Source organism: Prosopis cineraria, unplaced genomic scaffold, assembly GCF_029017545.1.
Source record: "Prosopis cineraria cultivar Desert tree isolate PC_DT_omini unplaced genomic scaffold, ASM2901754v1 PC5, whole genome shotgun sequence".
Taxonomy (NCBI): domain Eukaryota; kingdom Viridiplantae; phylum Streptophyta; class Magnoliopsida; order Fabales; family Fabaceae; genus Prosopis; species Prosopis cineraria.
The window spans coordinates 35,105,427-35,229,253 of record NW_026555336.1 but is presented as its reverse complement, the minus strand read 5'-3'; the positions used below and the strand labels follow the sequence as shown (position 1 = coordinate 35,229,253).

General features: G+C 32.2%; 13 protein-coding genes and 2 non-coding genes across 33 annotated transcripts; 8 read left to right on the top strand and 7 right to left on the bottom strand.

The window, feature by feature from the left end:
• Positions 1 to 428: 428 nt before the first annotated feature.
• On the bottom strand, positions 429 to 4,907 carry LOC129310931 (uncharacterized). 7 transcript variants are annotated; one of them, XR_008593181.1, is made up of 5 exons: positions 3,980 to 4,906; positions 2,303 to 2,588; positions 2,007 to 2,122; positions 1,133 to 1,287; positions 429 to 788 (listed from the first exon to the last, which is right to left on the bottom strand). XR_008593181.1 is itself a non-coding variant. In XM_054952825.1 (2 exons), the coding sequence occupies exons 1-2, from the start codon at positions 4,669 to 4,671 to the stop codon at positions 2,315 to 2,317; spliced, it is 966 nt and encodes a 321-aa protein (XP_054808800.1). In that variant the 5' UTR covers positions 4,672 to 4,906; the 3' UTR covers positions 2,191 to 2,314. The 7 variants fall into 7 exon arrangements, 1 of the variants encoding a protein (XP_054808800.1); XR_008593184.1 differs by having other exon boundaries at positions 1,133 to 1,221; XR_008593182.1 differs by having other exon boundaries at positions 429 to 1,287; positions 2,309 to 2,588; positions 3,980 to 4,907.
• On the top strand, positions 542 to 1,739 carry LOC129310861 (probable serine/threonine-protein kinase PBL28). Its single transcript, XM_054952767.1, has 3 exons — positions 542 to 547; positions 713 to 835; positions 1,120 to 1,739. Exons 1-3 carry the CDS (start codon positions 542 to 544, stop codon positions 1,354 to 1,356), a joined length of 366 nt encoding a protein of 121 aa, XP_054808742.1. The 3' UTR covers positions 1,357 to 1,739.
• Positions 4,908 to 7,737: 2,830 nt separating the features above from the next.
• Positions 7,738 to 9,741, bottom strand: LOC129311447 (xyloglucan O-acetyltransferase 1-like). The gene is made up of 2 exons (XM_054953779.1): positions 9,403 to 9,741; positions 7,738 to 9,295 (listed from the first exon to the last, which is right to left on the bottom strand). The coding sequence occupies exons 1-2, from the start codon at positions 9,611 to 9,613 to the stop codon at positions 8,187 to 8,189; spliced, it is 1,320 nt and encodes a 439-aa protein (XP_054809754.1). The 5' UTR covers positions 9,614 to 9,741; the 3' UTR covers positions 7,738 to 8,186.
• Positions 9,742 to 14,244: 4,503 nt separating this feature from the next.
• Positions 14,245 to 17,801, top strand: LOC129310297 (uncharacterized). Its single transcript, XM_054952110.1, has 4 exons — positions 14,245 to 14,572; positions 14,682 to 14,762; positions 16,598 to 16,721; positions 17,312 to 17,801. Exons 1-4 carry the CDS (start codon positions 14,280 to 14,282, stop codon positions 17,360 to 17,362), a joined length of 549 nt encoding a protein of 182 aa, XP_054808085.1. The 5' UTR covers positions 14,245 to 14,279; the 3' UTR covers positions 17,363 to 17,801.
• Positions 17,802 to 26,723: 8,922 nt separating this feature from the next.
• Positions 26,724 to 30,932, top strand: LOC129311775 (nucleobase-ascorbate transporter 6-like). 3 transcript variants are annotated; one of them, XM_054954234.1, is made up of 15 exons: positions 26,724 to 26,742; positions 27,445 to 27,577; positions 27,692 to 27,789; positions 27,879 to 28,055; positions 28,152 to 28,252; positions 28,495 to 28,570; positions 28,679 to 28,738; positions 28,888 to 29,072; positions 29,220 to 29,316; positions 29,477 to 29,563; positions 29,759 to 29,817; positions 29,912 to 30,003; positions 30,077 to 30,154; positions 30,261 to 30,421; positions 30,575 to 30,932. In XM_054954234.1, exons 2-15 carry the CDS (start codon positions 27,466 to 27,468, stop codon positions 30,791 to 30,793), a joined length of 1,602 nt encoding a protein of 533 aa, XP_054810209.1. In that variant the 5' UTR covers positions 26,724 to 26,742; positions 27,445 to 27,465; the 3' UTR covers positions 30,794 to 30,932. The 3 variants fall into 3 exon arrangements, with proteins under 3 accessions (XP_054810209.1, XP_054810207.1, XP_054810206.1); XM_054954232.1 differs by lacking the exon at positions 26,724 to 26,742 and adding an exon at positions 26,808 to 26,939; XM_054954231.1 differs by lacking the exon at positions 26,724 to 26,742 and having other exon boundaries at positions 26,956 to 27,577; positions 30,575 to 30,931.
• Positions 30,933 to 39,884: 8,952 nt separating this feature from the next.
• Positions 39,885 to 41,325, top strand: LOC129310554 (uncharacterized). Its single transcript, XM_054952426.1, has 3 exons — positions 39,885 to 40,371; positions 40,454 to 40,608; positions 40,949 to 41,325. Exons 1-3 carry the CDS (start codon positions 40,104 to 40,106, stop codon positions 41,057 to 41,059), a joined length of 534 nt encoding a protein of 177 aa, XP_054808401.1. The 5' UTR covers positions 39,885 to 40,103; the 3' UTR covers positions 41,060 to 41,325.
• LOC129310555 (protein PLASTID REDOX INSENSITIVE 2, chloroplastic-like) lies at positions 41,264 to 45,989 on the bottom strand. The gene is made up of 3 exons (XM_054952427.1): positions 45,731 to 45,989; positions 45,547 to 45,645; positions 41,264 to 41,639 (listed from the first exon to the last, which is right to left on the bottom strand). The coding sequence occupies exons 1-3, from the start codon at positions 45,971 to 45,973 to the stop codon at positions 41,451 to 41,453; spliced, it is 531 nt and encodes a 176-aa protein (XP_054808402.1). The 5' UTR covers positions 45,974 to 45,989; the 3' UTR covers positions 41,264 to 41,450.
• An 8,009-nt stretch (positions 45,990 to 53,998) lies between these two features.
• Positions 53,999 to 57,789, bottom strand: LOC129310492 (cyclin-D1-1-like). The gene is made up of 6 exons (XM_054952351.1): positions 57,335 to 57,789; positions 56,906 to 56,992; positions 56,037 to 56,135; positions 55,664 to 55,865; positions 55,433 to 55,563; positions 53,999 to 55,330 (listed from the first exon to the last, which is right to left on the bottom strand). Exons 1-6 carry the CDS (start codon positions 57,587 to 57,589, stop codon positions 55,097 to 55,099), a joined length of 1,008 nt encoding a protein of 335 aa, XP_054808326.1. The 5' UTR covers positions 57,590 to 57,789; the 3' UTR covers positions 53,999 to 55,096.
• An 8,049-nt stretch (positions 57,790 to 65,838) lies between these two features.
• On the bottom strand, positions 65,839 to 65,912 carry TRNAV-AAC (transfer RNA valine (anticodon AAC)). The gene has a single exon. It is a non-coding gene; the product is annotated as a tRNA-Val (tRNA).
• A 1,307-nt stretch (positions 65,913 to 67,219) lies between these two features.
• On the top strand, positions 67,220 to 67,293 carry TRNAN-GUU (transfer RNA asparagine (anticodon GUU)). Its single transcript has one exon. It is a non-coding gene; the product is annotated as a tRNA-Asn (tRNA).
• Positions 67,294 to 76,003: 8,710 nt separating this feature from the next.
• Positions 76,004 to 80,129, top strand: LOC129311993 (putative disease resistance protein RGA3). Of its 2 annotated transcripts, XM_054954529.1 has the most exons (4): positions 76,399 to 77,863; positions 78,029 to 79,033; positions 79,230 to 79,667; positions 79,819 to 80,129. In XM_054954529.1, the coding sequence occupies exons 1-2, from the start codon at positions 77,520 to 77,522 to the stop codon at positions 78,372 to 78,374; spliced, it is 690 nt and encodes a 229-aa protein (XP_054810504.1). In that variant the 5' UTR covers positions 76,399 to 77,519; the 3' UTR covers positions 78,375 to 79,033; positions 79,230 to 79,667; positions 79,819 to 80,129. The 2 variants fall into 2 exon arrangements, with proteins under 2 accessions (XP_054810505.1, XP_054810504.1); XM_054954530.1 differs by lacking the exons at positions 76,399 to 77,863; positions 78,029 to 79,033; positions 79,230 to 79,667 and adding an exon at positions 76,004 to 76,384.
• Positions 80,130 to 82,251: 2,122 nt separating this feature from the next.
• LOC129311016 (putative disease resistance protein RGA1) lies at positions 82,252 to 85,955 on the top strand. The gene is given in 2 exon segments (XM_054952946.1): positions 82,252 to 82,523; positions 82,526 to 85,955. Coding segments are annotated over 2 exon segments (3,351 nt in total). The 5' UTR covers positions 82,252 to 82,330; the 3' UTR covers positions 85,684 to 85,955.
• A 396-nt stretch (positions 85,956 to 86,351) lies between these two features.
• Positions 86,352 to 88,701, bottom strand: LOC129311540 (uncharacterized protein At4g14342-like). Of its 4 annotated transcripts, none has more exons than XR_008593310.1 (5): positions 88,606 to 88,701; positions 88,306 to 88,391; positions 88,079 to 88,202; positions 87,029 to 87,162; positions 86,352 to 86,743 (listed from the first exon to the last, which is right to left on the bottom strand). XR_008593310.1 is itself a non-coding variant. In XM_054953876.1 (4 exons), exons 1-4 carry the CDS (start codon positions 88,609 to 88,611, stop codon positions 86,696 to 86,698), a joined length of 264 nt encoding a protein of 87 aa, XP_054809851.1. In that variant the 5' UTR covers positions 88,612 to 88,701; the 3' UTR covers positions 86,352 to 86,695. The 4 variants fall into 4 exon arrangements, 2 of the variants coding, with proteins under 2 accessions (XP_054809851.1, XP_054809850.1); XR_008593309.1 differs by having other exon boundaries at positions 87,071 to 87,162; XM_054953876.1 differs by lacking the exon at positions 87,029 to 87,162.
• Positions 88,702 to 90,249: 1,548 nt separating this feature from the next.
• Positions 90,250 to 95,883, bottom strand: LOC129310457 (probable inactive purple acid phosphatase 1). 4 transcript variants are annotated; one of them, XM_054952303.1, is made up of 13 exons: positions 95,549 to 95,883; positions 95,117 to 95,420; positions 94,838 to 94,935; positions 94,666 to 94,732; positions 94,449 to 94,571; positions 93,744 to 93,836; positions 93,434 to 93,563; positions 93,085 to 93,166; positions 92,480 to 92,612; positions 91,924 to 92,129; positions 91,706 to 91,831; positions 91,026 to 91,335; positions 90,250 to 90,844 (listed from the first exon to the last, which is right to left on the bottom strand). In XM_054952303.1, the coding sequence occupies exons 2-13, from the start codon at positions 95,297 to 95,299 to the stop codon at positions 90,539 to 90,541; spliced, it is 1,857 nt and encodes a 618-aa protein (XP_054808278.1). In that variant the 5' UTR covers positions 95,300 to 95,420; positions 95,549 to 95,883; the 3' UTR covers positions 90,250 to 90,538. The 4 variants fall into 4 exon arrangements, with proteins under 4 accessions (XP_054808278.1, XP_054808277.1, XP_054808279.1 ...); XM_054952302.1 differs by having other exon boundaries at positions 95,117 to 95,302; positions 95,549 to 95,882; XM_054952304.1 differs by having other exon boundaries at positions 95,117 to 95,230; positions 95,549 to 95,882.
• Positions 95,884 to 109,572: 13,689 nt separating this feature from the next.
• On the top strand, positions 109,573 to 114,257 carry LOC129310396 (DEAD-box ATP-dependent RNA helicase 22-like). 4 transcript variants are annotated; one of them, XM_054952216.1, is made up of 8 exons: positions 109,574 to 110,059; positions 110,410 to 110,694; positions 110,840 to 110,953; positions 111,076 to 111,521; positions 111,937 to 112,261; positions 113,174 to 113,326; positions 113,606 to 113,665; positions 113,859 to 114,257. In XM_054952216.1, the coding sequence occupies exons 1-8, from the start codon at positions 109,739 to 109,741 to the stop codon at positions 113,868 to 113,870; spliced, it is 1,716 nt and encodes a 571-aa protein (XP_054808191.1). In that variant the 5' UTR covers positions 109,574 to 109,738; the 3' UTR covers positions 113,871 to 114,257. The 4 variants fall into 4 exon arrangements, with proteins under 4 accessions (XP_054808192.1, XP_054808191.1, XP_054808193.1 ...); XM_054952215.1 differs by having other exon boundaries at positions 109,575 to 110,059; positions 113,614 to 113,665; XM_054952217.1 differs by lacking the exons at positions 113,606 to 113,665; positions 113,859 to 114,257 and adding an exon at positions 112,823 to 112,943 and having other exon boundaries at positions 109,573 to 110,059; positions 113,174 to 113,308.
• Positions 114,258 to 123,827: the final 9,570 nt, after the last annotated feature.

Here is a 123,827-nt window from a genome sequence, read left to right as displayed (position 1 = left end):
AAGTTCCCCTCCAATTCCAAAGCCATCGGATCAGACCTTTAGATGGATAAAAAAATAAGAGCCCTCAATAAAGGTTAGTGGAAAATCTCTTCAGAGTTACAAAAAACCATTCTTGAACCCTTTTTAAATAGCTCAAGATTTTACGAAAAAGTGTTTTTAACATGGTATCAAACTTGGCTGACCATTGATTAAGTAGTCCCCAGGTTAATCCTACACAGCCAAAATCTAATAATTAAGATTCCAATTCAAAGTTTCATGCACTTCCTGTTACTCAATTCATAACCTAGAGTTTTTTTTTTTTTTTTGGGGGGGGGGATTAGATTTTCCAGCTCACAGGAAGCATTTGCTATCACTTAGCCATGACCCCTTTTCTTAGAAAAACATGTAGCCACTAACACTGAAATAGTACAAAAAAGAATTCACAGACATAAGGTAAAATCGAGTGAGACAGCTCTTATAGTTGTCGTGATGCTAGGACATGAACTTTATCGAACATAATCCAAATAAGTAGGTTGATAACTAGGGTGCTTTTTATCAAGTAATGACGGTAAACTTGACATTATCTATCTGGTTCTTTTTCTCTCAATGAAACATGCATACTGCTCTATCACTGAAAACCCTACATGTCCACAAACAATGAAGTAGTCTTGTAGCCGGATATTGCCAAAGATTGGTCTGAATCTAATAATTAATTTATTTCCTTTGACAACAGACGGGGAAACTGACGCTACAAAGTGATGTTTTATGCTTTGGTGTTGTTCTTCTTGAGCTTTTGACAGGACGTCGAGCTGTAGATTTAAACCAAGGTCCAAATGATCAAAACCTTGTATTACAGGTAAAAGAAAATATATATACAGAAGGGTATACAATTCCTTGAGGAAGTCAAAGCAACATATTAAACCCAGAAAGTCACCAATGCTATTACTTTCTTCCATTCCAAAACACTTGGTCATTCAATTACTAATAACTAGTTATTTTCTTCAGTGAATTTCCTTTGTTTCCAATTTTGTTCAGCATCCCTAAATATGTGTGTAGTAATTGTCCATATTCCCATCATAAAACATTCTGGTTTACAAGTTTTAAAGGACGGGGATTGATATTGTCCACATTGACATATAGGTGAGAAACATACTGAATGACCGCAAGAAGCTCCGCAGGGTGATAGACCCAGAAATGGCACGAAATTCTTATACCATGGAGTCCATAGCCATGTTTGCCAATCTTGCATCACGATGTATCCGCACAGACAGTAGTGAGAGACCTTCTATGGCAGAATGTGTAAAAGAGCTGCAAATGATTATCTACACTAATTCAAAAGGCTTGGCAATGGTTATGCATAGTTTGAGAATGATCTAATGAAATCCCATGTTTAAGCACCAGGCAAATGATGGTTTTCTATCAGGAATAAAGATTCCTATTATTCAGACACCAAGCTAAATTATGACCAGGAAGAAGTATTTGGCATAATTATATATGATGCATTGCAATTTGGATGTTCCTAAAGGGCCTCCCCTGGTCTGTTCTCCTGCTCTCATCCTTTGGTTTGTCGCAGGAAAAATGTACTCAAAGGACCAATACAAGAACAGACCACTTTTCTGGAAAATGTCCATCTACTAACAGTACCATTTTGTTGTGTTGGAATTATTGACTTGATTCCACAGATTGGATGAACATTACTCAAATGTCTATATATACTTTATAATATCAATATTTGATTACATTAAAGAAATTCAGAGTAATTAGCATTTCCATAATTCATGCACTCTAGTACTGCTAAATTTTATCAAGAAACATGTCCCTAACTCAACTATAATGTTTTTGTTGATGGACACTTCAAGATGATCAACACTATAAAATCTTTTTTTTTTCTTTGCCAACAACACTATAAAATCTACTATTCTATATTGAAAATGTTATCTAAAAAAACACTTTATAGATTGTCCAAGAAGAAAGAGTAATTCACAAAACTAAAGGGGAGGAAACCCAGAAGACTAAACGTGGTTTACCTGCAACACAATGTTTCTCAGCCCTATAGATAGGCGGATACAAATAGGGATCCCTGAACCACTGATTTGATCCCTACTCATAATTCAAACCCCCATGACCATCATTGCTACCACTTCTGAAACATGCAAAAGAAAATAATAATAATAATAATAATAACAATAATAATAAAAATAAGAAAACATATTAGAGGACATATTCAATTATATAATCATGAGGGAGTTAAAAAAGAAAAAAAACATGAGCTTCAAAGCAACATACAACAATGAAAGTTTCATCTTAACCAAATAATTTGAACCTTTGCCTGTATTCATGCAGAAGACTTTTCTGTATCAGATTCTGGAACGTCTAACTTTGGAGGGTTACTTAAGAGAGGGAGTTTCTTGCGCATCAGGTACTTGCGTCTCTGCAACATCAGCAGAACTAATACACTATCCGTCTTTACAATTTTGTAATCCGCTTTTTTATACATGTTAAGGGGAGCTGCATCTATCATTCTACAGTGTAAATAAACTTCTCTTGAGGAACTCATCTGAGAAATTAGCTCCTCACTTGCCTTTAGAAGATGCCAGCCAATGCCCCTCCTGCAAGGAAGTACCAGAAACACAAGCTTAGGATGCAAACTTTAAATGCAGCGCCATCCAAAACGTTAGGCAGACATACTAAAGGATTTAAGGGGAGCACTACTGCAAGACTTATGAGGATAACATTATGTTCTAGGTTCCACAGCATGTGTATTATCATGGAAAAGGGATGATAGAAATGGTAAACAACTTAATTCAAAATAAAAAATTAAAACTAAAAAAACTCCTATTTCTTGTTTTGAGTGTACATGCTATGGAATGTATAGAAGTCATCAAATAGCCCATTGATTTGAAAATTACAGAAAAAACCATCTAAAGAAGACAGAAATATGGATGACATTGATGGCAAGAATTTCAGGCTTTTTCTTAACATCATCTATAATTTCAATTCAAGTGGATCATCACATCATCACAGGCACAAGTGGCGGCACAACCATGCAATTGCAAACTTAATCAACTTCTTGAAATCCAAGACTTAATAATAACAGGACACGTGGAATAATACTCAGACTAAAAGTATTACCACAAGGATGAAGCCATTTGGTCATTGCAATAATGAGATTACTATTAACATTTTAAAATAGAGGATGATGAAGACATCAGAAATTTTATTGTCTAAATTCCACGTTTCCTAATTCAAATTTCGAATTGCTATAAATAAAAGGTACATCTGGAACTAATATAGGAGCACGTCAGACTTGTCTTTTTCCTCCATCTGTCTGCGGACAAGCACACCCAAGGTAGAATTGGAGACTCCAGATGTAAAATAAACTCAGTATATAAAAGCCTAGATTTAAAAAGACTAGTCATTTCATGTTCTCACGATTCTACAAAAGATTTTAATGATTAGAACACATTCAAACTATTCCATCAAAAAGGGGGCGGCGGAGAACAAATTCAAATTACAGTACATGGAGTGATTTAGAGAGGTCAAATAGAAGACACAAAGTAACAACTTAAACTGACAAGAGTAATCTAAGTTTTTCCAAATACGACTGTTAGACCTATGTGTTGCGCAAGATGAATCAATACAAAAAGGTTTCAAGATTCGGCCCAGTTGAATGTTTCCGACCGTGACAATATGATTCAGGTATCAACCAAGTGACTTAGTTCGTTACTTTAACAATTTATGCCTTTTTTTCCTGAGCAGGTATTGATAAATCCTCATTTCCAATAACAGAAGTCTAAGCCCCGCATGCTTTTAAATCATTGCGGTCGGAAATTTAGGAGGACCCAACGAAGAAAAATTGAAAACTATCCTATTTCCTAGACAAGGAATCAATTATCAAGCATGAATACCGTGATTGTGATAAAATCAACACGAGCACTAATCCAAGAGACACACAGGAAGTAGCTTATTTGATGGATAAGTTGATTAAGGAAAAGAGCACCTCCTCAGAGAATCTTTTACTGCCATATTACATATGTAAGGCGAATCTTTGGGAGGCGTGGGTGTTGGAGGTGAAACATTGGCACCTCTCTTGTTAAAACAAACCTCCACCGTCCCTGCTAACTGAACTTCTTGTTCTTCACCGCCTTCCACCGTTTCTTTGTAAAATCCGATAAGCGTGGCCATGTGCGGCATTTGAACTTTCCTCTCAACCAAATACTGCTTTACCAAAAACTTCAACACAGAAACATAACCTACGGGTAACACCATTGACTCAGCAAATGATTCGGCAAGCAACCCAATGGTCATGTCCATTTCCTCCTCCCCCATTACCCGAACCCGCAAAGACCCAGATTTCAATTCCTTAAAATATACGAAATTTTCAAGGAATTTGAGCTTTTCGAGCTCATCATTACTCAAAAATCGACCGATGCGAAAGGGGTCTTGCTGGCACGAAGAGGTTGGGGTTGAAAGTGTTGTTGAAGAATGAGATGAAGAGGAAGATGAAGACTTAAAGTTGAAGCTGAACGTGCCATCTCTATGGAACGTGGCAAGTGGGTATTTGTAGATGGGTGATAGCCGAGTAAAGAAACGAGATTGGAGATGTCTAGGTACAGAAGACGAGGGGAGACGAGAGGGATGGTGAAGCTTCTGCGGATCCAAAGGAAAGGAAAGCGAAATGGTTGCAGCCATGGAATGAGAACTGAGAAGGGATGTTGCTAGCTCGGGTAGCAGAATCAGTTTTCAGAAAGGACGTGAAATCATGAGAAGAGCAGCAGAATCGCATATCACCATTCATGTGTCATCTAGGAAAAATAGAGCAGTGGTGAAACTCGAAAGCAGAGCAGAGAACGAAATCCGACCACCAAATCTAACTGGCCACAAGGTCCATCAAATGATCCGAGTTCTAACCATGACCAAATAGGTAGCTTACAAGTTACAAGGCCCATTCTTGATGGATATATCTTCAGGGCATGCAAATATATGGTATTTGTTAATCAGAGGTGTACCTTGCAATTTTCTTTCGGCCTAAGACGGAGATGTGCGTTGCTTTGCGTTATCCACAAGAAGAGTATATATGCCTTCCTTGCTCGTAGTAGAACGAATGAGTCTAAGCTGGTTGTTAATATTTACTCCGTATCAAATTATAAAATATTTTTAAATAAAATTTTATATAGCAATAAATTTATTAAATACACTTGATAATTTTATCTTTTTAAAATAAAAATATAAACTTTTAAAAATATCTATCATTTAATATATTAAAAAGAAAAGGGACTGAAATTAATTATAAAAAGAGAAAGGGTGATATTAAAATTGACGCATTTAATTGAACCTTAATCTACCCAAAATATTTTATATTTTGGGATAAAAAAATTCCTTCAAAAGTGCTATAAATTTAGGACGAAGGGAGTATTATGATTTACGATTTATTATGAACTTGATATATGCATGTATGGATTGATATATTCATTGATATTGATACTGTTAAGTTATTTATATTTAATTATATAATTTAGAATTGATTATATTCTGTTTTTATTACATTTTTTAAAAACAAGTATAATTCAGAATAAATATGGTTTCAAATTATATTTATTATTTTATTTTAAAAATATAAAAAATATAAATATTTTAATTTAATTTAAAGAAGTCAAATGTAAATTTTCATATTTGGAGATGCATAAAAAAATTTGTATTGAATTTAATGAAGTGTAAATATGTTTAATTTATATTAAAATGCATATATATTATAGCATTTTCACTTTAAAAGGGCTCTTTTTTTCCCTCCAAAATTCGATTTCTAAAATTAGTAATCTTGATGTTTAATTTGTATCTTCTTCTATTTTTTTCCCCTTTTATAATGTTTTAACGTCATATTCCAAAAAACTTTAACTAAATAGCCTGGATTTAATGCTACTAAATTATTGAAATCAGTTTTTTTATGAAAAAATCTTAGATAGATCTAGTACATTATGCCATTCATGATTCATCTAATAAAATTATATTAATTTATTCGGATAAAATTTTATGTATCACTATTTTTAGTAATTTTATTTTTAAAATAAAATGCCCATTTAATTTCTTACTTTTTCTCACTCTATTATCATTAATATTAGAATTAATTTATATTTAATGTCATTTAAATATCATATTTTTATCAGATAGATTATAAGTGATGTAGTGCACTGGATTTATTTAAATTTTTTTTGCTAAAGTATATAGTTAATCCTTAATTTTACATAATATTTTTCTTAATCCCTTAATTTTATAAAGTGTTTTTAGTCCTTTAACCTTAACCTTGTGAGTTTTATTCCCAACAAATTTTTACATTAAACTTTTAAATATTTACAAAATATTATCAAACATTGACATATTAAATTTAATTATTTTAAAATAATAACGATTGACATAAAAAAATTATTTAAAACTAACGATGTTGGTATTAAAAGATTAAAAATATATTTTACAAAATTAAAGAATTAAATTAAAACTTTATATAAAATTGAAGAACTAAAAGTATATTTTTACCAAAAAAAAATTTATATGTGTTTTATCAATATAAAACGTTAGGGTAATTTGATTAAAATTAAGCCAACTCAAAGGAATTTCTCATTAAAAGAATCCAAATTCGCGTGATATTATTGTTATAGGCATTAAAAAATTCACGCTTTGTGTGTGTGTAATTAAATGTGTTTAAAATCTTATATCAGCATGTAAGGACAAATATTATTTTTAAAATTAAGAAAGTTTTCTTGCACTTCCTTTCCTTCAAGACTCTGCAGGAAAAAAAAAAAAAAAGCAAAAACAAAGACACACATACAATCAAGAAATATTAACTTCAACGTGATATGTAAAAATTACTCCCTTCACTTAATAAGATAAGACATTTTTTAAAAGATTAAATTAAATGTTTAAAAATATAAGATAATTTTAATATTTTAAAATATAATCATTACTTTTTTTTAAATGTACACTTAATGAATAAATTAATTTATATTTATTTTAAAGTAAAACACTTTATTGAATAAGAATAATATAAAAAAATAATATTAATTTAAAGATAAAAAATTATTTTATTAAAAAATAAAATTTAATTAAAAATATTTTATATTTTTAAATAGAAGAGTAACTTTTCTTTCCTTGTCATTCTTACAGTACATTTTTAAATATCAAAAGTGAGACAAGAAACTTGCACTTTTTACAAAGGATATTTTAAAAAATATAAATTGATTACACTAAATATGTATTAGAGTTTATATTTAGCGGTAAGAAAAGCTGAAAATTGTGATATAATCAAGGGAGGAAGCACAAAGTATAAATATTGCTTTTCCTTCAATCCGTCTCCCCATAATTCTGGAACTGAGAGCAAGAGATAGAAAGGAGAATCACTTTTCCATCAACTCAGTGGAATCACATTCCCGCGCCAACTACACGATGGAATCCATTCTCATTTCTGGGAAATTGAATTTTACCATCATGCCACTTCCCAGTTATTATGTGCAAAATAGATTTTTTATACAGATTCCTTGAACTATGCCATGAGCAATGCTCCTGTGAAATGAGTAAAACAGCACACAACATTGATGACTATCCAATGAAGCAAGGCAGAGAAAGATTGGCCAAGCATTTTGCACACCCTTACAGCTTCACAATCCTAATTGAAAGCATTTTTATACGGATTTAGATTCGATGAGTGTACTTAATGCAAGCACTGAATACCTGTAATATCTGAACCATTAAAATTCAGATCAACTGTTCAAATAAAATAACTCATTTATTAATTTTAAATGGGATATAAATTTAGAATCGTTGATATGGATTTCAACGGTTTAAATACTATATGTATTCAATACCTGTATTAACTAGTCAGTGAATCCAAATCCATTTTGTACCCTTCTAGACTAGCCAACCATCCACATAATAAATTCCAAATATACTATCACTGTCTCTTGGTAATAGTATTCATAATATGCCTTTCCATTTCCAATTTCCCTCGTTAAAATAAAAAATAAAAAAAGGATACATGTGTTTCCAAATCCTCTTCCTTTCCATTATACAGAGGAGAGCCCAAGCAGAATCAATAAAACAATAATCAATCTTCTTCCAAGACAAGAATTGCCTCTCCCCCACATGGAGGAAACATTCGTAAATAATCACAGAACCAGAGTGCCAAACAAGATCTGAGAGAAATAGGATGCCTCATTTCATTCTTCATCCATTTCTGTGCTATTCTCATTCCTCCATTTCTTCACCATTTCCAGAAAAATCTCATTCCATGTGTCTATAGGACCTGGCAAGCACCAATGAACACAATCATTTTGAACACGCTCTTGAACTCCATTGGCAAACGGAAATGCATGCATATAAGGACCTGGATGCCCATCTGGTCTCATCAATGCTAATTTTGTCACATCTAATGCTTCTAATCTAAACCCTTTATACTTATTCAAAGCTTTTTCTTTTGCAGCTCCTACTTCTTCCATCTCAATCTTTCTCATATCACTATCCATTCCTTCTAGCTCCTTCTCTCCCTTTCTGTAAGGCTTGGTCTTTGGACAAGCACCTGCTTTATCCCACTCCCCTTCAAAATGCGCAGGTGAAAATGTTGTCACTGTAACATCAATTGCTTCCCCTTTTGCTGATTTCTTCTCAATGATGCTATTAAGGGCAGTTCTTAAGGCCTTCCTCAACACATCAAAGAACCCTATCTCTGTGTGGTTCAGACCAGGACAATAATGGCAACCTAAGACTGAATCAGCCTCGTAATAAACCGCAGGATGCAAGAACCAGTGCCCTATAGACAGCACAATCATGTCCATTTGACCCATTTCACCTGCCCATCTCTCATCAACAATATCCAGATACAGCTTGTTATGATTCGGACCCCTGCTTGATTTTTCAATACCTTTCACAAGAAATGGAGACCAATAAACCGAGAGACTTACGTTGTGAGAAGAAAAGAGCCACCTGCGAAATTTGTTGTCCTCGCCGTTTCTGTATACAAGGTTAGGGGTTGAAGCAGTGGCAAGAAGGCAGAGAAGGGACTCTAGTTGATTTCTGGCCATGGAATCTCCGACAAAAGCTAAGTGCTTGTTCTTGAGAAGTTGCAGAAAAGCAAGAGGCTCAAACCTGGGGAGATTGCACTGTGTTGGCTTCCATCTCCAGTAAAGATAACCCAAATCTGGTCTTCCATGGGCGATGCAGTTCTGGCCTTCTTTGATTGTACCACAAGTCGTGCCATTATACAAAGGACCTCTTCTGTCACGAACCCACTTGCCATTAAAGTAGTCACATGAAGAAATCAGAGACTCTCCTGCAATGAAATTTCGTCCCAAAATAGAAAAAAACCCATTTTGTGATTAGAATCTGAGACAGACAGAAAAAGGGAAAAGGAAACCTAGAATGATAAAATAGGTGTACCTGCAGAAGAAGATGGAGGAGAAGGGGAAGAGAGAGAGGGGATGGTGATGAGGGTGGAGTGAGGGAGGTCGGCGTCTGGAGAAGGAAGAAAAGGAAGAGGGGAAAAGAATAAGCGAAGGAGAGCGATGGGAAGAAGAATGTAGAGAGTCCATGGGAGGAATTTCTTGGTGAGCAAGAGGGTTTGATCTTTGATTGAGTTGAGAGATACCATATCGGAAGGCGAGGCTCGTTGCTTTCCTTTCCCTGTTCTTGTCCAAGTTTTCAACTTTCTAATGGGTATCTGGTCTATCTATCTACTCTCTACTCTGTCGTTGTGGTGAATGAAATCCCACTAATAGCAATCCCATGATGTTTCATCTAATTTTACAGCGCGTGTCGACTGTGTAGTGCCTTTCTTTCTTGTTTTTTTTAATCACATAAGCATCGTGCACTCTCTCTCTCTCACACAGCTAATCACAGCACACAGGCGTGTCCCCCGGGAGCAACTGGAGGATGTAAAAGTCTTATTTATATTCTTATTTTCTTTCTCAGAATTGATTTTGATTTTTGAAAATATGTTCATTTTTCAATTGGATTTTTTTATTCCTGAGAAGTGTCTTCCAGTTAAAATTGCGACATGGTTAAACACTAAGCATGAAATTAGGTTATTTTATTGGACTCTCGTCGAGGAAACATATGTTGATTTTAGTTTCAAAACAGAAGAACATTGGCGTATCAAATTGAGATGTTACACTTAATTAATTTTGAGAAGTATGATTATGATTATTATTTCTAATTAATAAATTCATTTATCAATTGAAACTTTAGGAACGATAAAGATCGTTGTGGGATTTGCAAGGGCAAAATGGTCCATTCATAGGGGAGGGGAACAGGCCACCGCTCAGTGGCTCGCCGTCATCCACAGAAGAGAACAGGCGTCTTTAAGAAAGAATAAATTTATTGATCTAATTATCATGCTTTATTTTTTGAAGGGAAAAATTAATTTATTGATGTAATTAAATTAATAGAGAATGTAGGAGAGTGCAATGATCCGAGTGCACGGCCAGACTGAAAAAGTAAAACACATTTCTGTGGGAGTTGAGAGGTTAGTGAATCCAATCCTGAACGAAAAGCTCATCAACTGGTTGAAAAAGTTGGAATACTGTTAGTCTTTCGTTTAATAAAGTTGGATTCATTTTAAACTGAGATTCACTCGACTTACATATCATATATTACAAATCTAACAAAATTTACGAAAATGACCACAGTAGCGGATTGTGGACTCGCAGTCACTTTCGATATCGTTGAAGTTGACGGTGATGTCAAAAAAAAAAAATATAATTATAGTGATTTATCTTCACTTGTTATTTTTAATTAATTAATACATACTTCCATGCCATTAAACATGAAATTTAATATTAAAAAAATACACAAATCAAGAAATTATGGAAAATAAAATCTATGCATTGCTATGTAAAACTTTTTTTTTAATTTTTACCCAAGGATAATGCCATATTATTATTTTTAGAAACGAGTATTAAGATATTTTTTAAAACAAATATTAATTATACTTTAAAATCCGTGTCATGTGAAAATTACGAGTTAAGTAAGTACTCCCTTTCATCCTTATTATAGGGTGCTAGAAAAAATAATTAATCCGTAATATAAATCATGTCAAGGGCTACCAATTAATTTTACATTTAAAAAATAAGTTGAAAAAAATATATGTGGCTCTGCTAATGTTGTATTTTTTTCATTCTTTAATAGAGACAAAGTGACATATCATCATCAATATATATACAAATAAAAAAAATAACTCTCATTAATTAATAGATTTTAAGTTAGATTTCATCAATATATATATATATAAATCTTGTAGTTTCAATATGATTCGTCCAAAAAAATTAACTTTTATTAGTTACTAGATTTTAGTTGAAACTCTCATTAGAAGGGTTTTGTAATGGTTCAATTGTTTTGGGTAGTGTGAAAATTTCTCTTAATTTATTAATAAGATTTAATTTATTTTTTTACGATCTACTTTTATGAGAGTATTAATTCAAGAGCAGTCCCATTTTTAAATTTTTCTAATCGTAAACAACAACTCTATCCTGCTATCTTTCTTCATTCGCTATACTTTCTTGTGTTTTTTAATTTTCTTGATCAATAAAATTTAATTTATTTTCATATTTAGTCAAAAATGAAGGGTTATTGAGAATTCTAAAGTTTTTTCTTTTTTTTTTTTTTGCCAATACTTCCTAAGTACTCTAAGAATAAGTATTTTCTAAACAAGTTTTTTACTATAAACTCAAAAAATAAAGATAAAATGTGTACAAATAAAATATTTAATAATAAAAATGATTGAATAGAGGAACTTCTGAAAATTTAATCATCTCAAATGCATCGATATTAAATGATATTGATGATATTTATTTTAAATTATTTAATTATAAGCAGTGTAAAGTATGAAAAACTATCTAATTATTTATTAATTCTGATGTGATAATTGAACGTAATTATAATAAAAATAAGAGGGAGCCTAATTAACGAAGAGCAAGCTGTAAGATTGAAACTTAATTGATGTAGAGAGAGTGAAAGGATGGAGAAGTGGTTGAACCATAATTTATGAAGACAGACCACCTAAAAGGAAGAAAAAGATGGGAAGAAGACACGCACGTCACGTGGAGCTATGAACGCCACAAGCATGTTAAAAAGTCATATACCACTTAGTATTAGGTTAAAAACAAACCAATGTTATTTACTGCCTACGAAATTATGGACTATGTATCCACTTTGAATCCAAGGCACTTCACAGAAAAACGAACACTTTTTTAAAATAAAAATTTATAAACTACCGACGTTTATTAATTTTTGAATTTTGTTACATGTTTTCATTCCATACATTTACTTATATAAGATACATGGAACAAGATAGTTTTATTAGGAAGCAAGAAAGCAACAAAAAAGGGGGGGGGGGGAGAGCAGTTCTGAGCACGAGTAATGATGTATTGAATAACATAAAAAAATTAATCCTGAAGCTGAGAGTAATATTATATTACAGGTCGGTGGAGACAAGCACAGCTCATTGCCATTTGCTAGATTTAGATTTGACATACTCCAAGAAACAACCATCAAATTTTATAAACCAAAAAAAAGAAAAGTCTCATTGAAAGCTATTACTGATTACTAATAAAATTAAACATGTTGAAATATGATTGGGTAATCTAGCTCACAAGATATAACCATATAAAAGATAAGAGCCAATCATCTAAACACTCAAGGTTTTTAAAAATGAATCAGACCGGACCAGCCCGGCCGGTTTGAGTCACCTGTCCAATCATAAATCGATCACCGATCCAATTAACTCCTCTAAACCATGGCATGTTTGAACCGGTAAATCGGTTAAAAAATCTGGAAAACTGACCAGTTGGTTGGTCTGGTCTGGGCAGTTCAAGAAAAAGAAAAGGAAAGAATTCCAGAAAAATGAAACAGTGATCGAAGAAGATGGCTGCTGATGGTGGAAATAAAAGAGGAAGAATTGGAAAAATGATGAATAACTCTAATAAAGGAGAAAGAAACAGTGAATGAACGCAAACAAGACAAACCCCAAAACAAAAAAAAAGGATTGCACAGAGGAAAGAAACAAGAGTTTGTACAGTGTGTTTGGATTCAACATATAATCAATTAATTGGGTTAAATAATTGATTTTAACCAAAATTAATCAAATAGTCAAAAAATTTAATAATTAATCATTGAGTCAGAATTACATTTTAAAATAAACTCTTAAAGGTTGCTTATAGATTCAATTTTATCATTAAATAATATTTAACAAATTTAATAATATTAAATACAATTTTATAATAATTTTGAAAAGTAACATGCTGGTAAAAAAAATTTAAAAATAATATCTTTTATGATAATTTATACAGTTAAAATTAATTTTAAAAATATAATATTTAAATAAATTACATTATAATATAATTAATTATTTTATATTCAACTGAAATTCAAATGATTTCGCAGCTGCATTGCTCTCCTGCCTTCCCTCCAGCCGGTTCACTTTCTTTTCAAATTCCTAAGTCATTTAAACAGTATATTTCCTCCATCCCACCGCCATGCACGCTTCTGAATGTATCGTGATTTCTTTCTGTACTTAATACTTTGGTAATAAAGTGATTAGAGGCGCAGCAACGAGATGAAAAGTTCTCGCGCGAAATGCAGAGGAGTTCAACCCATCAGGTTTAAGATAGCATTATCCCAATATGTTTGAATCATCTAAACAACTAATATAAATTTTAAACAGCATATCGAATTATTATCAATTTATCAATATCAATCGCTAATAATTTTTTGTATTTTTCTTGACAATATCACACACTAATAAAATCATATTTTATTAAAAAATAAAAATTTGATCAGTCTCCTCCTAAAAATTTAATCTTCCAGAATAATATTTAATAAAATGATACTTAATATGTGATATTTAAAATTAAATTAAAAATATATTAAATTAATCATGTCTGGTTTCAACCACGGTTTGATTATCAATCCTTGAATCAATACCTCATTCCATTTAATGATCATTTTGGCTTTTAAAACCATGGAGCACATCCATCTACATTACAACCGATAGACATGTTCCATGGGAGGATGTATGTCGAATTTCTTACTCGAAAGCCTATTTTTTGGGTCATCTTTTTCATCTCATCAAATGCCCAAAGCCAAGGGACACCTTAACCCAAATCTACCAGTTTGGTATCAGCCCATACTAAGAGCCCAATATCCTAACTCGAATTGTGCTGAGCCCCAAGTCCGGACCCGGATGCAGCGGTTCCACAAATAAATGTAATAAAAGCACAGCCCCGACGCAGATTTTCAGTTTCCGGCGACTGCGGAGGGCAATGGCGATGGATGGCAGCAACCCTGAGGACTTGGGCGTGGGGTGCTTGCTGTCGATCAAGACCACTTTTGGCGATGAATTCGAAGCTCAAGTCATCACATTTGATCGCCTTTCTAACATCCTCGTTCTTCAGGAGCCCTCCAAACCAGCTGCTCCTCGTCGCAATATCAGGATGCTGAAGGCTAATTATATCAAAGAGTTCACCTTTTTGGGTCAGGAAGATGACCCCCTTGATCCCAACCATTGTTTCGTTGACCTCACCGCTCTTCGAGCCCGGGAAGAAGCCGCCATCAGGTTCTTCTTCTTCTTCTGCCTTCTGGATTCCCGATTCAACTCTACTCACCTTCACTGTTGGGATCTTTTTACGAAAATCATTCTTATTCCGGCATGATTTTTGTTTCAGACAAGCGGAAGCAGATGCTGAGAGAATTGGGGTTGGTGTCACCAGCGACGCTCAGAGCATTTTTGATGCCTTGGCCAAAACGTAAGCCTCAATACTTATGTTTGTTGTTGATTAAGTTTTACAATCATACAAGATAGAAAATCATGAATTATAGTACATTCCTTTTAATTCCCCTTCTTTCCCTGACTAAAACTCCAAAGATATCCCTAGTGATTATAACTGCTTAAATTTTCTTCTATGAATGAACTCTCTCAAAATAATCAAGAGATCTAAACTCTCTCCCCCGGGTACCATTGTCTAAACATGACCACGTTGGCATGAATATGCGGTCATACTTTAACAAGCTAGCAAAACGGGCAGATGGAGTTGTGGCAGGTTTCATTAACAAGCCAATACATGCGTCTGATTGTGATTTCTTTGCTATGCCTCTTTTCTGGAGATTTGATATTTCTCTGCTTTTCGATTCATTTCTTGAGAACATACAATTCGACTGTTCAGAATGCCTTAATGCTTCTCGTTGCTATTGCTGATCGTCAATATTCTGGAGAGTTGATGTGTCTTTGCATGCACTATTTAGGGTGACTGTATGGTTTGCACCTGTTGTGGAGGCAATTCCACTTATGTAATTATTTCCAACGTTTTATTGTTTTGATCGAGAAACGTGTTGCATACTCGTGGCTATACTTTTTTAAGCTACACTTATTATTCTGGCCGAAGAAAAGGTGCTAATATAAGTATATAACCGTTTCCCTCGTCTCTATAAAATTTGAACGGTGTGCATCGCGACTTGTTTGTCTCAGGGAAAGAAGGCATTTTCCTTTCCTGGCCTTGGGACGGGTGGGTGTTAAAATTAACAGGATGGCCCGGTAAACAGACGAAAGAAGACATATTTTCTGTATAAATGAAAGGGGGGGGGGGAAGCTACTTATTCTACTTTGCGTATGCCTAGTGTTGTATATTTCTGCTGTCTGCAGATGCTAGATTGCTGATATAGCTATATGTTTTAGATGCTTCACTCATGTTATTCCTAAATCTGAAACATCTATCTGTACGTTTAGTGCTGTTAGTTAGTCAAAGACTTGATATTTTGCCATGGTTCCTTTCTACTCTTCCAACTGTGAGTGTTAAATCATGTCATATGCCGTTGTAGAACAGCCTTGAGATGACTCAAGTTTCTTGTCTTGCAGTCGCATCAAAGTTACAGTTCAATGTCTAATGAATAATGACATTGCAAGTTGATTTCGTGCGCCCATATACACAAACGCACATGAATATGAAGTTGTTTCACCTAACAACTGTAGTTATCTAATCATTCTTTGGTCAGAGTTTCAGGTTATTTTGACTTTTAATATGAAAGAAAGCAAAGACAAATCAACTAATGACATTAGTTGACAAGATGCTCAATCCATCTTTCCTACTTCTAATTATTTCTTTCTGTAGATCATTAGTTCAAATTGCGAAGGGCAGTATCTAAAATTTCAAACAGAGGTGACTTTTTTGACCTTCTAAACTTCTTTATGAGACTGAAAGCTCCAGTATGTATCGATGTGAAGCCTATTGATCAGATAGCTTAGATTTCTTGTAAATATTCTTTATGAGACTGTGAAAGCTTTTCCACATTTTTGTAAGGTTATCATTTATGAACCTAAAATTTCAAACAGTGGTACCTAAAATTGCGAAGGGCAGTATCTAAAATTTCAAGCAGAGATGACTTTTTTGACCTTCTAAACTTCTTTATGAGGCTGAAAGCTCTGTTATGTATGGATGTGAAGCCTATCAATCAGCTAATTTAGATTTCTTAGAAATCTTCTTTATGACAATGTGAAAGCTTTTGCAGATATTTGTGAGATTATCATTTATAGCTACTTATCAGTCTTCTGTAAGTTTTTACACTGATGATGCAAACACTTAATCAGACTTCCTGTCCGTTGGGACAAGACTGTCATAGTTGTGATGAATGAGGTGCGCATCAGCAGCCCGTATCTCCCTGAATCTGTTATTGGAGGTACTCCTGCTGCAAATGAACGAGTGAAGAAAGTGGTATGATCCTAAAATAATGCCTGACCTTCATTATTTGCTTGTAATTTGATTTGATAAGTTAATTTATCATTTCAGACAGCATTTTTTTTTGGGGTAATGGCATAGAAACTTTTTCTTTTCTTTCTTCTCTCTCTCTCTCTCTCTCTCTCTCTCTCTGGGTAGACTATAAGTTTGTTAATCTACATTATGCGCAGTTGGGATTGTGTCTTTGTTAATCTACATTATGCGCATTTGGGATTGTGCCTTATAATGTATTATTACTTTCAAAAATCATTTAGGAGAAGCAAGAGAATATGTTTTAGTCAAGGAAACTTGTGCTCACCATGATCTTTTCTGTTCTATCTAGCATCTAACAATCTTTTTCTGGAAATCTAAGCCAATTTTTGTCGAACATTTAATTCATGAATCTTGGTTTTAGTATGTATTTCTGAATAATTATTGTGAGGTGAATGTATATGTTACACTGTAAGGAGAAAGATGGTGTCATCCTTCTTCTTGTTACATAAGTTTAGAGCAAGCAATTATATGTTTATTCCTTTCTAGTTCTTTTATCTTGCCTATTGTTGATTCTTTGTATTTACACCCTGTAGGTTGAGCTTGAGAGGAAGAGGTTGCAACTGCGCAGTACCAGTGGTCAGTAAGGTCCAACATTTGCATCTTTTTCCTGTCAGAAAGCTCGTCGTGATCGGAGGAAACATGATGGGTTGTGTTGCTTTTAGCGAAGCCCTGAATAAGAGGATTCTCCAAGGCATTCTTCTGACTACTGATATCTTTTGATTGTGCCTTCTTGAGCTCTCGAGTTGCTGTACGTTGCTGATGGAGTTCATTTGGGGTATTTCCTCTAGTTTCTTCATAAGAACAAATGCTAGAGTCGAATTTGTGATGTGTTTGAAGTAAAGAGGCTAAGAACCCAGATGAGGGATTGGGTTTTGTCATGTTATTCGCAGGTTTATCATGGCGAAGGTTAAAGGATTACAATGAGTTTCGTGAGAGCTCCAGATTTAGTTATCTTCCTTAGGCACTAAGCAGATGTACTCTTCATGAAGTTGGCTACTAGTTGGTTGTTGATTAACCGCTTTAGATTTAGTTTCCTTATAGTTTTATGTTGTGATATGATCTGCTCCTTCTTGGACTAACCAATGGTTGAACTTGCAGGGGAATATAATATGATTGATACAGGATAAAGATTTGTGTCATTCTATAAAAAGATATGCCTAGTTCATGGTGATTCCCTTATATTTAGACCCTTTCTCTGTATAACGATGAAAAGCAGTGTTGCTGATTCAAGACCTGGAAAGCTAAACTAGATTTTAGCGAATAGATTAAGCAATTTCCACTATTCAAGAAAATATGATGGTTACAGATTTTAAAAGGTAACATGTTTTTAACATCGTTCTTGGTTTTCAAAAGAAGTTTGGTTTTGAGATTAAAAAATTCTTAAATGAATTTAATGCATCACGATATCTATAGTTCATTTAATAAAATTACACTAATTTAATTAAATAAAATCTTAAGTTTTATTATTTTTTATGATTTTATTTTTATAATAGAATATCTATTTAATTTTTATATTTTCTCTATTTTTTATTATTTATATTATAATCAATTTATATTTAATGTTATATGAATATTATATTTTTATTGGATGAATCATAAATGGCATGGTGTATTAGATTTATTTAAGAATTTCTCTAACATACGTAATTAAGTAATATAAATTATGAATTCTTGATTTGATTATGATGCCGGATTCAAATATTTGAACTCGAGGTAGTTTGCATGTGATGTTTTGGATACTGCCTTTCCTTTAGAAAGATCCTTTGCTTTGGAAGGCGAACAATATTTTTGGAGAATTTTATATTGTGAGAATTACGCATAAATTCTCTATAACATAATTAAATTTCAAAATACATGAATAATTGTCAATAGATTTTCTGATATTTAATTATAGAGTTAATGATCATCCTAAATTTTAAATTATAGCGCGAATAGTTTACTGAACTTTGAGCTGCTAAAATGTGTAAAAAAATTTATTAACTTCTAAATTTTAAATGGTTAAAACTTTGCCATTAAGTTGGAAAAAAATGACTTATTTTTATAGTTGTAAAGGCTAATCACATATTAATGTGGCACTCATTTAACCCTTTAAAAATAATGGCTATTTTTTAAAAATTTGAGGCAGGATTTCAGGCACTTAAATTTAAAAATTAAAGATGATTTTTGCACATTTTCAAAATTCAGGATTTAAGATGTTATTTACGTAATAATTTCAAATCTAAAATGGTTATTAATCCTTAATTATATTGTGGAGAATCTTAAAAATATTTTTCCTTTTATATTTTTAGTAATGATTTCAGAGAGTGTAAGTGAGAAATCTTTGATTTTAATGAAACATGATTTGGGTAAGCTAGTCAGCAGACACTGTTAGAATGTTAACACAAATAACATAATATTTTATTCATTATTTGCATCGAATTAGAATAATGTAATATGTTAAGTGATTTTTTAATTTTAAATTATATAATCTATTATTCTAAATGAAGGAAGGATAAGAGAGTAACATGTATTTTTTTTTTTTTGTGGGGGAGGGGGGACCATCTAAATTATATAACATCTTCATTCTTTATTTGAATGGATCTCCCATTTTTCGTGTTTGCCAAGAAAACGACGTTCCAATCCGATCACGTGGCATCTAAGATTTGCACAATTTGAATATCCAACTCGACATTCTTCTTCTATACATATCCCTCATGCTCATGCGACACTTTAATTCAATATTCTACTTTGTCACCTTAACTAGTTATGTTCAACACTTTCTCTCGTCACGTTACAATTCATATATATAGATTTATAAATTCCCAAGTTAGGGGTAGGAATATAGTCTAACGTGGGGGAGACATTTTAAATATTGTATATTTGACTCTTGGGGTTTGAGTATTTTATAAATTGATCTGTATTCTCTTTTAAATTTACCTTTCTTATGCTTAATGCTTCTTCATGTGTTGCTAGCCACATAATCTTGTTACAGGAACTGGGCAATGGATTGGGAGGCGAGATAGGCTTTGATAATTGTGATGGCTTATAGTCGTAGCTAGAAGGGTTTAGTTAATTAAATAATCAGGTGAGAGATTATTATTAATTAATTAATTAAGCACAACCTAATAGATTGAGAGATTAATAGGATATTTTCACAACGAGGACTATTATAATTGTAAGTGTTGAATATAAAATTTGAATTAGCATCCTCAAAATAATAATTATAACTATTAGTCTTTATAGTTTTAGTATATTTTGTTGCTAGTCTTAGTATTTCTTTTTTTTCGTTGCTCTAAGTCTTTATAATTTTTCTTGTTTGTAATGTTACCTCCTTTATTTTTAAATATAACTAGAGGGATGATGATGTTGCACTAATGATATAAAATTATCTAATATCATTTCATTGCTCGTCGAACAAAGGTTAAGTTTTATTTTATTCTTTTTCATAGATTTTGAAACTTCACTTAATGAAATAAGGTTTGTTGTTAGTATTGTTACATAAACTTGGAACTCATCTTTTTGCCTCTGCGTTGGTTTTGTTCGCCACATCAAAATACTTGTTTTATGTTTTCTTCCTAATTTTGAAGCCATTGATGTTTTTGTTTGTGTGTGTTAATGTCGATGTTGAAGCTTATTTTGCCTTCATTCAATTTCTTTTGTGTGTATTTTGTGATTGCTCCATCTCTTTCTTATTTTAACTTTCAATGCAAGATTAATATTGTTAGTTACACATTAGATAATTGAACACCATTAATATCACATCATCATCCCTCTAGGCATATTTAAAAATAAATAGACTAACATTGTAGAAAAAAAAAAACTAAAAGAACCTGAAGTAATAAAAACAAAATACAAGAAGGGATAAAACTATAAAAATATAATTATATTTTTTTTTTCTAGATTATACAAAGAAATGGAAGTAGCAATGGTTGAAGCATGTGAGAAGGGAAAAACAAGCGTAGTAGCAAATGATGTGGTAGGAGAACATAGGCATGGAAACAGAAGGATCAAAGGTAGGGCCAGCCACAGTGGGGTGCAATTGGAATGATGAAGGAAGCTTTCACTTTAGATGAATGTACAAAGGAATGAATGATGGGTCAAACAGAAAATGGTTTGTTTTCAAGGAATGATGAAATCTAACAGCCGAAAGCAACCTAAAGGGGCTTTAGCAAAAGCTTATGTTTGTGTTTTGATGTATCAACCTTCAAATTTCTCTTCATCTGTCACTCTCCTTCCTATGTCTTCTGTCGGTCTCTATTAGCATCTCTTGTTGACTGTACTTACTTTCTCCGATCTAAATTTTACATTTTTTCAGTTAAATTTAACCTAAAATATAATACACTTGGTACTTTTTAAAACCATTGTTTTAAAAATTTACCCTTACATTAGTTAATGCAGACATAAGATTTAATTTACTTCACATTATATTCATTTATACCATATGCATTTAGTATATATCATTTACTTTATTCTATATCCATATTTAATATAGATTATGATAATTACACAGTTCCACAGCACATAGGATAATATGGAGAATGTGTCTATTATAAATTATTTTTTTAAGAAAAATATTTTTATAATTTTAACACTTATTTATAAAAATTATAGTATGAGATGCATGTGTTATTAGTTTTTTTTATAATAAAAAGGGTTAAGGACTAAAAGAAAAATACATATATTTTTTTTATAAAAGCAAAAAAATAACTATTTTTATTAATATGTAAAATATAGTTCAAAGTAGTATTTCACCCTTATTAAATATAAAAGAAACTACCATGGTTCTTTGTTTTTATTATAAATAAAACTATAAATTTCAAGAAACATTAATCATATTTTTCTTAAATTATTTTTAATAAATGGATGGTATAATTAAATTAAAGAAAAAGAGTAAACATTACTTACGAAAACATTTAAATCTAGACATTTTAATTTCAAACTAATTCTTAAGATTAATTACTTTTCTTCTGCTGTGTGAATCTGGTGGTAATTACGTTCAACTTTGTGTCCATTTCCATTGGATAATTAAATTGAATTATGGGACAGTGCGACTTCCTAGGCAAATTTTACATTATTGGCTGTCCTGGGATTGGACCAAAATACACAATTTTCAGAAACGCGGATGAAAGTGATGGAAAATCTTTGCACCCAGGGCAGAGGCAAATGTAACTTTTCTCTTTTTGATAAATTATAAATAAAATATATAAAATTTACAACTGTACACTCTTATTTTTCATATTTTATACTTTTAAATTAAATAAAAAATATTTATACTCGATAACTTATTTTACACTCTCTTATTTAAACATGTCAGCATTTTCATTAATTATTAGTTACATATCAAATAATTTAATAGTTAGTGTAATATTGTTGCCTCTCCGTAAATATTTAAAAGCAGAGGAATTAACATTATCTGCAAAAAAACAAAAAAATAGGTGGACTTGAAACATCAAAATGCACATCAATAACAAAATACAATAAAATTATAGGGACTAATAATTACTCTTTTCATTAAAAAATATAAAGCATGTTTTAAAGAGTTGAATGTTAAAAATGTAAGGCATTTGTAGTCTTTTAAAGTATAATCATTACTTTTTTTTTAAAATGTCCCTATTAATAACGAATTTATATTTATTATATGATATTCAATAAGGGTAAATATGAAAAGATGTGGTTAATTAAAAAGTAGGTAATTATCTTATTGGGGGTAAGATTCTATTAAGAATGCTTTACATTTTTGAACGAAGGGAGTATATTTTTTTCTAAAATCAATTAAATAGAGTTTAAAATCTTATTTTATATAAGAAAATATAAATTTTTAAAGATATTTTTTATTATTAAGAGAGAAAAAAAGAAAGAAAAATAAAGAGTAAAATACTAAGAGATAACTTTTAAATAAATTTTATTAATAAATTATTTTTAAAAAAATATTTTATATTAGGAAACATCAAATCAGTTGTTAAAAATAGGCAGTAGGGATGCTTCTAAAAAACGTAATTTTTTAAAAACCAAGAGAAAGTTTCCACTTATTCTCATCACATCCAAATTAGATTCTGCTATTTACTTATAAATATAATAGCGATTCATAATTTTTTGTGAAAAATTTACCAAATTATTATTTGTCATTGAAATTGGGATTAATTATCAAATCAGCCATAATTTTTATAATTAAACCGTTCAGTTTTGTTTGTTTCCTATAGCATATACTCCCTCCTTAAAAAATATAAAGTATTTTTAATTAAATTTTACTTCATAATAAAGTCATTAGTTATTTTTAAACTAATCCTATCTTTTTATATTTATCTCTATTTAATAAAGTATTTTATCCTAAAAATTATAAAGTAATCTATTCAATAGGGACATTTTAAAAAAAAGTAAAAATTACATCTTAAAAGACTCAAAATACTTTATATTTTTAAATATTTAATCTTTTAAAATATATCTTATATTTTTAACGGAGAAAGTATCATATTTTAAGATAGAGATGTTGTGATATACAAAGAAAATAACACTCACATTTTTTATGGACTCTGAATTTTCTCTAAAGGAAAGTAATTCCAAATTGAAATTCAATCTCTTTTTTATTATTAAATATTATTAATATTGATTATTTCAAAAAAAATAAATTCATTTTCATTTTTGAATTATTGTAAACAAAATCCAATTCTAATTATTATTTATTTTCTATTTTTATTAATTATGCATTTATACTATACTAATGTTTATACTAATTTTTAATTACTCTTCATTATTCCATTATCCTTTTTCATTTTCCAGTTCAAATTTATTTTGAAGTTAAATGTAAGACTTCTGTCTCTTTTTTCTTCTCCTGCATTTATTTTTACCAAATTATTCCTATAAGTAGATTTTTGAGAAAATCACGCATACATCTTATAGAGTAGATTTATTTATAAATAAATCCCGTAAAATTATAAAAGCACAGCCAGGTCTTTTGATACTTAAGTGTAATTTAAAATTAGACTATAAAGATAATGATAGCCCTATTAAATATACATTACATCAATCAAATAACTAATTTATAACTATTTTATCAATAATTTATAATTTTAATTTTAATTTTTTATAACTGTAATTTTACATATTTAATAATCAAATAATTATGTATTACCAAAGCCATGTCTATTGCTAGGCAAATGAGGCAATTGCCTTAGGGTTAAAAGAAATTTGCTTATACGCTATATAATGCCGTTCATTACTATTATTATTATTATTATTTTTGTTAAGAGTTGCTATTAATTACATCTTTCCATTAAGAATCCATTGTCATGCGTTTTACTGTATCTATTATTCGCATTTCTCAATATCAATTAGCCATTCAGGGAGGTAACATTAACATACTGCCACAATATATAGAATGGACGAGGATCACTTTATTAGCATCTAGCAATTCTCATTTCTCCCTCCCTTTCAATCCAATTGGTACCATCATCATTTTCTTTTCGAAACAAAATTTTACAATGCTACTCAAACTTGTTGTATTTTGCCAAATAATTTTTGCTTATTGGAATTTTTAGCTTGCTATCTAATTGAAATTGAAATTAAAACTAAAAGCACTAATCATAGATTTAACGTGGCGGCCACTTCAGGTATATTTGTTACGCTTTTACTGTTTATACTACTTTTTACCTGAAATTATGATTTTTTTTAAAAAATTTTTATGGCATTTAAAATGGTAAAAATGTCAAATAAAAATTTGACTACACTAGGCCTCTCAAAATGATTTCATCTTAGGCCCTAAAACTTCTTCACGCAGCCTTGAGTGTCACTAATAAAGTTCAATATTAATTATTTATAATTATTTTATTAATAATTAATAATTAATAATTTTAATTTTTTATAATTATAACTTCACATATTCAATGATTAAACTGATCAATTTAATTATTGAATATATGAAATTATAGTTGTAAATTACTTATGAAGAGTTGTAAATTATTTGACTAATGTAATGTGTATATCTTTAATAGGGTTAATACTATATTTTTATCTCAATTTTAAATTACACTCAGGTCTCAAAAGCCTAATTGTGATTCTTGAATTTTATGAGACTTATTTATAAATAAATTAATTTCATGAGACCTATGTATAATTTTTCTTAGATATATAAATTGTATGTTGATAGTCTCCAATGTAAATAACTAAAGGGAGATTTTTTTTTAAGGAAAATTATCTCATTTTTTTTTACAAATAACCAATTCACTTAATTTCTTTAATTTATGTAAAATAGTTAGTTAGTTAACTTCAGACCAAGAGAGAGAGAGAGAGAGGAATCCAATGTCACAAAATTAAAATATAATGTGCGCGTATCAAGATGGGTCATGAATTCGTCATTTTAATTATAGGTTTGATACCGATAATTTTTGTTTCGATATAAATATTTTCTCTTGTCTATTTTCTAATCTATCATGTCTACCCCTTCTCCATCAGGAAAGGGGTCCCCCCACCCTCCGCCCAACACATACATTGCCTATCTTCTTTCTCCTGTCTTTATTATAAAATATTTTTAATTATTTTATATATATTAAAAAAGTTAGTTTTTTTATATCATAAAAAAGTAACGTATACTTTTATTTTTATTTTTATTTTAAATAATAATACAACTACATTAAATACATCCACGCTAATCAAGAAGGGATACAATTAAAAAAATAATTTAATTATTACAAAATATCATATATTTTAGATTAAAAATTACTTCTAAAAGGTATTTCATAAATGAGATCAAAGGGAATATATATCAAGGGAAGTGTCTCTATTTTTGTTATCATTTTATCTTTACTTCTTAATCATAATTATTGATAATATTATATTAAATAAATTTGCTTTAGTCATAAATTTGATCAATAGTCATGATTAAGAAGTGGAGTAAAAATGATGATAAGAAAAATGGAAAGATCCCTCCCCTTATACTACACGTACAAGTTTTTGCCCCAATGATTTATTTTTGTGCTTCTATATTACATTTATTTGTTCCATCTGAAATGCTCATATCTTTATTTTGAAAAATAATCCAGAGACCATGAGCTATCCTAAATGATGTAAATTTTTCTTAGGTGGACTTAATACCGTTAAACCAATCACATGACTAAGAAAAAAAAATGCTAACCTGGAAAAAATTATAAAATTGTTTGATTAAAGATTTGATCTAATTAAAAAGCATAAAAAGGAATACCACATTTTTAAAACGAAAATATGTGACTGGGAGGGAAATGGCATTAGAGGAGCGTTAAAAAAAAGAAGAGGAGGAGGCAAATAGAAAGAACGAAAAAATATATAAAAATAGATAAGAGTGATTAAAAATAAAGAACGAGGTAAGTATAAGAATAATATTTAAAAAAAAAATCTCCCGGATGGATAAAACTTGCCAGAAATTCACCAGAGCAAGCAATTACAGACTGTAGAGGACCTGAACAGAGAGAAAATCCAGATTTACAGATCATGCTGGCAGTGCCAAGTGTCAATAAGACAGCTCAGTGACCATCTATAATGCAAATTCATCCTCCAAAACAAAGCAAGGCCTGCGTGCATGCCTCAGAAATAATACGTTATAGGCTTCCTTAATCAATTACTCTTGATAAAACTGAACAAATGAATGAACAAGGATCTCTAATTTAATCTCCCAAGATGGAAGTGTCATGATTGTTGTACAGATGCCTGTGTCTGCTTTTTTTGTTTTTTTCATAGATCACATGAATATTGTGTGAGACCATTTTGGAAGCTCTGTGAAATTTATGTTTCTGTGATTAATAGAACCATTGAATTAATTAAAAAAAAGTCATTAAAGGAGTTTTTTTATTATTATTTTGAGCTGGAGAGGTGTCATCTTTTCTCAAGCATATAAATAAACAGGTCTGCAACCATATGAAGGACCAGGCTCTCTTCTTCCTGATTCACATTTAAGTTCTGTTAATTTAGGGCCGTCAAGGTGTAAAAAAAACACAGGAGCCTTTGATCATTCTTGCAGGTAGCATTGTATTCGGGGCCAAAAGGGGTGAAGATGATGAACTTTCTGGCTTTCTGCTGTGTGAAAGTTGTATTCTGAAATTATTGTTTCTTCATTGCTCAATCTCTCTGCGTGTGTGGGGTTCATGGTTTTTAAGTTTTGAGTTTGAAAACTGATAGCATTGGTTAAATCACAAATCTGAGGTTAACGAAGGCAAGGTGAGGATACTTTTGCGCTAGCTTTATCTTTTACGTGTTGAAGAAAAGCAGGGACTTAATAATAAAGTTGGGATTAGAATATTGAAAAGAAATAGAAAACTGAGAGATTCTCGCAAGTCGCAAGTGATTTTGGTTCCTTTCTCGCTTTAGGAGAATGAAGGCTCGCTTCTTTTGCTTTTTTCCACATCTTCACACTCACTTTTATGTTTATGTTTTCTTGGTCAAGTGGTCTTTGGGTAAATACTACTGCATTGCATAACGTTACAGACAAGGCGTCACACTCTGCAACCCCCTCTACTATTATCGTTCTTGTTTGAATTTCCCAAAGACTCTAACCGACGAAAGTTTTCATTTCGTGTGACTTCTCTCGTTTTCTACACCATTTTCTTATCATTACCTTCACTTTCATCATCATCATCATACTGTACTTCACTGAAAAAAGGAAAACTCAGACTGGGTTTGTAAAATATTCCTGTTTTACTTCTGTCCGGGTTCTGAAAGCTAGGGGTTAGTGAAGTAACGGAGAATGGCCGGACGAGGTGCGGCACCACTACCAAAGCAGGACGATCTTCAGCCACACCCAGTGAAAGAACAGCTTCCCCATGTTTCTTACTGCCTTACAAGTCCTCCTCCTTGGCGTAAGAACAATTTTTACTAATATGATGTTCCTTCCTTTCTTGCTTTCGTTCGGGGAAACCCACCTGGTTTTTTTGGTAACGTGAGAATTGAGTATGGAATTTTCGTCACTGAAGCGGAGGCTATTCTACTGGGCTTCCAGCATTACCTGGTCATGCTGGGCACGACTGTTCTGATACCTTCTTCTTTAGTTCCTCAAATGGGGGGAGGCAATGTAAGTCTTGAAAAATCAAGAGGTTATTGATCTTGTTCGATTGCGTGCTTCTTCAATTTTTGATAGAAATTGTAAATGTGGTTCATTAGGAAGAGAAAGCGAAAGTGATTCAGACTCTACAGTTCGTGGCTGGCATAAACACATTATTCCAGACAATTTTTGGGACTCGTCTGCCTGCGATTATTGGAGGATCCTACACCTTTGTCCCTGCTACCATTTCAATCATTCTAGCGGGTCGCTACAGTGATACTGTGGACCCTAACGAGGTTGGTTGGTTGGTTGGATTACCTTTTTGTTTTTCACTATAAACCATTTATGTTGTATCATTCTCGTTGTTTACCTGATTTCTGATAAAAATGCAGAAATTTGAGAAGATAATGAGAGCAACACAAGGTGCTCTTATTGTGGCTTCGACCGTCCAGATTGTTCTTGGCTTCAGTGGTCTTTGGCGCAATATAGTGAGGTTGATTGAACCTTTGTACCCTGAGCTCCTTCATTGGTTTTTTTTTCCCTGCTGAGTTTTGCAGACATATTGTGGCAATGTCCTTTGTCAGATTATCTTATGCAATTAAGCAATTCTTCTACTTTCATATGCTTGTCAAGAGATGTTATCATTCAATAATGAATTCGCATATTATATATATTTTCGAAGTTATATATTTGTTTTCAGCCTCTTGGTCACTTATCTGGTTTCTATTTCCTTAGGTTCTTAAGTCCTCTCTCTGCTGTTCCCTTGGTTGCTCTATCAGGCTTTGGCCTGTATGAGTTGGGTTTTCCTGTGGTATGTATGTTTTCAACAATTCTTAGCACTTGCTATGATACTACCCTCCTATATTTGATTATATCTGGTGTTATTCATGTTTTTTTATCATGGCATTTTGAATTTTAGCTTGCAAAATGTGTGGAGATTGGGCTGCCAGAAATCGTCATGCTTTTAATATTTTCACAGGTAATTCATGACTGTCTTCATGCTAATAATCTTTGGTGGTGCAGCATTAGTGACAAACACCCACCATGAGGTTCTTATTCTGGAGTCAATTCTTGCCTTGTTTTTCTGTCTTCCGTAAGGAATTTACAAATAGTGGTATGCTTTTGCAGTACATTCCTCATATAATGAAAGGAGACAGGCCTATATTCGATCGGTTTGCAGTTATATTCTCAGTGGCTATTGTGTGGGTTTATGCTCATCTCCTCACTGTGGGAGGAGCCTATAAAAATGCAGCACCTAGAACTCAAATGACATGCAGAACTGATCGTGCTGGAATTATCAGTGGTTCCCCTTGGTAATGAGGATCTTGTGATCTTAAAACTCAAATTTGCAGTATATTAATAGCATGATCTCCAGAAAAGTGGTCATGGCTCTTGAAACTTAGCCTAGATTAGTTGAAAAATCATGGTTTAACTTGTGGTAATCTTAAAATCTCATGCAGGATCAGAGTCCCATATCCTTTTCAATGGGGGGCTCCTACATTTGATGCTGGAGAAACTTTTGCTATGATGGCTACTGTATTTGTTGCTTTAGTGGAGGTTTGCTCATTTTCATGCGAGCTTTTTTCTTTTGCTCTGATTAGCTAGTGAACGATATATGTACATGTGTTTAATCATAAGAAACTGGGAGTGGGCAAATTGTCCATTCAATGTGTTTCGTTATTGTTTGTATCTCACAAGTTCTTTTCTTGTTCAACAGTCCACTGGTGCTTTTATCGCTGCGTCGAGGTATGCGAGTGCAACTCCCATACCACCTTCAATTCTCAGCCGCGGTGTAGGTTGGCAGGTAATAGAAATTATGAATTTTGAGCAGTTACCCCTTTAAGATGATTTGACTTCTCTTAATTAACAAAACAGAATGGATTTCCAAATCCATTAATACTTCTCCCTGACTCTGATATAATGCTTTTTAAAACATCCTGTTATCCATGCGTCTTTGTTCTCGTCCATCATGATTGATTGTTACTTTATTTGGCTTCAGGGAGTGGGAATTTTGTTATCTGGGATCTTTGGGACCGGGAATGGATCATCAGTTTCTGTGTAAGATTATAGCTCAAAACCTCTGTTTTCTTATGAACACCAATTTCTTGGCAGTTTATTTACTGTTATGAAAACTCTCATTGGCTTTTCCCAGGGAGAATGCTGGACTTCTGGCTCTGACACGCGTTGGTAGCCGAAGGGTGGCTCAAATAGCAGCTGGATTCATGATTTTTTTCTCAATACTTGGTGAGTTTCTATTATAATCAATGATTTGTCTCTTTCATGTTAAACATATGTACTAAACACGATTACCGTGCAGGAAAATTTGGAGCCGTCTTTGCTTCAATCCCAGCACCAATTATTGCAGCTTTGTACTGCCTTTTCTTTGCCTATGTGGGTAAGTTTTCTCAACTTAAGAAGCTGGTTTCATCTCATCACGTATAGCGGCATCATTCAAAAATTAATTCTTTACTTTCTTTCATTTTATTGTTCCCACAACACAGGTTCTGCAGGCCTCGATTTCCTTCAGTTTTGCAACTTAAACAGCTTCAGAACTAAATTCATCTTGGGTTTTTCTGTTTTCATGGGCTTGTCTGTTCCTCAGTACTTCAATGAGTACACAGCATTAAAGGGCTATGGTCCTGTCCACTCTCATGCTAGATGGGTATGTATCCAATGACCAAAATAGAGACTAGATCGATCATCAAAAACACAGAAGCACATATCAGGCATGCTTGATGTGTGCCTTCTAAGAATCCTCCTGTTTGTGTTGGTTATGCGTTGCCTCCTTCATGAAATCTTTGCTTTTGAATGACAGTTCAACGACATGATCAACGTGCCATTCTCATCAGAAGCATTTGTCGCTGGTATGCTGGCACTGTTCTTGGACGTGACACTGCACAAGAAGGACAATCAGACTCGGAAGGACAGAGGGATGCACTGGTGGGACAAATTCAGATCATACAAGACTGATACGAGGAGTGAGGAATTTTATTCTCTTCCTTTCAATCTCAACAAGTTTTTCCCATCCGTTTGATTCACAACTTCCTTGGTGTTGGTGAAGTTATAGAAAGTTATTATGTAAGCCCGCTACAATCTCTTCTCATTGCGGGCCTTTCTGCATGAGTCCTAGCCCAGAAGTTGACCAATGTCTTCATTCTTAACTATGTAATCCAATGTAGCAGAATATGATTACCTTCGTTTTGCCCTCTCCAGTAATTTGCTTTGATGCTGCTTTCTGAAACCCAGTATCAACTCATCGTGAACACCAGTATATTGTGGGTAAAGTATAAAGTATTGTTGTTAACTCTATTTGCTAAACTTGAATGCTTGAAAATGAAAAACGCAGTATTTATAATAGGTTATTTCACATATTCACCACGGGCATAATGAAAAATAAATAAATAGTACTCAAATTTTGTAATTTATCTTATAAATATAAACAAACACCCTAAAAAAATTTGTCTTGTAAATAAAAAACGGGGAGAGTTGATTTTAGTATTTGGGTTTTTCTTGGAAGGTAAAAGTATGTGGGCTTGAGACTAATGCAACAGAAGCAATCAAATATAGTGTTTAATGAATGGGCATGCGACGTACATTCATACTCATAGTTCATGGATGAGAGCGTTTCAGAGCTTTCTTTCAATCTGGGATTTTTTTTTCCCCTCACATGAACACATCATTTTAATTTTATGACGTCGAAAACAATAGACCACACACAAAATATTTCTTTTCCTTAAACACTATGGGCCCCGCATCATTTCATTATTTATTTTTACTGTACGAATTGAAATACGACCGCACCAGGGTACGTGTTCACTCATTTCAAAACGATAGTTACATTTACAGCTACCAAAATCCATAAATTGTCGCCCCAAAATTTAGTTGTGTTGCCAAAACTGAAATGAAATCAATTACGCTTATCGCTTGGAATTTTTTCTTCCATATCTATGTTTTTTTTTTCTTGTGTTATTTTTTCTTTTGTCTTTTAAGTTAAATATTTTAGGGGTCGACGCTGAGCCCATTTTTGTGAAACCGAACTCAGTTCAGTTGGATTTATCGATCGATATGCCTGTGGATCTCTCAAGACTCCGACCTTAAGAATGACCCTTTAGTCAATATTGTGTGACGACGACATATTCAAAATCTTCCAGTCAATGAGAACTCAAGCTCCATGTATATATTATCTTCAAATCTTCCGTGCTCTGAAAAGGTTAAATATCAATGTTAATTCTTTCCAATGGAATTGTCCAATGTCCACTGTAGCTGGCCTTGTACAATTTTCTACTTATCTCTCTCTCTTAGCTAATTCTATGTAATGTTAGACTTTTTTCTCACACGGAACTAAATTTACTCACACTTGACATTTCAATAATATTTTTTATTTGGATAGTATATTCAAGTGTCTATATGGAAAGAAGAAAAGGGATCATATATGTCTTGTCTCCGTTCAATTCTCTTTTGTAAGTGCACAACACATGTATTTATACTTAACAAAGGCGTTAATTTAGCTTTCAGCTGGACACAAAAAAAAAAAAACGAAAAAGAAAATATTCACACTACATGGACTTTCATCACCTCTCGTTAAATCAAGATCCAAAATACTACATCTATATAAATATATTCCTAAATTTGACATAATTGATATTCCTAAATGTATACTAAATCAAGACCAAAATTCATATTCATACACGCGCGCATACATTCTTCTAACAGGGATGGAAGTAAAAAGAAATAGAGACCAGAAAATAGTAATATGATTCACAAGACGCCAATTACGTACGTCTCTAAGAACCCTATTCATGGAGATATTGAGCATATTACCAAACCACCGTTTCACCTTTAATTTCTCTAATTATCCTAACTATTCCTAATTCAAATAATGTTCTTTATTGCTCAAGCACCCTGATTATTAGTTCCTAAAACAATAACGAATTCCTAAGCCAATGGAAGCATGATATGCAAGAGATTACCAACCAATGAAAAAGAGTTGAAAGTCTATTTAACGACGCATCCTCTTTGTTAATTTATTAATGATTGAGCAATTATGTCAGTATGAAATTGAAAGCGCACGGGAAAAGTTTGTTCTCATCATGACAAAGCAATCAAAGATAAGAAGATATTGTTCGTATAGTATATGATTCATTTTCAATTCAAAGCTTTTACGCATCTTGACATTACATTCTCTTGAAATATAAAGCATCTCGATGATTCCCCATGAAATATAAAAAAAGCTAAGGGTTAATTAAGGAAGAAAAACAAAAGCTTTTGCCACAGAAATTGACACCCAAATAAACAAAGGATGGATTTTTTTCATTAAGGCAAATAATGGCGGCATTACTACCTTATAAGTGTCTCCAAAAACAAAGACAGGGACAATTGTGATGTGATCAAACCTAATAGATGTGGGCGACAGGCTTGACCCTCCACAAAAATGGTTGTGTCCATTTCTCTTTCTCTTTCACACACACACACACTAATCAGATCAATAATCAGCATCCTCCTTTTATTCTTGTCGACCCAATAATTCTAATCAAATTTTATTCATTCTTGCTTTACCAACATTCACAAGCTCAGGAGTCTTCCTCACTGGACGAACCCAAAAGCGAAAAGCAAGTTAAAGCTAATAAATCTCTAGCCACTCGTGCATGAATTTGTCGAATTCACGTCAAAAAAGGAGAAACGCACGCACATACAAAGAGACATTACTTTTTTGTGATGTAAAGTGCTTAAGCAGTTAATTGTTATTATCATGAAATGGTTCTGATCCTTTTTTTTTTTTTAACTCGTGAAAAGGGATTGGATGGATGAGAGGGAAGGGGGAATTATTTAGTTATATAATTAATTAATTAAGATATGATTAAACGACGTTGCGATGGACGTCGCACCAACTAGGGCTATCACATCCATCGTGTGGTGCGATGAGGGAATCTTGCCTGTTTCTGCATCCTACCAAACACAGGGTTCTTTGAATTCAGACCTTCAAACTTTTTCAATTTCACAAATCTTACATATATTACCACGCACATTCATCATCAACCTGACTCTATTTCATACATGTTCATCATCACCAAATATCTATCTCACATGCAATGTATATAAACAGTCCACATAAAAAATGAAATAGTTAGCCAATTGCTAATCTTTTATCTGCTATGACTATCATTGCTCACCAATATTTTTTTGATATGTATGCATAAAGTATTAAAATATTATTTTTTTAATTTAAAAAATTTTTAATTCTTAATATATATTCAATATTTTTAAATTGTAAATCGATGTTTCAAACCTTGCCTCAACAAAATTTTAAGAAATTAAATTTTATTAAAGATTGCAATATTAAAATTTTTATTACTAATATCTTTTTTTATTCATAGGTTTTCCTTAAAATAATAATTTTTAGATGTAATAAAAGAATAAAGATTACATTTTTTTAATTATAAAAATGTGAGAATGCATGTAATCTTATGATATACTTCCTTTGTTTTTTATTGTTAAAAAACTATCACTTTTGACTTTTATTTTTTATAAGTAAAATCACTCATTTCAGTAAATATTTATTACATATTTTCTAAATCACTCCACATAATTTACATTAATGAGAAATAATTAATGTATTATTATGTTAATTAACACAAGGCACTTTAGTCTACTTTTTTATTTTCAAATAAATTATTATAATTAATTAAATTTTTAAAATTGTATGATATAATTTTTTATATATATAAAAACGGAGGGAGTATAAAGTTATAAACCCTAAGCAAGTTAGAAGTGGAACCAAATATAGAAGTTATCTTTCTTTTTTTAGATGATAGTCGAGGAGGATAAAATGTTGATACTAACCTATTAGTAAGACTAGGCGATAGGCAATCAGGTAAAAATAGAATAGAATTACAACTATTAATTATATTTTAATTAGTATTATTATAAAAGAATATATGTGCCCGCATGCTAGTTTATATATTTTCTTAATTAAAATTATATTTTTAATTTTTTTATGATTTTTTATAGATATATGTGTACATATCCAAAATGTGTCATATCCTATATTTTTAAAAATAAAAGTATCAATTGATACGTGTATCAATATCTATGTATCATAGCTTATCTTTGAATCAACACACACGTTACAAACTTAGTAAGGATCTATCATGATCATAAATTTTGAAGGAAGAGTCTATTTTTAAAAAAAAACTAGTGTATTGAGTGAGATAATTTATTTAATTTATAAAACTTACTTTACTTGGAAGCTCTTCCATGTGACACTTATAAAAAAATCATGATATCAAGATATCATATACTCCTTCAATTTTTTTTATAAGTTATTTCTACTAACTTCATCAATGCCAATGCAAAAAATATATATATAAGGAATAAAAGTTTATAGAATTTTAAATATATTTCTATATAATAAATTTAAAAAGTAATGTCATATTACTTTATCTCTCTCATAAAGAGTAATTTTAGAAACACTTTACATATATTATTTAAAAAATCATACCATAATTTATAAATAAAATTAAATAAATTTAATAAAATGTTCTTTGAAAATCGGACGAGAGGGAGTATCAAATATAGGTTAATCTCATCCTGAAACCATCCAGCTAGCGTTCAAGTTTCAAGGTACTGGTCAGATAAAACCTAAATACAAATAATGTGCATGGGTTACATGAAGGCGTGCCTTTGTGTGTGTATGAACACTAACATAAATTGAGATAAAGACAGAAGACAAAAGTTGACAAGCTTCTGATATATCTAGGAAAACAACAAAGTTGAATGCTAGAGTCTTCTTGACATATTTGATGTGCGTGTGCATATATGTGAACATATGGGTAGGTAGGTGCCTATAGAGCTATGGGCAACCAAGATCACATGGTGAAGCAAGAATCCTGGGAAGACGTCTTATCTTTGCATGCATGGTAAACTCAACCGTCCCATCCACTTCCCTTCGGTGCACCCATTTTTTTAACAAAAAATAAAAATAAAAATTATGTCAACACCATGAACAAAAGCAAGCAATAATGCAGAGTGACGGAGAGGGAAGGAAGATAAATACTTAAATCTTTGATGCATTGTAGTATTTGTAACCTTTTTTGGTCCGTTGAATTAATTAGTCTGTTTTCTGCTGATGTGATGCACGATTGAGAAATTAAAGAATTAATAATATCGCTTTAATCATTTAGTTCTAAGTATCAATAATTATAAGATTCTTTCTTTGGGATGCATATGTAAGAAAAATATATAAGGAATAAGATATAGGATATAATCTATTGTCATTTAATATATTAATTATTTATGCTACTGTTTTTATCTATAGGCATATAATAGTGATGAGAAGAGATGTTTCTCGTCAATGATTCAATTCCTTACATACATAATACAGTTAATAGGATTTATTATGTAATTATTTTGTCGAATTCGTGATTTCATCTGCGCAATTTTAATTTAGACCATGTATGTGTGTGTTTAGGTTTGATTTGAGTAGTCAATTGTTATTTGGTTTCATGGTTTCAAGGCTTACGCATGACAATTTTCTGGAGCACATAACCAATTAAGTTGACCCTTCACTGACAACAGAATATTATATTGGAATCATGTGCCTCCCCAATAATCATCAATACGACAGTTAATAAACATAATCTCTGCCCAAATATTAAAATATTCTCTAGAAAATCTTAATCATTCAAGTTAGGTCGACATTGCAGGATGAAATCTCCACATTCGCTTTCTAAGATCAATTCTCTTTCTCAAACATTCAAAGTACTGGATAAATAAAATGTTCTTGACATGCAACTTTTATGATCACTAAATAAATGAGTTGAAAAAAATAAAAATTGAGATTCGCACGATTCTTTTGGTGACACGATCATATATCAAAATGTTGATTAGGGAACTCATGAAGGTGTAAAACAAAAACATGTAAGGATCAAAACAATCTAAGATATGTTGAATGTTAGAGAGATTCTGGATCGCAGATGAGGACAGTGTCTTGAAGAGCAGGTTCGCAACTCAAAATGTTCTGAAATTATACAGATGCAGGTTTTGTCAAGAGAATGTACTAAACTTGTCTCAGACACAGCACTGTTCAACGAATCCGTCCATCACACTGCTTCTTAATTAAATAAATGTTCCATGTCCTAATTAAATTATCACGTATATAATAATAGACATTGATTGAACGATTAATTCATGTGTGCATTAAACTCACCCAATAATGTTTCTAAATTATTTCAACTTTTTGAACATGTTCAGACTGAGAAAATTACAGGACAAGTAAATGTTTTTATGCGTTGTTTATTTAATTTATATTTCTAATCTCTATTAATGTGCAAAAAAATAATTTCAAGGACTATATATGATATATAATCCCGGAGAGCAAAGTTGAGGAGGACAGATACAAGGTTGTACACTTGTACGCTTGTTGTATGATAAGACCAGAGGAAGAGTGTGGAGAAAGAAAACTAAATATAAATGCAATGATATGATAATGTCCTTCAAATCAACAAAAGAAGCGGTCTGAATACAGCCCCACCACAAATGGCAGAGAAGGCAAAGCTTCAACACTTCAATTTAATGTTTTTTGGTATAGAAATTCAAAGGGTTTAAATTAAAAAGGCAAGAATGTTTTAATTAAAGCCAATAATATCTAGCTTGGTAGCTATACATTTATAGCCTATATATAGGTCCAATATATATTGATGCAAAACTTAAATTGGCTACCCGCCCCCACATGTATTCACTCAACATTAATAAAATTTTTGAACTTTTTGAGTTCTATGCATATATATCCAACTTGCTCGCGCATGAATGGAAAAGTCAGAAGCTTAGGACCCTAAATAATTAATAATTAATAATTAATTGATATGGGCTACATGTAGTCCCCTACATGAGTCACGTTTGAACAAGAAATAGTCCATACCTCATTTATTATCTCTGCCTATCTCTTCCAACATCTCACATGGCATACACGTACTGACATTATTCTTGCTCATGTTTACTCCGTCTGAATCATTTCCTCATTTTTCACACTCGCTTTGTTCTCATTCAGTTTAATTTTTGTTTAAATAATTAATTAATAGAAGATTTACAAGAGTCACAGATTGCCTTTCGGTCATTATCCCGAGAATATATACTGTACAGGGATATTTTTTATTAGAGAAAAGACAAAACAAATCAAAACGATAATGTTCTTGCTCTCTCTCTCTCTCTCTCTCTCTCGCCGTTTTGCTTCTCGCTGTGGGGTTAGAAGCTGACATTAACCTAATTTTCTTATATCGAACAACGTACTCGATCACACGGGTCTTTTAACTTTTATAATGAAAATCTGCTAATTAACTTTGCTTCATTAAAAAGAAAAGTGGAGATTTTCTTTGGGGAAAAAGGAAGAAACTAGGCATCATGACACCTCAAGAAATTATATAACTCTCATATTCATATGTATGTAATAATGTCCAAAACTCAAATCAGCACGTAACTATCATGTAAAACGTAACTACCTCGATCATCTGTCTCTCTCTGTTTTTTTTTTTTTTCCCGTGAATGGAAGTGATGTATATAATTATGATGTGAGCGGTAAGCCCTAGGCATGATATTGACTGCTATGTGAATACGTATTCTCACTTCAGTAACGTAGATGGCAATATCAGATTATTAGAAATGCGTCATCGTTTCACGGATTGGGTTACTTCAGAATTGCATTGGACTTTGAAGCATTCAAGAAAAGCTGTGCCTACTGGTTTATATATATATATATATATATATATTCTGCAGACTGAATACACATCAATCTTTCAAAACAACGAGTACAAATACCAAGGCACGTCGTACTTGTTCCAAGCTTCTATCGTTCATTCTGATTTTCTCGCAATTTCTGGGTAACCAAACGGGGAACTCAAGTGACGCAGCTTCTGTAACGCGGATAAGATGGTGCCGTGTCCGTGTCCTTGTCCAATTTCCAACCCGGAAGAATCTTATTCATTCGCATGCTCTCTTGTCAAACGCCTTTTTTTTAAAAAAATTCAGACAAGACTTCATTAAAATCCTTTAATCTTGGATTACCATATCCGTTAAATAAGTATTAAATAATCTAAATTAAAAACTAACCTTTGAAGTTTGAAGTATGATAACGAATTTTTTTTATTAAAACAAATGCTACTGCCATACGTGAATTTTTACAAACAGTAAGAAATTAAATATCAGTGGTACTATATCACATGAAGTTTCGAGGTTAGAGAAAAATAATGTAACATACATAATTTATTTATTATTGATATTAAAAAACATAACCATTGGTCACCATAATTTCATCAAATTTTACTTTTAATCTCTCTAATTTTTTTTAATATTTTTAATCCAGAGAGTTTTAGAAAGATTGTGTGGTTTTTGTTCTGCAAGTCTCTATAATTTTAGATTTTTTTGTGTTTTTAATTTTTGAATTAAAAATATTAAAAAAATTACATATATTAAAAGTACAATTTGATAAAATTATAGGGATTAAATATTAGATTTTTTCTTGATATTAAGCAAAGTTTCGGCCGAAAAATGGTATGCTGTGTTGGTGAGAAAATTAGGAGACCCAAACGTTAAATTTAATCCTTGACCCCGTCGACATCGCCGAACAAATCCGTCCAATTTCATCACCCTTCCCTTCTCTCCACGTGGCACCTGCACGGCCCCCAACACAAGTGCCGGTGCCAATCAGTACGTGCCAATTATTTTACCCATTTAAAATTAAATTAAATCAAGTTTCCACAATTATTTATTAACCACCCATTTAATTAAACTCCCTCCACCCTAAATATGAGATTAAGTGGATTTTTTTATTTCTAAATATGACCTCGCTCTTCTACGTCTTTCTCATTTTATTTAATTTCTTTTAACTGTTGTTCTCATCCTTCTTATATCTCCCACATTTAATATCCTTGTTAAAAAGTGTATTTTTATTAAAAAAAAAGTGATACATATCTTTTAATACAATGGTGATAAACAAATCAACTCAAGCAATTTTTTTAACTGATTAATCGGTTTTGGTATAGGAGAGACAAGGGAGAATATTATATCTTTAGTTTTTGTCCGGCTCCTACACTCGCCAATGCCATCCTATTTATGTCAAATTTGGCTTAATTTGACTTACCTCGCACCAGTTAGTTGGGAAACGCCTGCTTTGCTCGATAAGCTCCGCCCCTTCTCTCTCTATCTCTATCTCTGTTTTTACTACTAATACTCTCTATTTGTGGGGTTCTTGCTGAAGCTGTTCAGATAGAGACCCTTGCTTGCTTATTTCTCCTCCTTCCCTTATCCTTCATCCCCATCTTCTCCTCCTCCTCCTCCTCCTCCTCCTCTGAGAGATGGGAAATTGCCAGGCTGTGGATGCTGCTGCTCTCGTGATTCAGCACCCTTGTGGCAGGATAGAGAGGTTGTACTGGTCTGTCACTGCTAGTGAGATCATGAAGATGAACCCTGGTCATTATGTCTCTTTGATTATTCCATTACCTCTTTCTGAGGATCAACACCAGAACCAGGACCACAGGACTGTTCGTTTCACCCGTGTCAAGCTTCTTCGCCCTAATGAGACTCTCAACCTCGGCCATGCTTATAGGCTCATCACTACTCAAGGTGTGTGAAAACAAAACCCCATCTCTGGATTTCTGTTTACGTTCTCACTTCTGATGACTGACACCTGGTCTTCTGGTTGCAGAGGTTATGAAGGTCTTGAAGGCCAAGAAGCTTGCCAAGACGAAGAAGACTCTCGCAGAGTCGGTGGACAAGAGTAGTACTGTACAAGAGAAGCAGCGTTCTGTGACTGTGAGCGAGGAAGGAGGAGAGAAGCAAGATACGAGGAACACACACGAGGTATCCATCAGAGCAGCACCTTTTGATTTACTACTATTCAATATATAATTTTATATTCTGTGTTTCCTTAATCCCATCTAATTGAGTCCAGCCATGGCTTTGATCTCCCACCTCTGCATCACTGCTTATAAGTCCTATTCCTCTCTGGTAGATATGTGTTGTTTTAAAAAAACATTACTAGTACGGTCCATTCCTTCAAGCACAGAAATTTGTATGTAGCAGAGAGTTGACACCAGAGAGGTCTCGGCTAAATAGAACATAACTTTATGCTTTGATTCATGTTTTAGTAGGATCCAATTACTTCATTAGTGAGTAAATTCTTCTTCATAATGATTTGCAGGCAATAAGAGCAGAGAGACACAGACAAAGAGGGGTAGTAGTAAATTCGGCTTCTTTTAGGTCAAAATCATGGCGTCCTTCCTTGCAGAGCATCTCAGAGTCTGCAAGTTGAATGGTGCTACTGAGAAGTGGCAAGCACAGTGGTTCACACCATTATTGGACTGCCTCTTTCATGTGTGAGAAGTTCCTCCTAGATCAATTCCTGATGCAGGGTCAAAAAAATTTAGAACAGAGGTTTGAAACAGGATGGTCCAGTGGCTACATATTTGTATAGCATCACCAAGTGGGGAAAAGAGCAATGAAAATGAAAAAGATAAAAAAATGAAAGTGAGTTTTGTGATTGATATAGTTAAAGAATCCAAATCTTCCTTTTACTTACAGCAAGACAAGCAGTTTACTTAGTTCTCTTACAAACAACTTCAAGAAAGCTTGTAAAAATAATAAAAATGATGATGATGATGATGATGATGATGATGATAAAAAGGAATGTAAATTGGAAGTCACTATAATTTTGAGTTCCAAACTTGCCAGTCACCGTCAACATAATTTTGAGCCCACAAAAGAGATGCTCTTGCAGCCAGAGGTGCTCCAGGCAATTTCTTCTTCTTTAGAGCAATTAACATATCCGTGAAGGGCTCCACCAATAATGTCCCAGGGCCTCCATACTCCTTGTGCATGAATTCACTAAATATCTGTTTTCCATCCAAGGCGGGTTAGTATGACAACTAATATGTTCAACACGGAATTCAACTATTCCACTTTTTAGATCCAAGCTTCAAACTGGAGGCCACATGCAAACATTGCCAGTTTAGAAATACTTTTATAGATGGCATCGGGAAATTTGCACTCATTTAAGTCCTTTTTTCTATGAGGGCTTTCAATTGTTGTACCCGTTTTTGCCTTTTAGGCCAGACCTGACCTCCTGATAGAAAAGATTTGCTCATCGTAGAAGGAAATAAGTACTCTAGTCAAGACTAGGCCACTGAATTAGGAAAGCTTTTCCATAATTGAAAGTCATGTGAACCATAAAATTCTCATAATGGCTTCGCCAGCATTCTATTGGATGCAAAATTAATCAAAGTCCAAGAGAGAACGATTCTTTCAAGAGAAACAAAATGAAGGCACAAACTGACATATCACCATTAGTGCATCAGGAGACTTTTAAGCAATGTTACTATTAACCAACTCAGCCTCCGATATGATTGTACCAGTAAAATCCAATGCTTGCTCATGATGACAGGCTAAAAGTCAATTCAAATTAATTAGACGTTGATATTCTGTTTTTTGAATTCTAAGACCTGAAGCTCATTTTGATTGAGATGGCAAATATTGAATATCAGCCACGTATCTCCAACATCTTCCTTGCTCCATCAATTCAAGCAAGATTAATAGCTGTGAAATAGCTAAGAACCAGGAGTCCTAAATATTAGTAAGTACTAGCCCCCAAGACCGTTCCAAAACAGCATGCAAATTTCACTTTTATGAAACTTTTAATAATTTTTACCATTGTGACAGTATCTCTCTGCTACCCGGCGCTTTGAAATAATAAGCCACAGGACAGACAGGTGCGTAAATAAAGAAAGCCACGATATTTATTCAACAGCGTTTTAAGTTATGCCAATTTTCCTTCATCCCAACCTTCCCAGATGTAGCCGGATCTCATATTACTGAACCCTCCCCCCCCAAAAAAAAAAAAAAGGGAATCTCTACCTATTCAGGTATAAATCAGAAGTCCGCCCAGGCCCCCGACATTCAATGTCGAATAAAGTGGAAAATGGGAGCGATCTAAGAGAAAAAATGATTCAGGGATTTCATATGCAAAAACAAGTGTCATTCTTTCTTTTGAAATTTCCTCATACTTGTTTGGAATGGTGAATGCAGCCATGAATAGGCAGACCTAAGTTAGCTTTCCCAGAGAAGTTGCTATACAAACCAGTTAACATAGGACCACAAACATGTCAAATCTTGAATAAATTCTTATTAAATCTGAAATACAAAAGAAACGGTCCATATAAAATGAAACCTCAGGCAACTGGGACCATTTTGTCACTCATAATTATTCAGTAGAATCTGTGATATTCTTATTGATGTTGTGGGAAAAGAATGTTGGCCACAAACATTAGTGAACGAATTCCTCTAAATGCAAGAATGTTAGCAATGAATTATGATGGGGAATGTTCTTTAAGTTTAGGTAGGGTAATCAATAAGGGTATTATCATTATATTTAAGGTAGGCTTCGGAGTTCGGACTCATTATAAGAACATGAGCAACAACCAAGGTGAAGTTCTTTACTTATTTAGTCTGCCAAAAGAAGAAAGAAAAAAAGATACTTTCCCCTTTTCCTTGACAGCAGGAGATGATTTTGGCTAGTATGGTAGTAACCAAAGTCATCTTTGTATGTTATACCCCAGATATAGATGAAATTCATGTTGCATCAGAAAAAATAAATGGATTCTCTAAACAAAATGATGGAAGGATAAAACCCATAATATGATATTTTAGTGTTCCACTTCAAAAGAGACGTTGAAAACAGCAGGGAAACACAATCAATAGAAGAGATTGATTATTTTCTAATCAAAGGAAAGTCCATTCAATTCATTAATAACTCAGCAAGATAACCGGTGGGTTTGATGCTTTGAATATCACATGTAGAGTTCTTTCCTTATGTTTATAACACCAGCATCAAAACTAAAACAGGCAAGTATAGGGAAGAGCATATCAGGAAGTATGCATATACCAACTTATTTCCTAGACGAGTCCATATAAGCAAGGAAAGACTAAATATGTAATAATGTTTACTGTTTAATTAAAATATACATTGGTTCCCTTTTCCATTAGTCAATGAAAAGAATATCGAGCAAACATAAGCAATTAAATTCCCCATTTTATATCCAAAATTCAATTTCGCAGGCAGGGCAATAACCATGGCATGAATAAAAAACTAAAAAGACAGAAGGAGAGACAAAGAAGTAAACAAGTTGGAACACAAGAGAATCTCATCAAACTAGATTCCCAAAATTGAGGAGCATAAAGACGAGACCAGATTTTACTTTTCAAATTGATGTCACACCTTGAATAAAATATCAGAAGTAGAGATAGAAGATGAGAGATTATGTTATACGTAGTCCAGCTAAACTTGAAAGATGATGAATTCTTTCATAACTCCTACCATCAATATCAAATATAACACAAGTTAAAAAATTCCTTAAATAACTAAAAAGGTGCAAGATAATAAGGGGAAATATAGCAACTGTTTTATTCTTTTCACCAGAACACCAAGTCCAAGATTGTAACAATAAGGAAAAATAACAAACCTTATCTTACTAGGTGGAGTCGACTACAAAAAAGACAGATCACCTAAGAGATCTGAACCCCATGTACTTAGCATGCACACGCCTTAACCACTTGGCCAAAGCAATTTCTTGTTTGTAACAATAAGGAAAATAGATTAAAAATTTTTTTTAGACTAATCAATTCAACTCTAAAAGCCAGCAAAAAATTAGTTGAAAACCAACTTAAAAGATCAAAAATTGATAAAAGCCAACTGGGTTTGGCGCAAAATCAATTAAAAATAAGTTTTACATTTATTTTGTCTAAATCATAATTTTGACATTTAGTAATAGAAATTTATGCTATCAAACCAATTCTCCCTAGCTCATGTCTCATATATTTGCTATCAGATTCAAAATTTGTCAACTAATTTTTCTATAATTTTCAATACAAAATAGATATTTGAAATATTTCAATTTACTTCAACTATAAAACAATATTGATACTTCAAAAAATTCCATCTCAATTCGACCATGATCAATCTCTTGTTGGAAATAAAATCCAAGATATGGGAATGTGTGGCCATTATTTAATTAAGTGTAAATAAAGTGATCTATTTAGATTAAAATTTTAAGGCTTAGGAGTATAATTGTGATGGAATTAACGTGTAAAAACCAAGATGATATTTACAATTTGTCTAACTGCCAAATCAAATAATCACAAACCTATTAAGGCAATACATAGGAGTTATGGTCAATGGTTTGGCCAGTAAGTCAAAACATTTTCCAGTTCCCTTCTTGGAAGCATACAGATATCCTGTTCAGTAACAAATCCAGAAAACACCCCTAATGGATGCAGGTACTCTTCATGTTCTATCTCTATTCCCAAGAATTAAGGTAGGTTTGATCGTATAGGTTTATATAGATTTGATTTTGGGTTTATATTCTACTGTTCCTTCAAATCTATCATCTCTCTCTCAAAGTCTCAAGTTTGACGGGTCGATTTTCTTAACCTTAGATTGAAAAATCAAATAATATAATTTCTCAGGGCAACATAAAATTACAAGTGATGTAGACTTTCACTGGTCGACACGTAAGAAAAGTATATCTTTGTTCACGCATTTTCTCGAGCGCGTAACGCTCAAAGCACTATGGACACACCTTAATCGCCGTCTCCCCAACTAATGTATCAACCACTTGAACCATAACCATTTTTGAAGGTTATCGAACCACGAGAAACAGAATAAAAGCACAACACGTTGATTTCTGATATGATGCACCTATCTTAATCACATACATTTGTATTATTCCGAAAGAAAATGGCATTCACCTGAGCACAAACATCGACGACCGTATCGAGATCATCCCCAAACTCGTCTCTGTTCTCTGATAGCCTCTCAAACAGCTCGGCTCTGAACTTCTGGGTCTCCTGCATTAACCCATAGAATAGAATAAAAACATAAGCTTTCAACTGGCGAACTTGACAGATAACGGTAGTCAGGATTCACTCTTACAGATTCCGCGAATTCGGGATTTGGGTCAGGGTAAAGGTGATTCTGGGTCGGGGAAGCACTAAGGATGCGGGAGAAGGAGTTTCTTCTGCAACTGAGTTTCAGAGAGAGAGAAGGAGACATGGGTAGTGGCAAGCAGAGGCGTAGCATGAGAGCATTTGAGTTTGAGAGATGAAGTTTCGCGGGAGAGAGCGCGATTGCTGAAGAGTGGGATGGTGATACCACAGAGAAAGTGCACAGTACCATTGGATTGGATCTTCCTCTTCCGCAACTTATTTTATCTTTTTATATTTGTTAAAAATTTGTAATGATATATTATATATTAACTAAATTGAAGAACCCGCCCTTCACATAGAACTAGATTGATCTCAACGGCTATATCTATAACTTGTGAATATTATGATTTTTTTAAAAAAATATATATTATTAGTTAAATTAACAGAAATAAATAATATGTGCCAATAAAAGAAACATAATTTTTGAATTGGCTAGCAAATAGACTTTAACATAACGTTTCTTTTGACCGTTTGATTTTATATATCTGATTTCCACATTTTTATTCAAGTTTTTAAGTCAATATTCCGTTCAAGTTCTTAATCCAATATCCATGATTGAAAATTCTTAAAGGATTCTCATGTTTTTATTTTGCTTTCAAAGTTGTTGACCACAATAGATGTATTATAATCCCCCCCTCCACCCTCTCTTTAGTTTGTTTCTAGACCATTAGTTGAACTTTTGTAATGTAAACATGGTTTTGCTGGTAAAACTATTTTTCCAAGTGTTTGGAAATTAAGGATAAAATAATAAATTACTTCCTCCAACAACAATATAAGTTATCTTTTATAAATCATGTTTAATGAGTATTATGTAGTTTTTATAATTACTTTTTCAACTATTCTCCCATTTCATTTATAATATTTAATGAATATATAATTAAAAATATGTAAAAAATTTTAAGGAAGTAAAATTTCATCAAACTTTTGTAAAAAATCATAATTTAATTATTAATGTCCTAGAGTTATGTTTAGTAATGAAGATTACCATGTGATATCAATCAATTTGGTATTGGACTCATAACCGATATCCTTTTTCTAGGCTTGAGCCCTTGACTAATAATTGATAGAACGGACTGCTCATCTTCAAGACCTAATATGACCAACGGCATATACATTCTCATCCCAACGTGGGCTCTTAAATGGCTTCCTAACAAAAATCCATTTGAGAAAATGTTGGAATGGAATGACAAGAAAACAAAAAAAAAACAACAGATTTGCTGGCCCATCTTCATTTTTTTATTTGTAAAGTCCCCTTCAATATTGTTCCATTAATGGACTAAATCTACCAAAATAAAAAAGGGTGTGGGCCTCAATTTCCTTAATGTTACTCAAATTACAAAATCACAATTGTACTGAAGCGAAAGCAAAAAACAAACCATAAAAACCGAATGCAAGGTCCTATATTTCTGACATTGGTTGGTATGAACATCTACTTCCTCTGCCTCTCCTCCCTGACACACACAAAAACAAGAAGGATATGAAGAGGAAGACACTCTGTTCCTAAGATTTTTTTTTTTGGAAAAAAAGGGATAAACTTTAAGCATAATTTGAAAGAACAAAATCTCATTACCATACAAAGCAACCCAGAAAGGGAAATGCTGCTTTTCAACATAACAGAATAGAATGTGATTCTCCCTTTTTTATTTTACACATGTTATAAAATGATGGGCCAAAATTTTCATCATATATTTAAGCAACAAATTAACATTATAATTTTTTTTTAAAAAGGCACGTTATAGATATAAAGTACCACCTTTTATACAACAGTACAAGTTTGTAAAGTTGCAAATCCAGTGTGCGTGTGTATTATAAAGTAATTTAATCAGTGTGCTTTTTGAAGAAAAAAATCGGCTACGTAGTGCTTTAGACATGTTCTTCTTACATCAATCTTTTTCTAATTCAATGATTCTTTTTTCCCCTCCTTTTTCCCATTTTAGAAGCAAAGCAGGGATTGGTGGCCACATTGCTAGTGATAAAGATATTTTGTGCATAATGACATTGAGTAGCCAGCTTTAGCTTCAATCTTCTATTGATTTATAATTCTTGGTTAGATGTACGAATTGTAAAATATGAACAGGATGGAACCAAACAAGTCCTCAAGCTTTCATCATCACCCCTGTAACACATAAACTATCGAAAGTCTTCATCTTCAAGCTCCTTCACAAAACAATTGCTCTGTTTTTTTGGTGGGGAAGGATATGAGTTCTTTTGAGGGAAAATGATGTGGAATGCACTAATGATGAACTTTCTCTCTCTTTCTCTCTCTTTTTTTTTTTGGCTCATTTATTCAAAAATTCACATCTTGTCATATGGCGCAAGGATAGTTCAGAAAAGGGGAGAAAAATTAGCACTGACTTGATGTTGTTCATATTCCAATCACTTATTGGAGCATCGTACAGATAAATTAAAGAGCATGTGAGAGAGAGAGAAGAAAGTGAAGAGAACTTTCAATTTATCTTTACACTTCATGAGAAAGATTAAAAGAAAGAGATAAGCAAGTGAAGGCAATCTGGTTCACTATGATATGAGTCTCATCCATGCGATTTCTTTGTACTTTCCCAATTCTGCTTTTTTAATTCCTTTATTCGTTCATAATTCAATTGCGGTACAAGCTTTTGGCTTAAACAGCCTCCCCTCTGTTTGCCATCTATTACATCTTTTAATTGCTGGGCCTTCACTCCCTTCTATATGCAATCACCACTAATGAAAACCTTTTACTAATAACCTTTATTTCTCTCTCTCTCTCTCTCTCTCTCATCAAATTCTTCTCCCCTTTTCATATTCTGTCATGAAAATGAGTTTTAGCCTTGTAGCTAATAAATTTCAGACATGTCACACTGCTTTCATATAAAGATCATGTTGGGTCCTTTTTTTGTTTGAATATGACCAGAGCAGGTATATGTATCCTCCTTTTTAAAACATAAGCAATTACATTCATGCAATACAACTCAAACAAAAAACCTGTGAGAATTAGCTATCTTTAATGTGCAATGTGATATATATATGTATGTATGTTGAAAGCGAAAGTTGTTGAAGGGTGAGAATGGTGAGGGAAGAGGTAGGTAGAGTGGCTATATAGAGGCTTGATGATTAAGCAGAAGACTCTTTTGTCTCCACTCTGTCACTAAGGAGGTCCATTGCAAGCACTATCTCAAAGCATTCATAAAAAGAACACACTATGCCATGTCCACGCTCCTCCCTTCTTCACTTTCTGCTTCTTTTTATGGCATCCAATGATACAAAATGCATGTCAGCTGGGAAAAAAAAAAAAAACCTAAATCACTTTCATTTCAGCTCAACAAAAATCCTTCTTAATTGTCTACCGAAATACACAGCTCATGTTTCCTTGGTTTCGGCTTCATGAATACTCCAGCAAAATGACCCTAAAATAGCCTAAATTTAACTGAACAATAAGATATATCAAAATGATCATGTGTTTCAGACATTGTGATCATGATTTGATTATTATTGTTGTTGTTGTTGTCATCATTGAGGTACCTAATCTCCTTCCTAACTTTTCTTTCTATTAAAAAATAAATTGATGTAGAATGGGGACATTGAGTGGATCAAGGACTTGAGAGTAGTGGTGTGTCTTGTATTCAGCATATAATCTGATAAACCCGCATCTGGTAATTGAAGAATCATTCTAACCTTTGAACCTTTATCCCATCAAGGGGCCTATAAGAGAACTTTTTTGCAGGAACCCCACCAAAGCATATGGCAAATTTTCACAACAAAAATCTAAATCTAAATGCTGAATTTTCAGGCTCCCCTCTATCACTGTCATGCACACCAAAAAGCTGGATTTCCCATGAACAAAGAAGAGAGAGAAAGAGTAAAGGCCACATTCCATATCCTAGTTATCCATTCCCGGGTAAAAAGAAGTTTTGGATTTAGGGTTTTATACTTAGGATTCCTCAATACCTCACTTTAGAATAACCATTTTTTTTTTCTTTTTTTGCTGAGTAATAAAGGGACTCAGTGGGGGAGACTAGTTGTTTCTTTTAACGTAAGATAAGAAAGCAAGAGATATGAAGGGCCCTGGATGGCTTATTTTTACTTATTGAAGACAAAAACAAAGCATCTCAGCCTCACTGCAGAATTGGTCCCATGTTCTATTCAGGTGCACATGTCATCCTCTCATTGCTCCAAACATGTTAATCACTGTTTAACTTGCAGATTTGGTAACTATAATTACTCTGCTCATTGCTTTTCCACACTTGTCATAATAATAGGTTAATTATAAGCTCTATAAAGTCATCATCAATACCTAAAGTTCCACGTAACTCCTCTCTCTCTCTCTCTCTCTCTATATATATATATATATATAGATATGTATTTGCCTTCATCATGTACAGTAGTGCATGTCTTTGAAAAAATTACTATACTCCAAGTTAATTTCTTCTAAGACAAGAAAAATAATACTAATTTTTGTAGGATAAAAGTCTTCCTTGACATGGGCTGTTTTATTCTTACACCAATATTATGTCGAGGATTTTTAAATTTAATCTTAGATCAGGAGCTTGGAAGAACCAGCATGTTTTTGTGAGCCAATCAAAATTTAATTAACAGGGCTTGTCCTATTGCTTGTCCCGTTTAATCTTAGGATAAAATGACAGTATTTTTTTTATTAATTGTATTTAGCGTGTTCTCAAATAAATACTGCAGGATCCAAAAAGAACTTTTTTGATATATAAAGGCAAGAAAATTAGTATTAATTACTGAGTACAAAAAAAACTTTCTTAACATGGGTACCGATTTTCTTCTTACATCAACATTATGTCAAGTTTTGTAATATAAACACTAGCTCGGATTAATAAATCAAGCAAACACTTTCTAAAAGCGAGTTGATTATAGATTAAGGATTAGAAAGAGACCAGAGTTTTTTTTTTTTTTTTTGAGATAGTCAAGTTTTTTTAAAGGGCTTATCCTACTGTGTGTCTCTATTAATGGTACAATAAAAAGAAAGCTATAGATTAGTGTCCAAGATTATGGTCGCACATGAACCTCAAAAGGTGGCTCTTGAAAAGATTTGTTATTTTTGACTGGATTATTACCTTATGGCAGCCTCTATATTTGTTTATTACTACGCATAACCAGTTCAGTGGACAACATGGCCTCATCTAATTAGCATTTTAAAAACATTTTTAGGTAGACTAGACCTTCACAAGAACATAAATAGATTAAATTAAATCAATAATGTATTGTTAACTTGCAACTATGTCAAAAAAGTTGGTAAAATATACTTTTTGGTATTCTTATGCAAGTATATACACTCGCACACATTAGCGTATCTACCTTTTTATAAATATGAAGTGTTTCTGAAATACTTAATTTCATTTTGATCCAAATGCAATGTTCATGGATCCCACAAATGTGGCCGAATGAAAAGATGACATATTGCATTATTCTATGAAGTGGGCTGCTGAGGCTCTCCTCCCACCTTTTTATTATTTGGCTTGTGCTAATAAATTGAATAAATTGACTAATTTAGATTTATTAAGTAGGGTTCCATTTTTGCTCAAAAAAAAAAAAGATCTATTAAGTAAGGTTAGCGTGACTGTGAGGTGACTCGATAGGGACAGTGACGCTAAAGAATGAGAATTCATTTTTGACAAGATTAAATGTTTCACATTATTTGTGCATGCATAAATTTGAACAGATAGTGATGTGAACATTAAATTTGTTACTATGGATTTTTCTATTCAGTTTTTTTTTGTTTTTTTAAATGCAACACATGTATTTACTTTGATTAATATAAAAGATTTAGATCGGAATCCTACTTCTCTTTTCACTCTCTTTTTTTAAAAAGAGCTCTGCCGCATGGATATCGTTTTTTACGTTCACATTATCTTGCAGTTCACAGTTAATTAACTACATTACTACTTCTCTATCATAATTAGTCAATCAATCAAGAGTTTAAAACAAACAAAAAATTAAGATGCAGCATTAAACAACCACAAACTTCTGATGAATGAATAGATAAGTGATCCCTTCTAATTAAATTATTACATATAGAAGGACCAGAATTTAAACCTCTGGCTAATTACTCCTTCCATCCCATTTTATAAGACATTTTTAAGATAATTGGTATTCCAAAATATAAGATGTTTTGAAAAAGTAGAATTTTATTAACTATGATTATTCTAATATTACCTCTCATTATTTCACTCTTCAAATAAATTTTTATTTTTAAAAAAGTATTTTTAGAAGTTTATAGAAAAATTAAGATTGTAAACTGTATTTAATGAAATTTATTAGTATTCATAATTTTATTAAAAATATCATATAAATTGAGACAGAAAAAACATCTAAATGACTGAAGCTCCTACCTTTTACATGTGTTTCTGAACTAAAAAATTTGGAAAATTGAAGTTTACAAATTAAAATTGGAGTTAAATTAATAAAACATTGCTTACCCGATCAACCTTCATTTTGAACCCAAAAGTCATTTCAGCCCAATTTTAATCCAGACATAAAATTTTACTTTAAGACTTACTTTTGGGTTTTGCTTAAAAAAAAAAAAAAGACTTACTTTTGGGTTCTGCGCCTCGGTTTGATCGGAACGCACAAAACCTCAGTTTAATAGTTAATCAAACGTAGCTTTCGTCAACTTGAATTGAAAGTCAAATTGAGGAGTGGAAACAGACACTGTACATAGAGGATGCTCAGTGGAAGTTTACAGGAAGGCCTTGAGACAAAGCAGGGAACAAATGGTACGTGTGAAAGCCGAAAGATGATGTGATGATCAAGAGAAATTTACTAAATCATCTTTTTTTATGACCACCAAATACAAATGGTTAAAAAAAATGATTGAGATGAAAGATAGTAATTAAAACTGAAGAGTAATTATAGTGTAGTATAATAAATCAAGCAGAAGGTCCAAGCAAGTAGTACAGGTCCTTGATGGAAGGCATGATCAAATGATTCAGATAAAAAATCCAAAAGCAAAGGGATGAATAGGGAATTGAATGAGCAAAAACTTGTCGCTACGTTGCAATATTTTTCTTCACTCTGGTCCATCTCTGCAGTGACGTGTATTGCTTGTCTCATCATCCACCGGCTGATTTAGACACAAAGGCATGTGGCCATCATATATATGTGTGTGTGTGTGTGTGTGTGTGTATTGCTATGAGAGCATGATAGGATTGCATATAATTTCCCAGCTAACATCACTACGCGTCAATTACCTTTTTCCCATCTCTTTTCTTCACACAAATGAGCCAAGTAAAAAAAAAAAAAAAAAACTAAGGCGGTGATGGTGTGAAAGTTTTTTTTCCTTTAATATATGGATAAACCATACAATATCTTATATTATTGACTAATTCAAATTTAAATTAGCTAGATAATAAGTCATAAACAGCTTAACCTATATATATATATATATATATATAACATCACAAAAAGCAATTCCTTTTAAAAGAATATAGGCATAACTTTTAAAAAATTGGTCATAACTTTTTAGAAAGTTTTATATTTATATATAGATAAATTTTGAACATTTTTGAAAAGCGAATGTCCTTAATTTAATTCTTTTCGTAAATTTATATGGGTAGCATTAGAGATCCTAGCAAGGATGTTCATCTTTATTGACATGTATTGGCGCGGCAAAATTTCATTGGCTCACAATGTACAAGTACTCTCGAAACATTAAAATTAAGATAGCTTGGTCCATATAAATCTACCCAATCTTGCAGGTAAAGACTTGTTCTCCCATGGGATTAAAAGCTAGCTCCTGAGGTAGTTGTCATCCATCATCCACTTCACCAGGAATAATGAATTTGCCAAGATTGATGGATTCAATAGTGTAACTAGGTACTGGATCAATAATAATAATGATACTGAAATAGGAACATGTCTGGGTAAGGGTAAGGCAGGTACTTTTCTGAGAGTTCAGGGCGGGAATAGTAGAAATAGGGATTTGTAGAACAGCCTGGATATGGTCACGAGACGAGACTATGGCTAGCTTTTTGGGAATCATAGTCACTGAAATGAAGCGTATTTATTGCCAGCGGGACCATCAGGTCCCCTTCGCTCCTGGGCCGTGCCTCCCCACGTTACGTTCTAGAGGAGCGGGGTCTTTTGCCTTGCTTTTTCACTCGCTAATAACAACAAAATGGCTATTAACTAACTTCCAAAATATCAAATTCACAATCACATGCCATGAGAGAGACGGAGAGAGAAAAGATCAGTTATCATGATTGCGGATGAAATCTTCGAATTTAATAAATCTGTAAATTATTAATTATGAACTCATCAGCATATAATACACAGACAGCACGCATGAAATGAAAAATGAAAGGTCCCCGAGACCTTTTCTACATTTCTTTAAGCGGAGTTGCAATAAAATAAAATATAAAAAAAAGAGGGCTCTCCCCTCTTTGAAAACAAACAAATCAAGACAATGCAAAGATTAGAATTGAAATGAAAACCCTATAGACACGTGATTCCATACCACGTGAGGACACCAGGCGTTGGAGTCCCGTATAAAAACTCTTGTTAGGCCAAAGCTCGAGGCCACAAGGGAAGAAAAACAAAAGTTCCCGCCAAAAAAAGAAAAGACCGAGAAAAAGACACGTACGTGCCGCACATGTGAAGAGTCTGCACACGAACCATAAAGAAAGTCCACAAAATGAAGCAAACTTCAGCTTATTAGCAATTTTTTTTTTCTTCCATGTGTTTCTCGGAGGGTATTCCAACAAAGGAACGCGGAATTGCTGGCCACGATAAGATGAGAAGCTTGACTTGAACTCCCTTGATATGAATACAGTATAGTTTAGCCCACACTTCAAAGCGCTTAATCGCCTAATTAAATCTGCCAAACCATTTGATTTCTGCCACATATCCGGCTTTTTCCTTCCACACGCTCTAGATCAGTGTCCCACCATCTTCCCGTTCCCTTTCACCAGTAATCATGCCTCCTTTGAATTCCAATTCCCCACTTCTTCCACATTTACATGACCCAAACCATTAAATGCACCTTTCTGATGATCTCTTTCCTCTCTCTCCCTCTCACTTTCCAAGCAGAAATATTATAAATTGATACATATCCCGCTTCCTTGGGAATCTGCGAAGCCATTAATGAATGGCAATACCCTCCCCAGGCCAAAACAAAAATAAATAAATGATAAACTCACCAAACTCGCATACATTATATACTCCATGCTGTATAATCTACACCCTGTTGATATCAAATATTATCCTCTTAAAAATGCTGAGGTTTCTAGACAGCTTGACATTGGACCACCTTATTCCCTTTTCTCCTCCTTTTTCATTTATTCTAGTTTTCTTTCTTTATTTCCTCTCCCTCATTTCACTCGGAGTGCCTTTTGTCATCATCATCTACCCACAAGCAGTTATTTAATTTCCTCCTTTTGTAAGGTGATGAGGAGGAGGAGGAGGAGGAAGGCGATGAGTATGATGACATACTTGACTTTGTTGCAAGCCTAGTTGTTACTCGAAGCTGTGGGAACACTTTGGGGGGCCTTGTCTGGCTATTGTTAGTCACGAATTCTCGCATGATCTGGTAGCAACCTATAATCTTCTCCTGCAACAATCAAATTTATATTTACTTTGGACCTGAATGATCTGTTTGTTTCAATCTAAACCACTATTTTCTTAATCATAAATTACCGTATTAGATGCTTACTTTTCTAAGCCCCTCGCACCATGACTCAGCATGGTCAGGCTTGACGAGAGACCAATTAGGAATTTCATTCGCTGCACAGAGTATGGAGGCGGCAGCAATGCACGATGGCCAGTAGGCAAGAAAACTAGCCTCTGGACAAAAAGAAAGCATTTTTTTTTATCACGTCATTACTTTCCGCTTCCTAAATAGTTCAAATTCTTTACGCATGACTATAAAGTTGTGAAAGTAAACCTGGGATATTTGATAAGATGATTTCTGTAGCTCGTGAAATAAGGAAGCCAGTAAGAGTTCCACTTGAATCGAGCTTGCATGCAAAGAAACTGAGGAAGTTGAACGGCGTGACTGATCTTAGTCTCCAATCCAAAGCACCTAGAACAAGCAGTTCCATCCTACGAATTGTTTTCGGTTCAAAGATGTATTTGGCACCTTCTACCTGTACACATTATAAAGAGACATATGATCGTGTACGTAACTAATGACAAGCCGAACCAATATAGGATTTGATTAATTAATTTCCTTTCCAAAAGAATGCGCTTACGGTTAGGATGTGTTTTATTAAATTTGATTGAAAATGATTCGATCGGGGGAAGATAGAATAATATACCTGAAGATCCACGAGGGGCGGAACTAAAGGCTCCTCCATCTTTGCAGCTAAAGACAAACAGGCAACGGACAGAAGTTGCAGTGGCCACCCACTTGCTTGCTGTAAACATATCAATGGGTGATTGGAACAATGGGCCAAGAAAAAAAAAAAGCAAATGAAAATGTAATTATTATCGTACTCCTTTTTTACAATACTATTCAATATTCAGTATTTTAAGATAAATCCCAATGCAACGCACGTGCCAGGATGAGAGTGCTAGAGGCTTTAAGCCACCATCCGTCACATTCACGTCAAAGTATACATAGTAATATACCTTGTATCTACAGCAAGTATATATATAAAAAGCAAATGTGATTAAAAAAAAGTAAATAATATCCAAGTTTATTCTATACGCGTTAAAGGTTAATGGAATAGTGAACCCTTTTGATTTGCGAGAGAGATCCAAGAGGTCCACGAAGAGCAATAAAAGTCAAATGCTGTTTATTCAAAATTTCAGTCTCGTAATAAGTATAGCACCTATGATATACAATAATATACAATAGGATATTTTTAGTAGCAAAAGGCGATAGATAATTTTCGTAATTTTGAACGTACTGTATGCAACAGTATTTTTTTTTTTTAATGGGCCAGCAGTATTTGTTAATAGGCTAATAGCCCCACTTTCCATTCATCAAACACATTGGCATCAAATCAAATAATTTATGAAACATTATTTCATGACCTTTTCAGGTTTAAAAAGTCAAACATAATTACCGCATAGAATTTTGCCACTCATTATAATTGCCAAAGAAATTTTCCTTGGATATTCACATTTCGTTTTAATTTCTGATATCTGAATATTATTATTACCCACGAAAGAGGAATCTCACCGGCAACCGCCCAGAATCCAAAAACCGATCCATATAGTTGACGGAAAGATACGCCGTCAGCGGCTGAAACCCAAAGTATGCCTGTACCTGCGAGACACGATCACCAACACGTATCGTCAGAAGTAGAATCCGCATGGAATACAGTAACGGCGCAGCGAACGATGGCCATCGCCGCCGCAACTTCGCCGGAGTTTGTCAGTTAGGAAAAGGGAGTGTGTGATGAAAGGTTTAGTTAGATCCAGAACGTTTCCAAGAGACGGTTAATGCACTAATGAATTGTGAATGCATTAGGCGGGATCCAGTTAAGTGCTAAAAATGTTGGAGTGGCATTAAGGTAATATCACTGCATCGTAGTGCCCGACCATTAAAGATGTTGATAAAGGTTCTTTTTACTCACTCCTATCGGCGGGTCATTAGTAGACTAATTACCTTGAGAATCCATGCAACAGATTCCTCTCTCGCGGAGGCATCAAGCGATTGAGATTGAAACCTAGAGAAGTAGTCGCATCCTGGAACGAAGCTGCGCTCGTGTTCGATGAATCCGGCAATCGACTCCTCCGCGGACGACGGAGAGGAATCGAGGTCGAAGGAGCACTCCGTCGACTCTCCGGACAAGATTCCGGAGGTGTCCTCGTCGCAGAGAAGGTCGGAATCGGGGAAGTAGTCAGTGCAGGAAACCGACATGATGATCGCCGCCGGCTCCTCATTCTCTCCCCATGGTTTCGGCGGAACGGTTGCCAGAACGTGACAGGAGAAGTCGCCGGAATGCTTCTGCAGTGAGTGTGGGTGTGGAGAGAGACTCTGCTAGATGAAGATACTGACTTGGTGTGAAGGCTCTCTATCTGTTTGTTTGGGTATAAATATGCGGTGCGTGGGTGAATTTTCCTTTTTCCTTTTCCACTCAAATTTTCAAATGCATGAACGAGAGTTAGGAACTGGGAACTTCGGGAATAGATTTTCCCGGGAAAAATAAAAAAATGTCACATTTTGGGGCGAGCATATATATTTAAAGCCTAAATGTTACTGAATTCTTGCGGGAAGGAAAGTATTTAATTTTTTTAATTGATTAAATAGTCATGTTATTCATGACTAAATAATAACATGGCTATTTGATCATTTAAGTTAACATTTTTTTTTAAATAGATGTTAAGCAACTTATATAAATAAGACAAGGTAGAAAATCTCTCATGGATTGAATGCAAGTGAATGGTTTTGACTCTTGACGCCGAAAGAAAATATAATAATATCAAATAATAATATATTTGTAAATAATATTTTTATTTTAATTAACCCGTTTGGTAAATTTAGTGAAATGGGTTAATTTATTTGGATTATTTCAATCATATGTCAATATTGAACCTTCGTCGAGCAGTTCCATGTGATGTCATGTGAGAATTGTTTCACAAGCGGCAAAATCAAATTGTTCTTTTTTCGGTAACGACAGGGGTAAATTTTAATTTATACATTTTAACATGCATAAATTAATTTTAAAAAGTGATGAGCCATTGTCTAGGGAAAAAATTGGAAGGAAAATACAAAGAAAGAGAGAATCAGATAAAACTGTGATCTCATTTTCGTGAGTGAAAACAAAGAAAGAAATGGTCTTTTGAATTGCCGCTAAATATTATAGCACTTTTCATAAGCTTTGGCTGCCATCATAAAGTTTGTCTTTATCCCTGGCAACTTGGGTGAAGTTTATTGGACAGAACAATTTTTTTGGATGGATATTAAAAAATATATGATATATTTATAACGTCATTTACTTTTCATTATATTCTCATTTTCAGAAGGTATCTATCAAGTTTTAATTAAGGGAGATATTGTTTATTTTGTGTTATCCCTATCAAGGTTTCATTAAAGAAATCTCTCCAAGCTGAATCGTTAGACCTCCAAATCTCATTTTTCTGCTGGCAAAAAAAGAATGTTTTAGTTAAAAGTAAAATTTTACCACCCAAAGTATACTTGATATATTTTTTTTTTTAAAAAAAAAAGACTTGGTTTGGATAGAAAGAAAAAGAAGAAGAAGAAATGGACTGGGAAAAACTAGGAATTTTTTTTTCAAAAATAATAAACTTGTTTCCTTTTTTCAAATAGTTTTCTCTTATAATTTTCCTTATTCTATTTTTCTTTCCATCCAAATAAAGGATAAAAGTGCATTTTTATTGTGTAAAAATCTATATTCATTGCAAAAAAAAATAAATAAATAAAAGTTTGTGATATTCCAGAAGGTAGGTACAAATTCTGGAATACCTGAAAGTATTAGGTATCATTTCAGTAGAAAAAATCGAATCCGAATTTGATTGTTCAGTTTTTTTTTTAAATGTTAGTTGAAATATATATATTTTCTCTTTTCTTATTTTTTGCCTCGTTTTATTGTGTCATTCAAACTTTGTCAAAAATTTGAGCAGAAGTATAATTTCTTGAAGCAAGATAAAAATATATAAAATCATCAATATCAATGATCAATGTATGTAATAAAATTTATAATAATTAATAAGCATAAATAATATAGTTTGCCCAATACCGTAATATTTACTGACCACGAAAAAATTGTTTACATAGCTATATAATATTTAATATATTATTGTAAACATATATCGAATTGTAAGCGCAACTTATTCCTTTTATATATATATATATATATATATTTAAAAAGGGGGGGGGGGGGGAATAAGCGACCTACCAGGTGTGTTGAGGATTTGCCCGCCACACTGGCCATGCCCGCCAATCTTCAACCGCTAGCAAAACACGCGCCATGTGCAGCGTCCTTTTTCCTCCATCGCATTACATCCGTCTCAATGCAATGGAAATTGTCTGTTGTTTAATCAATATTCGAATTTGAATTGTTTCAACAACTATTTGACTTAGTACTACTTTTTCATATTTTTTATATTTCAATTCCTGAATTTTAATTATATATCATATGAGATGAGGGCAGTCTTTTTACTTCTACTAAATATCCAGATTTATTAGATAAAGGTTAAAATAAACATTGTTTTCACCTCATTTTTTTTCAAAAATTTTAAATTAAAATGTTTTCATCTCATTTTTATTTAAATTGTTAATTATAAAAATAAAAAATAAAAAAATATTGGAAGATCACTTGCTAAATGATGTTCGACTAATTTTATTTATATGATAGAGAGAGATAGTATTTATTTTAATCTTACTTATAGGATATCTCAATAATTATTATGTTTATCTTTATCATTTTGTCTTTATTAAATCTTGGATGTTTATCAATTAATGATAGATTATTTTATTTTAAAGTAAATATATTTAATAGGGAATAAAGTTAAAAGCTTGTTAAGTTTTTAGATAAAATTAATAAAATTTTATTTTAATAAAAATGTTGAAATTGACTTGTATATAAATAGCACTAAAGGGAGTATCAATGGTTGCAAATTTTGCACGGCACAACATTGATGCTAGGATTGGGAGGAGATAAAAGCAAAGGAAAAGAACAGTGGGTAGAAACTAGAAAATTATTATTATTATTATTATTATTACTTGGCTACATAGAGAAAATGAAGGAGGAGTAAATCAGAAAGAAATAACATTTGAAACTTATATATTTTACTTTCAACTTTTCTCTTCAAATATTAAAAAAAATGTGAAGGGAAAACTTAACTTTTAAATTTATTCATTTTTTTTTATTTTCAGCGTGTTGCCTTCCTTCATTTTCATCATAATTGTCGGTCCACTTTAGTACTACGATTATTATATATTTAAAAATTTAAGAAATAAAATTTAAAATCAGACAAAATAATTTTTTGCTAACATCAGATAAAAATATTTTACAATTATATTTTTATTCAACCAGTAATATATAATAAAAATTATATAGATAATACATTAAAATATTAATTTTATTATATATATAAATATTTTCTATAAAGAATAAAGTTATTGTTATTTATATAAAATTGCAATTTTTTCTTCCTCATGTTTTCTACACCTCAGCGAAGCATATGGTAAACAAAATTATATCACTTCACTCTTTTCTTCTCTCTATTTTCTTTCCTCACATTTATTCTTCTTCATATTTTCCCTTGTGGGCCTAGCACGTCATTGTGTTTTTCTCATGAAATTTTGTGTATTTTTACCTGCACAAATTAATATTGTTTGCACATTCCAAAACGCCTTCCTAATATATATATATATATATACATATACTCTCTCTCTTTTAAATTATAAGATACTTTTAAATAAGTTTCTTTATTTTAAAATATAAAATATTTTGAATAAATTAATATTTTATTAAATACATTGATTTTAATATTATTTTTTTTATAATTATTTTCCTTCCCTTCTATTTTTAATATATTAAATGGTGAGAATTTTTAAAAATTTATATTTTTATTTTAAAAAGATATGATTGTTGAATATATTTAATAAAATTTATTAATATATAAAATTTTATTTAAAAATATTTTATAATTTAAGATGAAGGGAGTATTTGTTTAACTAAGTCTCATAAGATATTAATTAACTATGAATCAATAACTGGTCATCTATATTCGATTAGTATTTATGTCTGCAAGCCCCACCGTCAGTGTTTGGTTCCCCAAATCTGCGTGATTTCATATATTTTTTAAACATATAACTTATATGTGTGCGTATTACGAGCATATAACTTTTATGCGCGTGTGTGGCTGTACATTTTTAAGAGACACGATTTAACGTGATGAACAGGTGAACGCTGCATTCAGTAATATAAAACATTAACCGCTTGCAAATCATGTCCCTATTATGCACCTGACTTTTAGGTGTTAAATTTGGGTTGACACAACTATGCATTTGTTAATTAAAAATAAAATATATTTTAAATTTGCAACCCAAACATCATATATATAATTCTAACCTCAGATTTAAATTGGATGAGTAATTTAAATTCAGCCACTCAATGGGTATTTGATTTTATCAACGCGTAAAAATTATTGAGATGTGTTTTTTTCAAATATTTCAAAATAATATACTGCTGTCTCAAAAAGTTCAAAGTTTAATATACTTTATAAGTATTATATGATAAAATTTCTTCCAATCACTTGATTAAGAGTTTAGGGTTATAATAGTGGTCTCCCTTTCGCATGTAATTAGATAGTGCTCAGTGCCTTTCTGATTGCATACACTTGAATTGAAGCGATAATACATAGTTATTAGGATTAATGAAGCTAATGCAGAATTTTCAATAACTTTTTTAAAAATTAATTTTTTTGTGGAAACCATCTAATTATGAGTTTTTTTAAAAAAAATTGTTTTTTTAGCGCCAATCATAAGGGGGTGACAGACGCTTGAAAAGGGAGGTTAGCAAGTGTGCCCAACAACCCAATATAAATGTGAGTACTAGGGACATGATTGCCTATCAAATCTTGGCCGAGTCATCATGCTCGATATATAAACAAAAACATCCACTGTATCATCACTTATTCATTCACATCTTTCCCAATACTCATTTACAATGAAGTGGAATATTGAGTTTTCAAATGCGGCAAGTAATTTGTTAGTTTTGACTAAAATCTTTCATTTGCATATATAAAAAGTTATGTATTTGAATTAAATGTAAATTCAAATTCATTATTTATTATATAATTTATTTATAATTTTAAATTATTCATATATTTTAATTATTTAAAATTTCAAGTACTTTAATTTTGTCATTCTTTTTGTATTTTCACAATTAGTATCTAGGTCATGTTTGGTTGTTAAAAATAAACGTAATGGAATAAATTAAAAAATTAAGATAAAAATAAATTAAATCACCTTTCTTCCTATAATAAGTATGATAAAATTCATTAATATATATTATAAATGTAAAAATTACCATACCCTTTAAAAATTTCATGAATCATAATTCATGATTTCACGAACTAAGTAACTCCATTTTTTTTATAAATGTGTTCACATATCCCATTTAATCATTTATTTTTACTTTTATTTTTTTAATAAATTTCAGTTCATTCCTTTCTAATGAGCAAGAGGGGCCCTAGTCTCTATCACTCTCACCTTTATTTTGTTTCTCATTGATTGAAGAATTGAGTAAATTTTATCACTCTCAACCTTCCCTTCTTGCTTCAAATGTCAACTTATTTCTATCCTTTCTTTAAAATATTACACTATTCTAAACAAATTATTTTAAAGGAAGAAGAGAGGCGAATTGAGGCTTGAAGTAGAGACAAAAGATTAAAAGTAACACATTTGATTATCTCTATTTTTCAACTAACAAGAAAGGGGCAGAGATGAGGGAAGGGAGGAGAATGATAGATGCTCATGCAGTGAAAATGTAAAGAAAATAAAAGTATTAAAATAATTAAAATTTTAAATAATTAAAGTATATGAATTTTGAAATTACAAAAAAAAAACTATAATAAATTATATTCATATGCTTTTACGTATTCAAATGAAAAATTTAGTCAAAATCAAATTCTTGTATATACTAGCACGGAACACTCTCTCTGTTTTTTTTTTTTTGGGTTAAAAAAACGCAGTGTTGGAGATTGGCGTGTATCAATCCATCAAAATATGCCACGTTAGTTAAAAATAAAAAGCCGGACATTCAATAAGCGACTTCACCTCTGTATTTAGGAAGAAAAAAAACAAAATGTGTAGTAAAATCAAGTCTTGGCACATTGATTGTGGTGGATTGATACAAACAAATCGATATTTTTTCAGGTATAGTTGCATCAGGATGATGTCATAAATAGTTCTTCAAGGTTGTAAATGATAATATTCATGAAATGGAAAACAGTGTTAATTAGTATTGCTTTGACCAGGGATTTCAATTGTCTGGCCATCACTCCATTTCCAAGACACATGATCAACTAGCAGCCCATTCCTGGACTTCACTCGGTCTTTTTTCGTTTTCCTTCGTTTTATTTTTTTTTAAAATGTCTTTATCATTTATAATTTTCTGCAGTATTAATTTTCATTTATTGTTCTATTTTGATAAAAAACTAGAAACAATTTTTTACTTATTCCGCGGAGTTTCAGAAATAAGCTACACTGTTAAAATTTACTATGTATGAATTTTATATTGTATATTAATGATTATTGATATATTCTTTCAATTTTCAGGATTTTCTAAGTTGAGATAAAAAAATGAATACATGCTTCCGATTATTATTATTATTATTATTATTATTATTATTGCTAATAAGGTTGGTGGGGCATGTCTTTATGCAACTCATTTCCTGGCTAATTAAAATTGAGAATGTGGTTTGAATTCTAGATGGAGTAAGGTTGAATTCTGCGTTTAAAATGTTAATCTAATGCTAAAAATGAAGACTACTGGTTTGTTAAATGTCAAAACCAAATTATGACTTTCTCTAGCACGATTTAGAGTTTACCCACCATGTTTTAAATTCATTATGATCAGAATGCTGCGACTTATTATTGTTTTATTTTTGTTAAGGAAATTAAAATATTACTCAAGTTCCTATACTTTGATCATATTTTTTAGTGTCTGTGGTTTATTTTTATTATTCCTCATTCCTTTCATTGGATCCATTAGCAGCGCTAGTCCTTTTGATTTCAAAAATATACACAAGAATCATGGGCTGCCATTTCAAACTGTGTTTATTTGATTGACATGTGCTTGACAGTACGCTGTTAAATCATACGGTGATTTATAAAATAAAAAGTAATTTGAACCAAATGAACTGTGTTAAATTCATGTGAACAAAATAAACAATATCATTTGCGCCATCAATAAAGTGATCAACGATTAATGTTTGGGGTTGAATATTCAACGCAGTAAAAACAACGGGATAAATAAAATAAGGTAGATCCAAAAATTGATAATATATATTTTATAGTGCTAGTGACGGTTTTTCAATGTCGTGTTCAATCTTTTCTAAGGCAGTGGCAAAGGGGACAAACATGAAGAGCTGATATCAAAGTAATGTACAACAACAAATAAAGACCAGACCCCCGTCGATTCATATTTTCAACGCAACAGGAAAACCTCTCACAAATTACCCTGAGGAGAAGAGTACTACGTATCTATATTTTAATCAAATCTACACTATTATGATGAAATTCTAGAATATGTTATACTGAAATATTTTTTAAAAATTTTCATTCTACATCTGTTAAAATAAAAAAGGATGAAATTAGAATGGTTTATGAATAAAACAGAAATTGAATCTAAATAATCTAACCAGCGAGTTTGAATTTATGAGATTTAGATTTGTATTTAAATCAAATCTCTTATTTGAATACACAAAAATTTATAATTTTAAATTTAATTTAAATCTAAATTCATTTATTATTATCATTTTTTTATGATTTCAAATTCTTTTTATATCATAATGATTTGAAATTTCAATCATTTTAGACATTTTTTCCTCTTTGCATTTTCATTATTGGCACCTCTATAACTTTTGTATCTTTTGTCACATTTCATTCTCATTTATAGTTAATTCAAAAATAAAGGTAAACTCATCATTCTCAATTTTTATTTCAAATATCAACTCATCTTTTTTTTTCATTTAAAATTTTTTTAACCACCAAAACAAATAATTTTAAATACATAAATTTTAAATGTGAGATTTAATCCAAATGCTAGCCAAGATAACATCTAGATACATAAACTTGAATTTGAATTTAAAATTTTAAATTCATGTCAAAAAATCCAAATCCAAATTTCTACTAATTCCAGTATACCATAACATGAATTGGGATATTTATATCTGAGAAATGCATACTTGGTAGGGGACAAAGAAGTTAAAGGGCGGATACTGTGGGGATGAGCAAACAGTGAAACATTATGGTTAGGCATCAAAATTAGGTGACTGCAAGTTCAAGTTATGGTACATGCTATGAGACAAGCATTTATTTAGGTCTATACCGACACTGAAATGAAGGACCGTATCCTTAAGCTCTGTTGCAAGCTTTGGCTGCCGCACCCAAAAATTGAGACGAAAAACACCAAATGGCGTCGCCCGGACTCGAACCGGAGACCTTCAGTGTGTTAGACTGACGTGATAACCAACTACACCACGACACCGACGTGGTTTCTCTGCGTGAATCATTTATTATTTTTACACAATGCATTTCAACCACCGCATAACCAAACTAGCAAAGCACGAGACGCCAGTGCGAATCGGATTCAGAAAACCAAATGGCAACAAAAACGAATTATAAAGATAAGTATTTTCAATAAATTATTTCCCTGAAATACCGTTCAAGAAGTTCAGCTCATAGTTTCTTGGGGCCGCGCGTTGTTGACAAATAATCATATTTTATTTTCTGACCTCAGTTGGATTCCAAGGACATGCCAAGTTTAGCTTACTAGCTCCTTAACCTATCACGTGTGCGTAATTTTTCATTCTGTCAAGGGTTAGCAATTTTGGGTATTCATTCACATCACATATATAATATCTGAAATATATCCTGCTATATTTTGCTACCTGATCACCTCTCTGAGTGCCACTTTGGCTTCTGGAACTTGAAAAAGAATTTAAGCTTTGAGAAAATGCGGGGGAATCTGGACCAGGAATTTTAATCATTTTCAGTGTGAAGACTGAAGAAGATGCAGCCAGGTTATAGCCAAGTCTTAACATTTTGAGGTTTCTTTTTCTACATACAGTTGCCAAGTAGACAGACGATACATATCTTTTTGTAACAGTCATCAGAAGCAGATAAAGTAATTAAGAGCATCTGAATTTCAGGGGACCTCCGCTTATGCATGTGTGCGAGACTACAATATTAATGGTTATTGTGGTGCAGAGCATATGGAGAAAAGCCAATTGAGAATACTGCAACCAGATTACAGCCAAGTCTTGACATTTTAAGGTTTCTACATACTGTTACTAAGCAGATATAGACTACATAGTATCTTTTGGTAACATTCAGAAGGTGAGCTATTTAATCAAGAGCTATGTATCTCTTGGGTAATTTCAATTCAGGGTCCTCCGCTTTTGCATGTGTGAGAGACTTCAATATTTATACTGGTTCACAACATATGGAGAAAAATATATATTGATATATAAGCATCAAATTTCGGTTACCATCGATCGGTTCCTGTCAAGTAGAACAATCAGATGCTTTGAAGAATAGTGGTAATGATGATGTAAGCGTGGGATTAAGGTTAGAAGTTTCTGATGCAAAAAGGTGATCTCCCGCTTTCGTGCGCACACAAGTCTATAATTTACATGCTGTATTGTGAATTTTTCATTTATATTATGCTCCCTCCCGTGTGTATGTTAAGATCAAGCAGAAGGCAGCAATCCATGGGGAAAACTGGTGAAGTTTAAACAAGCAAGAGCATTTACTTTAATACTAAATATAAATTAGCATTTCATCCATCCGCTTGCTGGAGTAGCTCAGTTGGTTAGAGCGTGTGGCTGTTAACCACAAGGTCGAAGGTTCAAGCCGTTCCTCTAGCGATTTGTGTCTTTATGTTTTACGGTTTTTCTTGCCTTGAGTAAACATTTTGGGTTTCTACAATGATCATCCGGAGGTCCAAAAATAAACTATTCAGTATAGTTGGTTTCCACAGTAATCCGTTGGCCCATGAGAATTTTTGGGTCTGCAATGATTCCCTTCTTTTTTTTTTTTTTAAGTGAGGCCTACTTTTTTAAATTATATATACTGAAAATCTGTGACCAATATAAGAAAAGGGTAACCAAAACAAAAGATAGAGTCAAGAATAAGAGTCAGACTTAAAGGTCCTATTTAAATAAAGGGTTTAAATTTTAAAAATTATTTTTTTTAAAATAATTGAGTTTGAGGACCTGGCCTTAATAAGCCCTGTAGAAAAAGGTTCGGGCTTGGGCAGCCTTTCAAAATCTATTCTATTATTATTATTATTATTATTATTATTTTCTTTGGTAAAACATGCATTTGAAACTAAGAAGGACTTACTCGCCTGAAGACCTAATCCTACATGCATTACATTATTATTAATTTTAATTTATTCTAAAAGTAATTTAATATGATTTAATAAATATCAATGTACAATATAAAATTTATGATATTTTTTATTTTTCTACAATTATTATGTTTGTGTATTTAAAAAATAAACTATTTTTTAACCAAGATTTGAATTTTTTTATTAGAATTTTAAATGTGTGTTATTTAATTTACAAAAGATTATAAGAATTATGATTTTTTTAAAATTTTAAAATATTTTAATTAATTTATAGTATTTGATTTTTTTTAATTTTTTTAAAACAGGGCTTACAAGCCTAGCCTTGAGCCCTTCAAATAAGAGCTCTGGCCCTTATAGACCAAAGCTTTATAGGAATCCCATACGAATTCTCACTTCTTTTTCAAAAAGCCTTGGAAGATATTTACTATTTTTTTGTAAATTCAATAACATGCTGTGTAAGAAATTAGTTTCTCTGGGAAGTAAAAAAGAAAAGAAATTAGTTTCTCTTCGGCCAACAAAGAGTGCAAGCAACTCTCGAGTTCTTGTTGTCTAGCTAATTAATAGCTAATAATTAAGTAACCATAATTCTCCAGATTATTCATTAATCATTATATTTATGATCATCATCATTTCTTTACTTCTTAAAATTCGGATATCTTACATCCAGTATTTCTGTACTGTATTTAGTGTTTCAGTTTGACATTGGAGCTGAAAAATATGTTCCCAGATTTTCAGCGCGCCATAGAGAGTATTAGACAATACCTCTTGAAGGCAAATTTCAAATGTATATAGTGAAGGTGAATAACGTTTCAGGATCACCATCTCTGCCGTGTGAGTTTTCAGTTTTGGTTAAAAAGATCGCAAGGGATGAGATATATTAATTATGGTTATCTGTCATTCCATCCAACAAAAGACTGGGAGTGGAAGATGATGGCGATGCCATCTGGATAACTTGTGTATTATGCATTATTTTTTTAAAAAAATATTCTGGGACAAACAATAATGAAAATAGCCACAGCATAATGTTCAAGATACCAACCTTGCACAAAATTGCTCATGTTTCACGTCTTTGTACAAGTGATGATTATGCAGCTCGTAGTTACAGTGGATGTTCATCTCTAATTTCCATATATATTTAAATATTCTGAAACATGTGGCAGTGGTGGATCTCTGTTACCCATGAAGATCTGAAAGACCTCGCAATCTTTTAAAGTGCTTGTCTGCTTGAGATGAAGACAACAGGAATGGGAGCTGAAAAGTCTAAGTGAGGTTACATTATCTTCTTAAAATTTGAATATATTACAACATTTTTCTTCTATAATTTGTGTTTGACTTTGGAACTGAGTTAAGATTCCTTGCCCGTCTGGGGGAGCCGAGGTACTCAACAAACAAATTTTAGAGTTCAAGCATGAAACTTCTGTTCCCTTTGCTTGCTGCGGGTGTCTGAAAATTTCAGTGCTGATTTGGCAACTAAGCGTGTTACGATCTTTTCCAATTTGACTTACTTAACGGGTCGTTGTTTCAAATCTAGAATGGGTGGGAAGCATTTTTCATATTCAAATTTGCATCTTCTTTATCTTTTCCTGCCAACTTCCATGCTTAACATTTCAGAAACCATGCTATCATTATCATTCTGGGTTTATACAATTGGATTCAATTCACGCTGAACCTTGGTTTCAATTGAAGTTCATTGTTTGTCTGTTTATTGTTTATGATACAATCACTGTCATGTGGGGAATTATTGCTATGACATGGCCTTTTAAAGAACAGCGGATGAATAGCCAAGATTGAAATTTGAAAGATAGTGTTGTTAAGCTAGCATATTTGATTTGTAGATAGGACTACTTCTGGCACATACTTAAATCTTTAGATTAGGGCTGACAGCAAAGGACTAGTAGTTATGGGCAGATTAAGTTTGGACCAGTCTGATATTGTGCTCTAGATTGTTTTCATGTAATATTCTGACGACAAATCTTCAAAATTCTATTATTTTTGCTTGAATTTTTTCCTCTTGTTAAAAGAATTTATGGAATCAGATCTGTGTATGTGTATAACACATCCAAAGATGTTAATAACTCTATTGTGAGCTGCTCTGTGACTTTCACCCACTATGATCATTCATCATCATGTCCACTCTGGTTTGAGCAAGTTATTTTTCCTTCCCATCTCTCTCTAAGATTTACTTTGCAAATGGGCAAATTAGATCATTTTTATATGCTGCAGATGAAGAAAATAAGTCCATTATCTTAAGATCAGATCCTTATGAAATTCTGCATTTTCAACCTCTGTATTTCATGTGACAGTCATGAAATTTGCTGGTGAATTCAAAACTATTGAAGTCTGATAGTAGCAATAAGATCTGATTATTTTAGCCATTTTCATTGATCATGGTTTGATTTTACTTATTAAAGTAGCTTGAGTGCACGAGGGAAGAAAAAAACCATATTGGTTTAGATTATAGCTTCTCATATCTAAAATCATGATCAGAATTACCTTGTCACTGGTTTCAAATCCTTGTCCAACTGGTTTATAATGATGAAAACCATAACAATCATACCAAAAAGAAACCAAATATGCTGGACAAAGTAACTAAACCATGCAATTTGCTTGAACCTGATACTTGGTGAATCTTTCAATAAAATAATAGACTGAGAGTGAAAATATATATAGCTCATTTAAAGTCATTCATATCTCAAAGAGTGGAAAATCCTTATGTTCATACAGAATTAGGGGGGAATGTAATTTACATTTTTTGAGTTTCACATATTTTCTAAATAAAAGAGATATTATATTTTCCTATGAAAACAAGAGATAATATTATTAACATAACAAGCAAGAACGCATATGATAATATGTACATTCAAAAAGATAATATTATACAAATTCAAACATTTATAAAATCCAGTTTTATCTTTTAGATGTAGTCTTCAAGTTTTTTAACAAGAATAAAAAATCAACCAAGTTATTTTTCAATTTCAAATTCAATACAATACTATTCAATTTCAAATGCGGACTCCACAATTATTTTGCAAATCAACCCAAGTTTTTTTGTGTCCAAATAAAAAATTATTTATCTATCTGAATATTGCAATTTTTTATGGACCTTTTGGGAAAGGATGAGTAATTTGATAAAGGATTTGAATTGGATGAGTAGTGTCAATTTACTCATTTAATAAATATTGTGGTATGATAATATTTGTTTGATTTAATTGAATGATTATAAAAAAAATTATTATATAATATTTAGAAAGTATTAAATTTAAATTTTTTTGGAGATGATGAGAAGTATTTTAATTGTGATGATTGTTTAAATTTTTTTAAAAAAGTATATTTTAATAATTTTTAAATATTGAGATACTTATCCTCTCCATTAAAAAAATATAAAGTATTTTTAACTGAATCTCATCTTTCGATAAAATAATTACTTATATTCAAACTAACCTTATTTTTTTATATTTATTCTTATTTAATAAAATATTTCACCTTAAAAAAATATAAAGTAATCTATTCAATAGGAATATCTTTAAAAAAATGTAATGATTGCATTTTAAAATATTTAAAATATTTTATATTTTTAAATATTTAATTTTTAAAAGAATATTTTATATTTTTTAATAGAGGGAGAATTTAGTAAGTAGTTTTTTTTTTATATACAAAGTACGTAGTTTTGCTTGGAATCTCAAATCAAATGTCATTTTGGTGTTGTGCGGTTGCTTCCATGAACTTTCAATAGCATTTAATTTAATTAATTAAGCCCCACAATATTGCATCTTGCGGTTGTAATGCATCGTTGCCTTGAATAATCTCTGGCTCTCTGGCCTCTGCTCTTCTTCCTTGATTCCTGCGTCCGCAAACTTTCAATTGCATTCAATATTTATAATTCATTTTTAGAGAATTTCACCGCATCTAGCGATCATAAATTCATCACTTTGGACTTTATTGTTTTGTTTTGATCCAATTCGCAAAAATTACTACTAGTCAATATGCTTTTAAAACTACTTTTCAATTTCAAAATTCTTTTTTTATTGCTGACAGTATCTTATTGTTGAGATAATATTATTTAAATTATGATTGGTATTAAATATATAAAAAATAAAATTTCTTTGAATTATATAAATGACATTTTAATATCTTAATGTGCCATAATTTTTTTGAGGTCCATAGGGACTTTTATGTCATTAGAAAATTAATATAAATTATCAAATTGTCCTTAATTTAAATTGTCGCAATCGGAAAATACGATGCGAATGGCGCGAGAGCGGAGGTTCTAGTCTTCACGGCGAGAACCGGATGAACGAGTAATCGTTACCAAAATTTTGAGTTAAATCTTGGGAAACTATTTAAAGGAGGATAATGATGGTCTATGAAAATAGAAAATATGTTTGGAAGTCGATTGAGTGTAGGGAAGGTGTTAAGCACCCCACAACACCCGTTCATCATAACGGTTACCTGAAGCTTGTTGTGCTATATTAATATGGTTTTAAAATTATTTTAATTATCCTTTTTATATTCATGTGTTTGATATAAAAATGATAAGAATTAGGTAATAAATGTTTATTTATTTACAAGGAAGGACTTAACTCAAAATTTGACTCTGAGGCCTACGTATTTTGTGATGGAGATCAAAGTCCATGTAGTTTGGGCTTAAAAGTTGTTGGTGAAAATATTTTTTTGAAGAGAAATTAATTAAAAATAATTCATCATTTTACAAATAAAATAATTTTTAAAATTTTGATATGTGTGCTTTAAATTGCAAGAGTAACTTAATTTTAATTATTTTCTTAATTTTTAAATTTTTGAAATAAGGAAAGAAAAGAGTTTAAGATTATTATTTTTTATATTTTATGATTGAGAATTTAACTGCTATACCTGCAGAGCCTTATTGGCTCATACGATAATGCAATCATTCTAAATATCTGTGAAGATTCAAAAATCTCACATGATAAAAGAGTTAACAACTTAATTTATTTATATTTTTAAGTGTTAGTAATAATTTATTTAAGTGTATATATATATATATATATATATGTTTTTTAAAGAATTTTAATCGTCATACCTACAAAGTTTTATTGACTTATATGATAATATGATTATTCTAAATATCTGTAAAAAATTTAAAATTTCACACGATAAAAGAATTAAATTTATTTAAATATATTTTTAATTTAATTAATTTAATATATAATTTATATATTTCTTTAAAACTTAATCGTTATATTTGCAAGGTCTTATTGACTCATACGATAATACGATTATCTTAGAAGCCTATGAAAATTCAAAAATCTCACATGACTAAAAGATATAATCAATAAATATGATTACAATGCATTAATTTGATTAATTAATTTTTTTAAATTGTGTATTATATCATTATTTACAAAAATCATTTATTTATTATAAAAATTGAAGATCACTACATTTACGAGGACTTATTATCCCACACGATGATATAATTAATTTAAGTCTCTATAAAGATTTTTGAAATCTCACATGAAACTTAAATAAATTATTAATTTGAATTATGAAAAGAGAGCTAATTTTAATGATGGGCTTTTGAAACCCATATTAACCTACAAGATTGATCTTCATGCCTATGAAATCTTATTGATTTACATAGTATGAAATCATTTTAATCAATTATAAAAACTTACATGATTTTCAAACAACTAATTTTATTTGAGACAATTGAAGTTATGTCTATTAAACACACATGGTCACATTCATGCATATTTAAATTTTAATTGTTAAACGGCCTAGCAATCTTTATAATTATGGCTCAAGAAACAACCAAGTGTAATTTAAAAAAATACATTTTCCTTAAGTTACCAACAACATAGGCAACTGCAGCTAACATTGTTCAAACAACATAAAGTGAAACTTCTGAGATTAATCATAAAGGCTAATTCCTAAATTTTAAAAAGCCCCAAAATGTTGTAAGACAAGTATATACTTTAACCTCTAGGGAGAATGAGTTCAAACCACACCTTATTATTTAAAGCCGAACATATTCAAGTTAAAACCATAAGCTTCAAACGTTTATTACCTAAATATTTTCATATAACATTTTGATTGTTAAAAAATAAAGCAGCACGATTCATAACTTCTTAAAAATTTTCAAGATAGCCAAATCATGTAAGCATACTAGCAATTTTAAATATTCAAACTCATAATATAGGACCAGATTTTAGCAACATACATCTACTAATTTCAGATGTGCCAACTTTCTTGTGTCATATTTTTGTTGACATCTTAAACACACCCCACAAACATACATAATTCATGTAAACCCAGAGTAATCGGCTAATAGAATACGATCATCAGGCTTACAACAAGCAAACTTAGCAAATATTCGAAAAAATGGTTTCAGCCTTTCAATTCATACAACTCTGAATAAAACAAACACCCAGCAAATCAAATTTCATAGAGTAGAACATGAAGTGAAATCAAGAGGCAGAACGAGAATTTAAATCACAAAAATGAATTCTCAAACCTATTGCAGTAAGGAGATACCAGTCCTCGGTCCTTCAGAAATCCTCTTCTTCCTCGATCCTTCTCACGTTTTCTCCCCAAGTAGAAGCAAAATCTCAGATCCTCGGTCCTTTCTTCATCAATTTCCTGATCTCTTTCTTATCTCTATTTTTTTTAGAAAACACTCGTCTCTCAGTCTCTCGGTCGTCTCCTCTCTCCGTTTCTCTCTCTCTTTTTTTTTCAGAAAGAAAAGCTCGTCTCTCAGTCCCCTCCCTTTTCAGCCAATTTCTCCAGCCTTATATAGAGAATAGAAGGGATGAACGATTACTCACCTGCTCTGCTTCTTGCTTTTCCCTTCTCTTCCGCTGCATTTTCTGCGTGTGTGCCGAAAGCTCTCTCATCTCTGGCTTTGGTTTTCATTTTTGCGTGACTCTTCTTTCCTCCTTCTGATGCGCCGGCGAAAGCCATTTTCCTCCTGCTCTAGTTTTGTTGCCGTGTGACTCTCCTTTTGTGCCTGACCGAGTGCTTGCGTGTGTGCTCTGGTTCTCCTTTTTTTTGTTCCGCGTTTGCTTCCCTCTCCCTCGTTCTTCGTCTCTCTTTCTTCATCTCTGTTTCTCTGCATTTTTGACGTCTGCCTCTGTTTTTTCTGCGTGTGGTATCTGACTTCTTCAGTCTTGCGTGTGTGGCTGTGTGTCTACTTCCCTCTTCTTTTCTGAGTTTTCTTCTTCTGCATACAGTGCTGAAACGGGTAGACAAATATTGAAACCGATGGGTTAAGGTTTAACCCATCGGTTTATATTATTGTATTATTTTTTTTTAAAAAAAAACTATAATTCTTTTTTTTTTTATTTTTTTTTGCTTTTTAATCATGTTTACTAATTTTAAAAATTAAAAAATAAATCTAATTTTGAAGCAAGCATATATATATATATATATGGAAAGATAACAAAATTTAAAAAAAAATTTAAAAGAAGTTAACTTTCAAAAATTAGTTCCTAATATCTTAAATGGTTAGAATAATTTTAGAGAGATTTTTTTTAAAATTTAAGTAAAATTTTGTTGAATTATTATTACTTTTTTTAAAATACAATCTTAAAAAGGATTAAATTTTGTTTTTATATTTTTATATTTTTTTAGTGATTTATTATTATTTTTATTAAATTTTAAAAAAATGTTCAGACAAAATATAATGTTCACACAAATATTAATTGTTATTGATAAGTTTTGTTTTAAAATTCATAATTTTTTTTAAAAAATCACCAGAATTTTATAACAATTCACAAGTTCTTATTTGAAATCCTGATATTCTTTCAGTGTTGCAAATATCAATTGTCATCTACAAGTTTTATTCTCATATTCACAACTTTTTTTCTTAAAATCACAAGAATGCAATGGCAATTCACAAATGCGCATTTGAAATCCTGAATTGAGAGCAATTTGGTTATTTATATTAATTTCTTAATGATAGAAAAATCTTTAAGGGCTTCAAGAAAATTACAATCTTTTGAAGGATCAAAATATCATTTACATAATTTAAAAGAATTTTATTATCATTTCTTTTAAATATAAGCATCTCTTTCAACGAGAGTTTCTAACATTGATTTATCATGTTTCAAGTGACTAGCTACTCTGTTAGACATACTTGAATTATTATTAATTTTCTATCCCATCGGTTGCTTCCAAGAACCTTATTCCGAATGTCAATGCTACATCTGAAGATGGATTATTTAATTCCAGTAACACATTGCCTTCTTCCCTCCACCCTGTGAGATTCCCTATTAATTTTACATATCACAATTCGATTCATCACCGATCTGCCCTCTGGTTTACTGCTTCATTATCCGATGGCCGAGTCTGTGCTTGAAGTTGCCCTTGAGAATTTGGGCTCACTCATTCAAAATGAGCTTGGATTGATTCTGCGTGTCAATCAAGAAATGAAAATGTTTTCCAACACTCTCACTGAAATCAGGGCCGTGCCTCAAGATGCTGAGGACAAGCAACTCACAAACAAAGCTCTCAAGAATTGGCTTTACAAGCTTCAAGATGCAGCTCACTTGTTGGATGACATCTTGGATGGGTGTTCGACTGAAGCTCTTGTTTTGGAATCTCAAGGACTGCTTTATAGAACAAGAGACAAGGTACAATGCTCTTTCTTTTCCTATTTTCATCCCAAGCTCATTTTCTTCCGACATAAATTGCCAAGAAAATGAAAGAGATAAAGCAGAGATTAGAAGAAATTGCTGTGGAAAGGATCAAGTTTCATTTGCGTGACTGTTACTGAGAGGCAAAAACAGACATGAAATGGCGCTGTACCACCTTAAACATTACCAGACCTCAAGTCTATGGAAGAGAAGAAGATAAAGAAAAGATTGTAGAGTTTTTGTTGGCCATGCATCAAATTCTGATGACGTGTCAATCTATCCCATCGTAGGCATAGGTGGTCTTGGAAAGACTGCACTTGCCCAACTTGTCTTCAATGATAAGAGGTTGGTTAATCATTTTGAGCTAAGTATCTGGGTGCGTGCTCCAAGAGATTTCAGTTTGAACAGAATCTCAAAAGCTATAATAGAATCAGCATCTAGGCGGAACTATGAAGATTCAGATCCAAAGGCACTGGAGAGACGCCTTCAAGATATGCTTCGAGGAAGGAGGTATTTGCTTGTTCTGGGTAATGTATGCAATGAGGACAAAGAGAAATGGGATAGGTTCAAATATATATTGTCTTGTGGGTCAAAGGGTGCTTCAATTTTGGTCAGTGCTCATCTTACAAAGATTACAAGCATCATTAGAACAATGCCTCCTCATCAGTTATCAATGTTATTTGAAGATGATTGTTGGAAGATGTTTAAACGACAAGCTTTTGGACCAGACAAGGAGAAACTTTCAGCGTTTGTGGCCATAGGAAAGGAGATAGTGAAGAAGTGCAAGGGAGTGCCTCTTGCAATTGAGGCCCTAGGAAGCTTGGTGCGCTTTAAAAATGAGGAAAAGGACTGGCTCTATGTTTTGGAAAGCAAGCTTTGGAGTTCACCACTAGACGATAATACTATCATGCCTGCATTAAAAATAAGCTATTTGAGCTTACCTGTAAAGTTGAAACAATGTTTTGCCTTATTTGCATTATTCCCCAAGGATGAAGTAATAAGTAAGCAACTTGTAATTGGACTTTGGATGGCTAATGGCTTCATGTCTTCAAATGAGATGTTAGAAGTGGAAGACGTTGCTAATGAGGCCTTGAATGAATTGTAGTCAAGATCTTTCTTCCAACATGTCGAGATGGATAAATTTGGCAACATTACAAGGTTCAAGATACATGATCTTGTTCATGATCTCGCCCAGTCTATCATGGAAGAGGAATGCCACTGCATTAAAGATGATGCTGGTGCAACTAATTTATCTGTGAGAACCCGCCATCTTTCATTTTATGGCTCTGAGGGATTTTTTGGGCGTGATTCAATCCATCTGCAACAAGTCAAATCCTCAAAGACATATTTCACAGGAATCCAGTATGATGATCATTTGACACTTAATGATTTGCTGAAATGTCATTCTTTGAGGGTGCTCTCACTCATGAGCCAAGGAATGTTGTCATCTTCAATTGGCCACCTTAAACATTTAAGGTACTTGAACCTTTCTAACGGCACTTTTCAAATGCTTCCTGATTCCATTTGCATGTTGCAGAATTTACAGATTTTGAATTTGGAGAATTGTTATCTTCTCATGACATTATCTAACAACCTGAAATGCTTAAAAGCTCTCCGACATCTATATTTGGAACAATGTAGATCATTATTCATCTTGGCCCCTGAGATGGGTGAGCTAACTTCCTTACGGACATTAAATATATACATTGTTCTTGATAAAAAAGGGTTCCTTTTGGAAGAATTAGGAAGCTTGAATCTCAAGGGGGAGCTCTACATCAAGCACCTGGAGAGGGTAACAAGTGTGATGGATGCCAAAGAAGCAAATCTAGCAGCCAAGAACTTGAACGATTTCGGGTTATCATGGGAAAGAAATGAAGGATCACGGTCACAGAAAAATGTGGAGCAAATTCTTGAAGAGCTCCAACCCCATGCACAGCTTAAAACTTTGATAGTGACAGGATATATGGGTGTTCAATTCCCAAAATGAACGGCCAGTCCTACCTTCAAAGATTTATACCATATAGAACTTGTTGGCTGCAAAAGCTGTTTATGCACTCCACCACTGGGGAAACTTCCCTCTCTGAGGAAACTAGGGTTAGAATCATTGAACTATGTGCAATACATAGATGATGACCTATGATGATGGAGTTGCAAGTGGTTTCGAAGCCTTGTAGTATCTAAGAGTTGGAAGTTTACCAAACCTCATAAAATTATCTAAAGAGGATGTCGAAAATAGTTTCCCATGTCTTTCCACTCTGGAAATCTCTAGATGTCCTAAATTGGAATCCTTACCCTACCTTGGATCTGTAGCTTTTCTAAGAATTACAGAGGAACACAACCAATCTTTATTTAGCTCAATTTATAATCTTCCCAGTCTTCAAACACTTTGGCTTCTTTATAATAATACATTGACTACTTTCCCAGATGGGATGCTCGGAGGCCTTGCTTGCCTCAAGGAACTCCATACTTTGAACTACACCAAACTCGAAGCACTTCCAAAGGAAGTCATTAGCTTTAAGTCTCTTGAAGAATTGCATATTGTGCAATGCTGTAGACTTGAGCCCCTAGCAGAGCCAGTGTTGCAAGGCTTGCACCCTCTCAAAAGACTGAAACTTTGCTGGTATCCTAAGTTCAAATTCTCTGCAGGTATTCAAAATCTCACTTCTCTTGAGGATCTAAGAATTCATACCTGCCCCTTGGTGGAATGTTTCCCTGAGGCGTTACAGCATATTTCCACCCTGCAATCTCCATCTATATATGAACTTCCAAACCTAACATGCTTGCCTGATTGGTTAGGAAACCTCAAGTCACTTAAATCATTGTTTATTTCCATTTGCCCCAGGATAATGTCATTCCCAGTGAGCATTCAATGCCTTGGCAGTTTGAAAAATTTAGAAATTTATGCTTGTCCTGAGTTACTGAAGCGATGTGAGGAAGAAAAGGGGGAGGATTGGCACAAAATAGCTCATGTTCCACGGCTTCATATGGAAAGCAGAACGTTCGTGCCCAGCGAATTAAATGATACAAATTTCTGTCATTACAATTAAATTTTAAGTCTAATCTCTAATCTGACTATATTAAAAAGAAATGCCATGCTGCTTAGACTGAATAAAAAGCAGCACTATATCCTAGTTTATTTTAGTCCTTGGCTAAGTTTATAGATGTTCCATTTTTTTTTCCTTTTCCAGAAACCATAATATATTTCTACGCAAATGAGTTTGTAATTATTTTTATTGTTCACAGGTATTTTTTTATTAGAGGTAATCCTGCTAATGAATCGGTAATTTCCTTTAACATGTTTGTTAGTTTTTCCAGAGCATCTTATCTCTTACCCTGTCAATTTTTCCACATATTTATCTATGACAGTATTTCTCTAAGAGCAAGATTTGTTTTATTATGGCGCTGAAAGTTATATGCTTCCCTCTGTTCAGGACTCTGAATGGATGAAGACTGTCTCTCTCCAAGACAATTGAGGACTTCAACGATGAAAATTCACTTATTTGGCGCTTCCTGCTGGTGCCTTAGGATTTCACAGTGCTTGTTCTTTCTAGGAAAGTTGGCAATTAAATTTCTCCTTCGTTTCTAGCGCCTTGTTGAAATGTGGAACTAACGCCTACCCTAAACTTGCATTGTTCGGAATCCATCTTTGTATAGTGCATGGTGCAGATAAGTTTTTACTCCTTTTATATTGTGCATAAGCTTGAGAGAAATTAATAATATGTATATATATAAGCTTGGAATGCGGAAACTAGTGCCTTCCATAAAGGTTTGCCTTCATCCAACTTGAACCTTGCACTAACGTCTCGTAGCTTCCAACAACTTCCCTTTCCACACATGAATAATTCAATATTAGGATGTGAAGATGGATTCCTCGCTTTGTCACTTCGCACTCCCATCAACTCGGATACTTTTCATTTATAAAAATAAATATAAACAAATATTATATTTTAAAAAAAGGATAAAAAAGATTATAGATATAAAAACAAAAACAAATGTCATAGAATCATCTTTTTTTAATTACATAAATGTAAAATAACAATGATAATAATTCAAGGTGTTCTTATTTCCCCCCTTAAATAAACACTCCAACAGGGAAGCTAAAAACATATTGGCTATAAAATACTCCCTCCATTTAAAAATGTAAGATATTTTTTGAGAAGTTAAAACTTAAACATTTAAAAATATAAAATATTTTTAACCTTTTCAGGTAAAATTATTGTCTTTTTTTCAAAAATATTCATATCAATAATGACTTTATATTTATTATAAAGTATTTAATATAAGTAAATATAAAAAGATATAATTAATTTAAAGGTAGGTAATTATTTTATTAAAAAATAAAATTTAATTAAAAATATTTTATATTTTTAAATAAAGAAAGTAGTCATCTTCTCTCACCTGAACTTCTTTAGAGCAAAATTCTTAGAGTTATATAATAGTCACCCTGCCCTGCGGGCCAGTAAGGGAACATCATTTTCTACCATAAAAGCCAAACTTCTGAAGTTCATTTCCCTGCCATATGTCAGACCTTTCTTGTTCCTTCCGGGAACTTTCTTCTCCACGTTATGAATACTGGCATCCAGGGGCGGAATGAGATGCACGTGAGCAGTGAGGGAGTGCCGGAATGGGATGAGAGGGAGGGGGTATAGACATAACACCATGCACAATTAAAATAATCTCCCATATTATACGCACACATACAAATACACAAATTATATATATATATATATATATATATCTCTCTAGGCTATAATATGTGACATTAATAGTGTTATAGTTTTAAAAAAAAAGTTAGTTAAAATCTTAATCTTTTAAAAAATTATATTCCTTCTGTTAAAAAATATAAAACATTTTTAATCAAATTTCACCCCTCAATAAAATAGTTATTTACTTTTTAACTAATCTTATCTTTTTATATTTACCTTTAATAAATACCCTATAATAAATATAAAGTTATTATCAATAGAGGCACTTTTGAAAAAAAAATAATAATTACACCTCGAAAGATTAAAAATGCCTTATATTTTTTAATATTTAACTTCTCAAAAAATGCCTTATATTTTTTAACGGAGGGAGCATATCTTTTTAATTATTCACTCATTAAATATTTTATATAAGTGTTTCAATAATGATATTTGACATTCCAATACATAATTTTTTTCAAAAAAAAAGTAAAAAAAATAGGAGTGTAGTTGAAAAAATAATTATAAAAATTACCAAATATCAAGTGTTTTAGACTAAGCAGAGCTTTTAGCAAATACATCATACTGTGATTCAAAGGGAATTCACTCCCTTCACCCCTTCATGTACACTTCTCAATATTTTTTACATGTAGATTAAAAAAATTATTGGATTATTTTATTTTTTAAAAAATATCTTAATAGTTCTCTCATACCCTTATTAATTAAAGAGAAGCTCATCATGCCGTGTTCAAGTTACAAAAAATCATTAAAATTATGGGGAGTAAAAATGGAGTATCATTTGATATTCTAATTGAGTATTTTATAATTTTGACCAACTTTTATTTTTGAAAAGTACCTTACAATATATAGGATCAGAGAGAACATAAGTATGTCATACGATTTTATTTTAAACATTTTAAAAATTTTCTAAAAGGTTTATATAATTATACATAATTTGGTAGCTAATATTTCTAAATTATAAATTTTTTTTGTTTTCTAAAAGCCCCCCCCCCTCCCCAAAAAAATTATTAAAGCTGGCTTCGCCCGTCCTGGCATCTAAAGATGGGTTATTGAATTTCATTTATGCATTTATTGAACATTCTATCAACGGCCTCCTTTGCCTCAGAGTTTCAGTTTTGGCTTCACAAATCAAATAGTTGACTTTTGACCCATAAAGGATCTGCTTATCATCTTGCCTGATCTGTTCATTGGCAAGTGTTCAACCTCATCATTAGATTCTTTTAATCTTCCAAAATAGATTATGGCAGAGGCTGTAGTGGAAGTCGCGATTCAGAATTTGAGCTCACTCATTCAGAATGAGCTGGGACTGTTTCTGGGGATCAATCAAGAGTCGAAACGCCTTTCCAGCATACTCACCACAATCAAGGCTGTGCTTGAAGATGCTGAGGAGAAGCAACTCACAAACAAAGCTCTCAAGAATTGGCTTCAGAAGCTTCAAATGCAGCTTATTTGCTTGATGACATCTTGGATGAATATTCAACAGAAGCTCTTGGGTTGGAATGCCAAGGACTTAAGGGTGGGTCACCAGACAAGGTACAATGTTCTTGCTTATCCTCTTTGCACCCCAAACATATTACTTCCCGTTACAAAATGGCCAAGAAAATGAGAGAGATAAGAGTGAGGTTTGATGAGCTTGCTGAGGAAAGACTAAAGTTTCATTTGCGCGAGACAGTTACTGAAAGAATTGAAGTCATGGAATGGCGCCAAACCACCTCAATCGTTACCCAACCTCAAGTCTATGGAAGAGAAGGAGATAAGGAAAAAATTGTAGACTTCTTGGTTGATCATGCTTCTAATGTTGAGGATGTATCAGTCTACTCTATTGTAGGTATGGGTGGTCTAGGGAAGACTACGCTTGCCCAACTTGTCTTCAATCATGAGAGAGTGATCGATCATTTTGAACTAAGAATTTGGGTCTTCGTCTCGGAAGATTTTAGACCGAAGAGAATGACAAAGGCCATTATTGAATCAGCATCTGGGCATGCTTGTGAGGATATAGACTTAGAGCCACTGCAACGAAGGCTTCAAGATCTGCTTCGAAAAAAAAGATACTTGCTTGTTTTAGATGATGTGTGGAACGAAGACCAAGAGAAGTGGTATAAGTTGAAGTGTGTATTGGCTTGTGGATCAAAAGGTGCTTCAATTTTGGTCACCACTCGTCTTACAAATGCGGCGTCTATCATGGGAACGACGCCTCCTCATCCATTATCAATGTTGTCTGAAGATGATTGTTGGGAATTGTTTAAGCATCGAGCTTTTGGACCAGACAGAGGGGAACGTCCGGAGCTTGTGGCCATAGGGAAGGAGATAAGCAAGAAATCTAAGGGAGTGCCTCTTGCTGCTCAAGCACTTGGTAGCCTTTTGCGCTTTAAAAGTGTGGAAAAGGATTGGCTCTATGTCAAGGAGAGCAAGATCTGGAGTTTACCACAAGACGAGAATTCTATATTGCCTGCCTTGAAAGTAAGTTATTTGAATTTACCAGTAAATTTGAGACAATGCATTGCCTTCTGCGCAGTATTCCCTAAAAATGAAGAAATAAGCAAGCAGTTTGTAATTCATCTTTGGATGGCTAATGGCTTCATTTCATCCAATGGAAGTTTGGAAGTGGAACATATTGGAGATGAAGTGTGGAACGAATTACATTGCAAATCATTTTTCCAAGATATTAGAATAGATGAATTTGGCAACATTACAAGCTTCAAAATGCATGATTTGGTTCACGATCTTACTCAGTCTGTAATGGGGGAAGTGTGCAGCTCTATTACATCTAACAATGCAACAACTAATCTGTCTGAGAAAACTCGACATCTCTCGCGTTATGTTGGTGTACCGTCTGATGGGAAGCCTTCATTGAATTTACACCAGCTCAAATCCTTGAAGACCTATATAACGCCTATCTATTATAGTGATTACTCTCCTCCTGATGCATTGCTGAAATGTTATTCTTTGCGGGTACTTGACATCATGCATCTGAAAGAGGTGCCACCCTCAATTGGCCGTTTGAAGCATCTAAGGTATTTAAACCTGTCTAATGGTGCCTTTGAAACGCTCCCAGATTCCATTTGTGCGTTGTGGAATTTGCAGATTTTGAGATTGGACAATTGTCATTATCTTCGAAATTTACCTGATCATCTAAAATGCTTAAAAGCCCTCCGACATCTATATTTGGAAGGGTGTATGTTTTTATCCAGCTTGGCCCCTGAGATGGGTCAGTTAACTTCCTTGAGGACCTTAAACATATATATTGTTGGCAAGGAAAAAGGATTCCTATTGGCAGAGTTAGGAAGCTTGAAGCTTGAAGGAAAGCTTGACATCAGGCACTTGGAGAGGGTATCAACTATAATGGAGGCCAAGGAAGCCAATTTGGCGGACAAGCACCTTAACAATTTGGTCTTGTCATGGGAAAGAAATGAGGAATCAGAACTGCAGGAAGATGTGGAGCAGATTCTTGAAATGCTTCAACCTCATACACAGCTTAAGACCTTGGAAGTGGAAGCATACATGGGAGTTAACTTCCCACAATGGATGGGTAGCCCTACCCTCAAAGATTTATATCTTATAGAACTTGTTGATTGCAAGAACTGTTTACACCTTACACTGTTGGGGAAACTGCCATCTTTGAAGAGACTAGATATATATAACATGCTTCATGTGCAATACATTGATGATGAATGTTATGATGGTGAAGTTCCAAGAGGTTTTAAAGCTCTAGAAATTTTGAAGATCAATAAGCTACCAAACCTCGTCAAACTATTGAAGGATGGAGAAAACATGTTTCCTCATCTTTCCATGATAGAAATTGCTCAATGTCCAAAGCTGGAATTGCCCTACCTTTCCTCTATGATTGAACTAAAAATACTAGAGAAATGCAGCGAATCACTGCTGGGTTCAATTCATAATCTTCACAGTCTACAATCCCTTTGGTTTCGTTACAATGAGGAATTGACTTCCTTTCCAGATGGGATGGTTCAAGGCCTCACTTGCCTTAAGGAGCTCCACATTTGCGACTATACCAAGCTCCATGTACTTCCAACTGGACTTATTAACTCCAATGCTCTTGAAGAATTGCATATTGAACTATGTCAAAGCCTTGAACCACTGACAGAGCAAGTGTTGCAGCAGCTGAAATCTCTGAAAAGATTAAAAATTGGCTGGTACCCAAAATTCAAATTTTCTGCAGGTTTTCAATACCTCATTTCCCTGGAAGATTTGATGATTGGAAGTTGCCCGGAGGTGGAAGATTTCCATGAGGCTTTACAGCATATCACCACTCTGCAATCCTTGTCTTTATTTGATCTTCCTAATCTAGCATCTTTGCCTGATTGGTTGGGAAGCTTTAGGCTGCTCAAGTCATTGTTTATTTCAGAATGCCCCAAGATAATATCACTCCCAGTGAGCATTGAAAGCCTTGGCAATTTGAAAACTTTGCACATCCACGTTTGCCCTGAGTTACAAAGGAGATGTGAGAAGGAAACAGGAGATGATTGGCACAAGATAGCTCACGTTCCAAGTATTTATATTGGAACCCAGTCATCTTTACCTGACGGATATTTTGGTCCACGCTGGTTCACCACCGATCTGCTGTTTGATTGACGTCCATTTGCTTTTTCACCTTGAAGCTCTTTATGTTGTCTGTTTTTGGTAATGTGGTTAGATGACCCAATCAAGATTTCCCCCTTACATGACTCATTCTGTCCTGTTACTGACATTTAAAAGGTTTCTGTAGTTTACCGTTTCCTTCTTGCATGGCTTGATATTAAGCCACTTGTATTCGCCTGTAAATCAAGACAACAATTTGCCTTCTCCGTACTACTAGAAAAGAAGTTTCCAATCCAAAATTTTGATGGTTTATTACAACATTTCATCTATTGAAACACTGGAGGTGGAAGATACCAACGATGAGGTGTAGAATGAATTGCATTGGAGATTTTTTTTTTTTTTTTTTTCAAGACATTGACATCAATCAGAGCTAGCGACGTTAGAAGTGACCTCAAGGCGCAAGATCTATTTCATTATCTTGCCTGTAGAAAAGAATGAGCTTTTTTTTCCTACATTAAAAATGTCAATGACATAAGTGATCTGTCCGAAAGGATTGGTGATCTCTCAATTTATGGCCGTGGCCTTTCATTGCATTCGAACTAAGTCAAATCCTTCAACAAAATACAATTTTATTGGCTTCGTTTCTTAGTCTCTCCATTACAATGTTCCTATCATATTGAGAAACGCATTCGCAAAAACCATCACTGATTCACCTTATCAAATTGAGATGAAACAAAAGCTATTTGCTTTATAGAAATATGGCCGAGGCAGTATTGATATGTCTCAAAACATAACCCAACGCTTAACATAACATTATCAATTTAAAAAGGGTCTGCCCTCGGGAAATAATAGCACTATAAACAAACAAAGCAGTAAGCGCATTATCCCCTGATCTAAATTTCCGAGCTCCAGAGTGAAAAATGCTTGAGCAGCTAGAACTCTAACAGGATGAAACAAACTCTAATCAGTGCCATACAAGTGGTACGATCATCCGAACAACATAGTATGACAAATGATCCAATGCTACAGCCAGTAATGATCCATTATGTGATCCATATAGTAATTATCAATCTTCTTCCCTTTCTGGAGGCAAGCCACAAGGCAGGAGCATTTTCTGCACAGAAAACAGAACTTGTCTGATGAAAAATGCAACAACTAATTCATTTAGGATGTTTACCGGAGAGAAACTTTGTTGTCACTCAATAGCTTGAAATATATAATAACAAATAACATTGGTGAATGAAATAGGCAGTCTTCTTTAAAGGATAGTCATTAAGCCTCACGGTCAACTTGCAAACTTCTCATGAAATCGGAAGAAAAGTTAACAAGGGGGACAGACTTTGGGTTCTCTACACAAACTTTGCAATACATAAATACAAAGGACAAGAAAAAGTGATACTTGATTAAAATGCTTTATATGGCCAATGAACTGATAGCTCACATGGCAACCACAATGAGTTTGGCGTCTTTAATCCAGCGATCCCTACTCAGGCCCCTTGACCCCACTGCCTATTCCCATAGCATTAGCTTTATCTGTAACGAAAAAGAATCAATATACAACAGATAACAAATCAACCCCCCACCAAAAAAAAAAAAAAACAACAACAACAATTTGATGAGTAGGAATCCGTTTTGTGACCCTATCCCAAAATCCCATGCCATAAGGTGCCAATATTAACCTCAATCAAACCACTTCTCATTAGACTCGGACGGTTTTTTTCAAAATCATAAAAGGGCCTGTTTATCTTCAAACACCTAATATCTCTTTTGCCTTGTTTTTCAGAATTCAATGCTTCTTTGAAATTCCAAAACTTGAAATATAAATTCCATAAGAGCAAATACATATCATCTGGCTCCTCCTAAAATTTTCTAAAAGACACAAAAAAGTGTATATTAACGCCTCCTTCTTCATGTATCTTTTCACTTCACCATTTTACGTATTCATCTAAAGTAGACTTTGAATTCTCAAGGTTTCAGGTAAACCAATTCTCTTTTGAGTTGATGCCAGCTAATGAGATGTAATTCTGCAACAAGTTACCAATATGCAACTTCAGTCCATAGAACCAAAGACCCTGTCAGTCAATGGCCATATACAAACCAAAATGAAGAAAGTACTGTTTCTTCTATGGCACAGCAGAAAATAGAGATCTATGCTACAAATAAAATAATAAAACAAACAAGCGCGCGCACAGAGAGTGCTGGCATTCTGATAAACTCTTTTTTTAATAATAAAAGTGTGCTGGTATTCTGTTTGCCCGTATAAATCTCACGAACAAAAGAGAATACATATTAATGAATATAGATATGGATCACTTAAGGGAGTAAAGCCGGAAAAACACTATGGCATTAACAATCGAATCGCAAAATTCGGGCTAACGCATAATTTATACAGCAATTAGCTAACTCATTAACAGGGGGAAAACCGGAAAATTGAGAGAAGGAAGAGAACCTGCATGAAGCTGTAGCGTTCTCTTCCAATCGATTCATTTTCAGCAATAGCAAAGTATGCCAGTATAGGGTAGCGGCCAACATATGATGCATAGCTATCACGCTGAATGTTCACCGCCCACTCACTATATCGAAGGGGGAAATGAGAGAGAACGAACAAATTAAACACTACGAAGAGTTCAGGGAGAAAATTTAACGAGAAAACGAATTCAAGGAATTAGGACTCACAATCTATTTAAATCCGCATGCCCAGTTCCAATATATTTAGCTTGGAGATGCTCAAGTTGGGAATTGATGTTAAACCTATCACTGGCCTGCATCGTAGTAGGAGACAGAAATATAATTCGGATATTTGATACCCGCTGAGTATTACAAGTCTTTGACTGTAATTTATAGAGCTACTGAAGAAAAAGAGTTCTTGGGATTACTGCGACATGGAACCACTAAACTTTTCCAAAAACAAAATGGAAAGAGAATCCTCTTAACCGGCCAAAAAAAAAAATCAGAGAATTTATGCAGAACTTACACCTGCATATTGCCTTTGCACCTCAGAAAACACAAATCGAAGAGGGTTGAGTAGAGCACGACGAGCACCAAAAGACCAAACTCGAAACCTTGAAAGACGTTTACTACTCCCTCCTGTGCATAGGACGCTTATAATTGTTTTAGACATCTCGAAAACAGTTAAGTTTTTTTTTTATTATAAAAAACAATATATATTTTTAATTTTATATTTAACTTTAAAAAAATAATACAACTGCATTAAATATTTTTATGTTAATTCAAAAATAATAAAATTAAAAAAAATAATTTAATTATTACAAGATATTTTATATTTTAAATTAAAAATTATTTTTAATATGTGTTTTATAAATAAGACTGAAGAAAGTATTTTGTAGTTAGAATTTTTAAGGCCAAACAGATTATGTACCGGCCCAATGTGAGCCGGCATGGAAGAATATAATTAATTTATTTTTTGTATTAAAAAATTTATTTTCATGTGAACGTATGAAGTAAATTTCTTTAAAAAATAATGTTAGAATAAACATTATGAACATTAAAAATTATGTACTTTTTTACCTAGTATTATCAGTTAAAAAAAGACTGAAATTTTAAAATAAATTTGTAAAATTGAGCTTACTGATCTATTAAGCTAGTTAAAATCTCCATAATTTAAACCCTCTTTCAAATAACCTTCTTATGAATAAGGATTGGACTTTGTTGCTCTATAGTCTACAGTTTCCAATCTCTTTTATAAGGTGTTTTCTTAAAAAAAATTTATTGGCTATTAATATATGACATGTAGAGGATTATTAATTAACATTATCCAATTTTACCTGCGTTTTAGAATTTAATTCTAATTTAGCGTTTTCATACATATCCTCAAATATTCTCCCTCCCTCCCTCTGTGTGTGTGATAAGATACACTTAGAATATTTTTTTAATTTTAAGACAAATTTAGTAAGTTAACCGCTCTTCTTTGATGCTAGTTAAGTGATTGAAAGTGATTTAAAATGTTTTTTTATACGTTTCAGTTTTCACTGCTAGAAAATTTCACTCTGTATTTAAGAATATAAAATACCGATTATATAATTCCTTAAATATCAAGTCACATTATACTTCAGAGAATGCATAAGAAAATTTGTCTACTTTTTGTTCAAGTTTTTAAAACAATTAATACAGTATTTACAAGACAATGATAGTGGCTCAATTCAACGATGAACAAGCAAACATTCGTAGATGGTAATAACCAATGAAATGCTATTGATGTGTGCAGCAATAATAATATCAAAGAATCCTCTCCTCAAATATATATTATCATCTCTTTTTATTTTTCTCATCCCATCCCTACACTTAAATAATAAAATGAACGATTCAGATTTAATTATTTTATAAAATAATTATCATGATATTATATTAAAAAATAAACAAATAATTTTAAATTGTTAAAATTCCATCCATACGATTATAATTACAATAAAATAAATAAATAATCCTAATAATAATATACAACTATGAACCGTACAGATCAAATTTTAACAATTTAAATTTATTCATTTTTTATATGATAATTATTTTGTAAAACAAATTAAATCTAAACCATTCATCCCATTAATTAAACATGGAGATGGGATGAGGGGAGAAAAGAAGAAAGGAGACAAGCAGAGGATCTGGACCCATAGACCTAATCTCAATATTTATTAGAATTATATATTCTCATTTTAAATTCTGGATCAAAAGAAAGACACGTTTCACCATGAACAACTCACTTCGCTTTGCAAATTCCATGGGAAGATACGTCGACCTTATTTTTTAGTAAACTAAATATCCATTTCATGCAATCTTATTTACACATTCCTTCACACTTCTTGCATCATCATTGAAATATTCAATAGCCGACCACATTGTCCTTCTCAAGTCCGCACAGATCATCATATTATTCAACAAACTAAATACAAAATCAAGATGCCATTGTTGTGGGCGAGCAACTATCAACAGCACAAACCAAGATGTCTCTGTATTCCCTGGATATCTTGAAAGAGTCATAAACCTGTCCATCACTGCTCTTCTTGTACTCAAACAAGAGGTTTGAATGATCAAGCGCTGTGAGTTTGACAAATCCAAAATCATGGTCTTTAAAGATGCTCCATGTCGTGTTTATGGGGGCAAATTCTGCAAGTGATGCTCCTCCTCCACCAACCACTACATGTATCGTCCCGTTCAAGTAGCCCTTGTAATTGTTCTTCTCTTTACTTCTGCAGATATTCTGGCTCGGCAAGAAATGCTTCAGTTAATCTTTCATGTCACAAATTACTAATCATCTCATAATTTCAAATGTTTCAGGCCCATATATATATATATATATATATGTTTTCAACGTGCAACTTGAATGCCATTAACTACAATGTCAAGTCTGTTTTGATGCCTTTGGACAAGGGTAGGCATACCTCGTACAATGGGCATGTTCTTTCATAGTTGTGGACATGTCCATACATGGCTATGTCAACCTTGTACTTTTGCCAGAGAATTTGAAGGTCCTCCCTTCCCATTGGCTCCTCAAAAGAGCCTTCTGCTACATAAAAACTAGCAGAAGAATATCCCAGAACCCGGTGAGCAAGAAATATCAACCATGGCTGTTTCTGTCTGTCAACCGATGATAGGCAGTGCTCAATGAATTTGTATTGATCTGATCCTCTTCTCCAATCATGTTCTGTGTCTGCTATGCAGAACCTGAACATCCCATAGTCAACAGAGTACCTGGCAAAAAACGCCAGTTTCAAAGACTCACCAGATAAAAATGAGACCGATGTCATTGAAAAAACTAACATAACTGAACATATTAATGAACACCAAAAAAATGTTCGTTAAACCAACTTCATAGATTTGGGTCCCGTTAAAACAATTTTAGTCTGACTTGCAGAAGAAGAACATTTCTTTCTTTCCCCAGTACATATGTCTGCGAAATACAAATTTGATATCCAAAGAAGATGCATATTACTAACAAATTACATCTACATGGCATGCAGGTGAATTTAACCAATCAACCATCACTAACACATAGCCGCGAATGCAACACATAATTTGTTCTACGCAAAAAAAGGGGGGTTAACTTTAAAATATAAAATACCAGAATTTTTCCCTGTTCTCAGCAGGAACATAAAACATTGTCTGAGACAGTACACCGCATTCTCCTCCAGAATCCAGGTTGCCATAAAATGATCCAGTTCCTGGCCAGTCACGCTCATGGTTGCCACTGAAGCAATATTATGGAAGCAGTACATAAAAGAAAGTTGAACCCCTGAAAACATTAAGAATTATAATGCATGCATAGCATGACAGACAAACCTCGCTATCATGTAAGGTATAGTTGATGCAATGGGCTCAATCTGTGAAGTAAATTGATCCCACTGTGAAATATATCCATTAGCATAGCATAAATCACCAATGTGAAAGACTAGATCGATGTCCTTCAAGTCATCAATGATTTGCTTTGTAGTGTTGAGTGATCCAGGCTGGAAATTGTTATATTCATTGGAACCATCAGCTTCAGCCTGCTTGTGGGAAAATCAAATTAAAACTTAAGATAACAATTAACTGGATAACACCTTTTCTTGGAAAGAATATTGAAAATGTAAATCAGAACAATTATAATTTATCCATATATAAAATTGTGTGTGTATAATCTGCAGCATTCAACCAACATGAATGTTGTCCAAAAAATAATAATAATAATATGAATGACATGTAACAGAGAAGTATCCTATCCTCATAGTGGAGCAAAAACTATGAGATCCAAACAACTAATCAGTCTCATGCATGTAAGTGATATGCATCAAATGAATTGTATTCAGACAAAAAAAAATTCCCAAAAAATAAAAAGAAATAGGGGGAAGATAAAAACCTTTCCCATGTCACCAAATATGACTACACGCTGCAGTGAATTTTGCCCAGGGAAAGGAGGTGCTTTGAACCGGTATTCCTGACTTGAAACAATTGTACCATTAAATAATCTATGTCCAAGCCTGTATGCGTACCTGAAAAAAAGTAAAAGCGAAATTCTTAGTGTCATGTACAATTAACCCCTGCAAATAAATTAGCAATGTTATCATTCACACCATAAGTCAAAATTCAAGCTGCAGCTACAATCAACTGATAAAGACCTTGCTTTCTTACTAAAGCAAGTCATGAAGGATAAAAGAATAAAAGTGGCACATATTCACTCAAAATCCACATGTTATTTCCATAACCATCATTAAACGGATCTCATCAAACAATTTAAGTTATCTGAGATATGTTCTGTTCTTCATTTGATATTAATTTGCATTGGACATAATTTTGTGTTGTGAAAAGCAATATTCAATTTTTTTGCTTTTGCTTAAGAAATACTATTATTTAACAGAAACACTACAAATTATTATCTATGTTCAAGCAACCTGAGGCTAGCTCAGGTAGGTAAGAGTGAAGTGAGGTGAGGTGAGGTGTCAGTAGAGGTAAAGCATAGCAGACCTTCTGTTGGGCCACAACTCCTTCAAAAAACTTGTGTGTATGAATCCAGGGTCACGCCATCCCACGGTCCTTGCTGGTGCACCTATTAAGTATATATGTAGATGAATTAGATACTTCACACCATTTCCTGTTTAGAACATCCCTTGCCTTAATTTGAATGAAAAGTACAATCTGCCAGCTAGCTTTTGAAATGGCTAATATAGTTATCTTTTTTTTTTTTTTTTGCATTGCATTGCATTATGGCATCAAGAAAAAGAAGGTTTGCCATCATAAAGAACTTCTATCTGACTCATGAACAAGCTAACATCACATAGTTTACAATTGAATGGTGCATAAAAGAATTGCATACCACACATGGTATTACGGTCAAAAGTCAGGATCCCAGCAGGAGATGCCACACGGTTTCCACCTTCAACACCCCACTCAACAAAAGGTTCAGCTTCATCAATCCCATATCCACTTGTCCAAGTTACAGTTATCTGGTAAAAATGTGAAGATGTATATAATTTTACTGGTAAACTGTCAGACATTCTTAATTCAGTCATTTAGGCCCACATTCAGATGCTAATAGCATAACAAAGGAGGATTTTTGAGTTGCAATTAAATGAACATTTGTCGCACCATAAGTATATATTAAAATTAATAAAGATTATTCTTACCTCATTCCAATTTTTCCCTTGTGCTAATCGTGGATATACTGGAGCATTTGGATTCACAAAGGATATTTTGTTTGAAACTGCAACTAGTCTGGGCTGTTAATAGAAGAAAGACAGAATTCGTAATGTAAACTGTACTTCAGAACTCTCAAGCATTATGTATACAATGAATTAACAAAGTAAAAGATGAAAAAAAAGAAAAGGATTATTGTTCAAAACCAATTTTAAACTAACAAAGTAGAGAAGAACGTTCAATAGAAGTAGTTATACAGGGAAAATCTAAAGGTGCATCTTTTTTCACATTATGGTTCAGACTTGTTAAGAAAGGATTACAAAATTGCCGCCATATCCAACAATAATTCAGAAAGGTGATGCTCAGTTTGAAGATTCTAACAAAGAGAGATGGACAGTGAGACACCCAAAAGAGGCACTGAGAGACATCAGCTTCAACCATGCTTTTACTCAGTGCTATCATCTTTACGATGACAAAAAGAAATCCAAGCTGATGATACATCATGTCTTTCTAGTACAAACCTTGTGTAATTAAGAAATCCGTTAAGCAATCAGAACCTTGAAAAGGAAAGAGAAGGGAAAAAACTAGTTGCTTGGCTTTCAGGTAAAGATTTCACCAGTTGTAGCTATCCCTACAAGTAAAATATAGCTGACTGCATAAACAAGAAAATTATAGAAATGAATTCCTAACCATACATTTGATAAACCACCCGTAAACAAAGCAAAAGAGAAGTCTGATCTTTGATTAATGAGCTGAAGCTTCAAGAAACCTTTTCCTGTTTTTCTGTACTCCTTACTGGAGAAATTTGCATACTGAAACTGTAAAATAAGAAAGAGAGTTCCATATCAGACCTTATAAATCTTCTTCTTAGCAATAAAAGAAAGAAAAGTGAGTGTTTTGGGTCACTTGAACCTTAATAGGTGCAGAACACAAGAATGGAGGACCAGCCATTCTGTTTTCCCCAGGACAGGTAGAAGCGCTGGACATTGTGAAATGTAATTCATTTCAATTAATGCATCTACATTCTACACCATTGAATTGTTATGAATGACTAGAGTTAAATAAGGTCATGAATGATATGTACCTGAAATTTGCCGGAGAAAATACACCGATCCAATCATCACGTGATGGTTTAGGATTACTATATTCCAGTTTAACCCAATCTGTATTTTGCCCATTAAACTGTGAATTTGTGAAAGGTAGGGGGAAAAAAAATCCCAAATCAACTTTTGCAACAAAAACTTGTCTCATAATCGCAAGGAATCCCAAAACAAAGGGAGATTCTATAGCGTCAGAGTAAAACTAATAAGAAGAGTGAGACATAGTAAAATCTCTAATTAAAAAAAAAAAAAAAAAGGCTTACCCTCAATCCAAGGACATTGGGAGTGGCTTTGATATAAGCATGTTCATGAAGAGCAAATATTGTCTTATGAATGGCAACTTTTGAGAGAGGCTGGTGTTCATCGGACATTACTTCCTGAAAGGTTGCAAGCACCAGAAGAATCAAAGCCAAAAAGAGCATCGTTGACTTCTCAATCCAACCCATTGTCTGAAATGCACAAAAACGCAAAGATTGACGTGAATAAACATTGCACAGTTAAGAAACATCTATCCCCTGAATCATCTTTAACAACTCCAATCTCCAAAAATGCCGGGACTCCATCGGCCTAAGAAGTAAGATACAAATGATCAAACTTTACTCAACCCGCTGAAACCAGTGACTCTCTGAATTTAGTAACAGTTTGGGTGAGGGAGGATTGAGTAATGCTGGAAAATAACCAGAGGCAGAAATCACCTTCGGGAAAGAACAGAGTTGAAACTCAAATTATGTATCCGAAGAAGAAGCACAGAGCCAGCAGAAAAAACCTCGATAACAGTACTTATAGTTGCCGAATTAGGCCGCCAACTTCCCAAAGGTTGATATTCTTTTGTTCCCCTCCTTTTACACTTTGCCGACAGAGAGATGAGAATTCAAGGTATGGTATCAGCTTTGCTTTCTATGAATAATGTGAGAGTAAAAAGCCGCAGCTTCGCGAGTATCTGTGGAGAAGATTCCCCGAACCCCCTCAATCTCTTCCAGTGACAGTCCATTTCTATGATTTATTATTTACCTGCTGATTTACCGGAACAGAGATCAGACCATTGGGATTCTCATCTTTATCGAATCATTAATGAAAGTATCATTTTAGATCCGGGCTCGGCTGGACGTCCACGAACCCCCAAAGAAAAAATATATAAAATTATTAATCTCCATAATTTTATTAAATTTTCTTTTTTATTTATATAATTTTTTTAATATTTTTAATTTTTATAATTTTATGCTGGTTAAAAAAAAATTAGAATTTTATAATAAACCAAGAATTGTTCCCATGTCAAAAGCATCGGGAAGATTGGAAGTACCAGCATCAGTCTATTGGCTAGAACCATTGTAGTGTTCTGCGTAGGAAACAGGTATACCATGACCAACATCAAAACTACTACAATCGTCAACAAACACACCAGAGTCCAACACTCATTTGCGTTTCTTATGAGGCAAGGGGAGTCTTCAACCATGGTTAGAACTAAAGAAACTTCGTGTTGTATTATTTGGCATGAAGTCTTCTATTTTTGTTATAAAAAAAATGTGTACAATGTGACTTATTTTAAATCAAACCACATATTAAATTCTTTTGTAAATCATACTCTCTCTGTTCCTATTTGTATGATAATTTTTAAAAATAATTTTTGATTCAAAATATAGGACATATTATAATAATTAAATTATTTTTTTATTTTTATCTTTTTTTGATTAACGTAAAAGTATTTAATGTAGTTATATCACTATTTAAAGCCAAGGGTATATCTCATTTTTTATGATAATTTTTTTAAAATGTATAAAATGATTGAAAGTGTTCTATATTAAAGACCGGAGAAAGTATATTGTAAAAATAATTTCATTTGAAAAGTTAATAAAAAATATAAAAATTTAGTGGCATTTGCAAAACTTATCTTCCATTGCTTGATTGTAGCGTCATTTTAAGGGGGGAAGTCCATATATCAATATATTAATCCATTTCCTTCTATTATGTGGACAATGTTTTAAAGTCTTATTTGATTGATTTTTAATACAAGGCGGATATTTAATTGTTAAATTTTTAATATTATCTTTCTTTTTTAATTACTCACAGGTATCTTGTAACACCCTCAAAATAAAGATAAGATTTAATTAAAACTAACCTAATATTTATACAATTCTAAAACTAAACACAAAATTAAGCTTAGAACAGGATCCTCTCTTAAGGAAATTCACTTACAAGCCAACCAATGCGGTCTATCATAGAAGAGGGGGCTTTCCCTGCAACAATAAGACCTATTACGGACAAAACCCACAAAATGCAATAGAAGGCAACTTTGTGCACTAATTGACCAAAACAAGGGGTATCGCCATTCCAATAATTTACAACAAACACAAAAAGGACACTAAGCCTAAAATTACATGCATAAGAGTGCAATTAAATGACCATATAACTTAGTCAAACAAGTTTTGTTTCAGTAGAAGGTGAGCTATAACTCTCACCTAAAAAATGTTTGAATGAGTGGTGAGATTAGAAATCTCAATAACCAAGAAAAAATTCTAATCTAAATAGGCATACAATAATATAATGTAATTTATAAAAAGGAGGTGCATGCTACCAAAAATATAATATATGGAAAATAATTCCAATTTAGGGTTCTTCAATATTAACAATTGAGTAATTAGTAGTTTCAAAAATGAGTTTCCAAGCCTACCAATTCATAATTCAACACATAATCAATACGTATGCTTTACCTCAACTACCATCCCCACCTTCACACTCCACTTTTATAACCCATAGGCTATAGTTTAGAGAGTACCATATGCTTCCTTATGCAATTCTTGCTATGAATTCTCTCCATTTTAGAGGGGGATCATGGAGTTTTATCCAACTTTCATAGTCTAACCACTATAATTTAGTGAATAGCTTCACCTATTTTCTCTTTCCACTTCCAGCCAAGGATAGTGGACAATAAATAATAAGTTATATATGTTGCCTTTTTACCCTTTCCTGCCATAAGAATGGGTATTTTAAGGACTAACAATTATCATGTGGTACTAAAGAACAATCCATGTCTATCACATCATGATAACTAGGTTTCAATCCCAGAATAATTCTCTAGAAACAAAACAATATACCAATATATTTAATCCAATTAAGTCATTTAATTAAAGGATAAAAATCCATCATTAACCATAACAGGGGATGTGACTCCTTCTAAAATAATATCCGTAAATACTGAGTAGGGAGTACAAAATCATTTATTAGAATATAATTCACATGGTCAATCTAATAAGGCAAAATAAAATAGCTTTCAAAGTAATTCTTTAAATCCTTAGTATTTTAATGTTATGATTTATAATTCCCTTCATTACTCTACAATGCATACAAATCATTTCTTTCCAAATTATTCATAATTATCCATGGCAATGTATATCACATATATTGTAACATCCTAGAAAATTTAATTCCCAATTAGTTGAATGAACAAAGTTAATTACATAAATTAGTATGATATGTGATTACAGAGAGCTAATAGGTATTTTGGGTTATAATTTCAGCCTTAAGATTGAGTCAATCGGGCCATCCAAGAGTAAAAAAGTGAGAAAAATAAAGAGAAAAGGCTCTACGTCACATGCCGCAGCATGTGCATAAGATGCCACGGTGCATAAGCCAGTCAGAGCATGGAGATCTCTCTCTATAGCATATGTCACGGCGTGTGAGGACATGCGCCATAGTGCACGGTACATTTTCTGTAGAAATAGAGTCGTGAAACTGATGTAGAACATGATAAAAACAAAAGGGAAAATGATGGGAACGCAAGGAGCTCTGCTAAGGCTTGAGATTTGAAAGCTTTAAGAGCATTTTGAAACTTCTAAACACTAGAGGTAAGTTCTCTAAGTTTGAATCTCTTTTTTAATTCCATTTTTCTTGAAGTTAGAAGTTATGGTTTAGTTTAGAAAAATAATTTTTGATCTATTGAGGCTATAATATGAATACATTGATTTAAATAAAGTTAATAAGAGTTTTTTAGGTCGTTTAAATTTAGCATTTATGGCCCTACGCGTTTTTGGTAGTTAGGAGTAGTAAATGCATGAAAATCCTCCATAAATAAAGTAGATGGAGTAATGTGACTCCATTAATGCTTATTTGAAAGGTCAACGAAGTTAATGGAGTTATAGAAAGCTAATAAACCTTATAGATACCTTTATACATAGGAAAATTAAATGGTGAGAATGTTAAAGCATACAGATAAATACTGAAAAAAATTTCAAAGAGGAATATTGATGATTTATATTGTGATTAAATGAAGAGTGATCACATTTGGCACCATTTGTGATTTGTGAAAGCTTTCGGAGTAATTAATTGAGGAGCAATACTTTTGATCTTTTAAAGATTTAAGATAATCGATAGAATTTTTTCTTGTACTTCTGTGTATTCATTGATTTATTGATTTAAATATTATAATTGAGATATGTGAAATTATTAAAATGCAAGTGTGGCATTAAATATTTAAAAATCAATAATTATGTGAATAAGGAGTTCAATGATTATGTGGTATGTGGAGTTTAATGATTTTTTGTGAATGGGGTTCAATGATTGTGTATTATGAAGAGTTCAATGATTGTGTGTAAATGGAGTTCAATGATTGAGTGATATGAAAAATTCAATGATTATGTGTGATGTGGAGTTCTATAATTAATTGTGAATTGAGAAAATATAAAGTGCAATAAAGTGAGTTGACATGTTAATGTGTGAAATATTTGCATTCTCATGAGAAATTGAATTTTTATGCACTATATGATCATAAGAGGTGAAAGTTTGCTTAAGAAGAGGAGTAAAAAATTAAAATCCACATGGCAAGGCTACCATTAAAGTTTGAAGGTTTGCTTGGATTTATTTATGTTTATTGTCTCACTTGTTTAATGAGAGACTGTTCCACCGATTCTGTAACATCCTGATTTTTATATAATAAAAAAATTGTGGAATTTAGGTTTTGAGGAAAAAAATGATAATAATAGGAATTTATATTATTTGAGGTTATTTAGAAATAATATTATGATTAGGTATTTAATTATGAATTTAAAAATTTAAATTTAAAACCACATAAGCAATATTTAGTTAAGATATAATACATAAATAATTTTTTTTATGTGTGTGTTAAAAAAAAAAAAGGTAAAAAAAAAAAAAGAAGGAAGGTTAAGAAGAAGAAAGAGGTGCCTTCATGTATAAAAAGGAGGGGGTGTGTGCATTAGGAAGCATGAGAGGCTAAGATGCAATTTAGAGAAAATTGCAACTTTGGGCCCAAAGGTTTGAATAATTAAATTCAAACCTATAGTTTTTTTTTAATATAATTTTGGGACTCACAATCCCATTTTTATATTATTTTTCTCTCTTCCTCTCACGTTGCTCGGCATTTTCTCGCAAGGGGGGATTATTTTCTTTTTTCTTCAGGTATGTTCTAACTTTCCTGTTTAGATTAGCATTTAAAAATTTATTTAATTACAAAATTAATTTTATAGTTATTTTCTAAATAATATTAGCTTTCTAGTGATATGATTATTTTGTAGGATAGAGTAAATATTTTGATTAGGATTTTTCTATAGGATAGTTAATCTGATGATATGATGGATTAAAAATATAGGTTAAAATTCTTAGGGATATAGTAAATATTATAGAATATTTTCTTAAGGTTGAAACTCATGTTTAAGAATTTTGAGTTAAAATCTAGATCTATATGGTTGAATTTATGTGGAATCTGAGACGTAGGGATAAATCTATGATTATTAAATATTTATTTAAGTATGAATAGGTATTTTGAGGTTATAGAAAGGTGATTTGAGGCTTCAGGATAATTCTAAAATTTTTAATTTATTTTGGATGAATTTTTAGAATGTAGAAGGATGAAATTGTGATACTAGAAGTGAATTGAGGATAAAAAAAATAGTTCATTAGGGTACGAGAATTTTAGAAAAGAATTTGGGAAGTTAAATAAGGCATAAATCTTAAATTAGTGTTAATATGGACTATAGATTTAAGACTTTCTAACTCTTTAAATTAGAGTTATTTATTTTAATGTAAAATTAATATATAGTATTGTGAAATAATTATGTAGATTATATTGACAAAGATAGTGGTGAAAAAGGAGTTGTGAAGGGGAACTTGTTATTCAAGACACAAGGTAACCATTATTAATGTGTTGTGATGAGTGTGTTTGTGAATGGTTATGTGTTGTTTTGTTGTTTGGAAAAATTATGAATTATTGAAAATAAATACTGTATATACTTGTTTGAAATTATTGCCAAGTGGGTTAAAAATTTATTTTTGTTTATCATGATGAGATATTATTGTTCGGATATATTCCTGTTTGGATATTTGAATGATGCATGACTTGTCAGGTATTTTAATGTATGGTGTTAATGGGAATTTCTGTTCGGTTAATTATTACCACGTGGTAAGCCCTCATTGGACCCAATGAGTGGCGTGTCGCTTGGTCCAACTCACCTTTGGCCGGGTGATTTGGCGTCCGAGCATGGTGAAAGGAGGATATAAGGTGCAGTCATGCAATTAAATACTTGTTCGGTTTGTTTGAAAATATTGTTCGGTTAAATGTTTTGTGTGCCCACTTAGCAATCGCATGATTAGTTACATCCGCATGCATCATTACATATTAATTTTTGGTTACTGAGACTTTTAAGTCTCATTCCCCGTGGTTAATATTTTTACAGGAGCGAATCCGGCCGAGAAAGCACCAGAGGTGTAATTATGGTGTATGAGACACCATCTTTTACGTTGCCTCTTATTTTGGATTATACAATGTATCTTGTGCCAACTTAGGACATATCTTGTCTATGGAGCATGTAAACTCTAATCCTTTTTATTAAATGCATTTATATGTCCAAGAGGATTATGTCTGTCCCTTTTGATTCATGACCTAATTTAAATAACATGCTATGAGGATCATGTCTGTCCCTCATGGTTCTAATTGCTTTTTGAGATATTTTAAGACCTGTGGTATATTGTCTTGGATGTATCATGGTAGAAATTTTTATACCATGATAAGGGTATGATAAGGGTTCAATGAAAAAAAAATGATTTCTTAAATTAATAACTTGCGAAAAATCGGTTTGTAAATTTGAGGGTGTTACAGATTCAATAAAGGATTTAAATCTAGCTAATTTTCTACTTGTTCAATGAGAAAGCCAGTTTAGGAAGAATGACACTCTACAATATCAGGTTTGGGGAAAACCGTGACCTATAAGTGAGTTAGGTATAACATCCTAAATTTTAACACTTATTTTTGACAAATTAGTAGTTTGATAAACTATTTTAATAATTTTAAACTCTTACTATGGTAGAAAAAGAATTATAAAAATATATCACAAATAGTCTATCATGATAAAAAAAATTTATCATGATAGAAAGATTCAAGCATAATAAATTGCTTTACCATAGTAATTAAGAAAAGCAATCCTTAAATACTTCAAGCGCACACCCTTATTATAGTTTCAAAGCCATAATCGAGTAATATTTAACAAACCATGCTTTTACTATAGATACCTAAGTTGGGCCCTAAATTATACTTTTTCAAACACTAGTTACTATTAAAAACTATTTCAGAGGGCATACTTAATTGAAATTTTACTTCATAGATAGCCAGAGCTATGAGAGACAAACATAATTTTCTTGGCATATAAAGTACAATAATAAATAAAGTTTATATGCTCAATATATATATTTTATCTGTCATAGGTTAGCATAATATACATCAGGTACTCTCTCTTGAAGAAATTAATAACCATGAGAAATGAGACTTAAAGGTCCCATTAACCATATATTACTATGTAATAATGTACAAAAGGCGGTTAATCATGCGATTGCTAAGTGAGCAAATAAAACAATAATTCAAACAATTATTAAATTAGCATAATTATGCCTTATATCCCTCCTTATCCCATGCTTGGACGCTAAGTCACCTGACTAAAGGTGAATTAGACCAAGTTATAAGCCACACATTAGTTTTAATAAGGACTTACCACGTGGTAACTTAATCAAACAAAAATCCCTACTAAATAATTTTCAATATACTCCAACCAGTCATGCATTTATAACAGTCAAACAAAAATTATTTAGCATATTTTTATATCAATCAGACAATTTATCTCATGTTTTCAGTAGTGCCAATATTTACAAAATGTTCATAATATAAATTTAACCCACTTGGCAATTATTTTCGAACAAAAATATACATATATATTATTTCTCAACAAAAATCAATGTTTTCCAAATAACAAAACAAAAACACAATTAATCACACACATACAAACTACTACACATTAATAATGGTTACCTCATGTATTGGATAACACGTTCTCTTGTACCACAACTCTTTCACCATTCTCTTAGACAACACAATCTACATAGCCATTTAATAATATATGTATGACATTAATTTTATAATACTAAATGTTAATTTTTTTTATTGAAATTATTAAATAATTCTAATTTAAATAGTTTGAAAGTTTAGGCCTAGTCTTGATATTAACACTAATTTAAAATTAGTACTTCATTTAATTTTTTAAATTACTTTTTGAAATTCTCATACCTCAATAGATTATACCTAAGTTTAAATCAATTATAATATTAAAATTTCATCATTTTATTTTCTACAAATTCGTCCAAAATAAATTAAAAATTTAAAAATTACCCTCAAGCCTTAAATCACCATTTCATAGCCTTAGAAATATTTATTTATACTCAAATATATATCTAATATTTAGAAACCTATCCTAACATCTCTGATCTAACATAAACTCAATCATATAGGTCTAGAGTTTAACTTAAAAATTCTCAAATTTAAGTTTCAACCCTAAAGAAATATTCTATAGTATTTATTATACCTCCAGGAACCTCAATATTTATTTTTGAATCATCAAAAATTCATATTAACTATCTTATAAAAAAATTCTAATCAGCAAATTTTCTCTATATATCAAAATAATATTATTGTTAGATAGTTCTAAATGAGTAAAAAATATTTATGAAGAGATCTTGAAATATGAAAATTATTTTGTGCACTTAAATAATTTAAAAATTTAGAACCTTACTTGAATGAACAATGCTACACAGAGGTTGAAATGGAAAGAAGAAAAAGAGGAAGGAAGTTGTGTAGAGAAAATGAGAAGGGAAGGAGGATTTTTATAATTGCATGTGGGTCCCACAGTTATTTATTACTTAATATTTATTATTATATTATTAACAAAAATTTTCAAACAAAGGGAACGAAATTCAACATAAGGGATAACTTTCAACAAAGGAAGAAAAAAAAATTCCAACCATTTCGGTGGCTTGACTTTCCCTATACATATATTAATTATATTTAAATAAACATATCTTGTGTGATTTTGAGCCTAAATTTAATCTACATTTGAATGCTTAGATATGTGATTAACTCCAAATAACTTCGAATACAAATTTATTTATTCTAAACCTAAAAAAATATGCATTCCTAAATTTGAATACTAAACAAAAACCTAAATTTCACAATTTACTTATTATATAAAGATCAAGCTATTACATTAGGCAACCTTGGTTAGGTAACCCTTCATGCGTGAATGGCTAGGGTAATCTCATCTTATATAAGATCCCAGTGTGTGCAACTCATAGTTTCATGTTAGAAGTATAAGGAAGATATAAAGGAGGTGTGATCATGCATATTGTGATAACAAAGGGCACATGGATTGTCTGCATTGTGTTCCATGAGGTAAAATAATGAAATTAAACTTGTGTTATTATGAACATTGATCATCATGTTATTATTTCATGAATTTATATCATTGATAATGAAAAATGAAATTATTTGCTTGAAATATATTATTTTGGCTTGAGTATGGCAACGTTTTGCCACTTGCATTTAAATCGATTGACATGCATTAATATAAGTTATAGGAATCTTAGTTATTGAGTGATTGTACTTACTCTTTTCTATTCAATATTACAGGAGTTAGCTCAACGGGACAAGACAAAGGGAAACAATTTAAGGCATAGGATTACTATCTTATCTGTAGGCCTCATTTTCTTTTTGATTATTAATGTGTATAATCTTGCATTATATTGCCAGCTAGAATTGTTCATGTTTGGGCCTACTTGCACTAGGAGATTGCTGAATTATATTGTATATTTTGGTCTTAGGGTATATATGTAATGATATGTGAGATCTATAGTTGGGCCAAAATATTAGTGCAAGTAAGGGATAGGCATGACATGTGATTGATGATGATTAATTGATGATTATGTGATTGAAGCTCTCCCTTTTATTTTTAAAATTAAGGGGTTGAGCATTAAAAATGTATTACATTTGATATTTGTGAGATGTGGTATATTATATAGGTCTATTTTAATCTTTTGAATATGACTTAGGGTGTGAATTTGGTTTTTGGCACTAGAAATGTGAATTAGGAACCCAAGTTCTGTAATAAGAATGAAAAAGAGTGAGTTTTTGAAATGGGTGTCTAAATTTTGATTAGAAAATGCTATGATTATGAAATAAGTGCCATTAGTAAGAGTTAGGAGAAAACTCTCTATAAACACTTATATCACCTTAATCGGATGTCGGATGGAGAAATAAGGCTCATTGAAATTTTGCCCTAATTGTTATCATATAACAGCAACATTGCTGTTAAAATTGTGTATTGCTTCACGGCACATGGTGCTTACACCATGATGCATGGCACAAAGACATATATGTTGCGGCACATGCACAATAAGTAACAACACACATTTTTCTGCATAGTTCTTATTGTGTCCATATTTTATGCAAATGCTTTAAATTGTGAAAGATCCCATACTTTCGCATATATCTAATAACTTTGATTTTGAATTGTAAAGGGCTATTACAATATTTTGATTTTGAAAACTTAAGATCCTAATGTGTAATTTTACAAATTTGCTAATCATATTAAGGATAATTGCATGATTACTTTGAATGTGGGGTTAATTAGAGATTACTAAGGCAGACCTTACACATATTGATTTGTAAGACATAACTGTAAAACATAAATCTCATGCAATAGTATAAAATCTACATTTACAATTCATCATCAAGTTAGGAGTTAAAATAATAAAATAATATTACTAAAAATTCATTTATGCGAAAACTAACTACTACATGCGCATGTTATAACAAGAATTAAATCTTAATTACCTCAACCCTTCAAGTTAGAATGGCAATATGGCCAACCAAAACCACTTTAAAAAGCCAAACAACCTCCATATCATGATCTATAGGTAATAACCTAGATACTTTGATATCCATAACAATGCCTACAAGGCCCAAAATAGCCAGAATACATGCATATCAACATCCTAAAAATGTCCCCTTAAGTATCTCAACTATCAAATTTATCCTATCAAATCCAAGAATTAATTCTTACACCAATTTCCATAAAACAATTCAAATCCGAATAGGCCCTTTTCAGTTTCAATCTCAAGTTTGAAATGATAAGCCAAATCATTTCTAAATTCAATGAAATTTTAGACACAGCAACCTTATCATCTAAGGTTTCTAATTGAATAAAATCTTAGACCAAACCACCACTTGATTAGCCAACCTAAAAATGCCAAGAAAATGTAGAATAAATACTTCAAAAATCCAAAATTCAATCACAATTCATATTTCAACAAGTATAACTAAGTCATCTTAATGCAATAATCACGTTTTTCAACCATCAATTCCTTGAAAATTTGAATTTCAACTTCTAACAATCTAGGTTTTCTTCAAATAACCAATATATTCAAAATCCACCAATTAAAAACTTAAATGAGGTTAGAGAAAGATTAAGCTCACTTCTTGAAGCTAGAAAATGTCTTTAATCAACTTAAAATTGGACCTAAAGTTGTCACCCAAAATAACTCCAATAAATCGCAAATTTCTACTAATTAAAGATTAAGAGGAAGGTAGATAAAAGTTAGAAATTACTTACTAGAAGTTTGGGGAGTCTCAAATCATGCTCCAAGGCCTTAAATCCTCTAGCACTATTTCTCTCTCTCTCTCTCTCCCCATCTCTGCAACTAAACAACCCATTTATAATCTAAGTTAGTGTGGCCCTCCACAAGTGGTCATGCCATTATAATTATGTTTGTGTGCAAGTAAATGTTGTGGGGGGATTTTGCTTGTTTGCCTTTTATTCGCAAGCAGTCATGCCTTCACAAAATTTGTTAGTGCACAGTTAATCTTTGCATTTTGATTGGTCAATGTAAGACTAGCGTCCATGTGTGGTCAACCCCTTTGAAATTCTTCTTCGTGATTGGACATTGATAGCAGCACCAAAAATTGCCCAACAAATACTAGAAATTCGAATAATAGTCCCTTAACTCCATGTTACATCATGTTCTAAACGATAGGGGTGTTATATATCTTATTATTGAAAGGAATCCTATTCAAGATAGAGTCAGACATTAAATGTAGGTACATCTTTCAATAAGAATTTGAACCTTAATTTGTAACATTATGAGGAACTAGACTCTTTTGCTAAACTAAGTTATAATTAATGCACATGTTTTATTATAGCTATTGATTTTAATGCAAGATAAAACTGAAAAATCAAACTTTTTTACAAATTTAAGAATATCAATTATCATTTTTTTAATATTGGTAAAATTAGTTAACTTTACCTTATATAATTAGGGAGAGGGTTATCTTTTTTTTTTTTGAGTTAAATGTAAGTACCTCTTCTAGAAAGAATTTGAACTTTAATTCACAGCATTAAGAGATATTAACCCCCTCTACTAGATCAAACTCATTAATTGGAGGAAGGTGTATCTTATCAAACATTTACTCCTTACTTATATTACTTGACTTGAAAGATTTATTGAGATCAAACATCAAACAAAATCATCATAAACGTGGTGTGCTTGTCAAAACTAAATAAATAAATACAAAGGGAGCATTTCATTAAGAGTACATCTACTTTATAACTATCTTAAATCAAAAGATTAATTCAAATCAAACATCAAACAAAAACACTATAAAGGGGATGTGCTTGTCAAAATTAAATAAATAAATACTAATACATTGAACATGAGGGGGTATTTTATTAAGAGAGCGTCTACTCTTCAGCTATCTTACTTAAAAGATTTATTGAAATCAACCAAACTTGATGATAAAAGTTTGTGTTTCAAGTAATGGCATTGTTAATTAGGTAGTTGGGGTTAGTTGTGTTAAGTTTAAAAATATATTAAAAAAAGATTTATTGAAATCAAACATCAAACAAAATCATTATATAGGTGATGTGCTTGTCAAAAATAAATAATAAGTAAATAAATATTATGGAGAATTTCACCAAAGGATCAGGGATGTGACATAATAGTAAATAAGATCCATTAAATTTAAAATTTTAGTTCAATACAACATAGAAAGAATGAAATGAAATTAGTTTAAATGATGAAAGGATCAGAATATTATCTATTTAAACACTAAAAAAACAATAGTCAAATTTAAATGTAATGTTGGGAAATTAACACATTGAGAAATTAATAGCTGAAATTTTTTCTTAAGTTACTTGTTAAATTAGTTTATCTGGACTTATGGATCAAGAGTTGTTAATTTTTCAACTTTATTTGTTAATTTTTTAATATCACTTATAAATTACTTTATTTAACTTGACAATTATTAATTTGTTTAATAAATTTATTTAGACTTATGATGTAACATGTAATTGTTAATTTCTCAACTTTACTTATTAATTTCTTAATATTACTTATAAATTACTTTATTTGATTTATTAGTCTTTGAGAAAACAAGAAGGCTTGTTCAGTTAATCTATTCTAATTTATGAAGTAACTTTAGTTGTTAATTTCTCAATTCTAATTATTAATTATCTAATATTACATACAAATAAAAACACTATTTTTTTAATGTTTAAATGAAGACTATTTCAATTTTCCATTATTTAAATTAATTTCATTTTAATTTGAATTAAAATTTTAAGGTGTATTTGATTTGAGAAGAGAAAAGAGGAAAAATTTTAATGAAGAAAAGGGAAGAAATTTTAATAACCTTATTTAATTTAGAATTTGTTTGATTGGAGGGAGAGGAGAGGAGCCTCTCCTCTAAATTGGAGGGATTCCCTCTCCCCTCCTCTCCCCTCTCTTCGAATCAAATAAAGTTTTAGGAAGAAAGGGGAGGGGAGGGAATTAAAAAATAAATTAATAATTTTATTTTTATCAAATTTGATTTGATTTTATTTTTTTGCTTTGGTAAAAACTATTATATTAGAATTTATTAAGTTGTTGTTTTAAAAATATGAACTTATATTGATAAAAAAATTTGAAGAACAAATTATATTTTATCAATAAGTTTAATAAAAAAATATTAAAATTTTATACATTAAAATTATATATTAATTTTTGTAAATTGATAAAATTTATTTTATTATAAGAAAGAGAAAGAGAAAAATAGTACATAATCTTTTGATATTAAAAGTAATTTAAGATTTTTAAAATATTTAAATTTATTTTAATTATTTTTTCTTTCCTCTCCCCTCCCAAAAACCCTAAATTAACCAAGTACGAGGTTCTTCTCCTTTTTCTTATTATTCACTAACCAAACGAGGAAAAAAGAGCAACTCTCTTCTCTTTCACTTTCCTCCAAAATTTTTTAACTAAATACACCTTTAAATTTTAATAGGTTTTATTTATTATTATGTTATATCCTTTGTGCAATGCTGGAATTCTCCCTGAATACTTATGCACGTTGCTACGAATTTAGGATGGCCAAAAAATGAAACCCTGCCCTCATTCCTCGTAGCATGTCGTTGACGGTACGGCTCTCTAAACCCTAAGCCCTTGTCCGCATCACTTCATGCTAGAAGCTGAGTGAAGAACTGTAGACTATCATTTCTAGTTTCAACCAACCTCTGAAGAAGAAGCCGATGATTATTTACCGTTCCGCTTTGATGTTACATCTCCAAATACCATCAATTCGATCCCATGTCTTCTCCCATTTCAAGCACACATACTTCTTCCGCTTCACTTCTTCGCCTTCTTTGGTTAATGTTCCCTTCATTTCGCTTTCTCGTCCTCGCCAACGGCTGTTCAAGGCGTTCGGGAGTGCCATCGTGGCGGCCGCAAATACAAAAAGGATAGACACATTCTTGGCGGAAGAAGATGTTTCGTGGAATTCACTTCGTCTGTCTGATGCCATTTCCCGAGCTCTCTCTAGTATTGGCCTCGATAGGCCATCTCTGGTCCAGGTCCCCTTCATCTTTTTCTCCTCATTTGCACTTGTTTCCGCATCGCCTTGTTCTGATTCTCCTCAACGCGTGCCACCTCTGTGATCGCTAAGATCTTGAATACCCTGTATTTCAAAATTGGTGTTTTGTGTCTCTGTTACGCTTGTGATTGCCATAGGTACTGTCGAATTTAGTCAGTGTCCCTGAGTAGAATTAAGTAGCTACATGCTTCAGTACTGATAAGCAAACTACATCATGAATAGAAAGCAAATATCTGATTTTCCCAAAAAAAAAAAATAAATAAAAAAGGTAATACGGCTCGTGATGAGAACACTTCTTAAGACTCTGTGATTGTTTTCTCTGTAATTCAGGCTTCTTCTATACCGTCTGTGCTTTCTGGAAAGGACGTGGTTATTGCAGCGGAGACTGGTAGTGGTAAAACACACAGTTATCTAGTTCCTCTAATTGATAAGCTACGAGGTTCACACTACAATTCTGCCAATGCTGTCAGTTATCAAAAAGAGCCTCTCTGTAAGATTCTGCTAGTTCTGTGTCCAAATGTACAACTCTGTGAACAAGTAGCTCAAATGGCTAACAGTATTTGTGGGGACGATGGTACGCCGATGGTTAGTGTGGCAGCCATTTGTGGAAGACAGGTAGTGATTTTTGTGCAATTCACCTTAGGTTATTTTGGCTTGCTACATTATCTCTACCAGCAAGGTTGTTTTCATGCTAAGTCTTAGCTTTCTTGTAAAATTCAAAGTCTGATTTACTTGATCAAGCAGTTTTTCTTTAATCCAGGGATGGCCTATTCATGAACCAGATATAATTGTGACAACACCCGTTGCTCTTCTAAACTATGTTGAACAAAACAGAAACCGCCGAATGGAATTTATGCGCAGTGTTAAATATGTGGTATCTTTCTTGTATTATGTTCTTATTTAATATATATATATATATACGTATGTATATATCCAGATTTTTTCAATTAAACTGCAAATGTCTTTATTTATATGCTTGTTCTTGGTAATTGGCAGGTCTTTGATGAAGCTGATATGCTTCTCTGTGGGAGTTTCCAAAATAAAGTGATTCGTCTGATAAACCTGCTTCGCTTTGATGAAAAGCTCTTATCCCAATTGAAAGAACCAGTATCAGGGTTGCCATTGGAGCTAGAATCTACCTTGTCATCACACAGTGACAGTGCCATATACGGTGAACAGAAACAGCCTACTGAAGACACCATCTCAGAAGATGGGAATGTTGATATTGATACCCATATGGTCGACACCAATAACAAAGCTGGTTCAATCAAGAGAAGAGACTGGAGGAGAGTGAGGAAAAATTATGAGCATAGTAAGCAGTACCTTTTTGTTGCCGCCACACTTCCTGTGAATGGGAAGAAAACAGCTGGAGCAATATTAAAACACATGTTTCCTGATGCTGAGTGGGTTAGTGGAAATTATCTTCATTGTCACAATCCAAGGTAGTTCATTTTCTTCACTTTATAGTGGTGTCTCATTTTTATTCCTTGCTGCATAACTGCTGTTTTGATCAAACAGCTTGAATCTATTAAGAGCTGCAAATGTAAGTGGTTCTGTTGCTTGAAGTTGATGCATTTTTTTGTCAATGACAACAAGATGAAGAGGAATGATTAAGAGGAAGATCTCAAGTCCTATAATATCTGCCATGATAGGGCAAGGACATAATTTGACTTAATAAAGATATTAGTGCGTAATGTTCTGCCTTTTTTGTAAAGCCAAGTGAAAAGCATGCATAAATCTGTCACTTTTTGACTTGTCAAATTTTGTTAAATCCAAGGCATCCTGGGCACACTGGCAAATAATATGATTGATTATTCATTTCTGACTTATTATATCTGTATTTCTTTTCCATTTCAGATTGGAGCAGAGGTGGGTTGAAGTTACTGTTGATACACAGGTGGATGAACTCATAAAAGCTGTGAGACAAGGTTTCAGTCAAGATTTGGATGGTTTTGGGGGCATTTCTCGAACAATGGTGTTTGCCAACACTGTTGAGGCTGTTGAAGCAGTGGCAAAGATATTGGTCAGATCTGGGATTGAATGTTTACGCTATCATAAGGATCGCACCTTGGATGAGCGAGCTAAGGCCTTAGTTGAATTCCGAGAGAAAGGTGGTGTTCTTGTATGTACTGATGCAGCTGCTCGTGGTGTTGACATTCCAAACGTCTCACATGTTATCCAGGTGCTTTTCCTTTTACTGCAGCAATTTAGCATTTTGATTCAATCGATAGTTTTATTTTTTCCATATCAAGAGTCTGTAAGACTAGGTTTCAGAGCAAACCAAAGTAGGGAAAGATATGGTATGTTGAGTAGATGAAAGGGTTGAACTCTCACCATGTGCAGAACAGTGGAACGGCAATGATCGTAAAAATGGCTGAAAACTTTTGTTGAAGGTTCATAATCAATCAATACAACTTTTTCCTCATGTGGTGGTAATTTGTGTTGATAAGCATCAGTTTCTATATTCACAAAGATTGTTTTCTTCATCGTGTCCATCCTGATGTTAAATTTACATTATAAGTGTGCTCAATTTGAACTTGCCAGAAAGCCAAAGGGTAGAAGGAAAATTATCCTCAAACATCAGATTTTAGAACTTCCAATATTTGCTGCCATGGTCACATATTAGCTCTTGAAATTTCTGTGCCACAATGTACGATATCACCCATTTTTCTGGTGCAGTTCTTGCAATGTTCATATGAATTGCTGTCTTTCAAATTAAACTATTGATGCACCTGATTGTTAGAAAAGTTGGTCAAATTCTTTAAAAAGAGCGCTGTCATGCCTTATGGAGCACAATTTGGATTTTGACGCTCCCACAATATGCTGATGACACACATCTGACTAGCTTCCATACTGATGACATGGTACATTTTAAGTACTGCTTATGATATAAAATAACACGTGTTGTGTTACACGTGAAAGGAGCTCATTATTAGGGAAGTTTAAATTTCAGGATGAACATGCTGCTTGCCACCCAATTTTGTTTTGCCATTCATGTCAAAGTACATGCTTCATTGAGCTACTACTTTGCACAAATCATTTTGTGATATTTTTTTAATTATGGGCATTCAACCTTGTTGTGGATCAATTTCAGGCAGATTTTGCTAGTTCTGCTGTAGACTTTTTGCATAGGATTGGCAGAACTGGTCGAGCTGGTCAATTTGGACTTGTGACTAGCATGTACACTGAATCTAACAGGGAGCTTGTTGATGCGGTTCGCCGAGCAGGGGAACTTGGTCGACCAGTGGTAAAATTTGAACTTTAATTAGTATATTATTATGTATGAATCCTCTAAACAAACCCCCCCCCCCGGGCCCAAAAAAAAAAAAAGAAATCCCCGTATGCCATTTTTTTGGGTGCCTTCTAAATAGTGACATCGAGTCCTCAAGAGCTATCAGAGTCTGGTGCAGGCACATCATGCGAAGTGATCTAACCAAATAATATTTTAATCCATAAAACGGAGTTCTTGATCTGTGACCTGATTCATTTATTTCTTTATTTTGATAAATGATTTATTTATTTCTAATTCTGCAGGAGAGAGCATTTAGTAGAAAAAGAAGTTTCCGTAACAAGATCAAGAAGAGGGGTAAAGTTGAAAATCTAGTCAACACCCCCCCCCCAAATCTTTTATTATGATTTTGCATTAACTTATACCTTGCAGGCAGCTCCTTCTGTTGATGTCAAAAGTTGACAATAAAACTTAAAAGAGTCTTGGATAAGCATTTTCATCAGCGATATGAAAACAAAAAACTAATGATTCCATTTGCTGATTGTAACAGCGGCAAACCTAGACAGAGATTCAGCCATTGTTAAAGAGAGTGCTCTGGCTTGAAAATACGAGGTCATGTAGCTCTCATTCTAAGCTACGTGGGTGCCAATTGGAAGTGCATTAGCTGTTACGCCCATATGACTCCGAGTGAACCGCTCTGTTTATCCCTTAGATATAAATGCATCATCTATTGGATTCTACCATTTGATGTGAATTGCTCAAGACCCTGAATCCGCCCCGTACGAGAAACTAATTGTCGCTGGTACAAATTCTTCCTAGCAGAGTCCTTTATCTCTGGTTCATTAATTTGCTAGCTGATCCCTGTTGTGTCTGGTAATAAAGTTTATCAGAAGTGTGATAATAAAGTTTATCACGCCAGGTGTAAATTATGAGGCATTTATTTTGCTGAGCTCTTTTGATATATTTTTTTTCTTTTATTACTTCTAAACGTGATTTATAGACAATGCAGAAGCAGAAGAACCTGTCAAATTAATAATGTGGATTGTATGTAAAATTGTAAATACCCATAAATCAATTAAAGTTTTGCGTGCGCATTCATTGTTCGCTTTGTTAAGTAGGAATTGAGAACAAAGATGGTCTTCGAGGTATTGCTTAAAGCATGGAACTTGCATCCAACTAAACTCTAATTTGCTTAACTTGTACGACTCGTGCCTCTATACTTCCTCTTCATTCTCAATTTAATCTAATAATGAGTTTGAAGCTACGTGACGTAACTAATGTGAGCAATTAAGTGGTCTTTGATTATGGAGTCTTTGGAGCGACTAATGAATCAGAATTCCATTTTTATACGTCACAATCTCTAAACATCCACTAGCTGCAATAAATTGTGTTTAGAATTTTGACGCTCGAGTGGGTAAATATCCCACTCAAGCTAAAAGTAAGTTGTTTTTCGATGTTTTCATTCTTAGGCACGGGAATAATCTCTAGTCGAAGAAATTTGCAGAGTTTTCTCGTTTCAATTACGGAATCAAAAACGGAACCTTCGGGTAGAATGACGATTATGGTGTGGATGTTGAGCACCATTTTTTTTTTTGGGCCAAAAGTTTGATAAGTGATGATACTCGCGAGAAATAATCTGACGTTATGGTATGTTTGCTGGAGTGGGAAGGAAGGGAAAAGAAAAAAGCATGCCAAAGATGAACTTCTCCGGTCACTTTCCAAATAATAATAATAATAATAATTTTTTAGTCATTTTATATGGAAAGGTGGGTTATTTATTTTGCCCTTTCATAATTTTTGATGAATAAAGAGTGTAAAAAATTACATGAGAGGGAAAGTATTTTTAAATATGATGCATTTAAGAAGGATAGATTGAAAAATAGATCAAATGAAAAATTTAATTATCTCTCATTGATTTTGGTAAGATAGTTAGAAGTAACTTATAAATAAAATTGAACAGAGTATACCTCTAATGGTTCGCTTGAGATGTACTCCTCGATCCCTATTATAAGGTAAATCTAGCTACTTTATTAAAACTAAAAAAATATGATTAAGCTATTAATCTTATTTAAAAATATAATAAACTCTTAATTTTATCTATATTTAAATAAATTTTTTTAAAATTTACATTACATTCTTTTTTATAGTTAAAGAGTTTAAAATTGGGAATTATTAAAAAATATAATTAATATTCTATCAAATATCTTATATCAATGATCGAAAAATATTTTCAGAATGCACCCTATGATAAAAATTAGAGAAAATATATGATATCCCGTTTCCTAAAAAGGTTTTGGCCCATTCTTTGGCATAGCCTATGAATAAGAAGTACTATTTCCCATGGGAATGATTGAGCAATGTCAAAATTGTTTATAAACTCTAATTCCTATTTTCTTTTAATGTTTTATGTATTACTTTTTAAAATGAGTATATATTAGTCCTTTCAGTTATATTTATTCATGTTCTTTTTTTTTTACTTTTATCATGTTAAATATTAGTTAGAGAGTGGATTTAAAACCTTACGAATAAAAATATATATAAGTAGAAGAAATGTTTAGATAAACCTAGTGAACAATGTTATTCATAGTCTATCCAATAAAAACATGACACTCAAATAATATTAAATATAAATTGAAAAATGAGCCAACAACTCATAGGTAGTGGCTTGGTTCAGGAACCCATCAGAGCTGTAGCAAAAGCGAGTTTTCATAGGGCAACTGTCATTGTTTATGGACCCGAACTTGAGTGATCTATCCATGATCAAGGTGAAGCTTGAGTGAAACTAAGTGGAGACCCGAACCGACTAATATTGAAGAATCAGCATATGAGTTATGGTTAGGGGTAAAATATCACTCGAACCCAGCACTAGATGGTTTTCCCTGAAATGCATTGAGGTGCATCAATTGACTGGATATCGAGGGGTAGAGCATTGTTTTAGTACAGCCCACAAGAGCAGTATTAATAGATGGTTAAAAGATAAAAAAATAAATAAGCATTTTATTATAAAAAATTCATAAAAATAAAAACATATAAGATTTTATTTAATTAAATTTGTACAATTTTATTAGATGGATCATAGATGACGTAATGTATCGGATCTATCTGAGAATTTCTTTTATATATATATATATATATAGGGTGTAAATGACTTGATTCTATTTCAATAATATCTAGAATTCAAAGCTTCTAAATAAAAGAGGAAAAAAAAAATATGTCGGGAAAGCTATCATCAATTGATAATGCCTAAGCCTAGATAGATAGTACGGAGTGTCAAATAACTGTAAAATAAATAAAAATGGAACATGAACGACCATGCCTCATGCCGGTGCAAATAAGAGTTCAATTTCATTGCACTCGAAGAGGAAAATCTCCTATCAATTTGTCAAAAACTCAGTCAATATTTGGAACACCTCTACGTGGTGATGTAATGGTTGACCCAAATGAAGACCGAGTTCGTGACGTCATTAAGCTGATTTCATTCCATGAGTTCATTATTTAACCGTAACATATCATGAAAATTTTAATATGGGTTAAGGCAAGAAAATATGCAACAATAATAACAACGAAACCTCTTATCGTAAGTAAAATGAGTCAAGAAAATTTACATTAATAAACAAGTTTCAAAACATTAGGCGGTTAGCATATACCCCTTCCATTTCCAAAAATAATAAAAACTATCACGTATTTATTTTCTTTTATTTATAAATATAACTATAAATTTCAACAAGTATTCATTATTTTTTTTTTCAGATTATCTTTCATAAAATCAATATTTTTTAAAGGACAAATTGGCTAACTAGTCCAAAAAAAAAATCTTATGTCTAAAAAATATGAACCAATTTTTTAAAAATTTAGGAATATGATTGATTTACATTAATATATAAGGAGTTCATCATTGATATATAAGGAATTTATTATTAAAAATTTAAAAATTTATCATTGATATATAATATTATATCATTGATGAATATAATAAATAGGTCATAATGTAACATATAATAAATATTAGGCTATTTATTTTGTTTGATCCTATAATATTAATGTTATCTGCAAAAGCCTCAATTTTAAATTGTATGAATTGATTTTTTTTTAATATTTGAAATCGAAAGGAGTACAAAGTTACCTTAAATTAATTTAAATTTTTTAAAATGAAAAAAATATGCGAAAAAATTACCTTCAAGTTTCAATTAAACTTGATAACACTTAGTTTAACTCAATAACATTAAACAACGTACAACTATAAAAAGAAAAATTCACGATTCATCCTCGAGCATAATGATTATTATGAAAAGAATGAGTCAGGGACTGATTTTGGTCAACGTACAGCAAATGCATCTTCTTGGGTGTTATAGTCCTATCAATTGTGAGCATTTTTGCAACATTAAACAAACTAATTATGTTATTGAAAAATTTTAATTAATTCTTCTGTTATCTTTATCGTACATGTGATACCAAGTTTATCAACTTGCTCATGGATCGAGCTGGCTTCAGCTGCTTGTGCCACCCCTAACAATATATTGAATAATAATTGATGATTGATTATTGGTGATGAAGCATCTGGAAACTTGGACGCGTCAAATCTCACAATCAGGTTACGTGAAAGCCCCATGCAAAAACGTCATTTCATCCACAGAAATAGCAAAAGAAAAAAGTGAATTAAATTATTAAGCATATATGAAAATGTGAGCCTTTCATGCATGGACCCGCACAAAACCAGCAAAAAAATCAGCGCTTCATTAATGGACATAGAACGATATATACAATTGTGGCCAGGTCATAGAGCGATATGGCCATTACAGATTCCATTCTTATCATAATTCCTTTTCAAATTATTCACAGAATCTTTTTTTTTATTTTTTATGATCCGTTGGGTTCTCTATGTAGAATCGAACCAATCATTTGGATCAAATTTTATGATGCAAATCAGCATTTAATCTGAAAGCATCAAGTTCAATCCAATATATAATCCACAATGCCATTTTTTAATAGAAATATAAATTGTTGATATAGTATTAAAATGAGTAGCAGAACAGAACACAAAAAAAAAAACAAAAAAAAAAGAGTAGCAGCACAATCACAATACAAAGTTAGTTACTTTCATAGTCTTATTAAAATTTCGGGAGAATTATAAACATGTCCTAAATTAAAAAATAAATTATTTTCTTATTCTTAGTTACATACTCTCTCTGTTCCAAAATATAAAATATTTTTAATCAAATTTCACCCCAATAAAGTAGTTACTTATTTTTAAACTAATCATATCTTTTCATATTTACCCCTATTAAACACCCTATAATAAATATGAAGTCATCGGTCAATAGGGGCATTTTGTTCAAAAAGACAATAATTACACCTCGAATAACTAAAAATATCTTACATTTTTAAACATTAGACTCTTCAAAAAATATCTTATATTTTTTAACGGAGAGAATATAAAATTTCATTCCATCTAGGACATGGACGGCCTAGATATATGAGAAGGGGGCAAGTGCCCCCTAAAACAAAGTTAATATTACTTATAGAATCCATTTTAAGAAGAAAAATTACACACAATGCCTCCTCTAATTCATGTTGCCCCCAACCCAGAAAAAATATACTATTTCTTTAGTAATAATTTTAGTAAGTATTATGTTTATTTTAATCTAATAAATATTTAAAATTATTTTTCATAAAATTTTAATATTTATAGTTGGCCAAAAATTTGCCTCGATTTTAATTAATTTACTTTGTTTTTAGTGCTCAGTAATTGATATATTATTTTCCCTTGTAAATACAAAAATATTGACATGTCAAATTTTTGCATTTACGAGTGAATAAGACATGTGAATAATTAATGTTTTTTAGTCAAAATTAATCTTTTTTATTTGAAATGTGTATGATTCTCCCTAAAATAATTCGATTTGGTGTGGAGAAGTCACTTCCACCCAGCTCCTCCCACGAAGCTGAATTTCTTTTTCTCATGTCACATTCTTGGCAATTGCATTAATAATTAATTAAAAAGAGAATTACATTAAAATCCTATAGAAAAAAATTAATTACTATAAGATCTATTGACAACTAATTTTTTAATGTAATTTAGTTCAGTTGTTAACGGATCTTGTAATAATTAATTTTTTTGTATGGGACTTGATTGTAATTCTCCCTAAATTACCCACATGAATCCAATAAATATATATTTTAACTTGTTATAGTTTAAAATCAATTGTAAGGTTGATTTGCCTATTGGATTTGAGTGCATATATGTGGGCAAAATTTTATATATTATCAGCCACGAATAATGTATATTCCACGAATTTCAATTTCATACATTATTAGCGCAAGCTGCAAGTCAAGATCATGACCCAAGTGAAAATTTCGACTGGGTGATGTAATAGTATGACCCTAGTGAGGACTGAGTTCATTCACCACGTCATTAAGCTGATTTTCTTATTTCATGAGCTAATTAATCATCACATTTCATCAACTAGTCGCTTTGATCTTTAATATAAGTAATTTTTTAACTATCTTACCAAAATTTAAAAAAACTAGTTACTTAATTGAAATGATCTTAAATTTAAAAATGTTTTCATTTTTATACCCCTAATCAACACCATCAATTAAAACAAAGAAACAAACACCTTCTCTCTATATATAATCATTAGAAATTGCAAAGGAGCATTTATATTAAAAAAAGAAAAACGTATTAAATATTTCAAGAACTTATGCAAAGTCATCCATATTTAGGATCAGGGGAATGTTAATTACGGTGTATAAAGACTCTCTAATTACGTTCATTTTATTATGGCTACCTAATCATGCTCGATTGAGTGTCTTTTTATATTTATACGAACTTCATGAATCTAAAATCCAGTGTTTAAACAATTATGGTCCATTTTTTACGACCAACTCTTGTTCTTCTCTAACCACGTGGTTTATTGTTACTTTATGTTGGTCAAAGGTTTGATTTATTGAAATGGAAGGCCGGTAGAACAAGATTGTTACTTTGTAGGCCGAAAAGATGGAAAATCAAGAGGCAACAAGGAGAAAATGAATCACCCTTTCTACATGACATGTTTCATGTGCAGATAACATCGCTATCAAAATTAGTAAGTGCCTACTTTTTTTTTTAATTATTTGAAAACTTTTCAAAACTCACGTACAATTCACATATGTTTTTTTTTTTTTCCTTTTACTAATAAACAAGTTCCCTACCACCATGTGGTCTGTCAGATGTACACTTTTGTCAAAAGGCAGCACACGCCACTGGAGAAAGGAAAATTTAGTTTTTAAGATTTAAAGGTTGACGCTAATATACAGAGATTACAAGAAAGATCAAATCCGTCACCTTTAATTGTATGAAAATTATTATATTATTGGACTACAAAGTCAATGACGAGAAAAGTTTATTTTACGAAACCCTACATTGCCTAAATTAAAATTATTTATATCAATTTGTCAACCTTAAAACTGAAGACACAAAATGCAACACTTCCACTTGGCGACGTAATAGATGACCCAAGCGAAGACTGAGTTCATGACGTCATCAAGCTGTTATCATTATTTCATGAACTAATTAAATATGCTCGCTTAGATTTTTTTTTTTTTGGGCCAATCTCTTAGATCTTAAATATAAGTAATTTTCAACTATCTCACCAAATTTTTTATTAAAATATCTTTTAAAAAAGTTTCCATTTTGACCTCTAATCAACACCATCAATTTTTTTTTTTAAAAAACAAACGCCCTATATACAATCATTCGAAATATCAAAATTGCATGCCTAAAAAAGGAAAAAGTATTAAATATTTCAAAAACTTATGCAAATATATAAAGTCACCTGTATTTAGGGTGGGAGGAATATTAATCATGGCATAGAAAATCTCCAATTAGGCTCTTTAATGGTGCTTTTGGATTCATAGGAATTTGAATTTGAAATTAAATTTAAATCAAATTTCTCATTTGTACACACAAATTCATTAATTTGAATTTTATTCAAATTTAAATTCATTTCAAATTATGATGTAATTTAAATTCCCTCTTTACCCAGGACATTTAAAATTTTAATAATTTCAAACATATCATTCTCTTCTCATTTTTAGTATTGATATTTCTATAATTATCGTATCTTTTATTATCTCTTGTCAATTAAAAAATTAAAATAAACTTGTTATTTTTTTATTTTTATGTTTGTTTTAAATCTCAATTTATCTTTCTTCTTCATTTGAAATCTTTAAATCACACAAACAAAGAATTCTAAATATATAGATTCAAATGTAAAATTTAAAATGCAAGATTTTATATGTAAAATTTAAATTCAAATTCATTAATCCAAATGTCAGCTTGTGTTAATTTATGTTGGATATCAACGGTTTGATGTATTGAAATGAACCAAAAAAAAAAAGGGCACAAATGCTTGGAAAATCAAGAGCAAACAAGGATAAAATGAATCACTCCTTTTTTTTTTTGACACAAGACCACGAAAAAAACTATATAAAAAGATGCAAAATTCAGATTATGTTAGATTTCAAAAGGATTTTGTATCTCGAAGGCAATTCATAATTAAAAATAAGAATATCTAAATCTTGAGATATCCCGAATATATTAACACATTTGCTAGCTTTTTGGAATACATGATCCAAAGTGGCAATCCAATCTTTTATGGTAAATTGATCTCTAATTTTCTTAATAATTTTTAATAATAAATGACTTTTTGAAAAATTATATTAAATGAGTGAAAGACCTTTCATAAAACCATGAATCACCATCTTCCATGACAAGTTTCACGTGTAGAGAACATATATCAGATTCGGTGCCAAATTAATTGTTTTATTTGAAAACTTTTCCTGACTCACGTTCATTTCACACGCGGCCTGGGTTAAAAGAACATGCAGTGTTATATCTTATATCAACAAAAACAAAGTTTCACGCCATCATGTGGTCAGACTCAGACGTACTCTTTCCATAACCTAAAATTATTTACATACGGTCATTTTTATTTTTTGATTTATTGTAACAAATATTTCAAATAATTACAGCCTTCTATGCATTCACATATCACATGATTCACGTCCTCTCCAGCAAAATGATTTAGAAGAAAATAATTGAGGAATGAGCGGTCATGTGCAAGGGAAACGGTTGGCGCATGGTCCACATATACGGTTTGTTTTGATCCTCTAAACATAACCCATCTTTGGGGCCTCATCCTATTCCTATACTTGTTAACGTTTTTACAATATAATTTTGACCTCAGAAATTAAACATTTGTACTTCAAAAACTTATTTCAAATAAAAAACAATTCTCGAGCTAATAGAATAGTTTCATCAGATAAGATGTGGAGTTGAACATGCCAGCTCAAGTTTGGTCCAAATTTCTGGAGCCATGCCTAACTATGTTCAACAATTAAAATTAAATAGAATGACAATTAAATCTAAAAAGAGTAAATTAAAGACCATGATTAGGTCCATGATAAAGTTTTAAAAAATAAATTAAACATATTGATCGAAATAATCATATATTTAAAATTTTTAATTACAAATAAGATATTCAAATTATATATGTAATTCTCAGTTTGTAATTAGAATCTTAAACTCTTTAAATTAATATTTATAATTTATTTTTAAAAAGAATTTATTGAAAATTTAACTATGATCAATTTTATTTCTTATTTTTCTTTTTGTCTTCCCTAAAAATCAGGCTTCAAGAAATTTCACCACCTCAAATTGTAACACACCAAATTTTTTTTTTTAATAATTTAACTCAACCATAGTTGGGTTACAGCCACCCAACACATTTTTATATCAATAATTCGATATAAAATATTTTTATAATTGGCTTCAACTCACACACTATAATATTTCAGATAAATTTTTACCTCCCACATGCCATTAGGCTAAATCACATTTGTCCATCCTTATACTCCCAACAAGTAAACTAAATCACATTTGTCCATCCTTATACTCCCAACAAGTAAAATAAGCAATTTAGTCAATTTTCAACACAAGCCCAGTTATTTGGCCTTATAATCATGCCATTTTAACCAATCCAAAATAAAAAAAATATTAAAATTACAGTCATCCAAATTTACCAAAAATAGAAATAGTTTGAAAGACATGATTACATTATATATTCATATAATTGACAATAAATAAAAAGCCCGACTATTGGCAATATAACACATTATAAATCATAAATTAAATACCCAAAAGAGACAGTGGATCTATACCACTAAGCCTCTGGGACTCCTCCACGGTCACTCGTGGCTCTTCTCCTGAAAATTGTTAACATACCTGAACATAACTCACAAAGACAAGTCCCAGTAAACAAAGCCAATTTATGATAGTGTATACAAACAGTTAAGTGTGTGCTTACTAAGTGAGAATTAAAAATAATATAATTCCAACAAATATAAGAAATATTATAATACACACAAACAAACAACCATCTGATATCCCTCCATTAACCTCGAGCCGTAGCCCTCACTCGGTACTAAATTACCCGGCGAATGTTAGATTAGCCCGAGTCCTTACAAACCACCTATTGAG

What these genes read in the sequence shown, in the direction of transcription:
- LOC129310457 (XM_054952303.1), bottom strand. Translation starts at nt 95,299, where the DNA reads ATGGGTTGGATTGAGAAGTCAACGATGCTCTTTTTGGCTTTGATTCTT. An exon ending in TGTGTTCTGCACCTATTAAG is followed by an intron (nt 94,572 to 94,665) that starts GTTCAAGTGACC and finishes CTTATTTTACAG; the next exon opens with TTTCAGTATGCAAATTTCTC. An exon ending in GAACATGCCCATTGTACGAG is followed by an intron (nt 90,845 to 91,025) that starts GTATGCCTACCC and finishes TTGCCGAGCCAG; the next exon opens with AATATCTGCAGAAGTAAAGA.
- LOC129310555 (XM_054952427.1), bottom strand. Translation starts at nt 45,973, where the DNA reads ATGGTACTGTGCACTTTCTCTGTGGTATCACCATCCCACTCTTCAGCA. An exon ending in ATCCCGAATTCGCGGAATCT is followed by an intron (nt 45,646 to 45,730) that starts GTAAGAGTGAAT and finishes GGGTTAATGCAG; the next exon opens with GAGACCCAGAAGTTCAGAGC. An exon ending in TCGTCGATGTTTGTGCTCAG is followed by an intron (nt 41,640 to 45,546) that starts GTGAATGCCATT and finishes GATGGAAAACAG; the next exon opens with ATATTTAGTGAATTCATGCA.
- LOC129310861 (XM_054952767.1), top strand. An exon ending in ATCAAAACCTTGTATTACAG is followed by an intron (nt 836 to 1,119) that starts GTAAAAGAAAAT and finishes ATTGACATATAG; the next exon opens with GTGAGAAACATACTGAATGA.
- LOC129310297 (XM_054952110.1), top strand. Translation starts at nt 14,280, where the DNA reads ATGGCGATGGATGGCAGCAACCCTGAGGACTTGGGCGTGGGGTGCTTG. An exon ending in TTTGATGCCTTGGCCAAAAC is followed by an intron (nt 14,763 to 16,597) that starts GTAAGCCTCAAT and finishes ACACTTAATCAG; the next exon opens with ACTTCCTGTCCGTTGGGACA. An exon ending in ATGAACGAGTGAAGAAAGTG is followed by an intron (nt 16,722 to 17,311) that starts GTATGATCCTAA and finishes TACACCCTGTAG; the next exon opens with GTTGAGCTTGAGAGGAAGAG.
- LOC129310931 (XM_054952825.1), bottom strand. Translation starts at nt 4,671, where the DNA reads ATGGCTGCAACCATTTCGCTTTCCTTTCCTTTGGATCCGCAGAAGCTT. An exon ending in GTAAAAGATTCTCTGAGGAG is followed by an intron (nt 2,589 to 3,979) that starts GTGCTCTTTTCC and finishes ACTTCCTTGCAG; the next exon opens with GAGGGGCATTGGCTGGCATC.
- LOC129310492 (XM_054952351.1), bottom strand. Translation starts at nt 57,589, where the DNA reads ATGTCGGTTTCCTGCACTGACTACTTCCCCGATTCCGACCTTCTCTGC. An exon ending in CTGTTGCATGGATTCTCAAG is followed by an intron (nt 56,993 to 57,334) that starts GTAATTAGTCTA and finishes CGTGTCTCGCAG; the next exon opens with GTACAGGCATACTTTGGGTT. An exon ending in CGCCCCTCGTGGATCTTCAG is followed by an intron (nt 55,866 to 56,036) that starts GTATATTATTCT and finishes TAATGTGTACAG; the next exon opens with GTAGAAGGTGCCAAATACAT.
- LOC129311775 (XM_054954234.1), top strand. Translation starts at nt 27,466, where the DNA reads ATGGCCGGACGAGGTGCGGCACCACTACCAAAGCAGGACGATCTTCAG. An exon ending in ATTATCAGTGGTTCCCCTTG is followed by an intron (nt 29,073 to 29,219) that starts GTAATGAGGATC and finishes AATCTCATGCAG; the next exon opens with GATCAGAGTCCCATATCCTT. An exon ending in AATGGATCATCAGTTTCTGT is followed by an intron (nt 29,818 to 29,911) that starts GTAAGATTATAG and finishes GGCTTTTCCCAG; the next exon opens with GGAGAATGCTGGACTTCTGG.
- LOC129311447 (XM_054953779.1), bottom strand. Translation starts at nt 9,613, where the DNA reads ATGGTATCTCTCAACTCAATCAAAGATCAAACCCTCTTGCTCACCAAG. An exon ending in TCCTCCATCTTCTTCTGCAG is followed by an intron (nt 9,296 to 9,402) that starts GTACACCTATTT and finishes ATTTCATTGCAG; the next exon opens with GAGAGTCTCTGATTTCTTCA.
- LOC129311540 (XM_054953876.1), bottom strand. An exon ending in CATGCGGATTTAAATAGATT is followed by an intron (nt 88,203 to 88,305) that starts GTGAGTCCTAAT and finishes CCTTCGATATAG; the next exon opens with TGAGTGGGCGGTGAACATTC. An exon ending in AACGCTACAGCTTCATGCAG is followed by an intron (nt 86,744 to 88,078) that starts GTTCTCTTCCTT and finishes TTTTCTGTGCAG; the next exon opens with AAAATGCTCCTGCCTTGTGG.
- LOC129311993 (XM_054954529.1), top strand. Translation starts at nt 77,520, where the DNA reads ATGGATAAATTTGGCAACATTACAAGGTTCAAGATACATGATCTTGTT. An exon ending in GGCCACCTTAAACATTTAAG is followed by an intron (nt 77,864 to 78,028) that starts GTACTTGAACCT and finishes GGAACAATGTAG; the next exon opens with ATCATTATTCATCTTGGCCC.
- LOC129310396 (XM_054952215.1), top strand. Translation starts at nt 109,739, where the DNA reads ATGATTATTTACCGTTCCGCTTTGATGTTACATCTCCAAATACCATCA. An exon ending in ATAGGCCATCTCTGGTCCAG is followed by an intron (nt 110,060 to 110,409) that starts GTCCCCTTCATC and finishes TCTGTAATTCAG; the next exon opens with GCTTCTTCTATACCGTCTGT. An exon ending in GGGAACTTGGTCGACCAGTG is followed by an intron (nt 113,327 to 113,613) that starts GTAAAATTTGAA and finishes CTAATTCTGCAG; the next exon opens with GAGAGAGCATTTAGTAGAAA.
- LOC129310554 (XM_054952426.1), top strand. Translation starts at nt 40,104, where the DNA reads ATGGGAAATTGCCAGGCTGTGGATGCTGCTGCTCTCGTGATTCAGCAC. An exon ending in TAGGCTCATCACTACTCAAG is followed by an intron (nt 40,372 to 40,453) that starts GTGTGTGAAAAC and finishes TTCTGGTTGCAG; the next exon opens with AGGTTATGAAGGTCTTGAAG. An exon ending in ATACGAGGAACACACACGAG is followed by an intron (nt 40,609 to 40,948) that starts GTATCCATCAGA and finishes AATGATTTGCAG; the next exon opens with GCAATAAGAGCAGAGAGACA.